The sequence below is a fragment of the Vulpes vulpes genome, chromosome 7 (genome assembly GCF_048418805.1).
Source record: "Vulpes vulpes isolate BD-2025 chromosome 7, VulVul3, whole genome shotgun sequence".
NCBI classification, from domain to species: domain Eukaryota; kingdom Metazoa; phylum Chordata; class Mammalia; order Carnivora; family Canidae; genus Vulpes; species Vulpes vulpes.
Window position 1 is genome coordinate 50,150,803 of NC_132786.1, and position 129,155 is coordinate 50,279,957.

Below are 129,155 nucleotides of genomic sequence, written 5' to 3' on the forward strand. Positions count from 1 at the left end.
CAGGAAATGATTAACAAAATGGCAGTAAGTACATCCTACTGATACGCTCCAATCATAAGACCATGTAGCAAAACAAATTTTAAAAACAACCTATCTGCTGCCTACAAGAAACACTTTGGGCCTAAACACAGTGAAAGTAAAGGAATGGAGAAAGATATTCCCTGCAAATGGAATGGGAAAAAAAGCTGGCGTAGCAATACTTACTTAGACAAAACAGACTTTGAGACAAAGACTGTAACAAAAGGCAGAGAAGGGCGTCACATGATGATCAAGAGTCAATACAATGAGAGGATATGACATTTGCAAACATAGCACCTATGTTGAGTACATATCAACAATACACTTGCAATATGGGACTTTAATACCCCCACTAAATCAGTGTCATGCAGACAGAAAATCAATAAGGAAACATTGGCCTTAAATGACACCTTAAACCAGATGAACATAACATATACAGAACCAGAGAATACACATTCATTTCAAGTGCAGGTGGAGTATTCTCCAAGAAAGGTCACATCTCAAATTCAGGCAAAATAAAATCTAATAATTAAGCATCTTCTCTGATTACAAAAGTATAAAACTAGAAATCAATTACAAGAAAACTGGAAAAAATACAAATGTGGGGAATAAGCAACATGATACTGACCAACCAATGGATCGATGAAGAAATCAAAGAGGAAACTGAAAAGTACCATGGGATGATGAAAATAGAACAACCTTCCAGGGGCAGCCCGGGTGGCCCAGTGGTTTAGCGCTGCCTTCAGCTCAGGGCGTGATCCTGGGGTCCCAGGATCAAGTCCCACATCGGGCTCCCTGCATGGAGCCTGCTTCCCCCTCTGCCTGTGTCTCTGCCTCTTTCTCTGTGTCTCTCATGAATAAATAAAAATCTTAAAAAAAAAAAAAAAAAACCTTTCCAGAATCTATGGGACACATCAATGGGAGTTCTACAAGGGAAGTTCCTAGTGATACAGGCTTATACCAAGAAGCAAGGAACCTCCCAAGTAAACAATCTTACTTTATACTTGAACTACAAAAAAGAAGACCAAACAAAGCCCAAAGTTAGCAGAAGGAAGGAAATAATAAAGATCAGAGGGGGAAAAATGGAGAATAAAAAAAGCATAGGAAAGATCAGTGAAACTAAAAGCTGCTTCTTTGAAAAGATGAAATTGATATATCTCTAGCTAGACTCAGTTAAGAAAAAGGGCACAAATGAATAAAATTGGAAAATGGCTGACACCACAGAAACGCAAAAAATCGTGAGATTACTATGAACAGTTATACACTGACAAACAGGACAATGTAGAAGAAATGGATAAACTAACAATACACAGCCTTCTAAGAATCACTGAGAAATAGAAAATCTGAATAAACCAATTACAAGTAATAAAACAGAATCAGTAATTTAACAACTCCCAAAAAAGAAAGCCCAAGACCAGGTGGTTGCACAGGTAAATTCTACCAAACATTTAAAGAAGAGGTAGTACCTATTCTCAAGTTATTACAAAAAATTGAAGAAGAAATGCTTCCAAATTCATTTTACAAAGGCCAGCATAACTGATAACCAAAACCAGATAAAGACATTACAGAAAAATTACAGGCTCGTTAAGAGCAAGTGAGCCTGGAGTCTGGCTCCGTGTTGGGTGTGCAGCCTGCTTAAGATTCTCTCCCCCTCTGCCCTTACACCACCCCACCCCCAAGAAAATGTATTTTTAGAGGACTAGTCTCTTTAGGCAAGAGCAATAAAAGCTGAAATAAATGGAATCATACCAAACTCAAAAGCTTCTGCACAGCAAAGGAAACAAAATGAAAAGGCAACCTACTGAAAGGGAGAAAATATCCGTAAATCATTCATACATTCAAGGGGGAGCTAATATCCAAAATATATAAAGAACTACACAATATAATAGAATTTTTTTCAATAAGCAGAGAACTTGAATGGACATTTTTCCAAAGAAGATAAACATATAGACGATAGACCTGTGAAAAGATGGATCAATACCATTAGTCACCAGGGAAATGCAAGTCAAAACCACAATGAGTGTCACCTCACATGCATCAGATTGCTAGTATCCAAAAGATAAGCAGTAACAAGTGTTGGTGAGGATGCAGGAAAAAGGGAACCCTTGTGCACTGTTGGGAATGGAAGTTGCTGCAGCCACTGTGGAAAAAACAGAATGGAGGTGCCTCAGAAACTTAAAATAGGGTAGGTGGGTGGGGTGACTGGGTGATGGGCACTGAGGGGGGCACTGGACGGGATGAGCACTGGGTGTTATACTATATGTTGGCAAATCGAACTCCAATAAAAAATATACAAAAAATAAAAACAAAAATAATATTTTAAAGGGGAAAAAAAAGAAAAAATAGAACTACTATATGATCCAGGAATTCCACTTCTGGGTATGTACCTGAAGAAAATGAAAACGCTAATTCAAAGGAATGTAAGCATTGTTGTTTATTGAAGCAGCCCAGATATGGAAGCAACCCAAGTGTCCAGTGACAGATGAATAAAGAAAATGTGTACACAGACACACCCAGGAATATTACTCAGCTGTACAAAAGAATAACAACTTGATATTTGTAACAACACGGATGGACCCAGAGGATATTGTGCTGAGAGAAATAAGTCAAAAAAGTCCATGACTTCACTTGCATGTGGAATCTCAAAAACCAAACACAACATCTGAAACTGATGATGTACTATATGTTGGCTACGAATTGATATTTTTAAAAAATGAAAAAATAAAATAACCCAACAGAAATAGACTCCTAGATACAAGAAATTGTTGGTTACAGAGGGAGGAGGGGCTGGTGGGGGGGCGGTGAAATAGGTGAAAATGATTAAGACATACGAACTTCCGGTTATAAAATAAGTCATAAGGATGTAATATACAGCACAGGAAATAGTAATACTGTACTAACGTGGTACAGTGACAGATGGTAACCAGACTTACCATGGGGGTCACTTTGTAAAGTATAAAGATTTCAACTCACCAGGATATACACCTGAATAGGATACAGTATGTCAGTTATACTTCAATTAAAAAATGTTTAGTAAGGTAAGAGTTTTAACCTATAAATAGACATTACAAAATTAAGCTGATATGAACATAGACCAACTCTGGTCAATCAGTAAGATTTCTAAGCTAACCTTCAATAAAACGGGCTTAGTTCAGTAAAAAGGATTGAGAAGCAAAGTGCTATAACTTAATACATTTAGGTTGTTAAACCGTTTTCAGGCCAGATCACAGCCGGTTATGTGAGAGTCCACAGTTAACGAGCTACTCTTGTAATACCTGCATGATCAGTTCATCAGGAATTTCATCCACTCCCCCAGAGTAGCTGAGAAGAACATTCTCGGCAGCTTCGGCTAGTTCAGCATCTTCAGTAGCTTCCACAAAATCAGTCTCATCAATGCTGTCGTCCCAGGCAGCGTCGGAAGCGGCTCCTGACGACACACCCGACAGTGGCTTAGGATTCTGGGTTTCACTGTTCATCGTTCCAGCTGCTGTGGACTCTTCTTCCTTTAGTTGGAAGGGGAAAGGAGGGGAGAGGGGGATGGGGAGAAAACACAGGTTAGTAAGGAGAAGATGTGATGCTTTCACTCCATAGTCTATGTTAAATGAGGGTAGTAAGTAGAAGACTGGTTCCTGAACAGACACCAAAATCAATGTGCTGGATGATACTGTCTCCACTACAGCCGCCACGGGAAGGAGTTCCTTAACTCAAATGTGGTTGCCACCGTAGCTCAGACACTCGAAACTAAATCTGCAAATGCCCCCCTTGCCGGTGGCTCGTCCCTTTCAATATACACAGATGAGGCTAGAGAAATGGCAGACTGAATTTTTAAAAAAAATAGATAGTCCAGCTGCAGGCAAGCTGGAAAATATATCTGCTACCTTAAAAAGACTGATTTTCCTATTTATGAAGTATTTTAAGAATTGACATGAATTTTAAAAACTTATAAACGGTTGAGACAACTGTCAGGATAGGAGTGTGGCTCTGTATTATCAGGTAACAGTATTGCATCAACATTACATTTTCTTAATTTAAAAATGTTACCGTACTCTTTTAGGAATATCCTGATTCTCTAGCTACATGCTTAACTGTGGAGAGGTGCAGGGTTCTGATGGCTGTAGGTCCCTCTCAAGAGATACGTTAGGGACCGAATGTGTTACCCCAAATTCCTAGGCTGAGATCCTAACCCCCAAGGTCATGGTATTAGGAGGGAGGCCTTTGGGAGGTGATTAGGTCTTGAGGGTCTGGGTCCAGCCATTCTGACTGGGATCAGTAACCTTACAAACTGGACCCCAAAGAGCTCTGCGGGAAGACGGCTACGACGCAGAGCCGACCAGACACTGAATCTGCCAGGGTCTTGAGCTCAGACTTCCAGCCTCCAGAACCATGAGAGAGACACTTCCGTGGTTTCTAAGCCATCCAGTCTGGGGAACTCTGTTAGAGCAGCCTGAATGGATGGAGACCAAAAATCATCAACGGTAATAGCATGCACACGCACAGCTGCGGGAGGAAACAAATGTACCAAGTGGTAATGATGGCAAATCTCGGGGAGAGGAGAGCTCACTGTCCTTGGGCAACATATGGAAAAGGAAAATTAATAGAAATGTTTAAAAAAAAAAACCTCAGATGATTAATGGTATAGAAACACAGGGACCTAATACTGATCAGTAATTCATTTTAAAATACTAAAAGTGAAAAAGCCAGAGGAAGCAGAAATGACAAAATATCAACTGTTACAACAAACTTATGGGTACATGGGTATTCATTATACTGTCCCATCTTTTACTAATTTCCTGTTTTAAAAAATTAAAAAAGGTTCTATCCAAGCGGTAGTAATACTATGGACCACAAAATACTCTCAACTTGGCATTTTTGAGGTATTACTGGAGAAGCAGAAAAAATAACTTAAAAATCCACTGAAACTATAAACATGCATCACAATGATACTACCAACAAACACGGATCAGTACACCTCCCCCTGAAACACTCTTCGGGACACGCTCGCATTTAGGGGTGTGCGGTGGTGGCCGTGTCGTGTCAGCACACATGGGGAGTGTGCACCCAAATGCCGCCACTGCTGTGCAAGAAACTGTATGAACACCCGTGTAACCACTCCCAGACGGGTAACAGTTACTCATTTTTGCTTTACAAAGTGTCCCAAAATACTCTTCTTTGTGGTTCTTTCAACAACTATCCGTAGGAAGAATTTCTAGAGGTAAATTATGTCAAAGGGTGTATATGGGGGATCCCTGGGTGGCTTAGCAGTTTAGCGCCTGCCTTTGGCCCAGGGTGTGATGCTGGAGTCCCAGGATCGAGTCCCACACTGGGCTCCGTGCATGGAGCCTGCTTCTCCCTCTGCCTGTGTCTCTGCCCGCCCCCTTCATGAATAAATAAAATCTTAAAAAAAAAAACAAAAAACGGGTGTATGCGTTCCAATTTTTGGTAGATAGTCCCACATTGCCACCTTAACACTTGTCCTTTTAGAGACTTTCATTTACCCAAATCACATTCGCTGAGGAAAAAAATTAGGAAATACATGAAAAGCCAAAGGGGATAAACTCGTCTTCCCCTAGAATTTGACCAGTCAGGGACAACTGATGTGAGTGTTTTGGTACGAATCTTCCAGGATTTCTGTTTACATGTGCTCATGTGTGTATTTTTAAAGCATATATCCTACTTTATAGGCTTTTTTTCCTACTTCGACTATCAGAAATGTTTTCACCAGTACATATTACCAACTGGTATCCATAAAAATGACAGGAATTAGGCTTCACAATTCAAGAGAGCACCTCTTTATGTTTTTGTCAATGTTGTTTATCTTTACCCTTCAGTTTTTACCACCCTGTTCGGCCAAGTGGTCTTTTAGCTGCTTTAGTTTACATTTCTTAACATATTGAGGCAGTTGAGCTGCTTTCAGATTTACTATTTGTAACCGACCCTCTGGACACATCCAGACACTACTCGAGCTCACTGATGCTGTCAGACTGAGAAACTCAAACCCACGCTTACCTCTTTGAACAGGAACAGGAGACAGACTTCGGCAGGTAAAGGAAAACCTAAACAAGAGAAACGGTTTTACTGTTTTATGTAGATACCCAGTTTTCACTAGTGTACATGTAAAAATTAATAACTCACAGTCCGATTTGAAGTTTTCTGCTTTACATACGGGGTCGTGACATTTTTGATACCAAACTTCGTTTTTCAGATCAACCAAAATCCTTTACATTGAAAAAAAAAAGGAAAAAGTTATTACTTAGTATCTAGACTGGATGGAAAACAAAATTTCTCTACATGCTGCTTATCAGAGATGTGCCTAAGACTTCAAGATGGAGATAAGATAAAAAGTAAAAGGATGGAAATAAATATACACCAATGGGGGATCCTTGGGTGGCTCAGCGGTTTAGTGCCTGCCTTCGGCGCAGGGTGTGATCCTGGGGACTCAGGATCGAGTCCTGCATCAGGGTCTCTGCATGGAGCCTGCTTCTCCCTCTGTCTGTGTCTCTGCCTCTCCGTGTTTCTCATGAATAAATAAATAAAATCTTTTAGGGATCCCTGGGTGGCGCAGCGGTTTGGCGCCTGCCTTTGGCCCAGGGCGCGATCCTGGAGACCCGGGATCGAATCCCACGTCGGGCTCCCGGTGCATGGAGCCTGCTTCTCCCTCTGCCTGTGTCTCTGCCTCTCTCTCTCACTGTGTGCCTATCATAAATAAATAAATAAAAAAATAAAATTAAAAAATAAAATAAAATAAAATCATTTAAAAATATATATATACGCCAATGAAAAGAAAACCGTAGTTGTTAAAAAATAGCACACAAAATGGACTTTTGGGCAATAAAATACACACTGACTAATGTTCCTTGCAAGAAGACCTACTGCCTGACCCGTACCCACCAAATAAAACAGCTTCAAAATGTTTAAGCAAAACTGACAGGACTCCCAAGGATAAACCATTCATCTACCATAAATCAAGATTTTAAAAAACATTATTTTAGTAATTGACAAAAATAATCAAAAAATTCAGTTAAGGGTACATAAAATCTGAATGACAAAAAAGCAGTTTTTAATAAAAGTAAAAGCGATTTACAAGTTTGATATAATAGGCATATATGAACACTGCCTCAGTTCATTAGAAGCAGTTCTTTACAATCACATACAAAACAATTATAGAAACTGACTATGCTAGGTACCATGTCAATCTTATTAAATTTAAAAATATTTACACATCTCTGACCAAAAGGCAAATTATTTAGAAATAAGTAACAGAAGGGCACCTGGTGGTTCAGTTGGTTAAGCGTCTGACTCTTGGTATAGAATTGGGTCATGACCTCAGGGTTGTGGGATTGAGCCCCATGTCAGGCTCCACGCTCAGTGTGGAATCTGCTTGTCCCTCTCTCTCTGCTCCTCCCTCTACTTGTGTACTCACTCTCTCAAATAAGTAAAATCTTAAAAAGAGCAACAGAAAATTAGCTAATAGAAACCCATAACTTGGAAATGAAAAACATTTCTAGATAACCAATTACTCAAAGAAAAATCATGATGGAAATCAGAAAATGTTTGGAACTGAATGGAATTGAAAATATATATTAACACGTAAAATAGAACTAACACAATCTTTGTAGAGAAATTTAAAATCCTAAAGGCTTATTTACAAAAAACAAAACAAAAAGGCTAAAGACCAGTAAGTAACTAACTTGGGAAATGAACAATAAGCCCTAATAAAATAAAAGGCAGGAAGTAATAAAAAGCATAAATTCAAAAGAATCAACAAGGCCCAAATGTGAAAACTAACACAATTCTGGCAAGATTGATCAAAAAATAAGGTAAAGACACAAATGTTATTAGAAATTAAGTGCAGATGTAACTACAAATACAGAATATACTAAAAACTTAGGACTATCAGGAATAACTCCTGCCAGTAACATTAAAAATTTTGGTAAAGGGACACCTGGGCGGCTCAGTGGTTGAGCATCTATCTGCCTTTAGCTCAGGGAGTGATCCTGGGATTGAGTCCCACATCAGGCTCCCTGCATGGAGCCTGCTTCTCCCTCTGCCTGTGTCTCTCATGAATAAATAAAATTTTTTAAAAATTTTGGCAAAACAGACAAAGTACTAGGTAAAAAGATACCAAACTAAGCAAATCTAAAAAGTGACAGAGAATCTGAGCAATCCTAATAAACACCCCAATACTGCAGTTCCCCAGCTGTACACCGGACTGTCCCCAGGCCAGGAAGAGAATTCACATCTTTCTCGGGAAACACAGTGATCCTTAGCATCTGTGCCTTTTGATTCCTTGAATCTTTAAAAGTATTAGTAAACCCTGACCCTGGGTAAGATCTCTGTCTTGTGGGAGTATGGTTTGACGATCCAGTCCTCATGTTCACTAGTAATCAGGTAAATTCAGATGAAAACCACAATATCATTTTATACCAGCAGATTGGCCAAACAAATGTCATTTAAATTTTTTTTATTTTTTAAAGATTTCGTTTATTTATTCACGAGAAACACAGTAAGAGAGGCAGAGACATAGGCAGAGAGAGGAGAAGCAAGAAGCAGGCTCCATGCAGGGAGCCTGATGCAGGAATCCGGGATCACGCCCTGAGCCAAAGGCAGGTGCTCAACCACTGAGCCACCCAGGCGTCCCTGTATGGTTATGTCATAGTTAAGAAAAAGAAGACGTTATGGATTCAAAATATAAGCTGGTAGTCCTTCAGAAAGAAGCTATGCCACAACCTGAGAATCTCAAAAGTTAACAGAGGATCATCTTATGATAATGACTTGCATAGGGTAACAGACTAGAAAGATATACCAAGGTCATAACATAGTTATCACTGGTTCTGGGCCTGTGGGTGATCTTTTCCTTCTATGTGACAGCTTTTAGGTATTGAGCATATATCTTATTTTTAAACTGCGCTAACCTACATACAAGAAGGACAGCACTGAATGGTGCTACCCAACATGTTTCCAGCTTTGTAACAAAGCTTCCCGATCTTCTCTCATGTCTGGCACACATGTATACACCTGATACACAGAAGTCTCAGCTTCGATACTAAATATAAAATGTGGCAAAATTACCCATATCAAAACTGATAACTACTGGGTTTCTGTCTTTTCCCTATTCTAAGCATACCCTTGTATTGTCTAAAATTCTATTTCCTCCTTCACTTCCTCTCCTTTCACCCAGAGGATTTTATTTTTTTATTTTTTTAAAAAGATTTTATGTATTTATTCATGAGAGACATGCAGAGTGAGGCAGAGACACGGGCAGAGGGAGAAGCAGGCTCCCTGCAGGAAGCCTGATGGGGGACCTGATCCCAGGACCCCAGGATCACAACCTGAGCGGAAGGCAGGCACTAAATCGCTGAGCCACCCAGGCATCCCTCCCGGGGGATTTTAAAGAAAACTCTGAAAACAGGACCTGGCATATACAGCAAACATTCAATATCATTCTTTGTCCTGAACATGTTAACCTTCACTCCAACTCTTGGCACTAAATAATTTCCTTTTCACCCACGTTTGCTCATTTTCAACTTATACTCATTACATGTCGAGGAGCAATGGCAGCAGATGAGGGAGACACTTTGTCTCTTCGCTCACCTGTCTCTAATCTCTTCCTAGGCCTGCTCATGTCTACCTTTCTCTTCTTGAGATTATACTATGGGATTATTTTACCGAATAAAGTACAAGTAAAGGTGATAATTAAGATAGTCAAATTCCAAGAGTCCATCAAAATCCTAGAGGAGAACACAGGCAACACCCTTTTTGAACTCGGCCACAGTAACTTCTTGCAAGATACATCCACAAAGGCAAAAGAAACAAAAGCAAAAATGAACTATTGGGACTTCATCAAGATAAGAAGCTTTTGCACAGCAAAGGATACAGTCAAAAAAACTAAAAGACAACCTACAGAATGGGAGAGGATATTTGCAAACGACATATCAGATAAAGGGCTAGTTTCCAAAATCTATAAAGAACTTATTAAACTCAACACCAAAGAAACAAACAATCCAATCATGAAATGGGCAAAAGACATGAAGAGAAATCTCACAGAGGAAGACATGGACATGGCCAACATGCACATGAGAAAATGCTCTGCATCACTTGCCATCAGGGAAATACAAATCAAAACCACAATGAGATACCACCTCACACCAGTGAGAATGGGGAAAATTAACAAGGCAGGAAACCACAAATGTTGGAGAGGATGCGGAGAAAAGGGAACCCTCTTACACTGTTGGTGGGAATGTGAACTGGTGCAGCCACTCTGGAAAACTGTGTGGAGGTTCCTCAAAGAGTTAAAAATAGACCTGCCCTACGACCCAGCAATTGCATTGTTGGGGATTTACCCCAAAGATTCAGATGCAACGAAACGTTGGGACACCTGCACCCCGATGTTTCTATCAGCAATGGCCACAATAGCCAAACTGTGGAAGGAGCCTCGGTGTCCATCGAAAGATGAATGGATAAAGAAGATGTGGTTTATGTATACAATGGAATATTACTCAGCGATTAGAAACGACAAATACCCACCATTTGCTTCAACGTGGATGGAACTGGAGGGTATTATGCTGAGTGAAATAAGTCAATTGGAGAAGGACAAGCAGTGTATGTTCTCATTCATTTGGGGAATATAAATAATAGTGAAAGGGAATATAAAGGAAGGGAGAAGAAATGTTGGGAAATATCAGGAAGGGAGACAGAACATAAAGACTCCTAACTCGGGGAAACGAACTAGGGGTGGTGGAAGGGGGGAGGAGGGCAGGTGTTGGAGGGGAATGGGTGACGGGCACTGAGGTGGACACTTGACGGGATGAGCACTGGGTGTTTTTCTGTATGTTGGTAAATTGAACACCAATAAAAATTAATTAAAAAAAATAATTAAAAAAAAATAAAAATAAAAAAAAATAAGATAGTCAAATTCAATACTGTAAAACATAAATATGGTATTTGATATAACTGAATTTATTATAAAAACAAAATCATCTTCATATTCTCAACTATAAAACCTATAAACATTTAAGGTAATATTGATTAAATACATAGAGCTTGTTAGTAAAAATACTACTTACATGATATTATTGCTCTTGTGGGCTCTTCCAATGTTTTCGCACCAGCGGTATTTACAGATATCATAGACCAGTAATTCTTCTGGGAAAAAGTAGCTCCAACGCCGAATTCCTAAAATGCAAATAATGTTTCTGAAGGTATTAAAACTCTGCCATGGGGATCCCTGGTTGGCTCAGTGGTTTAGTGCCTGCCTTTGGGCCAGCGTGTGGTCCTGGAGTCCCAGGATCGAGTCCCGAGTCGGGCTCCTGGCATGGAGCCTGCTTCTCCCTCTGCCTGTGTCTCTGACCCTCTCCCCTCCCTGCTCTCTGTGTCTATCATGAATATATAAAAAAAAATCTTAAAAAAAACTGTCATATTACAGTGAATAAAGAATAGATTATCTTTACCTCCTTGAATGCCATTTTTATTCACCAAAGAAAGAACAAATCGATCAACCTCAGGGTAGGGTGAACAATGGAAACCTTCAATGTTTTCTGCTGCAACAGAGAGAAAAATTAATAATTACAGTGGCTAAAAGTTGAAGAGGTAAAATTTAAGCTGTTCTTTAGTACTATTATGGGTTTTGGAGTTCCTGCAGCGCTTTGGTTCCCATGGCTTTTAGGAAGCCTTGGGTTCTTGCTGGCCCTACAAATAAGCACGGAAAATTCAAACCTCTCAGTTCAGTCAAATGTTAACTAATTTTCATAAGAAGCACCTATAATCATTTCAACTGCTTTCTTCATATTGATGAAGAGAAAAGCAACCCCTTACACCCAGGAGCTGGCCTCCTACTATCAGCTACGCATTGGTGTGCTCATGAGCAGGCTGGGCACTCACACCTGGTGCTTTTTTGCCAATCATAAATTATTTCACAGAATTTCAACATCAGATAAGACCACTCTTGGCCAGGATGGCTCCTGACAAAAACAAGACCATTCTGTAATAATGTCTGAACATACACACACACACACATATACACACACACAAACATTTTCCAAATTGCAAAAATGACCAATACCTCCCATCTTATCTCATATGAGTAACTACTGCTTCTTTATCAATTATAGCTTTAGACTCACTGTAGTCCACCTTCCTTCTAGATACAATTTATGAAGATGCTCAATCATAGAATTATTTCTGACAGACCCAGTTCAAAACAAATCCATGCCTACCTGGACACTTCTTGAAAGCACCTAACTCAAGCCTGCATCCTATAGTAAAGCTTTTCTAATACCCTTTCACTGAAATGCCCCCCAGTTCCCCAAGGTAGGAATCCTCCACACTGTAGTTAGTACCAAATTCCACTAGTTCACAACACATGTGTTCTCCCATGATCTTTAGCTGTAGGACTCTGACAATTCGGTTATATTTTGTATTTAAGACTCTACTAGACTAATTTACAATAATTTACTTAAGATATTTAATTTTTTAAAACAAAATTATCTACTTTTCTTAAAATAACGCTTATATTTCTCTTATAAGAGTAATGCACATAATTGAAGAAACTTTGGAAAATATATTGAAGTAGAGAGGAGAGAAATGAACTCAAATCAATGTCGAGAAATAACTGTTGAACAACTAGAAGAAAATAAGCCTAAGAAAATGTTATCCACATTTTTAATGGACCTGTGATCACACCTCCCAAATAATTTTAGAGTCCACTTTTTATCTTAACATTATAAGCGGACATTTTCAACTTCATAGTGGCTCTGTAAATTTAAATTAAATGTCTACAGAATATGTTATAATATGTAACCAATCCTCTACTGTTGTACATTTAGATTGTTTCCAGTGTTTTGCTATTATAAATAATGATAACCTAAAAAATGTGTATAAAAATATTTACTGGAGTGTTAATGTATGGGATCTTAGAAAAAGCCTATAAGCTTTTCAATATAAGACTGAAGAACATACATGTTTCATGAAAAAATTATGCAGCCATTAAAAAAATGAGGGAATACATGGAAAGCTCCTCTGGGTTCAGTGGAAACAAACAGTGGCTGCCCATCTTTGATTGTGGACCGAGGGGAAGAGAACTTTTAGTATTCTCTTTTAAAATGGGGGTTTCTTTCTACAAACAATCTACTCTATTTTCTTGTGGGTTCTTTTTCTCCCAAAATCACCATATAATGAAAATTAGTGAATACGCTTTAAAAAGCATCTTTTATTTACACGGTTTCCATTTTGGATAGAAACTAAGTTGTTTTAAAGGATCAGTAGATATGAATCCTGAAAATTTAAGATTTTTAAAGGCGAAACAGACTTATATCCTTAAATATTCACAGGAAATTGTTTAATTAAAATTACCTTTAGTGCTGGTACTGCTAAAATGTTCAACTCGTTTTTGTTTACTCTGAAATGTGTCGCATGTCAGAATTCGTAAAGTATCTGAGAATCTGAAGAAAATATGTGAAAGAAAACAAGGTAACATTATGTAAGAATCAAAGATATATGGCTACAGAAAGGAAACTGAATTTCAAATAGTCCCACATTAAAATCCAGCTAATTGTTCTGGATAATTAAGTCACATTTGCCTATAAAATCCAATCCTAATCATAGTTTGGTGATCATTTAAAATACTTTCTTCAACTACAGTGTGAATCAGAGGACTCTGGGACCACCGAAGCCACAAAATGAAGTATATAATTCTATGCTTCAAACGTACAGAGCCTTTGAAATTTTTATTACAATGATTTGAAAAATGTGAATAAGAGGAGGGTAAAAAGAAGGAAGGAGGGATGAGAGCAAGGGGAAAATGAGTTAAAATTAGCTGAAGACATATTCATAACCATAAAAACTTTAACCTTCATTTCAGGAAGAACTACACATGATACTTACTCGGACACACAAAAGAAACTTAAGGAAACCCTATTCATTAGAATTCTCCATTTCTGTGGAATTAATACTGAAACCACAAAGGAAATGGTATTTGGTAATAGGAGGTTGATTTCAGGCCATGGTGCTTTTCCCACACAAGACAACGTAAGATCCCATTCTTGTGGCAACAACAGTGAGCAGCAACTGTCATACAATTTTCACACCACTCCCACAGCACTTCCAGAATCGCAGACACTGCTACCACTAACAACTAACATTTAATGAGCAGATACTATGTGCCAGGCATGGTTGAGTAATTTTATGTGTACAGATTTAACTCACTTAATCCTCACAACTCCCTAAGATAGGAGTTAATACATTTCCATTTTAAAGGAAAGGAAAGTAAGACTGATGTTACTTCTGAAAAATGTTATGTAAGAACTCAGTCCAGAAATATATGAAGAGAAACAACTTATCTTCCCACCCTCCTGGGGAACTGCTGTTAAGTGGACATCTGGACACAAATTCCCCTCCAAGCAAAGTATTTTAAATGTTTTGTTAAAATGTATTTCTATGGGGGTACTCCTGGGTAGCTCAGTGGTTGAGCGTCTGCCTTTGGTTCAGTGTAATCCTGGGGTCCTGGGATCAAGTCCTGCATTGGGCTCCCCGCAGAGAGCCGGCTTATCCCTCTGCCTGTGTTTCTGCCTCTCATGAATAAATAAATAAAATCTTAAAAAAAAGGATTTCTAAGAGATTTCTCCCGAGAACTATATCTAAGGAAGGCAAAGTAGAGCAAGTTAATTCAGCATGGCAATTTAGTCTGAAGGATAAACACATGGCTTATTTGAACCAACAAAAAATGCTGCCCAGAATACAGGGAAATGAAAGTAAACAGTTCTGTTGAAAGCTGTCTTTCACACTTTTGAAAATGACCAAAAGAAAAAAGAAAAAAAGAAAAAAAAGAAAATGACCAAAATGTGGCAACTTAAGTGTTCAACAACAAAACTGACAATAAATTACAGATTTATCAGTATAATGGAAAACTATATAGGCATTAAAAGTTTTAACTACAACTAACTGTTGCAGATTATCACCTTGGCAGATATTCATGATATAATGTTGAGTGGATACAACAACTAACATAATCATATAACAATGATCTCACAAAATATTCTTTGAATGAAGGAGTATGTAAATTATATGTATGAATGTGCATATATGAAAAGTAGGTATTAATTGTAACTCTATTTCCAAACAGAATACAGTCATTTGAGTTTTCTTTCTTATAAAAAAACAGTTAGGGGATCCCTGGGTGGCTCAGCATTAAGTGCCTGACTTCGGCCCGGGGCGTGATTCTGGAGACCGGGATTGAGTCCAATATCGGGCTCCGTGCGTGGAGCCTGCTTCTCCCTCTGCCTGTGTCTCTGCCTCTCTCTCTCTCTCTCTCCCTCTCTCTCTCTCTCTCTGTGTCTCTCATGAGTGAATAAATAAAATCTTTAAAAAAAAATTAACCTAGAATTTTAAGAACTTTCATTTTCTTAAGTTAGGATGAATTCACACAATTCACATTTTAGTACTATATACAATGCCATTCGCTGTTTAATAAGCATCCATGAATACATAACAGTTTGATTCTGGTGCTATATACCTGACATTGCTGACCAAAGAAGATAGGAAATACTGATTTTCTTCAGAAATATTCTTGGACTGTTTAGGAAAAAATTTATTATCTTCAGCAATCTCCAAAGCCACATGTTTTCCTATCTTCGATGATTTATACAGCCGAAAGTTTCTATTTCTTGTATAAACTCCTATTGTCAAAAATAAAACAATTATGAATGCACATTTTCAGTGACTTGTTTTTATAGTCAGCAAATATTAAATTAATGTTGTATATAGCATTACTAGAGAAACAATTGGTTCTGGTTCAATGTGGCAATGTAGGGAGATCTTGAACCCCCCCCCCCCCATGTGAACACATCAAATCTATAGCTATATTTGGAATGATTCTCTCTGATAAAAACCTAAGGCCTGGCAGATTGACTCGTTCACCAAATGAGACGGAAACCACATCAAAGCAGGTAGGAAAGGCTGAGACACAATCTCACCATGAGCCCCACCCCACAGTACAACGACTTACAACTGGGAGGGAATTCAAAACCCTGAGCCTCTCCCTGAAAGGCAAAGAATTCACACCTCACATTATTACCCCAACTTTTAAGACCTGCACCTAAGAGATGAGCCCCAGAAACATCTGGCTTTGAAGACCAACTGGGCTGGGGCCTCGGAGACCTGCAGGGCTATGGTAAACTGAGGAAGGACTCATAAGGGCTTGCATGTCCACTCACTCACCCCAAGGCCTGGTGCAGAAGCAGCCTTTGAAAGTGCCCAGACTTTATCTGAAAGAGACTCATTTCCAAACTTTAAAGCGTTGGACAGAGGGATGCTCTCCAGAGATGGAGTGGTGGGTGCTATCTTCTCTGCCTCTCTACAGCCGGCGGACACCATCTTTCCTCTTTTTCTTTTTTCTCTCCCCTCCACCCCCTTTCTCACTGGGTGCCACCTCTGCACGCCCCCTCGACCTCACTGGTGCCCCAGTTTTTATATCTGGTGGTCTGTTTTTCAGGTGATCCCTCCTTGATCACCTGGCTCTAAAGGCCTGGGAGGCTTGTGTTCCTGGGTCCATAGGACTGTGAAAACTGGAGAGACAGTTCTCGGTATTACCACTCCCAGGGCACTGCATGGAGAACCGACTGAAACACATCCTGCACTTCCCTGTGTGGGAGCTCTGGCGCTGGTAGCCAGTGGGACTTAGACTCACGGATCCTAAAGATCTGTCACCAACAGAGAAAGAGTTCTCTCTCTCTTTTTTTTTTAAAGAGTTCTCAAACAGCAACTGTCCCGAAGGCACAGCAAGAAGCAACAGACCCAGGAGCTCAGTCTCTCTGTAAAAGAGGCCTACTAGCTTATCATCATAGGGACAGCTGCTGGGACAGGCTTCTAATTAAACATACCCCTCTGGGTTAACTGGAAACCTTTCCTGAGGCCTTGGGAGGGCAGGCACTATCTTCATCTTCTCTTCTGTTGTGCTTCACAGCACCAGCATCTCTCAGAGGGGAACCTATAAATGCATCTTGTGCCCCAGTTTTGACATCTGGTACCCTGCCTTTTGTGGCCGCCTCCTAGAGAATAACCTTCAATCACATGGCTCCGGTGGCCAGGTGGCTTTGGTTCCTGGGGCTCACGGGACTCTAATAATCATAAAGTTCTTTGATGGCACCCACTACCAGGGCACTACACAGACACACTGAACCCTCCCTCCCTCCCCCTGCCCCCCAGCCTTTCTGGGAAAGAGGCCTAACTACTTGTCCTAGAGCTTTGGCCTAAGGGACAGTCTTCAAGTTCAGCACATGTCAAGAAGCTCCAGAGCTGCTCTCAGGGAATGTAGGCCAGGGGTCACTATCTTTGAGCTCTCCTTCTACACCAGGATCTCTCAGAAAGGAACTTATATGTTCATCAGGTCCTGATATTTGGACTACCACCCATGGGACACCTCCAAATTACCTGGCTGTGGCAGTCCATGGGGCTTAATACTTGCGCTTCCATACAACTGTATATATTTTCATTCTTCAAAAGCTGCTGCCTGAAGGTCTGGCTTTCAATCAGCCTGAATCTAGGTGCTGAATGAGATCCTCCCCTTTGGGACATTAACTGGTTGTGGCAGACCCTGAAGTACTGGGAGCTACTAATAATAAAACAGGCTGCTTGGATAATTAAAAAGTTTGAGAACCAACCAAGAGCTAGGATAGGGTCGAAGGATAAGTTTCACCTCCTACACAAGGCCAAGCCTTCAAGACTAGGAGGTAAAACTATTTCATCTAATGCAGAAAGAGAATCAAGTAAAATGAACAGAGGACTGCATTCCAAACAAAATAAGATAAAACTCTTAAACAACCTGAGTGAAATGGAGATAAGTAATTTACCTGATAGAGTTCAAAGTAATGGTCATAAAGATGCTCTCCAAACTTGGGAAAGGAATGGATGAACACAGTAAGAACTTCAACAAAAAGAAAATTTAACAAAGCAGCAAAGACAAGTCACAGGGCTAAAAAGACAAAAACTGATCTGAAAAAAAAAAAAAAAAAACAGGGTTTTAACAGTAAACTCAAGGGAGCAGGATCAATGAACTCGTAGGCAGGACAGAGGACCTCACCCAACAGAGCAGCAAAAAGAGAAGAGAATTAACAAAGTGAAGACAGATTAAGGGCCTTCTGAGACAACACCGAGCTGACTAACATTTCCATTATATGAATCCCAGAAGGAGAAAGGGCCGGGAAACTTATTTGAGGAAATAGTAACTGAAAACTTCAGTAACCCGAGGAAGGAAAGACAGTTCCAGGAAGAACTGTAAGTTCCAAAGAAATAAATGCAACAGAGAGACTCACACCAAGACACATTATAATTAAAATGCCAAAAGTTGAGAGAGAGAGAGAGAGAGAGAATCTTAAAGGCAGCAAGAAAAAAATTACGTTGTCATATGACTATGAGCACAAATCTGGCAGAAATGCTGCAAGCCAGAGAGAGTGGCATGTTATAGTCAAAGTGCTGAAAGGAAAAAAACTTTCAGCCAAAAATACTTTACCTGGCAAATTATCATTCATAATTTAAGGACAGATAAAGAGTTTTCCAGACAATCAAGAGATAGAAAAGTTTATCACCACTAAAGCGGTCTTATTAAGAAATGTTATAGGGACATCTAAAAGTATAAACCTCACTGGTAAAGGCAACTATATATTAAAGGAGTATATCAATCAAGTGTGAAGCTAGTGTAAATGTTAAAAGACAAAAGCAGGGATCCCTGGGTGGCGCAGCGGTTTAGCACCTGCCTTTGGCCCAGGGCGCGATCCTGGAGACCCGGGATCGAATCCCACGTTGGGCTCCCGGTGCATGGAGCCTACTTCTCCCTCTGCCTATGTTGTCTCTGCCTCTCTCTCTCTCTCTCTCTCTCTCTCTCTCTGTGTGTGTGACTATCATATATAAATAAAGAAAATAAAAAATAAAAAAAAAAAAAGACAAAAGCAGTAAAAATAACTGCAGATACAATAATGACCTAAGGGATATGCAAGATAAAAAGTTGTAAAATATGATACGTAAAATGTAAACCACAGAGGGGTGGAGTGTAAAAATGTATAGCTTTAGAATGTGTCATCCTTAAATTGTTATAAATGTAAAACAAACTGTTACAAATGTACTTCATTATGCAGTAAACTTCATAGTAGCCACAAAGCAAACATCTATGGTAGATACACAAAAGATAACGAGAAAGGAAGCCTGTCACTAAAAAAAAGTCATCAAACCACAAAGGAAGAGAAATAAGAAAGAAAAAGAAGAATTAAAAAATAGCCAGGAAAAAAAATGACAAAATAGTTATAAGTACATACTAATCAATAATTATGGTAAGTGGACTAAGTTCACCAATCAAAAGACACAGAGTAGATGAAAGGATAAAATGAAACAAGACCCAGCCATATGCTCCTGATAAAAGACCCATTTCAGACATAAGGACACACAGAGACTGAGAGGGAAGCAATGGAGAAAGATGTCCCACGCAAATGTAAACCAAAAGCAAGCTGAGGTAGCTATACTTCTGTCAAACTACTTCAACACAAAGACTACAATAAGAGACAAAAAGAAACATTACATATTGAAAAAAGGGTCAATCCAAAAAGAGGATATAGCATTTATAAATATTTAGGCACCAATAAAGGAGCACTTAAATATATAAATCAAATATTAACACACCTAAGGCAGAAATAGACAGAAATACGATAGTAGGGGACTTCGGTACCCCAGTTACATCAACGGATAGATCATCCAGATGGAAAATCAATAACAAGGAAACATCAACCTTAAGTAACACATTAGACCAGATGGAAATAGACATATACAGAATGTTCCATTCAAAAGCAACAAAATACATTCTTCTCAAGTGCATATGGAGTATTCTCCAGCATAGATCACATATTAGGCCACAAAATAAGGCTTAACAAATTTGAGACTGAAATCATATGAAGCAAGTTTTAGACCCCAATACCGTACAATTAGAAATCAATCCTAAGAAAACTGGAAAATTCACAAATATATGGAGATTAAACAACAAGCTACTGAAAAAATATTGGTCACAAAGGAATCAAAAAGAGGGGTGCCTGGGTGGTTCAGTCAGTTAAGTGCCTGCCTTCAGCTCAGGTCTCGATCCTAGGGTCCTGGGATCAAGGCCTGCAGCCAGCTCCCTGCTAGTGGGCAGTCTGCTCCTCCCTTTCCCTCTGCATGCTCTCCCTCTTTGACATGTTCTCTCTCTCTCTCTAATAAATAAATAAAATCTTTAAAAACAACAACAAAGGAATCAAAAGATAAATATCTAGAGACAAATAATTTTTAAAAAAGAAATACAAGAAACTTAAACCTATGGGATGCAGCAAAAGCAATTCTAAAGAAGTTCATAGTGATAAAGACCTATGTCAAGAAACAAGAAAAATCTCAAACAACTTGACACCTCAAGAAACCAGAAAAAGAAGAGCAAACAAACCCAAATGTAGCAGAAGAAAGGAAATAATAAAGATCAGAACAGAAATAAATGGGGGCACCCAGGTGGTTCAGTCGTCTGCCTTCAGCTCGGGTCATGATCTCAGGCTCCTAGGATCAAGTCCCACATCTGCTTCTCCCTCTGCCCCTCCCCACTGCTCATTCATTCTCTCTCTCTCTCTCTCTCTCTCTCTCTCAAGTAAATAAAAATAAAAATAAAGAAATGAAATGGAGACTTTAAAAAACAACAAGAAAGATCAATGAAGGCAAGAGGTGGTTCCTTGAAAACAAAATTGACAAAGCTTTAGCTACACTCAACAAGGGAAAAAAGAGAGGACTAAAATAAGGTCAGAAATGAAAGAGGACACTACAGAAATACAAAGGATCATAGAAAAAGACTCTGAGTAATTGTACTCCAACAAACTGGGCAACCCGAACAGGTTCACAACTTCCTAGAAACAGCTAACCTTCCGAGGCTGAATCATGAATAGAAAATTGACCAATTACTTGTAAGGAGATTGAATCAGTAATCAAAAACCGCTCAACAAACACACACCCAGGAAAAGACAGCTTTAAAGAGGAATTCTACTAAACATTAAAGAAGAATACCCTCCTTCTCAAATTATGCCCAAAAACAGAAGGGGGTGGAACCCTTCCACACTCACTTTGCGTGGCCATCATTACCCTGACATCAAAAATAAACAGAGAAGAAAGAAAATTACAGGCTAATATCCTTGATGAACATATGCAAAAGTTCTCAACAAAGTAACTAACTAAATAAAATAAGAAAACAAAATAACAGCAAACCAAATTCAACCATACAGGTATCCTCCACTTTCTGGAAGTTCATGTTACAACACTTTACTTTTACAAAAGACCTATATTACTATTTGTTTTCACTAAATGAAAGATTCCAAAGAAGATTTTCCCTTTTACAAAAAAAAGCTGCTGCCAAACTAATATGGGTCTTTAATAAAAGCAAAGTGGCTTTATAAAAATCAAGTGATCATCTCAATAGACGCTGAAAAGGCGTATGATAAAATTCAACAACCACTTACGGTTAATAACTCTCAACAGAGTAAACATAGAGGAAACATACCTCAACATAATAAAATCTATATGTGACACACGCATAGCTAACATTATACTCAGTGGTGAAAGCTGAAAGGTTTTCCTCTAAGATCAGGAACAAGACAAGAATGCCTGCTCTCATCACTTTCATCAACATGGTATTGGATGTCCTAGCCAGAGCGATAGACAAGAAAAGAAATAAAAGGCGTCCAAATTGGAAAGGAAGATGTGAAACTGTCACTATCTGCAGATGTATATGTATAGAAATGTATATGAACAAAACCCCAGAGACTCCACCAAAAAATTTTAGAATGAATTCAGTCAAGTTGAAGGATACGAAATCAACAACACAGAAAACTGCTGCATTTCTACACAACTAATAACAGACTATTAGAAAAAGAAATCAAGAAACAATCGTATTTTTAAAAATCCCATTTACAATTGCACTGAAAAGAATAAAATATCTGGGAATAAATTTAACTAAGGAAGTGAAAGACCTTTACTCAAAAAACTATAAAAAAAAAACACTGATGAAAGAAACTGAAGATGACACAAATAAATGGAAAGATATTCTCAGCTCGTACAATGGAAGAATATTGTTAAAATGCCCATAGTACCCAGGGCAAGCTATGATTTAGTGCAATCCCTATCAAAATTCCAATGGCATTTTTTTTTTTAAACAGAACTGAACATTCTAAAATTTGTACCAAATACAAAAGATCCAGAATGGCTGAAACAACCCAAAGAGCGAGCTGCAGGCATCGTGCTTCCTGATTTCAAACTACATCACAGTGCTACAGGAATTAAAACAGTATGGGATTGACAATAACAGACACAGAACAGTGGAAGAGAACAAAAAGCAAAGAAATAAATCAAGAATATAAGTTCAATTAATTTACAACAAAAGAGCCAAGAATACAATAGGGAAAGAACAGTCTCTTCAGTAAGAGGAGTTGGGAAAACTGGACAGCCACATGCAAAAGAATAAAACTGTACTACTTTCTCACACCATACACAAAAATTAACTTGAAATGAATTAAAGACTTGAATATAAGACCTGAAATCATAAAACTCTTAGAAAATAGGTAGTAAGCTTGACATAGATCTTGGCAATGGTGTGTTAAATTTGACACTAACAACAAAGGCAACAAAAGCAAAAATAAACAGGATGTCATCAAAGGAAAAAGCTTCTGCAGAGAAAGGGAACCATCACCAAAATGAAAAGGCTATATACTCAATGGGAGAAAATATTTGCAAGTCATATATCTGATAAGATGTTAATAGCCAATATATATAAAGAACTCATACAACTCCACAGGAAAGAAAATCTGATTAAAAAACAGGCAGAAGATCTGAATAGATGTGTCTCCATAGAAGACATACAGATGGCCAACAGATGTTCAACATCCCTAATCATCAGGGAAATGCAAATCAAAACCACAATGAGATACCACCTCACATCTGTCAGAATGGTTGGTATCAATAAGACAAGAAATAGCAAGTGTTGGCAAGAGTGTAGAGTAAAGGAACACTTGTGCACTATTAGGAATGTAAATTGGTGCAGTCACTTTGAAAAACTTCCATAAGTTCCTCAAAACATTAAAAATAGAACCTCCACGTGATACAGCAATTCTACTTCTGGGTATTTATCTGAAGAGAATAAAAAAACACTAATTCAAAAAGATATACGTATCACCATGTTCACTGCAGCATTATTTGTAATAGCCAAGATACAGAAACAAACTAGTAACAGATGAATAAAGAAAATGAATAAAAAAAATATATAGGTATCTCCACAAAATGGAATAATCATTAAAAAGAGAGAAAATCCTGTCATTTTTTTTAAGTTTTTATTTATTTGAGAGACAGAGAGTGAGCACAGAGGGAGAAGGAGAGGCTGACTTCCCACTGAGCAAGGAGCCTGATGCAGGGTTAAGTCCTAGGAGCCTGAGATCATGACCCGAGCTGAAGGCAGAGGCTTAACCAGCACCCCAAATCCTGCCATTTGCAACAATATGGCTGGACCTAAAGGGTATTATGCTAAGTGAAATAAATCAGAAAGGGAAAGACAAATACTGTATCACTTATATATAGGATCTAAACATTTAAAAAAAACCCAAGCCAATAAATACAGAGAATAGACTGGTGGTTGTTTGAGGTGGGGAGGTGGGGGCAGGCCAATGGGTAAAGGGAGCCAAAAAACATAAACTTCACTTATATGTAAGCATGCAATGTACAGCATGCCACACACAGTTAGTAACACTGTATTGCATATTTGAAAGTTGTTAAGAGAAAATCTTAGAAATTCTCACTATAAGTAAAAAATTCTGTAACTATTTATGGTGATGGACGTTAACTAGAGTTATTGATCATTTTGCAATATATACAAATACCAGATCACTACGTTGTACACCTGAAACTAATGTAATGTGGTATGTTAATTATCCCTCAATAAGAAAAATTAAGGCAGAAAAAAAAGCTCACCTTCACGTAAACAAAAATAAAAATGAAAAAAAAAAAAAAGAAACAATTATTTCCTATCAGCTGTAAGCACAATAAAAGCAATATATAAATTAAAGTGGAGTTGGCATGAAAGAATGCCACATGTAGAAACAGAAACAAGATTATTTGGGGGTAACCCTCCTCTTTAAATAAATAGAGAAGCTGGGAAAATCCTCTAGGAAAAAAAGTCGGAGACTGCTGAGGAGCTTCCAAGGCAGTGAGGATTTCTGATGCCAAAATCTCAAAGGAAGGAGGCATCAAAAAAAAACAAATGTTGCTCTTGCCTCACTATGTGAGCACGCGACGAGAAGACAGTGATCTGTAAACCAGGGCAGGGCCTTCACCAGAACCCACCCATGCTAGCACCCTGATTTTGCACTTCTATCCTCCACAACTGTGAGAAATAAATGTTGGCTATTTAAGCAAAATCAATCAATCAACCAAATACCTAGAATAAAGCTAACAAAAGATGTGTAACTTCTCTATTAGACAACTATAAAACACTGAGAGAAATAAGAGAACATCTATGTTAGTAGAACGACAAGTCATGTTCATGAACTGGAACAACTAAATACCGTAAAAATGTCAATTCTCCCCAAGTTGATTTATAGATTCAATACAAACTAAAAAAAAAAAAAAAAGCTGATGAAATGACCCCTGCCACTAAATGCAAAGTTCTTCATCGAAGAAACCACTGGCCCCATTTTGCCACATAAAAGTACCATTTTTATATTGTGTCTGTTTTTAATATTTACTTTGTCTAATTAAACACCTCTCACCAGAATTAGAGAGCACTGGTCCAACTGTCCCTGGTCAAGCCTCCCTTGACACAAATCCTCTGGATATTTCAGGGGCAGTGCCAGCTACAATGAGTCTCTTTTGGAACTCAGGGCAGCCTGGGGCTTATGTCCCCCAGAGACCTCTGTAAGATCTCTGGGCAGAAGCCCAGCCTGGTCCTTGCACTTCGCTCACTGATCACATTCTGCTAGTGATTCCATGGTCACTATGGATGAGTGATGGTCACAAGAATCCTAAACAAAGTGACAAATGGGTACTGACAGGTCTCTTGGGGAGGGACACAAGGACAGCCTAATAGCCGTCAATTTTACTTACCGAGGTCTACAAAAAGATGCTTTTCTCCTGTGTTATTCTTCACGACTAAAAATGATAGATCAGGACTGCTTTGCTTAGCTGACCCCAGCCTCTCCCATTCCCTTGAATCCAATGTCCAGTTCTCTCCTCTATCTTTATCTGAGGACATTTTGCTAAAGGCAATCCCTTGTTTAACTGGTGTTTCAGGAAAATGGGAAAATCCAGGGCCTGGTGTCTCTGAAGTACTATCATCATCTTCACTGGCAATTAAGTGAAAAGCAGGCTGCAAAATTTTTCTCACAAAATTACCTAAAAGAAAAAATATTAGGATTAATCTAATTATTTTCTACAAACTGTAACTCAAAACAATTTTATTGTGGTAAGGCTTTTTTTTTCCGACTTCTGGTTTTAAAATGGAGTTATTACAAACATAGTTCTCCTGTCACTTCCTTCCTCTTGTGCAATCTTTTACTTTTTCAATTCCCACTGACGGGTAGCTTGGTGTCATGTATAATAAATAGCTCATCAAACACTCCCCCAGGGCTGCCTGGGTGGCTCAGTGAGTTAAGTTTCTGACTCTTGATCTCAGCTCTTTTTTTTTTTTTAAGATTTTATTTATTTATTCGTGAGAGACACACACAGAGAGAGAGAGAGAGAGAGAGAGGCAGAGACACAGGCAGAGGGAGAAGCAGGCTCCACACAGGGAGCCCGATGTGGGACTCGATCCCAGGTCTCCAGGATCAGGCACTGGGCTGAAGGTGGTGTTAAACTGCTGAGCCACTCAGGCTGCCCCTCAGCTCAGGTCTTAATCTCAGGGTTGAGAGTTTAAGCCTTTTGTTGGGCTCCACACTGGGCATGGAGCCTACTTAAATACAAAACAAAAACAACAACAACAAAAAAAACTGCACCAAAAAACTGCTAGAACTAATACATGAATCCAGCAAAGTCACAGGATAGAAAATCATCGTACAGAAATCTGTTGCTTTTCTATACACCAACAATAAAGTAGCAGAAAAAGAAATCAAGGAATCAATCCCATTTATAATTATACCAACAACAATAAGATGCCTAGGAATAAACCTTAATTAAAGAGGTAAAAGACCTGTACTTTGAAAACTACTGAACACTGGTGAAAGAAATTGAAGAGAACAGAAGGAAACTGAAAAACATTCCATGCTTATGGATTGGAAGAACATTGTTAATGTGTCTGTACTACCCAAAGCAATCTACACATTTAATGCAATCTCTATCAAAATAACACTAGCATTTTTCACAGAGCTAGAACAAACAATCCTAAAATCTGTATGGAACCACAAAAGACCCCAAATAGCTGGAGTGATCCTGAAAAATAAAACCAAAGCTGGTGGCATCACAATTCTGGATTTCCAGCTCTATTACAAAGCTGTGATCATCAAGACAGTATGGTATTGGCAAAAACAGGCATAGATCAGTGGAACAGAATAGAAAACCCAGAAATGGACCCACAATTTAATGATCCACTAATCTTCAACAAACCAGGAAAGAATATCCAATGGAAAAAAAAAAAAAAGAGAGAGTCTCCTCAACAACAGATGGTGTTGGGAAAACTGGATAGCAACATGGATAAGCATGAAACTGGACCATCTTCTTATACCATATACAAAAATAAGTTCAAAATGAATGAAAGACTTAAATGTGAGGCAGGAAACCATCAAAATCCTAGAGAACACAGGCAGCAACCTCTTTAACTTCGGCTGTAGCAACTTACTAGACACACTGCCAGAGGCAAAGAAATGAAAGCAAAAATGCACTATTAGGACTTCATCAAGATAAAATGCTTCTGCACAAGCGAAGGAAACAATCAACAAAACAAAAAGGCAACCTATGGAATGGGAGTAGATATTTGCATATGACATATCCAATAATGGATTAGTGCCCAAAGTCTATAAAGAATTTATCAAACTCAACACTCAAAAAACAAATAATCCAGGGGCACCTAGGTGGCTCAGTTGTTGAGCATCTAGCTCGAACTATTAGTGGTCCTATCTTTACCAAGAAAAGATGATATGACAATCCAGGACTTTTTCAACTCTCATATATTATTCATACATAAACTCAAGCAATAATTTGGGTAAGTTGCTTTATGTACAACAAAACTGGAGAAATGCAGAAACTTAATTTTAATTTCTAAAATTGCTATTGTCTGGGTTTGGCACTTTACTTACCAGGCAGCTTAAACTTTTCAATCACATGACTCAGACACTCTAAATTCAAATTTCTCTTTCTCCCAATTAACTACTCTCTGCTCAATTGAAACAAACCTAGCAGCTTGTAAAACACCGTACATCAAATGAAAGCAAAAGCATTGGATCCTTGCAATGATAAACAGGCAAATTATCTCTGGAGCGAGGGAAATGAGGATAAATACTGAGTAAAAAGAAATCATGACATAGCACACAGGCCAACAAAGCGATACAAACGTAAATTGGTAAAGTTCATGTTCCTGGAAATGTAAAATGCCACCTACTTGACGTGAGGCAGTATGAGAAGTGAAGACATGGCTGCAGAACCACCTGCACAGGTGCACCCTGCCTTCAGCAGGGTGCTAACATGGCCAGGATACGATGACAGTATCCCCACCATGAATTCCGACACAGGCTTCCAGCAAACTGCTCTGCTTCTACTTCCCTTCCCCAATCTGGTCACCCTCGCCCTTATTGTTAATACGGGGACAGGAATTTTATTGGCTGGGAATAACTCAAAAGAAGGTATCAATCATAGGGATCTCAGGCCCTATGGCAGGCTGGCAGAGGTGTATTTTAGGCAGATCAAATTTACACGTTTTGCAAACATTCTATGAGCTCTTACCCTTACTCTAATTCTACTTTCTAAAGGGCTGACAATGAGAACTGGAAATGTCACCAAGACATGCATGCAGGGGCGGGAACTGAATGGGAAATCTTGGACTAATTTGTCACCTCTGCAGCTCCGGTTCTGGCAGTTCATAATTCTGGAGGAAAGAAAGTTCCAACCCCATTGCCCCCCAGTCAGCCTCAAACCTGTATTTATCTCCACACTTTTGTGTGTGCTGTTCTGGCAGGAAAGCCCTTCTTTGTTTATGTGATGGAATCAAATTTAAAGCCAGCTTGAATGTCATCTGCTTTCAGAGGACGTCTGTAGCAGAGGCTGCTAGTTACCTGACAAATTTCTATTCTTCTTCCCTAGCAACAGATCTCAATGTTTAGCCTTATGGTCAGGAGCCTTAGAGCAGACTCCGAGGAGTAAACAGAATTAAAGAAATACCTTACTTAAGATTCTGCAGAGTGGAGAGCCTGGCTCTAGAGCCCACTTCACAGTCTTCCATTCAGCAAATAGTTATCAAATTCCTACTCGTATTTCATTGTTGTTGTACTACTGCTCCATTACTAATATTATTGATAAAGATATTATTATATGCTAACCTCTGAAATAAAAATGAATGAGAAACAGTCCATGCCAGAGGCGCCTGTGTGGATCAGGTGGTTGGGTGTCTGGCTCTTGATTTTGGCCCCAGGTCATGATCTTTGAGTTGTGGGATGGAGCTCCGAGTCCGGCTTCACACTTGGCACACAGTCTGCTTGAGATTCTCTCCCTCTCCTCCTGCCCCTCCCCCTCACTCACACTCTCTCCCTCTCAGATGAATGAATAAAATCTTTAAACAAAACAAAACAAAAATAGTCCCGGCCATCAAGAAAAATTAAGTGGAACATAAATAAAAAGACCAAACAACAACAACATAGGAAACCACCTCGGGAAGTGCTGAATGCTCTGGTGCGAGAAGCCCTGGCCTCTCTGAAACCAAGAACAAATGCTACCCTGGTCTTAGGGTTCAGGATGTGATGGAAATGGCCTCTCATTTGACGATATCTACACTGAGTCTTAACAGACCAGGTCATTGGAGTACGCCTTTCAGACAGCATGTCAAAAAGTGCAAAGGCCCAGGGACTAGAGAATATATAGCTCCACAGGAACTAAATACAAGATAGAGTGAGAAGGCCTAGTTTGGGCCAGGACTGGTCCTTGCAGTGCTCATTACAGCTGCGGGATGCCCTGCAGCAACAGACCATCAGGAAACTTTGAAAAAAAAAAAATAAAGGTATATTGCTTACGAGACCTGAAAATTACACTGTAGGACTGAGGCCACACAGCAAGGCCTAGGGTAGCGGGCACCTGCACAGGCCACAGGCTAGGGTTCTGCTTTGACTAGGGTTGAGGGTGGAGCCCTAGGGTTTCCCAGGCACACACCGTATTGGTGAATCTGAAACATAAGAGCAGGAATTTATTTTTTATTTATTTAAAAAAAATTTTTTTTAAAGATTTTATTTATTTATTCATGAGAGACACACATTTGTCTCTGCCTGAGACACAGAGACACAGGCAGAGGGAGAAGCAGGCTCCACACAGGGAGCCTGACGTGGGACTCAATCCCGGGTCTCCAGGATCAGGCCCTGGGCTGAAGGCGGTGCTAAACTGCTGAGCCACCTGGGCTGCCCCAAGAGCAGGAATTTAAAGCAAGGAAGAGGAAACAAGTGGCCCCAAAGGTCTGTTACTGAAATCAATCAAGATTTCTGAATCTAAAAGCCCTCTGTGTGGGGAAGGGGCCTGGCAGTGTTTATTGAGATAGTGGACTTTGACATGAATGCCTTGGCAATCAAAGCTGAGGTCAGGCACCAGCATCATTACAACAAAACATAACAAAAAACACCGTCAAGGTCTACACCACAAGGGTTAGGTGGTGTGAGAGGCTAGAGCGCAATAGGCCTCTGTGCACACAGAGACAGCTGGACATTTTCCAGAAGGTAGTAAGCAATCCTTCAAGGGCATGAGGCACATCAGTGGTATAATCCCAACACTCCAGCAGCTAACTAAATAAGTAATCGGAGAGAAAACAGCTCAGAGAGGACATCGACATTTCCACTTGAGTAGTTGGTTAGATGGTGGATACTGAAATACCTATCACAGGAGAAAGAGCAAGTCTAAGGGAAAATGGGGAATGTGGCTTAGGAATGCTGAGTTTAGGACACCTGGATGTCTCAGCAATTTAATGCCTGCCTTCGGCTCAGGGTGTGATCATGGAGTTTCAGGATTGAGTCCCACATCGGGCTCCCTGCATGCAGCCTGCTTCTTTCTCTCCCTACGTCTCTACCTCTCTCTCCGTGTTTCTCTCATGAATAAATAAAATCTTATATAAATAAATAAATAAATAAATAAATAAATAAATAAAGCAAGCTGCATTTGAAGTATCCATGTGGGAATATTTAAGATGCAGCTGTCTGTATGGGTCTGGCAGCATGGAGGACAGTCTTGGCTGAAGATGAAGACTTAGGTCATCAATACATGGATGGTGATCAGTCATGAGAGTGGATGATAATAAAGGTTATGGGTAGAGCGAACAGAGGGATAAGGATACAGTCTACAATTATCAGTATCTAAGGGATGAAAGAAAAATGGAAGGCACGTCCAACCATGCAACACAAAACAGGGCAGTAATAGGAGGCCCTCATACTTGGCAAACTAGGCCACGTGACCTAGCATTAATCTAATTTAGCAATTAGGTTTCTGACTCCTATGCTAGTCCTTTAGCGACTATGTTCACCTTTTCCGCCAGATCCCCCTGAAACTATCAAACAAATGTAGTTCTGAAATGGATTACCTATTACCTGAACTTCAGTCATTCATCTGACATTTAGACCTAGAAATATTTGCTCAACTGCTGCTTTGATAAACACTTGGGATTTGGGCTTCTATTTAGACCTTGATTCTCAGTGTTCCCATTTGCCTATTTCCCCTTCAGACTGACTTCATTTGATGCCTGGGCCTGCATCTCTCCATGTCCAATCCCAGACAAACACTATCCTTATACTCTCAAGCTTACAAACAGAGATGTTTTTCCAATCCTGAGGTTCAGCCTGGAGCAATAAACAATAAAAAAGCCTCTCCAGATGTGACCTGGAGCCCAAGGCCCAGTACTTATGAACTAAAAGCTAGGGCTAAAGCAAGGATCCAGGTCGGATGCATTTCACGTAGGACCTGAATTAGACCTCTCGTGCATTACTCAGAAAACTGCTGCAATGACTTCTGTTAGAGTAGAAACCAGTACCAGGCAATGCATGGCCATCCAACAGCTCTAGCAAGAGCCACTAATGCCAAGGACATCCTGAGTAGGCTAATGTGTCTAAAATGTGTCTAGAAGGGGAAGGTCGGTCTAGAAGTAAAGGCAAATCCTGAAGATGTGAAAAATCACATTTCATTATTTAGGATAGGTTACTAACCACAAAACCCAGCAAATATTTACAAAACTTTAAGAGGAAAAGGAAAATATGAGGATTTTAATAAAATCCTGTGACTTTTTAAAAAACAGTATACTTACCAACATGAATGTTATCTTTAAATGCCACATTGTGGAGCTGAAATATTAGATGGCGGCTAAATTTTTCATCAGTGCTGGAATCCAAGTTGAAAACATCTTCGGCTGAACAATCAACCCTGTATAGCTCTTGGAGTGCTTTACAAACATGCTAGAAACATAAGGAAAATATAAGTAACATTTCAAACCATTTTACAATTTTTCCATGAACAAAATTCAAATATCTTGGTACAACTCTAACTCATTTTTTATTTTCTTATCTGAATACTTACTATGTAACAACTTCACCACATTACTGATGTATAGAAATATTTAAATTATTATATGTGTTTATGTCCATAAAGTCACAGGCTCTCAGCAATAAGGACTTACTAAAATTCGAACACTTTATCTTCAATATTTATCCCATCTAAAATCACAATAGAAATACTTCTTTTTAAGCATCTCTTTAAATATCACCTACAAGTGATATTTCACTTGAAAAAGTTACTAATTCCACTTTTCATAGCTTTAGTTTTCGGAAGCTTCCTCATATGTACTGAGTCAAAATCTACCTCTAAGTATACAGCCCTCTGGAGCTAGCTCCTGCCAATTGAAGGCAGTTACACATTATAAGCAGGCAGCAAATGCAGGTACAGGTGCACAACATTTGGAATCAGAAAGACCTAGGTTTGAGTACTGGCTTTGCCACTTACCAGCTCTGTGACTTTGGTCAAGTCTAAACCTTATACTCCTCGGTTGCAAAATGGGATAATAATCTGACCTAACTTTTGGGATTGTTGTAAGGAGTAAATGACAAGATGAGAGTAAAGAGTTAGTACTGTGCTTGGCATAGGTACCTGCTTAAAAGCATTAGCTGGGCAGCCACAAAACAGCTCACTTCTCCTGAAACTTTAGTCTTCTCACTTGCAAAATGAAGTCACTAAGAACCACCATACATGTCATCTTGACATTAGCAAAATGCTTATAAATTGCCAAACACAGGACATCTGGGTGGCTCAGTGGCTGAGTGTTTGTCTTCGGCTCAGGGTGTGATCCTGGGGTCCTGGGATCAAGCTCCACATCGGGCTCCCCGTGGGGAACCTGCTTCTCCCTCTGCCTATGTCTCTGCCTTTCTCTGTGTGTCTCTCGTGAATAAATAAATAAAATCTTAAAAAAAAAAAAAAAAACCAAACTGCCAAGCACTTAGATACCTAACAGTTACAAATTGTATTAATTGATGTTATTTTGGCACTATTATAGCAACCCCTCCACGCTCTCTGTATTCAATAAATTCTCACTTTTTCAGAGGCCTCTTCAATTTCCTTCTCTACCTCAAATTCCCCCTTCATACGCTATCACCATTCATAGCACTTAGACAGCTACCATCCTCTGTTCAGTTGTGTGATTATTTTGACCACAGTTTCCTCTCCATTACAGAGGCTACATCACACTATCTGTTCTCTCCTGCTTCTGTAGAGATAGGATACTGATTACCCAGATTCAAGGCCATCCAGAATAAAGACCACACTTCCCAGACTCCCTGGCAATGAGGTATGGCCACAAGACCAAGTTCAGGCCATTGGGATGTAAACAAAAGGAAAGCAGGTGACTTCTAAGTTTTATACTCCTAGAGGGGAGAGGCACGCCCGTCCCTTCACCATGTTCTGCTGACTGGAAAGCAGACATTGTGGTAGTGAGTCATGTGGACAATGTACATAAAGGCAACATTCAGGAATGAGTAGAGCAACAAGCTTAGTCTCTAACGTAATGGAGCCATATCCAAATACTACATGAGGGAGAAATAACTTTCTATCTTGTTTAAGCCACTTTAAGTTTTTATTATGGCAAACAGACTTATCCTCATTTGTTATCCTCCAATAGACTATAAATTCTATGAAGGCAGAAACCATGTCTCTGTGGGTTAAACCACTATATTCCTCATGTCTATGCATCCTGACACTTAATAGAGGCTGAAACATTTTTGATAAATGAAAAAATTCAAGTTTTGTCCTTTGGAGCTATACAGAACAAATGCAGTGACTCCATAAGTTAAACAAACAAAATTTAATCCTCAGTATCTAAGTTAACCTTCCTAAATTTTAAATAAAAATTTGAGACATTTAAATATTAGAACCATAAACTCCAGAAGTTAAAAATATGATTATTTGAGCAATGTTACCTGTCAGCATAGTGTTAAAAATGCACTGGCACCAGAGTTGATTCCATTTGGCAGAAGGGGCTTACTAAAATTTGTCAGTTAGGTCATGGACTCAAGGGGTGACATGTTATCACTAGCTATTATTAGTCAGTTACTTCTTAACCATCTGTTAAGAGCTAATCTTGTTTGTTTGGTTTTTTTTTAAGATTTTATTTATTCATTAGAGACAGAGAGACAGAGAGACAGAGGCAGAGACACAGGCAGAGGGAGTAGCAGGCTCCATTCAGGGAGCCCAAAGCGGGATTTGATCCCAGATCCCCAGGATCACGCCCTGGGCTGAAGGCAGACACTCAACTGCTGAGCCACCCGGGCTGCCCTGGTAAGAGCTAATCTAACTTATTCTTCTTCACAAGGAGACTCAAAAGGAAAAGTGCTTACTGGATTAGACACTTGTTATACAAAGTAACCAATAAGTGAAATTAATCTCCATGTAACTATTTACTAGTTAAGATAATATTACTTAAATATTAGAAAATAATATTACTTAAAATAATCCTGGGGTGCCTGGATTAAGCACCCACCCTTTGTTCAACTCAGGTCGTGATCCCAGGGTTATGGGATGGAGCCTTCAACTCTGCTGAAGATCCCTCTCCCTCTGCCTCTCCCCCTGCTCATAGAGGTGCACATACTGCTATACCCAGCAAGTAAGCCCAGTGTGTAGAGACTGATACAAAAGACCACAAATAGATAAAGCGATCTTAAGAACAAAGAATAAGGCTGGAAGTATCACACTTCCAGATTTCAAACTATACCACACAGCTATAGTAATCAAAACAGTATGGTACTGGCACAAAAGTGTACACATAAATCAATGAAACAGAATAGAGAGCCCAGAAATAAACCCACAATTAATTGGCCAATTATTCTACAATGAAGAAGGAAAGAATATACAATGGATAAAAGACAGGGTTTTCAATAAATAGTGCTAGGAAAACTGAACAGCTACATGCAAAATAATTTGCTTTCTTACATCATATACAAAAATAAACTCAAAATGGATTAAAGATCTAAACTGAAGACCTGAAACTATAAAACTCCTTGAAGAAAATATAGGCAATAATCTCTTGGACATTCACCTTAGCATTATTTTTTGGATCTGTCTCCTCAGGTAAGGGTAACAAAAGCAAAAATAAACAACTGGGACTACATAAAACTAAACAGCTTTTGCACAGTGAAGGAAACCATCAACAAAAGAAAAACACAACCTACTAAATGGGAGAAGATATTTACAAATGATCTGATAAGGGATTAATATCTAAAATATATAAAGAACTCCTATAACTGAACACATACACACACACACACACACAAAAAAAAAACCCACCTGATTTTTAAAATGTGCAGAGGACCAGAATAGATAGACCTTTTTCCAAAGACATACAGATGGTCAACAAACACAGGAAGAAATGCTTAACATTACTAATCATCAGGGAAATGCAAATCAAAACCACAATGAGGTATTACCTTGCACAAGCCAGAACAGCTATCAAAAAGACAAGAAATAACAAGTACTGGCAAGGATGTAGAGAAAAGGGAACTCTTGGGCACTGTTAGTGGGAATGTAAATTGGTGCAGGCTCTATGGAAAACAGTATGGCGATTTCTCCAAAAGTTAAAAATAGAACTACCAATTCCATTCCTGGCTATTTACCCAAAGAAAACAAAAACACTAATTCAAAAAATGCACTCACATGTTTACTGCAGCATTATTTCCCCTAGCCAAGATATGGAAGACACCTAAGTGTCCATTGATAGATAAATGGATAAAGAAGATGTGGTATATATAAAATCACTCAGCCATGAAAAAGAATAAAATTTTGCCATTTGCTAGCACCAGTATTATGCTAAGTGGAATAAGTCAAACAGGAAAAGTTAAATACCACATGGTTTCACTTATCCGTGTAATCTAAAAAACCAAACAAACCAAAACAGACTCAAAAATCCACAGAGAGCAAACTGTGGATTCAAGAGAGGAGGAAAGTAGGAATATGGGACTAATAGGTGAAGAAGATTAAGAGATACAAACTTGCAGTTATAAAATAAAAAAGTCGCAGGCATATATGCAGGGAACATAGTCATTAATATTATAATAAGTTTATATGGTTATAAATGGAAACTAGACTTACCATGGTGAATAATACATATAAATGTTGAATCATTGTCATACCCCTGAAACTAATAGTATTAGATGTCAATTATATTTCATAATGAAAAAATAAACCTAAGGGGAGGGGAAATCAAGAGAAAGCTAACATTTCATGATTTTTTTTTAAGTATTTGCATACATTTTTCCAATTTTTTTTTAAATAGAGTGATTCAACATAATCAGCAGATACTCTTTATCAAAAACATTTTGAGATACATTTTTAAAGTTATAAGACATGTCATCTGTAGTTAAAATCTAAAAAAAAAAAATTAAGGGGTGTCTGGGTGACTCAGTCAGTTGAGTGTCTGACTCTTGATTTCAGTGGCTCAGGTCATGATCTCAGGGATTCTCTCCCTCTCTCTCTTTCCCATCCCCCACACTCTCTCTTTAAAAAAAAGAAAAAAAAATTAAGGGATGCTGGGTGGCTCAGTCGGTTAGGCATCTAATTCTTGATTTCAGCCCAGGTTGTGATCTCGGGGTTGGGTGATGGGGACCCACATCTGGCTCCGTGCTCAGTGCAGAATCTGCTTGGGATTCTCTCTCTCCCTCTGCCCCTCCCCTGGCTCACTCAATTCTTTCTCTCAAAATAAAAACTTAAATTAAAAAAAATTTTTTTAAAGGAAAAGACAAAACAAATTAATAATAAACATTAATATCTACTTTGAACCCAAACAATAGCTAATATGTACTAAAATCTTAAAGGTTTTATAAACAAACATTAATAGACTTTAGTTGAACGAGCCCATATTATTTCTTCTGTTAGTAACTTCCTGGTTGACACTGCTAAATCAAAAACATATACTAGAATTACAGTCTTTTCTCTTTGCTAAAAACAGTAACTATATTTCTAGGCCATAATTTTTACCAATAGTATAGGACCTGGAATAGGAGTTAAGACCTAGACCTTTTTAGACCTTCGCTTCCTCGTTTGTGATGGTGTAAGGCAAAATAATTTCCAGAATTTCTTCTAGGATAAAAATTAGCATATAATTATTCATCTAAGTTTTCCTGAAATTCATGTCAGTACCTGATTTTTAAAATAAAAATGACTTTGCTTAACTTTTACCAGAGTCAGCTACTTGTTATACAGAGAGTTAATATGTAATTTAAAAATAGAAAGTTTCCAATCTGTCACCTTTCTCAAGCCTATCTTTTACAGAAATGTGCTAACGTCACAATATGTATGGAACTAATGTTTTAGAAGTTTACTCAGGGAAGTCATATTAAGAAAGGAAAGTCAAAAGGAAGAGAAGGTGAAACACAGAACCCAAATATTGCATAGGCTGGGTTCATTTACTGAATGAATAAGTTAATGAAGAGAGATACAGATATAAAGAGAAAAACCTGAATCTGAAATTTACCTCAATAAGTAATGCAACCATCTTTTTCCCGTCAGCTTCTGGATTCGCAAGTTTGTTATATTCCAAATCAAAATAAAGCTTGCACACAGCATTTTCAGGAATGACTTCATAGCAGTGTAAGAGATTTCTTCTGAATTGAAATAACTCAATATTGTTAGGTTTACATCTTATACCTTTTAAATCACAGTAGTTGATCTTATAACTCAAGATGCTGCATTAAGTGTGATTTAATGACATATAACTATGGCATGATGAAGATACGGCACAGTGAACTGCTCACCGTAGGATAATGGATCATATTATTCAGAGCTTCCATCATAGATGTAACAATCATATTCTGTAACATTATTTAACTTGAACATATGGTCAACCTCATGCTGTTATTTATTCAGAGATAATTTTGACATTGTATGACACTTCTTTTGTTTTTGGTGTCATGATAGAACAAATCTTGTCTGAGAAAAGAACTTCCTTTCTCAAACTGGAATCCCAGAATCACATATATTTTTGGGATTCAATAAGTTTTTTATGAGAGTTTTTAAGTTTTGTATTTTCATTAGGAAAACAGTATTTTAAAAATCAGCTAAAGACATATTCTGAAAAAAAAAAAAAAGACATATTCTGAATCACCTGACTTCAGTGAACTTTCAATGCTCATGTATGGATCAAGAGATAGGACTTTAACACGGATAAATAAGAATAGATATTGGCTCAGTTAATAAATGATGACTTGTTCTAAGTGAAGGCCAGATGGCATCCAATAGAAGTAAAAGGTTTGTAATTTGAACAAAAAGTGATGGGGGAATTGTGTCATCACATGTATAGGAACTCAAAACACACACACAATTGCACACTTTTCTCCCAGCACCTGGTAAAATCATTCAGGACTGCTATGACAAGAAAGCTCCAGAATTCAATTCTACTAGTAAAGAAGTAACCAATTGTGGGATTGAGAACTACAGCAGTTGATTCTACCAAAATTAATTTCACGAACATTACTAGATGAAGGAAATGTAAGTTTAATGTGTTGTCCTTTACAGACTTACCGGGATTTATAATAAAACCAAAGCTGAGCATAGGTTGTCACCAGGTAAATACGTTGTCCATCATCCACTTTGTATTCCAAAGCAAATACATGAACATCCTTTATAAAATCAAAAATAATGTTAAAAAATTAATAAAGTACAAATCCAAAATCAACTACCTAATCAATATTCATGAAGAATTCTATCACTTTGGAAAACTGAAATCTGAACATCTTTACTACTAAAAACAAAAATAATCATTACATCTAATGATTAAAAAAATCTATATTTAGTTTTATTCACTCAAGTAACACATGTTCAAAGGCATAAACAATTCAAATACCCAGATCAAAAAGAAAAAAGAGAAAAATCACTTTGCAATCACTCTAGCTTGACTTCCAATTATAGCTTTACTTGCTAGATTATGAAATTAAGCTTATTTTTAAAAGATATTTATTCATTTCAGAGAAAGCATGCATTAGAGGGAGGAGCAAAGGGAGAGAGTAAGAGAATCTCAAGCCAACTCTGCACTGAGTGTGTTGTCTGAATTGGGGCTTGATCTCACAACACGGAGATCACAACCTGAGCACAAACCAAGAGTCAGACGCTTAATCGACTGTGCCACCTGTGTGCCCCCATTTAAATTTATTTTTCAAAACAACTTAAATGTTATTATAAATGACTTGGGCTAAAATTAATAAATTTTCTAGTACATATAAAAACATGTGGGAAATAATTTTTTTTAAAGATTTTATTTATTTGCCCTTTCACGAAGATGGCACCGAAGGCAAAGAAGGAAGCCCCTGCCCCTCTCAAAGCTGAAGCCAAAGCAAAGGCTTTGAAAGCTAAGAAAGCAGTGTTGAAAGGCGTGCACAGTCACAAAAAAAAGATCTCCAAATCACTACATTCTGATGACCCAAGACCCTGCGTCTCCAAAGGCAGCCCAGATATCCTTGAAAGAGCGCCCCCAGGAGAAACAAGCTTGATCACTATGCCATCAAGTACCCCCTGACTACTGAGTCACCCATGAAGAAAATAGAAGACAACAACACACTTCATTGTGTTCATTGTGGATGTCAAGGCCAATAAGCACCAGATCAAACAGGCTGTGAAGCAGCTCTATGACATTGATGTGGCCAAGGTCAACACCTTGATCAATCAGGCCTGATGGAGAGAAGAGAGTGTATGTTCGACTGGCTCCTGACTACAATGTTTTGGATGTTGGGATCCATCAACAAAACTGGGATCATCTAAACTGAGTCCTGCTGGTTATAAATCTAAATCTAACTTTTTTCACCATAAAAAAAAAGATTTTATTTGTTTATTTGAGAGAGAGAAAAAGAGATAGCATGAGTGGAGGGAGGGGCGGAGGGGGAGAGAAGGAGACTCTCTGCTGAGGAGGGAGCCTGACACAGGTCTTGATCCCAGAATTCTAAGATCATATAACCTGAGCCAAAGTCAGACGCTTAACTGAATGAGGCACCCCAGAAAAAAAATTTTTTTTTAAGATTTTTATTTATTTATTCATGAGAGAGACAGAGACAGAGAGAGGCAGAGACACAGGCAGAGGGAGAAACAGGCTCCATAAAGGGAGCCTGACATGGGACTCAATCCCAGGACTCCAGGATCACGCCCTGGGCCGAAGGCAGGTGCTAAATTGCTGAGCCACCCAGGGATCCTCAGAAACAAAATTTTTAAGCAGCATATTTGCACGTTAATATTAAAAGCTTAAGTTTTAAAATGTTTACCTTTTAACAAGTAATAGTCTTTTCTATGAGAAACATTTTTTTAAAGATTTATTTTTATTCATATATGATAGACAGAGAGAGAGAGAGAGAGAGAGAGGCAGAGACACAGGCAAAGGGAGAAGCAGGCTCCACGCTGGGAGCCCGATGTGGGACTCGATCCTGGGACTCCAGGATCGCGCCCTGGGCCAAAGGCAGGCGCCAAACCGCTGAGCCACCCAGGGATCCCAAGAAACATTTTTTTTAAAGGTTAACTGCTGTGGCACTTGATATAACCATTTGTAACTGCTGACACAAAGAATTTCTTCTAATAAAGGGATACACAAGTTCTTTTCTTTCCATTTAGTTAACAGAAGCACTTAAGACTATAAAGGAAATAAACTTCCATTTTCAGAAGTGAGATTTCAATGAGGGATTAAGTTACTGACATTAAAAATCTTCCTGAGATAAATTTTACAAATTCTGATTATTAAATTCATCAATCATACTCTTATGCTTTTTTATTCAAGATCAAATGAATCTGTCAGGATTTTAATTTCCAATACTTGAATTAATTAGGTTTACACAAAATGAGCACAAAAAGCTGTTATTATATTTCCTAAAGTATTCTGATGAGATCTGAGTTAGTGTCTCTTTACAAGGGAAGGAAGAGTCTAAAAAACTTTAAGCAAGCTGAGTTTTTATGTAGTATCCAAGATCAGAATCATGATATATTTATGCTAGACTTCACATATGCACCTTTTCGTACTTCTTTATATTCCTCACAGTGCCAAACAAATGATGTGCAATACACATTTGTTTATTTTGAGCATCGCACCATTCAAGACTAGCAAATAGCAACCACTTCTTAACCCATGTACCTAATATGTTGGAAATTATTACTATAAATCCACTTGATTACTCCAAAGCACAAAAGGAGAGTGCAGAAAGTTAAATCCATGTTTGCTTTGGTGGTATGATTTAAGGCCCAGGGCTTATAATCTCTATAATATTTGAGACATTTTATTTTCCTATTGCTTCAATTCAATTTTCCTTCCTAATTTCATCCTTAAAAGTTTCATACTACACTCAGTCACTTCCTCCTATTTCTGGGGGTATTGGTTTTGTACTCCACGAAATCTAGTCATTCCGGGACTCCAGGATCGCGCCCTGGGCCAAAGGCAGGCGCCAAACCGCTGAGCCACCCAGGGATCCCAGCAGCAGCAGCAGTTTGAAGAGTGATTGGGCTATCATACACATGAAGATTCACTGACTAATTTTTGGACAAGTGCCAGAGGAACAAAGATAGGTAGGAGCTTCCTCTGGACATGCGAGTGCTAACAGGTGCCATTTCCCTTGCCGTCCTCTGGCCTAGCTGGGGTCAGTCCTGACTCTTTGCCTACCTTCCCAGCAATGCTTGCCCCTGCTGTGTTCTCCAGCACACTGGTCCCATCTAACCTGCTTGCCCTGACAGGTGCTCATGGAAAGTGGCTCTTATCCCACCATACCCGGCAGACAGCATTGGTTGGGACCAGCATCCCCAAAAAGCAACAACCACTCCACCACACCCAATAGAGCCTCTGCCAGTATTGGCACCCTTCCAAAGCGAGTCCTGCCCCAGGCAGGTGAGGACCCAGCCCAGTCCACTGGATGGCCACAGCAGTTGCGGCCAGGCCCCTCAGCCAGATGCGTCAGGATTCACCCGGGCCAAGCAGCACACCTGCAGCAGCTACAGCCACACCCAGGCCTGTCTCCCAACAGCCCAGAGGGGCCAGCACTGTCCACCAGTGTGACTGCAGGAGTTGCAGCCAGTCATGAGAATCAGCTGATCTGGGGGGCCAGGATTGCCCACTAGTGCACCCAGAGTAGTCAAGGCCACAGTTCCTGCTGACAGGAAGGCTGAGGACAAGCCCCAGCAACCAGGGTGCAAGCAGTAGCAGTCCAGTCACAACAGGAGGTCACATGCAGCTACAAGGGAACACCCCTAGAGTGACTGGTTCTTGTAACCAGTGGTGGTTGTGCTTCTGGGCCCCATAGGACACAAGTGACATAAAGCCACTACTCTGAAGACCAGGAGACAGAGCTGACCCACATAATACATAAAAACAAACACAGAAAGTCAGACAAAATAAGGAGACAGGGGACTATGTTCCCAACAAAAGAGTAAGACAAAATCTCAGAAAAAGAAGAAGAGATACACAACCTACCTGACAGTGCAAAGTAATGGTCATAAAGATGCCTACCAGACTTAGAAAATAAAACAAGACAAAATCAGAGTGGGAGACAAGCCGTAAGAGTCTCTTAACTATAGGAGACAAACTGAGGGTCACTGAAGGGGGGGGGGTGTCCCTGGGTGATGGGCATTAAGGAGGGCACGTGGTGTGATGAGCACTGGGTATCATATAAGACTGATGAATCTCTGACCTCTACCTCTGAGACTAATGATACACTATGTTACTTAATTAAATTTAAATAAAAAATAAAATAAAAAGAACTTACAACTTAAAAAAAGAAAATGCTTCGCACACTTGAGAGAAGAGTGGATGTACTTTGAGAACTTCAACGAAGAAACAGAAGATGTAAAAGAGAAGGAATCAGAGCTAAAGTTTCCAGACAAAATTTAAAAGAGTTCATCACTGCTAAACTGGCCTTGCAACAAATGTTAAAAGGATTTCTTTAAAAGGAAAGGAAAAGAATACAACTAGAAGAAATTATTAAAGGGAAAAATTTCACTGTTCAAAGAAAATACATAGTAAAAGCAGATCAATCACTTATAAAGCTAGTATGAAGGTTAAAAAACAAAAGCAGTAAAGTATCTACAAAAATTGTTAAGGGATACACAAAATAAATAGATGTAAAACATAACAACATACTCTTAAACATGGAGGTGGGAAGTAAAAATGTAGTACTTTGAGAATGTGTTGGAACTATCATCAACTATCATCTATATGTACTGCTGTATACATAAGATGTTATACATATACCTCATGGTAACTACACACCAAAACCTGTAACAGATAAACAAAAATATCAAGAGGGAGGAATCCAAGCACAACACTAAAGAAAGTCATCAATCACAAGAAAAGACAGCAAGAAGGAAGAAATGAGAACTACAAAAACAACAAAAAAACAATTAATAAAATGGCAATAGGTACATATCTGTCAATAACTGCTTTTTTTTAAAGATTTATTTATTTATTCATGAGACACACACAGAGAGAGAGAGAGAAGCAGAGACATAGGCTCCTTTGCAGGAGCCCAATGAGGGACTCGATCCCGGATCCTGGGATCAGGACCTGAGCCACAGGCAGCTGTCCAACCGCTATGACACCCAGGCATCCAAATAACTGCTTTAAATGTAGATGGACTAAATGATCCAATCAAACGACAAAGCACAATTGAATGTCTAAAAAAACAAAACGCATATACTGCCTTCAAGAGACTTCAGACTGAAAGACATAGACTGAAAAAGAAGGATGGAAAAATATATTCCCTGTAAATGCAAATAAAAAAAAAAGCAGGAGTAGCAATACTTCTATCTGACAAAGTAGATGTATGACAAATGCTGTAAAAAGAGACAAAGGCATAACATAGGGGCTTCTGGGTGGCTCAATCAGTTGAGCACCCAACACTTGGTTTCAGCTCAGGTCATGATCTCAGAGTCCTGGACTTGAGCCCCATGTTGGACTCTGCACTGGGCAAGGAGTCTGCTTGAGGTTTTCTCCCTCTGCCCCTCCCTCCATTCTTATGATTTCTAATAAATATATAAATTTTTAAAGAAAGAGAGAGAACATGACAAAATGATAAAGTGATCAATCTAACAAGAGGATATAACAATTGTAAATGTTTATGCACCCAACATAGGAGCACCTAAATATATAAGGTATTAATAGACAAAGAGGGAGAAAGTGACAGTAATTCAGTAATAGTAGGATACTTTAACACTCCACTTACATCAATGGACAGATCATCCAGACAGAAAATCTACAGAGTACAAGTGGCTTTGAATGACACATTAGACAATATGCATTTAAAATATATACAGAACATTTCATCCCCAAACAGAAGAAAACATATTCTTTTCAGTGTAATAGAACATTCTCAGGATAGATCACATAGTAGGCCATCAAACAAGTCTCAATAAACTTAAAAGGACTGAAATTCTACCAAGCATCTTTTCCAACAATAATGAAACTAAAAATCAATTGCAAGAAAAAAACTGGAAATAACACGTGGAGAATAAACAACATGCTACTAAACAACCAGTGGGTCAATGGGGTCAATGGACAAATAAAAGAGGGAATCAAAAAATACCTAGATACAAGAGAAAATGTAAATGTAATGGTTCAAAAATCTATGGGACACAGTAAAAGCAGTTCTAAGAGGGAATTTTATAGCAATACAGGCCTACTTCAAGAAACCAGAGAAATCTCAAAAAAGCAATCTAAACTTACACCTAAAGGAACTAGCAAAACCAGAACAAAGCCCAAATCAGAAGGAAGAAAATAGAGATGGAAATAAATGAAATAGAGACTAAAAAGACAATAGAAAAGATCAATGGAATTAAGAGCTGATTCTCTAAGAAGATAAAATTAACATAGTCAGACTCATCAAGAATAAAAAAGAGGACTCAAAAATGAAATCAGGAATCAAAGAAAAGTTACAACTGACACCACAAAAATACAAAGGTTTATAAGAGACTACTATGAGAAAGTGTATGCCAACAAACTGGAAGACTTAGAAGAAATGGATGAAGACTGAATCAGGAAGAAATAGAGTATCTGTACAGATGGATTACTAATAATGAAATGAATTGGTAATCAAAAAATTCCCCAAAAAGGGGCGGGACAAGATAGCGGAAGAGCAGGTCCCCAAGTCAACTGTCCCCACCAAATTATGTAGATAAGTTTCAAATCATCCTGAAAACCTATGAATTCAGCCTAAGATTTAAAGAGAGAACAGCTGGAACACTACAGAGAGAAGAATTCATGCTTCTAACAAGTACAACTTGTTTAAAAAAAAAAAAAAACAAGTAAAACTTGTTTTTAGCCACTCTGCACTGAGCAAAATGACTAGAAGGAAGAACTCACCACAAAAGAAAGAATCAGAAACACTCCTCTCTCCCACAGAGTTACAGAATTCGGATTACAATTTAATGTCAGAAAGCCAATTCAGAAGCACAATTATAAAGCTACTAGTGGCTCTGGAAAAAAGTAGAAAGGATTCAAGAGACTTCATGACTGCAGAATTTGCATCTAATCAGGCCGAAATTAAAAATCAATTAAATGAGATGCAATCCAAACTGGAGATCTTAATGACGAGGGTTAATGAGGTAGAAGAATGAGTGAGTGACACAGAAGGCAAGTTGATGGCAAGGAAGGAATCTGAGGAAAAAAGAGAAAAACAAGTAAAAGATCATGAGGAAAGGTTAAGGGAAATAAATAACAGCCTCAGAAGGAAAAAATCTATGTTTAATTAGGGTTCCAGAGGACACTGAAAGGGATAGAGGACCAGAAAGTGTATTTGAACAAATCATAGCTGAGAACTTCCTAACTCAGGGAGGGAAACAGGCATTCAGATCCAGGAGATAGAAAGATTCCACACACACACACACACACACCCCCCCCCGCCAAAATCAATAAAAACTTTTCAACACCCCGACATTTAATAGTGAAACATGCAAATTCCAAAGATAAAGAGAAGATCCTTAAAGCAGCAAGACAAGAGATTCCTAACTTATATGGGGAGTATTGGGTTAACAGCCAACCTCTCTACAGAGACCTGGCAGGCCAGAAAGGGCTGGCAGGATATATTCAGGGTCCTAAATGAGAAGAACATGCAGCCAAGAATACTCTATCCAGCAAGGCTCTCATCCAGAATAGAAGGAGAGATAAAGGGCTTCCAAGATAGGCAGAAACTGAAAGAATATGTGACCACCAAACCAGTTCTGCAAGAAATATTAAGGGGGACTCTGTAAAAGAAAGAGGAAGTCCAAAGAAATAATCCACAAAAGCAGGGACTGAATAGGTATTATGATGACACTAAATTCATCTTTCACTAGTAACTCTGAACATGAATGGGTCTAATGATCCCATCAAAAGGCGCAGGGTTTCAGACTGGATAAAAAAGCAAGACCCATCTATTTGCTGTCTATAAGAGACTCATTTTAGACCTAAGGACACCTACAGCCTGAAAATAAAAGGTTGGAGAGCCATTTACCATTCAAATGGTCCTCAAAAGAAAGCAGGGGTAGCAATCCTCATATCAGATAAATTAAAGTTTATCCCAAAGACTGTAGTAAGAGATGAAGAGGGACACTATATCATACTTAAAGGATCTATCCAACAAGAGGACCTAACAATCATGACTATTTATGCCCCGAATGTGGGAGCTGCCAAGTATATCAATCAATTAATAACCAAAGCAAAGACATATTAAAAAAAACAAAACAAAACAAAAAACAAAGTTAAGACATACTTAGATAATAATACACTTATACTTCAACATGGCGCTTTCTGTAAATGATAGATCTTCTAAGCACAACATCTCCAAAGAAACAAGAGCTTGAAATGATACACCGGACCAGATGGACTTCACAGATATTTACAGAACTTTACATCCAAACACAACTGAATACACATTCTTCTCAAGTGCACATGGAACTTTCTCCAGAATAGACCACATGCTGGGTCACAAATCAGGTCTTAACCCATACCAAAAGATTAGAATTGTCCCCTGCATATTTTCAGACCATAATGCTTTGAAACGAGAACTATATCACAAGAAGAAATTTGGAAGAAATTCAAACATGTGGAGGTTAAGAACCATCCTGCTAAAAGATGAAAGGGTCAACCAGCAAACTAGAGAAGAATTAAAAAGATTCATGGAAACTAATGAGAATGAAGATACAACCGTTCAAAATCCTTGGGGTACAGCAAAAGCAGTCCTGAGAGGGAAATACATCATAATACAGGCATCCCTCAAAAAATTGGAAAAAACTCAAATACAAAAGCTAATCTTGCACCTAAAGGAACTGGAGAAAGAACAGCAAATAAAACCTACACCCAGCAGAAGAAGAGCGTTAATAAAGATTCAAGCAGAACTCAATGAAATAGAGACCAGAAGAATTGTGGAACAGATCAACAAAACCAGGAGTTGGTTCTTTGAAAGAATTAATAAGATAGATAAACCATTAGCCAGCCTTATTAAAAACAAAAGAGAAAAGACTCAAATTAACAAAATCACAAATGAAAAAGGAGAGATCACCACCAATACCAAGGAAATACAAGCGATTTTAAAAACATATTATGAGCAGCTATAAGCCAATAAATTAGGCAATCTAGAAGAAATGGACGCATTTCTGGAAAACCACAAACTACCAAAACTGGAACAGGAAGAAACAGAAAATCTGAACAGGCTGATAGCTAGGGAGGAAATTGAAGCAGTCATCAAAAACCTCCAAAACACCAAAGTCCAGGGCCAGATGGCTTCCTAGGGGAATTCTATCAAACGTTTAAAGGAGAAACAATACCTATTCTACTAAAGCTGTTCCAAAAGATAGAAAGATATGGAATACTTCCAAACTTGTTCTATGAGGCCAGCATCACTTTAATACCAAAACTAAAGACCCCACTGAAAAGGAGAATTATAGACCAATATCCCTGATGAACACAGATGCAAAAATTCTCAACAAGATACTAGCCAATAGGATCCAACAGTACATTAAGAAGATTATTCACCATGACTAAGTGGGATTTATCCCTGGGATGCGAGGCTGGTTCAACGCTCATAAAGCAATCAATGTGATTGATCCGATCAGCAAGAGAAAAAACAAGAACCATATGATCCTCTCAATAGATGCAGAGAAAGCATTTGACAAAATACAGCATCCATTCCTGATCAAAACTCTTCAGAGTATAGGGATAGAGGGACCATTCCTCAGCATCTTAAAAGCCACCTATGAAAAGCCCACAGCAAATATCATTCTCAATGGGGAAAAACTGGGAGCCTTTCCCCTAAGATCAGGAACACAACAGGGATGTCCACTCTTACCACTGCTATTCAACATAGTACTAGAAGTCCTAGTCTCAGCAATAGGACAGCAAAAAGAAATAAAAGGCATTCGAATTGGCAAAGAAGAAGTCAAACTCTCCCTCTTTGCCGATGACATGATACATAGAAAAACTAAAAGATCCCAAGATTGCTAGAACTCATACAGCAATTCGGCAGTGTGGCAGGATACAAAATCAATGCCCAGAAATCAGTGGCATTTCTGTACACTAACAATGAGACTGAAGAAAGAGAAATTAAGGAGTCAATCCCATTTACAACTGCACCCAAAAGCATAAGATACCTAGGAATTAACATAACCAAAGAGGTAAAGGATCTATACCCTAAAAACTACAGAACAGTTCTGAAAGAAATTGAGGAAGACACAAAGAGATGGAAAAATATTCCATGCTCATGGATTGGAAGAATTAATATTGTGAAAAAAATGCTACCCAGGGCAATTTAGACATTTAATGCAATCCCTATCAAAATACCATGGACTTTCTTCAGAGAGTTGGAACGAATCATCTTAAGATTTGTGTGGAATCAGAAAAGACCCCGAATAGCCAGGGAAATATTAAAAAAAAAAAAAAAACAGAGCTGGGGGCATCACAATGCCAGATTTCAGGTTGTACTACCAATCTGTGGTCATCAAGACAGTGTGGTACTGGCACAAAAACAGACACATAGATCAATGGAACAGAATACAGAACCCAGAAATGGACCCTCAACTCTATGGTCAACTAATATTCAACAAAGCAGGAAAGACTATCCACTGGAAACAGGACAGTCTCTTCAACAAATGGTGCTAGGAAAATTGGACAGCCACGTGCAGAATAAAACTGGACCATTCTCTTATATCATACACAAAGATAAACTCAAAATGGATGAAAGATCTAAATGTGAGACAAGATCCATCAAAATCCTAGAGGAGAACACAGACAACACCCTTTCTGAACTTGGCCACAGCAACCTCTTTCAAGATACATCTATGAAGGCAAGAGAAACAAAAGCAAAAATGAACTATTGGGACTTAATCAAGATAAAAAGCTTCTGCACAGCAAAAGAAACAGTCAACAAAACTAAAACACAACCTACAAAACGGAAGAAGATATTTGCAAATGACATATCAGATAAAGGGCTAGTATCCAAGATCTATAAAGAATTTATTAAACTCGACAGCAAAGAAACAATCCAATCATGAAATGGGCAGAAGACATGAACAGAAATTTCACCAAAGAAGACACACACATGGCCAACATGCACATGAGAAAATGCTCTGCATCACTTGTCATCAGGGAAATACAAATCAAAACCACAATGCGATACCACCTCACACGAGTGAGAATGGGGAAAATTAACAAGACGGGAAACAACAAATGTTGGGGAGGATATGGAGAAAGGGGAACCCTCTTGCACTGTTGGTGGGAAGGTGAACTGGTGCAGCCACTCTGGAAACCTGTGTGGAGGTTCTTCAAAGAGTTAAAAATAGAACTCCCCTACAACCGAGCAATTGCACTGCTGGGGATTTACCCCAAAGATACGGATGCAGTGAAACGCTGGGACACCTGCACCCTGATGTTTATAGCAGCAATGTCCACAATAGCCAAACTATGGAAGAAGCCTCAGTGCCCATCAAAAGATGAATAGGGGCAGCCCTGGTGCTTATTTAGCGCTGCCTTCGGCCTGGGGTGTGATCCTGGAGACCTGGGATCGAGTCCCACGTCGGGCTCCCTGCATGGAGCCTGCTTCTCCTTCTGCCTGTGTCTCTGCCTCTCTCTCTCTCTCTGTGTCTCTCATGAATAAATATATAAAATCTTAAGAAAAAAAGAAAGATGAATGGATAAAGGAGCTGTGGTATATGTATACAATCGAATATTACTTAGCCATTAGAAACGACAAATACCCACCATTTGCTTCAATATGGATGGAACTGAAGGGTATTATACTGAGTGAAATAACTCAATCGGAGAAGGACAAATATTATATAGTCTCATTCATTTGGGTAATATAAAAAATAGTGAAAGGGAATAAAGGGGAAAGGAGAGAAAATTAGTGGGAAATATCAGAGAGGGAGACAGGACATGAGAGACTCCTAACTCTGGGAAATGAACAGGGGGTGGTGGAAGGGGAGGTGGGCAGGGGGATGGGCACTGAGGGGGGCACTTGACGGGATGAGCACTGGGTTATATGCTATATGTTGGCAAACTGAACTCCCAATAAAAATTTCTTCAATAATTCCCCCAAAAATAAAAGTCCAGGACCAGATAGCTACACAGGTGAATTCTACCAAACATTTATTTATATTTAAAATTTTATTTATTCATGAGAGACACACACAGAGAGACAGAGACACAGGCAGAGGGAGGAGCAGGCTCCCTGTGGGGATCCTGATGTGGGACTCAATCCCAGGACCCCAAGATCACAATCTGAGCCAAAGGTAGCACTGAGCCACCCAGGTGCCCTTCTACCAAAAAGAGTTCTCAAACTATTCCAAAATATACAAGAGGAAGGAATGCTTCCTTTTTTTTTTTTTTTTTAAAGGAATGCTTCTTGATTTGTTCTACAGGGCTACCAGCATTACCCTCAAACCAAACTAGACAAAGACACTACAAAAAGAGGAAATTACAGACCATTATCCCTGATGAGCACAGATGCAAAAATCTTCAACCAGATATTAGCAAACCCAACACAATACATTAAAAGCATCATTCACCATGATCAAGTGGAGTTTATTCCAGGGTGCAAGGATGGTTCAATACCCACAAATCAATCAACACATACAGCACTTTAACAGAATGAAGGATAAAGATCAAATGATCATCTCAAAAGATGCAGAAAAAGCATCTGACCAATTTTAACATCACGATAAAACTATCAACAAAGTGAATATAGAGGGAACACACCTCAACATAATAAAGACCAAATATGACAAGCCCGCAGCCAACATCATATCCAATAATGAAAAGCTGAAAGTCTTTCTTCTAAGATTAGGGAAAGATAAAAATGCCCATTCTTCGCACTTTTACTTAATATAGTACTAGAAGTCCTAACCATAGCAATCAGAAAAAAAGGGAAAAAAGGCATCCAAATTTCTAAGGAAGAATTAAACTGTCACTATTTGCAGATGACATGATACTATGTATAGAAAACCCTAAAGACTCCAAAAAACAATTAGAACAAGTAAATAAATCCAGTAGAGTCACTGGATACAAAATTAACACACAAAAATTGAGGGCCCTTTTATATATTAATAGTGAGCTATCAGAAAGAAATTAAGAAAACAATCCCATTTACAGTTGCATTAGAGAGAATAAGATACCTAGGAATAAATTTAATCAAGGAGGTGAAAGACCGGGGGGAAGGGGGGAAAAAAAAAAAAAAAAAAAAGGAGGTGAAAGACCTGTACTCTGAAAACTATGAGGCAATGATAAAAGAAATTGAAGACAACACAAATGGAAAGATATACAATGCTCATGGATCTGAAGAAGTAATATTGCTAAAATATCCATACTACCCAAAGCAATCTATAGATTCAATGCAATCCCTACCAAAATACCAATAATGTCTTTCACAAACTAGAACAAATACTCCTAAAATTTGTATGGAACCACATAAGACCACAGAAACCAAAGGAACCTTCAGATAGAAGAACAAACCTGAAAGTATTACAACCCCAGATTTCAAAGTATATTACAATGCTAAAATAATCAAAACAGTATGGCACTGGCACAGAAGTACACACATAAATCAGTGCAACAGGATATAAACCCACAATTATATGGTTAATTAATCTACTACAGAGAAGGCAATTCTAGGAATTCAGTATGTACGTGAAAAAATGAAACCACTAATGCAAAAGAATATATATGTACCTATGTTTATAATAGCAAAGACATGAAAGACACCTAAGTGTCCACTGATAAATGAAGATAAAGAAGATGCAGTATATAAACACACAAAAGAATATTACTCAGCCATAAAAAAAAAGGAAGTCTTGCTGTTCACAATAACATGGATGGACCTAGAGGATATTATGTTAAGTGAAATAAGTTAGAGAAAAACAAGGGTCATATGATTTCACTTACATGTGGAATCTAAAAACAAAACACACTTGAAACAGACTCAAATACAGAGAACTGGTGTTTGCTGGAGTGAAGGGGGATAGAGAGACACCATAAGTCACGGTGATGAATAGTACAGCACAGGGAATATAGTCATCAATTTTGTAGTTAACTTGGTGATAGATGATGACTAGACTTATGGTAAGCATTTATAATCTACATAATTGTTAAGTCACTACGTTGTTCACCTGAAACTATCAACTATATCTCAACTAAAACTTTAAAAAATGTCATTACAAATTTTTTTGACATTTTATTTATTTGAGACAGCCAGAGAGAGAGAGAAAGAGAAAGAGACAGAGGGAGCGAGAGAGACCATGAGCATTAGTAGTGGGGTAGAAGGAGAGGGAGAAGCAGACTCCCCACTAAGCAGGAGCCTGATGTAGGACTCAATCCCAGGACCCTGAGATCATGACCTGAGCTGAAGGCAGCTGCTCAACCAACTGAGCCACCCAGGTGCCCTCATTACAAATTTTTTAAACTAATTGGCACTACATAGGTCATTCTTTTTCACTGCAAATATAAAGTAAATGGCCAGCAATTCAGAGGAATATTTTTTGTAGTGGTATATATATATTTTTTGTAGTGGTATATTTAGATCACAATAATTCTTTTGGTAGACCATGTGAAGTGAAATGAAGACAATCAAACCTTTTTTTTTAAAAAATCTTAAGTTATAATAGCTCCCTCCCCCCCCCCCAAAAAAAAGTAGATGAGAAAATTACCTCTTTACAGCTTTTAACAAAATTAAAAGCTTGAGTTTGCCGATGGAATAATTTCCAAATGGAGGGTGGTTCTTCTGGCTTGGACAGTCTTGGTCTGTATACTGAGGACAACGGTTTTCTCTCATAACAAGATGCTCGTTCTTCAATTTGCTTCAGTTTTGCTTCCCATTTTCTCTCCATTGGTATAGAAGTTACAGACAAATGAAATTCTATCCCATGTAAGATTTCTATCAGTACTAAAACAAACAAGGACATCAATATATTTATTTAGAATACATGTCTTGGTAAAACTTCAAAACTCATTTCCTTTTTTTTTTTAAAAGATTTTATTTATTCATGAGAGACACAAAGAGAAAGGCAGAGACATAGAGGGAGAAGCAGGCTCCCTCCTGGAGCCTGATGTGGGGACTCTATCCCAGACCCCAGGATCACACCCTGAGCCGAAGGTAGATGCTCAACCTCTGAGCCACCCAGGTGTCTCTCAAAACTCATTTCCTAATGGTTATTTTCTTAACTGCCATATATTTTTTTTCTTTAGAATGGGGCTACTTATTAGGTAGCTTTAGATCTTGGCTCTTCCATCTAACAGTGCTGATTTTAGAAGTGCCCAAAGCCTTAAGTGCAAAATGTGGATCATCATCATCCTGAACACTTTATGTAATTATCACAAGGATAAATGTGATAAGACATAGGAAAACATTTTGTAAATTACAAGGCCTCAAGTAAATATAAGTGATTTTTATATTATGGTTTTTATTATAAACACTTTATTGCATCAAGCACGATCTTGCCCAAGTAGTGCTAATACTTCAGCCATCATCTTGTGCTACTATTTCTTAGTGCAGAGTTCATTTCTAGACACCACTGTGCAGTTCCCTTTTCTTCTGTTTCTATCCACTGCTCTTTTCTCCCAGCACAACTGTTAGTTGGGAGAACAACTCAGGGTATAAATGGGACCTGGAATATTGGTTAATCTTAGTTTAGAATGTCAATAGTAATCATAAGCTTGTATAAAGACAGGAATGAACAAATTTTAACCTATGTCTGTTAATTTAATGACTGTATTTTTGTGATTAGCCAGAGTGAAATGACAGATTTTTATTTTTAAGATTTTTATTTATTTATTCATGAGAGACACAGAGAAAGAGGCAGACACATAGGCAGAGGGAGGAGGCTCCCTGTACAGAGCCTGTTGCAGGACTCGATCCCAAGATTCCGGGATCACAACCTGAACCAAAGGCAGACACTCAATCACCCAGGCATCCCAAAATGACAGTCTTTTAATCCTGTTTATTAATGACATGTGTTTTTGTTTGCACACAATGCTTCCATGTTAGCCATGCTAAGGTAAGAGGGCCAGGCAATACTTTTATGATTGGGGATTACTGCTTACTTACAAAAAAAAAAAAAAAAGGATAGGTTTTTAGAAGAGGAGAAAAGCTTCCATCATAGGTAAATAATGGCCACAAAATCTCTGCCATCCCTCTCATCAAGAGATGCTGAGCCCGCTCACTGACTCTGTACTTGGCCACATGACTTGCTTTGGTCAATGTCACATCAACAAAGTGAAGCAAAAAGAGGTGTAGTAAGGGCTTTTGCACTGGATTTGGCAATGCTGGAGTCCTGATCTGAGACTCATGCTAGTACTCTAGTCTCATTGAGGGAAAAAGGACATCTGGAGAAGAACCAGATTATCCCAGCTAACAGCCAACACCAACTATCAGGTATGTTAAGACATTTTGGATTATCCAGACATCTGAATTCAATGCATAAGATAGCCTGAGTGAGTTCAGGTGAGATCTGCCAAAGACCTGCCTAGTCAACCCACAGAACTATAAAATTAACTTTTTTTAAGTCAAGAAGTTTTGGTCTGGTTTTTCACACTCAAATCAATAACTGATGTAGTCTCCCTCTTCATTCATATCACCTTCATTAGTAACATCATAATTTATCTACGTAGAAAACATATATATTAGCTTTTTAAAGTGAAATAACAATATAGACTAAGGCATTCAAGGGAACAATTCCTATTTTACCTCTGACAGTGCCTTTCCAGTACTTGTGCTTATCAGGTTGATAAATATTCTCTTGAACTTTTGCAGAAAACTTTGCAACACAAAGCCACTGGCATAGGACATATTCCCGGGAAGAAAAAATAGGTTCATCCTAAAAGATTGATATGATAAACTATCATGACACTTAGATTTCACATTTGACTTCAAATATATCAGACCTAGGAAAGATTATTCTCTCAGAGTTATAACAAATCCGTACGAAAATTGTAAACCAAGAAATAAACATATTTCTAAAGATGTCAACTAACTCCAGAACTTCATAACAGATATGCCTAGGAACAGAATAAAATTTCACTGGAATTGAAGAGATGGGATAATTTTTAATGAAATGGCTTTTTCAATACAAAGTGACATGGAACTCCAGATAGCTAGATTCTGAGTATTCAGTTTATTTTAATCTGCTTCACATACAGACAAAAATCCTCTACACTTAGACATCTAAGTGAGAAACTGATTTTTTTCTATGAAATGTATTAACTTTTAATAAAGCCCACTGATAAGTTAGTGAAGGAAATAAACACAGAATGCAATTAGGTATGATTTGTAGCTCTAGTATCTAACCAGGAACTGACTGGGAATAACCCCGTGGATGTTCACACTTCGTGACATGGACATCAGGAAAACTTTTGATTTTGTAAAAACTATTGGTATGATCATGGGGAGTACGCCATACATGAAAGTCCCAGAGACACAATGGAAAACCAGTCTGACACTTACTGGACTGAGGATACCACGGTGTCAAGAGAGAAAGAAGAGGAATTCAACATATGTTATGCCCTCATGTTGTCTGCACTGTTCAAAAATTGTAACAGCTGGGTTGAGGGTTAGATGACAACTGGCGGCAGGACTACTGGAGCAGGAGGGTTGAATGACAAAAACAAAGGAAATGGAGACCAGGAAGGCATCTGGCATTCTGGTTTTGGACTATCATATTCCTCATCCTTACCCTCTGGGATAAAACACAGGTCATCATTTTAGAAATGCTTTTAATTCCTGGTGGGGAAAGACTGTTGTCTTTTATAGAACTGTACATAAAAAGCCCCTTTTCACATAGGGACCGTAACTATTTTTTTTTGGTAAGTTTCCAAGTTCCAAAGAAAAATATGTTTCATTTTAAAATAGTAGGTTTAAGAGCTCTGTTATTTCTTTACATTGCACCACAATGTTACTTTCTTTTCCTTTTTTTTTTTTTATCAGATGAAACTCTAGGCCCAATGTGAGGCTTGAACTCACAGCCTCAAAGTCAAGAGTCACATGCTCTACCCACTGAACCAGCCAGATGCGCACCCCCTCCGCCCAATGTTATTTCTTAACATTGCATTTAACCATGTTCAATACCCATTTTACAACTAAAGGTGATCAGGGCTAGAAAAAAAGGCTGGCTTAGTCCTTCTCGAGGAACTGTGGTGGGAAGGAGGCAGAGAGATGACACAGCTAACTTCAGCAGGCCTGGCTTCCCTAAGTTTATGCCTAGACTTGCCCAGCTCCGACACGTGATGGCCTGAGTCCCAGAAGCAGCTGGAACAGACGGCACGTGCTCCATGATTCCCGGCTTCTAGGGAAAGCTGGGAGCTTGCCATGGTTCTCCCTGGTGCACTTCCAGCTTCCGTTTCCTCTTTTGTCTGTCACAAGTCCACTCCTATTCCCCAAGTCCAACTTCTCCTTCTGCCCTGAGAACTGATGTAACAGGATTTTGTGTTTTCTGGCATCTATGTCCCAGTCCCAGGATTTAGCAAAGTCCTAGTATTTGACAATATTTTCTTAACATAATCTCCTTTATGGCCTTTTGGAATACATGGATACTACTTCTCCCACTGCTAGAATAGTCGTTATAAAGTATGTGATTAAAATTCATTTATAGGGCAGCCCTGGTGGCTCAGCGGTTTAGCGCCACCTTCAGCCCAGGGTGTGATCCTGGAGACGTGGGATGGAGTCCCACGTGGGGCTCCCTGCATGGAGCCTGCTTCTCCCTCTGCCTATGTCTCTGTCTCTCTCTCTCTCAGTGTGCCTCCAGTGAATAAATAAATAAAATCTTATAAAAAAGATTTAAAATTTATTTATAGTAATATTGTTATATAAGAGTACATCCCAGCTGAGTAACACCTGAAGAAATTAAATATACTAATTGAATATTTTTCCCTACTTTGGTCATTTTGCCTCTCTATGCTTGAAAAGAAGTAACTCAAATGTAAACCTCCCAAAAATCTCCATGAGGGATAAGAAAACATAGGGTGGTATATTATTCTTTCCTGGTTCCCTCTTACTACCATCCCCACTGGGTACCCCGGCCCCCGCCATAGCCTAACTCTGCCAAACTAACCTCCCTTAAAACCAGATTGTTAACTTTTCTTTTCTTTTTTTTTTAGATTTTATTTATTTATTTATGATAGTCACACACAGAGAGAGAGAGAGAGGCAGACATAGGCAGAGGGAGAAGCAGGTTCCATGCACCAGGAGCCCCTTGTGGGATTCGATCCTGGGTCTCCAGGATCGCGCCCTGGGCCAAAGGCAGGTGTCAAACCGCTGTGCCACCCAGGGATCCCCTAACTTTTCATACCAAGGCTCATCAATGATTCAGTACATCACTCGATTCACACTTTGGTTTACCTCAAGAAGTCCAAACTCCCTCCAGAATCTGGACCAGATTCTAAACCACTTCACGTTCTCCAGAACCTAAACCACTTAATCATTTTATTTCTTAGTGTTCAGCCTCTGCACCAAATGAGCGCTAAGGACTGCGTCCCGTCCCTGGCTTACTACAATCTTCCTCCCCCCCTTGCATGTATATTCCTCTCACCTGGAATGCCTCACTTGCCTTTCCCAAATTCTTCTTCCCCAAGGCCCCAGATCAAAGTCAGCCACTTCCGAGACGATCCTGTAACAAGAAACGACTGGATTCGGTCAGAAGACATGGCCTCTAGCCAACCACTTTACCATGATAAAACTTCACTAGACTAATTAGTATCATTTGCAGGAAAACAGAAAACTGCTGCTGCTGCTTTAACTCAATTATTATTTTGGCAAGAGAGTTTCACCCAAGAAGGGGTGTGGGCATCCCAATGGGGGTGATAGGATGCCTGTGACTATACCAGCGCCTTCCTTAAAAATACCTGCATGCTGGGATCCCTGAGTGGCTCAGCGGGTTTAATGCCTGCCTTCGGCCCAGGGCATGATCCTAGAGTTCCCGGATCGAGTCCCACGTCAGGCTCCCTGCATGGAGCCTGCTTCTCCCTCTGCCTATGTCTCTGCCTCTCTTTCTCTCTGTGTCTCTCATGAATAAATAAATAAAAATCTTTAAATAAATAAATACCTGCATGCTGAGCCCCCGGGGAGGGTTTGCACAGGATCCTGTTCTTCAGTTTTACTGCAGCAGAAAAAGGCCTGCCAAACACACTGATCGTCCGTCTCTCAATCTGGGAGGGATAAAGGCAGGCCCAAGCCTCCTCCTTGGAATCTAAATCTGATTTCGGTATTTCTCTTTTTAGCAAAAAGCAAAAACGACGTAACTTTCTTTTTATTTATTTATTTATTTATGATAGTCACACAGAGAGAGAGAGGCAGAGACACAGGCAGAGGGAGAAGCAGGCTCCATGCACCGGGAGCCCGACGTGGGATTCGATCCCGGGTCTCCAGGATCGCGCCCTGGGCCAAAGGCAGGCGCCAAACCACTGCACCACCCAGGGATCCCACGATGTAACTTTCTTAAACCCGTGGAGGGATTGGGATTCCTGCCTCCAAGACTTGTCGAAAGGATAAAATGAGAAAATGTAGGGGCTCCTGGGTGTCTGCCTTTGGCTCAGGTCATGACCGCAGGCTCCTGGGACCAAGCCAGCTCAGAGGGGAGCCTGCTTCTACTCTCTCAAATAAAGAAATCTGTAAAAAAAAAAAAAAAATGTACTAAGCATTCACCAAAGGGCTGCCACGCATACTTAACGATGTGTATCTGTGTACAAACTACAGCCCCCGATTCTTAACCGAATGGGTAGAAATGCTGGGGGCGAGGCTAGTGCCCAACGTGGGTCCGGGCCCTGGAAGGACGTCCTGAACCTCTCGGAACCTCTTGACCTCTGATGCGGAATTTCGTGCTCGACTGTGCTGACACACTCTTCTAAGAAAACAACTCCGTGCTTGCTTTCGGGTCTGCACGCAGTTCGTGAGCCAAAACAGGCGGGAAATCGGCAGCGCAGGCGAGGACTCAGGGGCGGGGGGGGGGGGGGGGGGGGGGGCAGGTAAGGCGCGGCCCGGGCACCTGGGGGGCGGGTCGCCGCCGGCTCCTCTTCCTCGGGGAGGTCTGAGCGGGCGTCAGGACGGCCTCTGACTCCCTACTCTCTGCTCCTCGGGCCTCGCGAGGCATTCAGGCGTCCCTCCTTTTACTTTCAGAAACACTGGCGACCGGCGGAAACCCACGGGTTTCGCAGAAGCAGGTGGGGCCGGTCTTAAAACCCACCGCGAGGCCGAGGCCAGAGCGCGGGGAGGGCGTGTCCACAGGAAGGGACGCTCAGGCCTATGAGGGACGGCCTAGGGGCGGCGGGGGCGGGGAGACGAGGGCGCCGGCCTATGAGGGAGCGGCATGGTGGGGCGGGGGCGGGGAGACGCGTGCGCCGGCCTATGAGGGAGCGAGCTGGGGGGGTGGGGCGAGAGAGAGCGGGGCTAGCGGGACGTGTCCCGCAGAGGGGAGCGCGAGGGGGCGGGGCCGGGGCGGGGCTAGCGGGGGCAGGGCAGCCGCGAGCACACCTTTAAGCGCTGCAGGCTGGGCGTTTGGAAGGCGACCCGGTGCGGAGAGGAGGCGGCTCCTGGCTGCTACCCCGAGTCTGTGCGGTGAGTGCAACCACCACGTCTTCCCGCCGCAGCCTGTGCGCCCGGCGCCGGCTCCCTCCACCCTCCCGAGCCCCGCGCCCGCCCCGCGCCCGCCCCGGCGACCCGCCTGGGCTTGCAGCGGCTCCCGGGCGGCGGATCCTTTGTTCCAGCGCCTCCGCGGCTGCGAGAAGGTGCACGGAAGGCCGCTGGGCGGGAGACCCGAGCGGGGGTCGGGGAGGCCGGGGGACGGAGATCCGGCTGGAGGACGCGGAGCCGGCGGCCTGGAGGCCCGAGAGGCCGGGCCGGGAGCACCGGGGCCGGGCGGCGCGGGAAGCCGGTCTGGTCTCGGGCCTCGATTTTCCTGGCTTGGCTGTGCGACTCGGTTTTCCGGGGAACTAGCCTCCAGCATTGAATTCCATTTACTTCTCAGACCCTAAGGCTTGCATGAGGCCGCGCCGCCCTTTCGCGTGCTCACGCATCCGCTGCCGCAGTCACCTGGAGAGTGCCTTTGTCACCCGGTCCCTCCGGGCTTCCCCGGGCACAGGCTGCCTCCCTCCCTGCCCTCCGTAAGTGGCGTCCAAGCCGAGAACCGCAGCCACCTCTCCCCGTTAGCCATCAAGTTTCCTTCTGAACCCCCTAAATATGCACTAGATATGTCCACGTCTGTCCATTTTTGAGAACCCCCCTCCCACCCCCAGGCTCTCACCTGGCCACAGCAGCCTCCTCCTTGGCTTTTCCAGACCCTTTCCCCCACTCCATCCCATTCTTCGCAGCACAGGCCGAATGAGCTTTATAAAATAGAATTCTAGAAGGCTGTTCCTTTGCCCACTGAACAAATCCAGGCTAACAAAGCCAAGCATAGGTTGTGTCTCCTTGATCCCCTCCCCTGCCTTATCTTTTGTGATACTACCATTTCAGTTACTGAACAGCCAGGCTGATCTTAGAACCTGTTCTCTGCCTGGAACACTGCATATTCCCTCTCAACCATCATTACACATCACATCTGCTTGAAGAACTCCTACTTAGGTTTCTGTTCTCATTAAGTACCTCAAGGTTAGGTCTTCCTACTCTGAGTTCCTTTAGCATCCTGCATTTCTTAAACGGCAGCTGGCCCATGCTTTGCAGTTGTTTTGTTTACCGTCTTCCTTACTACTTTGTAAGCAGATTCCAGGAGGGACCGTGTTTATCTTGTTACCTTGTTGTTCCTAATTGTTTTCCCCCTTTACAGAGGGTCTGGCCCAAGTTAATGCCTATACTACTGCATTGTGCTTTTTAATAATTATGCCCAGTCTAGAAAAAAATAAGCCTATTTTAGGTTTACTTAGTAAATTATAATTAAAAGATGTGAATCAGAAGAGAATAGTAGAAGTGAAATAGGGAGTCACTGTACCAACGTGAGTATGAATATTCACAAGATAATCACAGGCACTAAGCAAGGTGGTTAGACCAGCCTGTATCAAAATGTACTCAGCCGCTTAGAATGTGTTGAAGTTACATGTTCTCCAGGAATGAAGTGTAAAGCTTAAATCATCCCTATCACAACGTGATGTTTGAGCTTTGGTTTTGCTTTGCTCTTTGCAGAAGAAGGCTTTGAAAGTTAGAACCTGTTTTAATAAATGAACAGGCTGGGATCCCTGGGTGGCGCAGCGGTTTGGCACCTGCCTTTGGCCCAGGGCGCAATCCTGGAGACCTGGGATCGAATCCCACATCAGGCTCCCGGTGCATGGAGCCTGCTTCTTCCTCCGCCTGTGTCTCTGCCTCTCTTTCTCTCTCTCTCTGTGACTATCATAAATAAAAATAAATAAATAAATAAAAAATAAATGAACAGGCTATTGGGAGTGTGGCAGTAAAACCCCTTCTCAGTAAAAAAGAAATGAAACATTGTATTCAATTAAATCAGATTTGTGTTTGCTCTCCTTTTAAAAAAAAAAAGGCCTTATTTCCTGCCATTTTAAGAGACTGACATGTTATCTGATATAGGCAATTACAAGTTTCTCTGCTGTTTTGCTTTCAAACCCAATTTAACACAATCTCCTGCTTCATCCCCCTTCAGTGCTAAAAAGCAGTCTTTTTTTTTTCCACGTATGGCTTTAAAAGAATTTTGGTGCCTACTGTTAGATCTTTAAACTCTGCCTTAAATGTGAAGCACTGGTGTTTGGGCCCAGAACGAGAGATGGGAATTCTTAGACTGTTAGATAATGTTTTGTACACATTTAACAAATGTCCTGGAGGGGGACAGACACTTTGTCGTCAGGCCACTCTAGGCCAACTCCCAAAGGCAAAACTTACTACTAGCCCATTCATAAATTAGGCATAAATTATATAGACACCTCATAGGGTTGTGGTGAGTATAAAATGAGAGGTCTGTTGACTGTGCTTTGTAACTATGTAATGTTATTCCTCTGCCTATTTTGTTCTTGCCTGCAAATAGTTCATAGAGCTTCTGAATTAGGGTAGAGTAAGATAAAATTCTCTGGTCCCTACCCAGCACTGTGTGGTATCTGCCTTAGGGAGCCACTTCCAGATAGCAGGGAGTACAGGTGTGAGCCCCCCACGAGGACACCTACCCTCAGGTTTACTGCAGTACTCTGCACACAGTTCAGTAAATGATTACAGCCCAAATGACAAATGTATAAAAATAACTGGCTCTTGACTTTTACAGTTCCAAACCTCTGGGAGGCAGGATTTCTTTAACCAAGTGGTTGTAAACCAGAATCTGCTTTTACAGAGCAATGGTTCTGGGGGGGTTGGGGGGGGTGTGGAGGAGGCCTTGTAGGTTATCTATCATTTTTATAACAGGAAAATATAGAATGAAGGTCCTTCATTCTATATTTATCATATACAAAATACAGCTTTGAATAGTGGGGAACATTTTTAGCCTGTCTCCTAGTCCTGGGGCCCTTCCAGAGGAAAGGAAAGAATGGTTTGGTCTGTTTGTAGGACACAACTGAACATAGTTTAGTTTACTCTGTATTTACCTTTACTTGCCGCTCAGTGTGTTTTTACCTTAATCACAAAATAAATATTAAAAGATTGACTACCAGGTCCAACGGCAATATCCAATTTGGTGATTCTTTTAATTCCCCAGAGGCATTCAGATACCAGACAGGAAACCATTTCAAAAAAAAACCTCTAGTACATTATAACTGAAATCTTTTCTTATCCAAACTAATGTGAAAAGTATGTTCTTTCTGTTTCACTTACTAAATTTGGATATGTGACTGCTTTTGTGACTTTATCTTCTCTAATAAGTCATAAACATAAACCTGATGTTTATCAAGCTCTTGGGCAAAAGTGTAAGTATTCCCAGAAGTCTTAATGGAAAGGCTTCGCCTTTACTTTACAAACATATAGAAAATATCTTAATAACATGAAACCAGATATTTTACTTTTAGAAGTAGATCACCCAGTGGCATCAAAAACACTAGAACTGTCATTCCTATTTTATTAGAGTAAGTGCACTTTGTACTACTATTCAGCGTCTTTGCTTCACTCAGTTTCCATCATGTTATTTATGTCCTTTGCATCTTCATTAGACCTTCTAGGTTGTGGGGTTTTAGTTCCCTCCTTGAAACTACAGATAAGCTTACCCCTCCTATAGGGTAGTAAGTCATATAGAAGAGTGAGAGTCTGTGCTCTCAAGGCAGAGAGATCCTGGTTTGAATCCTGGCTCTGCCACGTGAGTTACTTAACTGCTCTGAGCCTCAGTTAGCTGAACTGCAAAATGGGGACCATTATGTCTCAGACCATCACTGGAAGGACAAGCCAGAAATACATAAGTAAATAATAAATGCATACATAAATAAGTAAAAGTACCTTTTGTTCTGAGTCTAGCCCAAATGAGCCAGCATTAAGAAGAACTGTTGTTACAGGACACTTGTACACAACACTCCAGTCACATACAGCATTGTGATTCTTAGCGGCCTTTTCTTTGGCTGTGTGTTTTGGTAAATCTTAAGTCATGATTTTTGTTTGTTTTAGATAGATTCACGGAGATGATTCATAAGTGAGCTGTATTCGTTCTGATGTCTCATTTGGAGATTTCAAACCCTTTGAGACCAGGCTTTATCCTTTAGTTCGGTTTCCTTGTAGGACAGCAGCCTACTAGGAAGGCTCCTTCCCAGAAGCAGCCTGCTGCTGGGTGACAGATTAGCTGAGTAGGAATTTAGCAAACTGTTTATACTAATTTAATATCTTATTTTGAAATCTCTACCATAGGCACACTTTCAAACTGTTTGTTTTTAATAACAGGGTTTTGTGGGCTTTTTAACTTTTAACACTTTAGAACTTTATAGAAATTTCAATTTTAGAAATGAATTTTTATTCTGCCTTCATTGTAGATCATTTATTCTGCTTTACTGCATTATTGCTATATACAATGGTCCCTTTAGTTGGCTAACCAGAATATAAATAGGAAAAGCAACTTTTCACTTGTTTAGGAAAACACAGCATGAAATGTTTAAATTTATACTGACAACCTTTTGGTTTTTTTTTTAGCCTTTGGAGATCTGTCTGTAGCAGCTTTAGTGGCAATGTTAAAGGGGTCTAGAAACTAGAGAAGTGAGTCTAAGACCCAATTCAAATTTGCCATCTAACGCCAATTGGTCTATTAAGATTTCTCCAGGATCTAATATGTTTAGAATTCCATCCTGAATTGATGGAATTATATACATCAGTACAGTCAGAAACAATTAGTGTTAAGTTCATTGCTCTGTGAAGATAGATTTTTAAATCCTTTTTGGTTAAGTTTTCCCATTTATGTTTTGTATCATTTAGAGCGTTAAATGTTTCCCTCAAGGGATGATTTTTTTTAATCCTTCTAAGATGAGATCACCATCCCCAGAATGATTTGTATTCAGCCCAGCATTAGCTAATGGAGGTGAGGTAATGCTAAGTGTGACACTTGAGTCATTTCTGCAAGAACCAAAGTGCTTCTCCCAAGAGTGTTTGGTGTTTTCACATGGAAAAAGCAGATGGTGACAGGAGAGAGCAAATGAGCACATGTCTGATGCAATGAGGATTTTATTTACCATTTTGTAAGTTTGTGATAGTATATGAAGATCAGTTAATACTGTTGCAATATATATGGTTCAGATACCAATAATGAAAGTGATGGAACACATAGTATGTGTTCCTGAGAAATCCTTATCAAATAGTATGACGCTGTTTTAAATCCCATTCTAAAGAACTCCTGTTTTCACCTTTTAGCCACCAACTACCTTACTGAAGTAAAATTGTTCATCTCATGCCTAATATCAGATCTACTAAATTATAATTACTTATATTAAGCCTGATGTATATGAAACTTTTTTTTAACTTTTAAAAATGATTTAGTTAAAGTTCAATAAATGTATGAAAAGGAAGTGATGACTTTAAAGTCATCTCTTATTTTGATGAACTCTTAACATTGATATGAGCCAAAAACCAAATATTTAAAACTCTGGAAAGCAGATGACTATTTAAATTTAAACTCTCTATAAGGATAAAACAGTTTCATCCAATAGCAGTATTGTTGGCAAGAGATAAAAGGTTGTTAGAAGTTAGTATTTCAGTCTAAGAATCACTGCACTGTTGGCAAAAGAAGTGTTTGACAGGAGATCTTAAAGGCCTCAGTCATATGTGGGAACCTATCAGCATTTAGGGGGTCCTGAACACATACTGTGTATCCGACATTTGGCAAACCCATTCACAGGATCAATGTGAGGCAAACGCTAGAGCCAGAAAGGACACTGGCAGGAGCTTCAGGTTCAGCTTTAGAAATTTCTATTTTTATTAGGTCTTCTTTCTCACTCTGTTTTCATTCCAAATTTACTACAGGCTGGCCATGAAGTCTTGAAACATAGATAATATTATTTTCTTATGGATTGTGTATAATAACAATAAATCAGTTATTATGTGTTTGCCTCTAGGCATGTTTTCAGAATTGTTAGCCACTCTGTAACACTTCTCTCAATTCATTAAATTAACCACACTTGTTTTTCAGCCATGGATGGATGATTATTTTGCATTATAATCTGCCCAGTTAGAATTGGCATGTCTAGGGCATTTGGTCTCTATATTTATGGCTTAAGAATGTTTGAGCTTTATTGTACCTAATATGTTTGTCTTATGTATGAAAGAGAAAGAAAAAGAGGGAGACTAGAATATGGTACAGAACAGTCAAGGAAAGGTTGCTACTTTTTAGTGGTAGCATTTCCCTATTTTTGTCACTCTTGAAACAGGGCTGAGAGTTGAGATTGGCCAACACAATTCTGGTTGATGCAATCTACCATTGTTGATAGATATTATTTTATAAGATAATCTTTGTTGCTATTTTCTAAATTTAAAAACAATACAGATGTCAGAGAAAATATAGGAAAATATTAAGGAGAAAATAAGTTGCCAGTAATCCCATCACCCAGAGACAGCCACTGTTAAAAGATAGGTTGATATGTAAAGATTCTGGGTGATTACTTTGGGACTTTTTCTTGTGTTTAATTTAGATTATATTATTATTATTATTTTTTTTTTTTTTTTATGATAGTCATAGAGAGAGAGAGAGAGAGAGAGAGGCAGAGACACAGGCGGAGGGAGAAGCAGGCTCCATGCACCGGGAGCCCGATGTGGGATTCGATCCCGGGTCTCCAGGATCGCGCCCTGGGCCAAAGGCAGGCGCCAAACCGCTGCGCCACCCAGGGATCCCCCTAGATTATATTATTTTTATACAACTTTATAACCTATTTTTACTTAGTCTTCTAATAGAAGCATTTTCTATATAGTTGATAAGTTCTTTAAAAAAGTTTTATAGCTGTATTAACCAATATATGTATCTACCACAACTTAACTATTCTCAATTCTCAATATTCTTGCCTTTCCCCTTGTCTCCTCTCTCCCAACCTCTGGGGTGGTTTTTTAAGGCTGTGTAATTTTTACCAGATCAAGCTTGTAAGCTTTTATTGAGGGATAGGAGGACATACCAAAATGTTCTCAAGAATTAATACCAATTTATGTCCCTTCCAGTAGTGTATGAGAATGCCTGTCTCCCACACCTCTGCTGGCATTGTGCATGATTGGTCTTTGGGATTACTTGGTTACAATACATGGGTAAATACATGTAAAAGTATGTCTAAGACTTTTGGGGATTCTTGTCTCATCGTTTATCTTTTAAATATAGAGAAAATAGGAGCAGTCTTAGAAGAAGTACCTCATCCTCCTTCCATCCCATTCACCATCCTTCACATGTTTTGCCCCAATAGTTTGTCCTCCTTCTCGTTATGGGAGATGAACCCTCATTTGTTCTTAACTGAGACTAACGCCTCTCCATATGTAAGCTAGATTCACAAACCTCTCATCCCTTCAACTTTCTCTCCTCTTGCCTTATTAATTTCTCACTTTCTGCAGATCATTCCCATCAGCTTGAAAGCAAGCCTTCTATGGCCCATCTTTAAAACCAAACAGAGCAAGATATCTCTAACTCCTCATTTCTCTCCAGCTCCTATCCCATTTCTCCTTTTCCCTTCACTACAAAACTGCTTACTTACTTGTGTAACTTTATTCATTTTTGTTCTCCCATTTTCTTCCCAACCCACTGCAGCAACATTGATCCTTTTTTTATATATATATATTTAAAGATTTTATTTATTTATTCATGAGAGACACAGAGAGGGAGAGAGAGAGAGAAGCAGAGACACAGGCAGAGGGAGAAGCAGGCTCCATGCAGGGAGCCTGACGTGGGACTTGATCCCGGGTCTCCAGGATCAGGCCCTGGGCTGAAGGCGGCCCTAAACTGCTGAGTCACCTGGGCTGCCCAACATTGATCCTTTTAAACTATAATATTTGAAAAGTCTAAAATCTGTTGTGTAAATGTAAAATAAATATGCATCACATAATTAATAAGAGAACCAGTAAGGTATTAAGACCAGGTTAAAGAAGAATTTGAAGAGGAAACATAGATGGTTGGGTATAATGACATGAATTTGCTAGTAGAAGCAGAACAGTTAATATCCTACAGGACAATAAAATGTAATTTGGAAGGGTCATCTTTTCTGCAGGTTGGAAATCAGTTGTATCATTAAAAGACAAAATTAATTTTTGTTGCTATACACAAGAATCACTAGCATGTCTATCCATTTTCTGTGACATAGTTTCCTGCAGAGTTGTAAAATAACCTAGTCATTACAAGGTCAGGAAAGGGGTTAGTATCCAAAATCTACAAAGATCTTATCAGACTCAACTTCCAAAGAAGACATTCAGATGGCTAACAGACACATGAAAAGATGCTTAACATTAGTCATCAGGGAAATACAAATCAAAACCAAATGAGGAAAAAAAAAAAAAGAGAGAGAGAAAAAAAAAAAAAACAAATGAGATATGACCTGACACCTGTAGAATGACTAAAATTACAACACAGTATACAACAGGTATTGGCAAGGATGTAGAGAAAGGGGAACCCTTTTATGCTGTTGGTGGGAATGCAAACTGGTGCAGCCACTCTGGAAAACAGTATGGAATTCCTCAAAAAGTTGAAAATAGAGCTACCCTCTGACCCAGCAATTGCACTACTAGGTATTTACACAAAGGATACAAAAATACTGATTCCAGTGGGGCACCTGCATCCTGATATTTATAGCAGTATTATCAACAATAGCCAAACTATGGAAAGAGCTCAAATGTCCATCAACTGATGAATGAACAAATAAGATATGGTATATATACAATGGACTGTCACTCAGCCATCAAAAAGAAGTCTCGCTATTTCCAACAGCGATGGATGGAGCTAGAGCATATTATGCTAAGTGAAATTAGTCAGATAGGCAAATACCATATGATTTCACTCTTTTGGGAAATTTAAAAAACAAAACATGAAGGGAGGAAACAAAAGGAGAAAAGGAGGCAAATCATAAGAAACTCTTAACTATAGAGAACAGAAGGATTGCTGGTGGGCAGGTGGATGTGGGATGGGGCTAAATGAGTGATGGGTGTTAAGGAGGGCATTTGTGATGAGCAGTGGATGTTGTAAGTGATTGGTCACTAAATTCTCCTCCCGAAACCAATATTACACTATATGTTAACTAACTAGAATTTAAATAAAAGCTTAAAAAATAAGACACTCTATAAAATCAGCTAATCCTCAAGATTCCTCTAGACCAAGCCCAGCACCACACTAAAATGATATACAATTATTTCTTTTGCCCATTTCCAGCTTTTGAACGATTTTTCCTGATAATCCCCACTATACTCATGCCCGTCTTGCCAAAGCCAGTGGTCTGTCCTCAATAGACTTGACCTTTTTTTTAGCAATATTTAAAGCATGGAACATTGCTTGAAAGACTTCTGTATGCTTTGGTATACCATATTCATCTGATCCTCCCCTGCCCACCAGTGGCTCCCCCTGTCTCAGTCACCTCTCTTAGTCCTTATGCTGGACCTATAAAAACCAGAGTGCCCCATGTATCTCCAGTGCTGATCTCTCCCTGAGTTTCAGACTCTTAATTACCTATATCCAGTGTTCAACTCTAATCTCAGCCACCGTCATCTCTTTCTAGGACTATTCTATAAGGCTTTGTATTGGCCTGTGTGCTTCTTTTCCTGTCTTCTACAGTTGATTCTCCACTTGGCAGCCAGGGTGATCTTTTTAAAGCATGCCACCCCCTCTGCTTAAGACACACCAGTGGTGTCTCCTTGCAACCAGAAGAAAACCAAAGCTGCTCTTGGCTCCTGAGAGCCCTATGTGATCTCACCTTTGCTTCTTCATCTCTCTTTATGCCTTCCCTTCGTTTACCATGCACTAGTCAAAGTGGTCTTCTTTCTGTACCATGAATACACCAAATTTTTTCAGGGACTTAGTACTTGTTGGTTCTTCCCGGCAAGGATAGCCTCTGTGTCGTTTAGATCTCGATGTAAATGGCACCCACAAGATGGTTTCCCCAACCACCTTATCTAGAGTAGCTCATATTCCCAGTCTCTCCATTACTTTACCTTATTTTCTTTTCTTCATAGTCCCAATTAGTGTCAGAAATCTCATTACCAATCTGTAATTATTCTTCCTTTCTAGGATGAAAGTTTCTTAAAGGTAAGAGCTTTGTCTTGTCTTCCACTCTGTCCTAGTGCCTACAATGGCATCAGGCACAAAGTATGTGTTCACTAAATATTTGCTTACTGACTAAAAGATGGTTCATCCCAGTAGTGTTCACCATTCTCCCTTGGTTTTCTAGGAAGCCTATAGGAAACAAGATGGTAGAAAAACAGAGTCTTTGTTAGAAAACAAAACAAAGTCTGGCTTGAGAGAAAGTAAAACACTGCTCTCCTCTATGGTTGAGATGAAATGGTGATGCTTCCTTTCCTCCATATTATTGTCTCCATCTTTTTCCACCATAGGTTCACGCAATATTTAGGGAGAAGGCAGGAAGGAACTTAGCTTTTGGAGAACAAAAGAGGTTTCCTTTGCTTCTAGGAGGCCTTGAAAACAGTGGGCTTTGGTAGGGATTTTTGGTTTGGGAAGAAGAAAGTTCTCGAGATGGGTGGTGGTGATGGTCATGTACTAACGTAACTATAGTTAATGTCACTGAATTGTACACTTAACAGTAGTTAAAATGGTAGTTAAATGGTTATGTATGTTTTATCATAATTTTTTCAGTGTAAAGTGGGACAGAAGGCTAGGACTTGTGCGGTCTTGTGTGGCTTTTGTGGTTGGGTGAGCCTGTTGATGGGCTTGGGTATTCTGTTAAGAATTTTGATCCTAGCATATGAGTTAGGTTAAAGTTGTATTTGGATTCGAATTTCTGAGCTAGCCAAGGCTTCTGGAGGCTAAAGAAAGTCAAGAATTTTTGGTCTTGTTTTTCTCTATTTAGGGAGGCAGATTGCCATGGGAAGTACCTTTACTTCTGGAAGGCCAGAGAAGACATGGGAGAACAACGGAACACAAGTAGTAAGGAGCTGGCTGCTGCAGAGGCAACAGGACAGAGTGGGAAGGAGAGGGCCTGAGTCACTGAGCTCTGTGACTGTGGACAAAGTCACTTAATCACCAGAAGTAGGGTTTCCTGACTTTCAGGAGTCTTGGAAAAGTGCGAGCCATAGAAGTGCACAATGAGTGGTGGCTGCTTGGATTGTAAGGACTTGCTCACTGCGTAAGGCCCCCTGGAACCATCTGATGGAAGCACGAAAACCAAACTGGAGTTCCTGCTTCCAGTTTTCCCTGGCCATTCTACGCCCCCTACATGAGAAGTTGGGATTCTCAAGCCCAATTTCAGAGTAAAGGTTATGTGGAGGCTTTAGAACTCCCTGGAGCTGTAGCTCTTGGGAATCAAAAGCATCGTAGAACAGCCTACGTGAGGTAGACCGTTGTGCTAGGGAGTTCCTCGGTTCTGTTTTAACTGTGTTGAGTTGGAAGGCTGAATTTCTGTCAATGAATGACCTGATCTGTCGCAGTGGAAACAAGTTGCAATCTGTATCTTGATCTGGTGGGAGCACGTAAATGTCAAAAATTGATCAAGCTGCACGCTTCATATCTGTACACTATATATGAACTTCAGAGCTCACTTAAAAAAGAGAGAAAGAAATGGACCCTATCTCACATACTTTTAGAAAGGATTATTGTTCTCAGGTTTGACTTACAGAAACCTTTACCAATAGAGGTGAAGCTGGGGGAGGAGTGGTAATGCTAATGTGAAGATGTCCATATAAATAATCGTTAGAGTAATTAATATAATGCAGGGGTCTTAAGATGATGGATTGATTAACTTCTGTCTTTTCTCTATATTCCAGTTAGAAGTATCCATGGAGAACACTGAAAACTCAGTGGATGCAAAATCCTTTAAAAATGCAGAAACGTGAGTATTTCTAATGCTGTCCTTTATAATCAGAGAAAGAGGTGTATGTAATACTGCAAACATTGAGGAGCGGGGAAGCAGAAAGGGTTTTCAAGCCAGAGAGAACCAGCTGACTTCCTACCTCAGCAGCCACGTGGCTTTGCACACGTTAACTTATCCTCCCTGAATTTGTCTTCAATGTCAAACTTTCACAAAACTGCACAGAGGATGGAGGGAAACATGAGGTACAGTGCCTGACCCACAGTCAGAATCGCCGACCTGGAAACAGAAGGATGCCACAGGAGAGGAAGAACTCCCAAGTCTGGATGCTTCTGTGCCTTCCTAAATCCATCTGCAGGATGGGAGCTTTTGTGTTTGGAGATTTTGGACATTCTGTTTCTTTTTTATGACTAAAATGAAGTGCCAATTCTGAGTCTTGGGAAAGAATTGCCTGGTTTTTCGATGAGCTTCTACTCTCTGTTTTCTCTCTTCCTCTTTGCAGCATTTTGCTTTTTAATGCTTCCCATAACCAGATGATGGAGAAAGGATAAAGATAAAATGCAGATACCCTTAATGTAATTCATGTCACTATCTACTTGGGATCTCTGAAAGTTTCTTCTGAGACCCAGGATTATTATTTTGGACAAAAATAAGTAATTATTTAGTGATCTTCATACTAAACAAGAGAATTATAGAATGATGAACAGGTTACCAATAAAGATTTGGCTGTGTCTGTTTAGCTAAGGAGATTTACTAGAAACTAAACTTTTGAAAAACAATCTCATTTTAGAGGGTTGAGGTGTTTTTTTTTTTTAAACCTTTTTAAGTGATGTGTGCATTTTCCTACCTTTTCATATCACAGAGTATAATCTAATAGCAAATTACATGGGAGCCCAAAACAGATTTAAGTGTGTTTTTATCTTATGATAAGTTACCCTCATGTCCCTTGACTTTTTGAGTCTCTGCTCTGCATCAGTGTGCACCTTCCCCATGTGGCTATCCTGTTGCTGGTAGAGAAGCCCTAAGGAGGCAGTGGGAGGTGTTAGGGAATTACAGTTCTGGGATCCCTAATTTATATAATCTTCAGTAAGTCACTCGGCTTTCTGAGTGTTAATTTTCTTAACTAAAATGTGGGGATCTTCACCTTTAGCTAAATACAATTGTTTCTGACCTTGACTGCTTTAATTTACCATTTTATCTCCTTCCAACAGTGTTTGTAGAATTGTATATAATGTGAAATACTTTCAGGTTAAAAGCTTGAGGACATGGACTTTAGATACTGATGTTTAGCTATTCCTAGACCTGGTTTTCCTGTTCCTTGGGCTAGATCAGAGGTCAGGCTTGCTGTCTACTTTGGTCAAGTTTTATTGGAACATAGCCACATACATTTATTTACATGTTGTCCTGGGCTACTTTCACTAACAGAATGTAATAGCTGCCTTCAACAGAGATTGTGTGACCTACAAGCCTCGACTACCTAATGTTTGGCTGTTTTGTTTTTGTTTTTTTGTTTTATTTTGTTTTTAAGATTTTTATTTATTTATTTATTTATTCATAAGAGACACAGAGAGAGAGAGGCAGAGACACAGGCAGAGGGAGAAGCAGGCTCCATGCAGGGAACCTGACGTGGGACTCGATCCTGGGCCTCCAGGATCATGCCCTGGGCCAAAGTTGGTGCTAAACCGCTGACCCACCTGGGCTGCCCTGTTTGGCTGTTTTGAAAAAAAAGTTTTTTTGACCTTGGTCTAGATAACAGAGGTTTTTAGATAAGCGATCTTCAGATGAGTATTTCCAATTATTTACAGCAGTGATTCTATGTATTAACTATTAATTTGTTCAGCTCATAGTGTTTAAGGGACAGTTTAGGAATTGTGATAAATTCTGTGCTTTGAGTCATATTTCCATTTTGTCGGTTTCCCATCATTTCAGGGTAATTGTTAAGATTTTACTCTTACCTTGAAAGATAAATATCTCACAAAGTTACAAGAAATTTAAAAATTTAAAACTATGAAATATATTTGAAATTTTATAAAAATTTAGAGGAATACCCTAAAATGTGGAGATTAAAAGCGTGAACTCTGAAGTCTCACAGGTATGCTAGGCCTTAGCTCTGACACAGCATCTGCATAAGCATCAGCATGTTCCTGAGCCCCACTGCGGTCATTTCCCCATCTGTGAAATGGTTTATCATGAAATTTAAATCAGGAAAGGCCTGTAGCACACAGCCTGACATGCATTCAACAGATAGGAACTGTTCTTTATGTGTTGTAAAAGTTGTATTAATGTGAACAGTAGCATTGGTCATTTCTACTTTTGTAACCTGTTGTTTGATTTCCAAACAGAAAGATCTTACATGGAAGCAAATCAATGGACTCGGGAATGTCCTTCGACAACAGTTATAAAATGGATTATCCTGAAATGGGTTTATGTATAATAATTAATAATAAGAACTTTCATAAAAGTACTGGTATGTATCCTAACATGACTTTTAGTCCTCTTCAAGTATTGTACCTTTTGTATTTGGTATAATATAAAAAAACAAAACTGGTGTTTTGGGTTAGAAAACGGTAATGCAGAACAGCCATGATGTAAAGATAGAGCAGGACCCCACACACCCTACATCACGAACTCTTGACCTGCCTATCATCAGAATTTCTCCCTCTTCCAAAAGCTAGCCTCCCATCTGTATGTTGGCTCTCCTGTCCCAACTTCTGTGTAACCCTTCCTTGTTTATCCTCCTGCTTCCTCTTTCATTCTAATGGATCACAACAAACAATGACTAGTATTTTTTCTTTCAAGAACTGTGCAAGGCACCTCGTAGGTATTATCTCATTTAATTTTAACAACAACTCTGAAAAGGTTAAAGTTCTGGCAGAGAGTCACACAGATCATTTAGTAGCAGAGCTGGGACTTGGCCTTGGTGTGCCTGACCACCCCCCATGCCCACCTCCCAGTCCCCACTCGGAGCTCTGAAGTCACCTCCTGCACTACTTCACTTTGTTGTATCTTCATTTGCTCTATTGACGTCTTCCTTTCTCCCCACAAAAATGACAGAACCCCATCTTAAAGAGATCTTTCTTTTACCCTGCTTCCTCTCAAGCTTTGAACTGATTTTTGTCTCCTCTAAATTTTTAAAACTTGTACTTTAAGCTTGCCGTCATCACTTCTTTCCACATGTACTGAAACTGCTCTCTTATGTTCACCAGATCTCCCTCTCAGTCTATACTGGGTGTGACTCGAATCTAGTAGAATATGATTCAGACTTTTTTTTTTTAGCGAATATAAACAATAAAATCCCTTACAGTCCCCAAAAGTTAATTAATATCTTGATGTATTACTTGATTTCTTTCCAGTTTCTTTCAAAGCTTAATTTCATTCCAAATATGCAAGCAGTACTATATCCTGCTTGTTCTATGTAATGTAATATAACCATTTTTCATGTCTCTCTATAATTTTGAGATCTTTTAGTGATTATGTAATATTCTATTTGATTAATTTGCATAATTTATCATATGGTAAATTTGGGCTGTATCTCCATTTCTTATTTTTATATTGATGCTATGTTAATTGTTCGAATTGGCATATTAATCACTTTACACTTAACTTTTAATTAAAGAATTTAGAAGCAGTAGGTCCAATTTAGGAGGCCATCTACCTGGCTGGTGGTGAAAATGGCCAGAAGAACCCAGATTGTACTAGAAATATAAGCAGAACTTGGTATTAGATTAGTTATGAGGAAACAGCAATTGGAAAAATGGATGTCTAAATCTGAATGGGAGCATTTGTATTGCTTTTGGCTCTAAGTTGAGATGCTACCTTCAACCATCAGATACTCTACATCACATTGCTAGTTATGATGCCCACTTCCTATAGACTTTTACATTGTTGAACCTATTGTTTAACAACCATAACAACAAATTACCTAAGCCAGGAGTCTGGCTCTAGCATTAGAGTGAGCTCGTCTTCTGTTTTGAAAGGTGAAGGTCAGGTCCTCACAGTGATCTCCTGGCAGTCTTGTATTTTCTGTTCTACTATTAAATGGCTCACAATCCAGGACTGGAATTCACTCACCTTGTCACATAGCTGCCTAGTATCCTCAGCCTCTCCAGAGTCAAGACTTTGATAGGCTTTTTTAAATTGTATTAAAATTACATATCGTCATAATAAAAGATTCAGAAATGTCAGATTAGCAAAAGAAAAAAAACTTAAAACCACTCATAGTCACACTACTCAGAGATGCTCTATCAACAATATTTTGAAGGCATTTATTCTATATTGAAGTCTTTTATTCTATTCATACATTCAAATAATTGACTCAGTTCTAAGGTGTGTACTCCTTAACTGTTTAGCATTTTAAAATTTGAGTGCATTATACAATCTGTACACTTAATGAGAAAGCTACTATAGAGGCTACTAAGTGCAAGACCTCAGAGTACAGGCCTAATGCTAGCTTTATTACTTTCAGCAAGTTCCTGAACTTCACTGTATTCCTTGTCCCATATCTGTACAAAGGTAACTGGTCACACTCACTGTCTCCTTGGTGTTTGGAAGGGTTGAAGGAAATTACTCATAGCAGGATGTCTGGTAAACAGTATTAATGTGGCAGTGGTTTGTGGGTTTTTTTCCTGAGAAAAAAATATTGTTAAAGTAGTAATGGATCTTTAAATTGTTGGGAATTTAAAATTAAAAAAAAAAAAATACAGCTCCCCTGAGTGTGTGAGATGTGTGTATTGTTATATATATCATTTTTCTTAAGCAAAAGCAGGATCCTCTTGTATTACAAGTTTTGTTTAATAAGTGACCTTTTCCCATGGCAGAATTTTGTCTACAGAAATTTTTATTTTTAAAATTTATTTATTTATTTGAGAGTGAGCAGGGGGAGGGGCAGAAGGAGAGGGAGAGAGAGGATCCCAAGCAGACTCTGAGCCAAGTGTAGAGCTCAATGTGGGGCTTGATCCCACGACCCCAAGATCATGACTCAAGCCAAAACCAAGAGTCGGACGCTCAACTGACTGAGCTACCCAGACACCCCTTGTCTATAGAATTTTGATGGTAATACAGTATTCCATCAAAATTTATTATGAGTCATAATTTATTTAACCAGACTTCTCTCATTAAGCATTTCAACTGTGTTTTTCACTATCTAAGCAGCCATGAAAGATATCCTTTTTTTTTGAAAGCTATCCTTATGATTGTAACACTGATATAGCTTATATTATGAAATGTCTTTTTTTATATTATGAAATGTCTTATAATCTAAGAAACTAAAGAGACTTTGTGTTACCATGATCAGAATCATTAAATTTTCTTAGCAGTTGAAAAGAATAATTTATTGTGGATTGTGTGACTCGCTGAATAGTTTATTTCAGAGCAGTTACTCTCTTTTTTTTAGTGCAATTCTAAGTAATCCTTTCTGTTTTCAAGGAATGGCACCTCGGTCTGGCACAGATGTAGATGCAGCAAACCTCAGGGAAACATTCACAAACTTGAAATATGAAGTCAGAAATAAAAATGATCTCACATGCGAAGAAATTTTGGAATTAATGAACAGTGGTAAGAAATAATTAAAAGAGTGACCTACCTTCATTGTCTAATTTTATATTATAGTATAGCTGTAATTATAAAGAACTGTGGTACCATACTCTACATAATTCTACATTTTATATACGTAAAATAAAAGTTATTCATGTCACCTCCCTAAAGTGATTTTTTTTTTTTTTTTATTTATTTATTTATTTATTTATTTATTTATTTATTTATTTATTTATTCATGAGAGACACACACAGAGAGAGAGAGGCACAGACACAGGGAGAAGCAGGCTCCATTCCATGCAGGTAGCCCAACGTGGGACTCGATCCCAGGTCTCCAGGACCACACCCAGGACCGAAGGTGGCGCTAAGCCACTGAGCTACCCGGGCTGCCCCCCCCCCTTTTTTTTTTTTTTAATTTCCTAAAGTGATTTTGAGGTATATTGACCGCCCCAACTTGGGTTGCAGTGATGTCTCAGTTCTGTCCTCAAGTTTCTTCACCTACCCCTGTACAGTTTAATTGGAGATTGATTGGTAAATGAAGTTGTGTTGGTTTTGTTTGTTTATTTTCCTTACTTGTAAACATTTTTCCAGTCTCTAAAGAAGATCATAGCAAAAGGAGCAGTTTTGTTTGCGTGCTTCTAAGCCATGGGGATGAAGGAATAATTTTTGGAACAAATGGACCTGTTGACCTGAGAAAAGTAACAGGTTTCTTCCGAGGAGATTACTGTAGAAGTCTGACTGGAAAACCCAAACTTTTCATTATTCAGGTAATCTATGACTAAACAACTTGGTTGCTGAGAATTAATTGGGGATTAATTTGCTCATTTGTGGATTAACCAATGGATTTATTTTTTCCACTGAAGCTACTGAACTACTGTGACTTTCTTATTCATTTAAACTATCACTCATTAGATATAGAATAAATGTTCATGTTAGACTTGGATCAAAAAGACTCTTCATAGTTAACCTCCATTTTTACACAGCCTTGATATTTTTTAAGTAAGCTCTGTGCCCAGTGTGGAGCTCAGCATGGGGCTTGAACTCATGACCCTGAGATCAAGGCCTAAGCTGAGATCAAGAGTCAGACGCTTATCCCACTGAGCTACCCACATACCCCTAAACACTTATCTTTTAACCTCTAGGCCTGCCGAGGTACAGAACTAGACTGTGGTATTGAGACTGACAGTGGAATTGAGGATGACATGGCCTGTCAGAAAATACCAGTTGAAGCGGACTTCTTGTATGCTTACTCTACAGCCCCTGGTAAGGCAGTTACAAATAATGAACATTACATGGAGATTTTAAACACAAAATCAGTGTTTCAAAGGCTATCACGATTTTGATATTCATGAACAGCTAACTGATCCGTATTTTCGTTACCTTAGCTACAGAGAAGCATCAGGAAGTTGTCTTTAGCAACTGTCTGGCTGTAAAATGTGCATTTATAAGAAAGCTTACTCTCACTGTGTCATTCAGGAACTTAATGCCAGATAGGAGACTATATTGTTAATATAGAGTAATGTATTGTAATTTTGTAACGTGGTGTACAATATGTGCCTTCTTGTCATATGTCTGGTATTTGGCAGAGCTTGTCCACTTCTTAGAATAGGAGATTAGTACATTTTCCAGGAATCCTTTGGAAGATAGGAAATAATAATAAAAATAAACCTGGATAGCATGTGGGAGGGCAAAGTGTCATGAGGGAAAAGAACCAGGTCATTCTATGTTTTTATGTCCTCAGATCAATAAATATTGATTGCTCTTGCAATTTATTTATTATATAGCTGACTCAGGGTTTCACAAAGTTTGCAAATAGAGGACAAATAAATGTGTGGTTAAACAATGTTACATTTTAAAATATGCTCAATAGGATTTCTTTTGAACCTCAAGACATTTTTCCAGGTAAAGTACTTCTAAATTAGAAGCAATAAATCTGATAGTTAATCTGAAAAATAGTACAATAAATACATTGCTTTCCCCTTTTTGGAGTTTTTGAATACTCTTTGATGTCCCTATCATATTTTTCAGATGCCTTGTAGACAAATTTAGGACACCCAAATGTGTGTGCATATGTAAGCGATATATTTCTTGAATAAACCATGATCTGACTACAGTACCATGCTACTTAACAGTGGTGCTTCTTATTCGTTGGCCTCTGATCTTTTGCATGTTTCCCTTCCTCCCTGTGAGAAGGGAAACCGAAAAAGAGAGCTCACCATCCTTCAACAGGGAAGGTAGTCCACAACTTTTTTCCTTGCCTAAAGCAGAGGTATATGCACAGCACACTTTCCCCTCATCCAGCATCGTCTCCCCTGAAATGAGAGGTGGTGGTTATTTTCTTTTTATGGCTAGTAATGCTGGTGGACGTTTATGTTTGTTTTTACCTTAATGTTTGTGTATTAAAATCAGATACTCTATTAAATCTGTTACAATCAGATACTCATGCTATTTTGGCTATATTTTGTCTTGCAGGTTACTATTCCTGGCGAAATTCAAAGGACGGATCCTGGTTCATCCAGTCACTTTGTGCAATGCTGAAACTATACGCTCACAAGCTTGAGTTTATGCACATTCTTACTCGGGTTAACCGAAAGGTCGCAACAGAATTTGAGTCCTTTTCTCTTGACTCTGCTTTTCATGGAAAGAAACAGATTCCATGTATTGTGTCTATGCTCACAAAAGAACTGTATCTTTATCACTGAAGATGGATGGGTTGGGTTTTTTGTATTTTGTTTGTTTTTTTTTTGGCTCATATGCCAAGTGAGGAAATGGTTTATCAGATCCTATATTTTCCTCTCATTTAAATCTAATTGAATACTTGAAGTGCTACTTCGGAACATGCTCCTTTCATAGCAATAGAACTGTGAGGCTACCTCACACTCAGAACCAGGTAGCTGAAATTGAATTTAATTAGGAATAAATAGAAATGGATAATGGTATAATCATTGTGAGAGGAAATGTTTCTAAATTAACTGCCCTGATAATTAGCAAGTTTTAGTGATGGTGTTAGGAATTTTTAAGTAATTATGGAAAAAAGTTAAGCATTGTAGTTATGAATTTCAGTGATCTTGATCTGTTCTTATTTGAAAGTTTGCACCCTGGTTTTTCTCGAACTATAGACACGGCTCCATGGGCATGATCAAAATCTAAAAGACCTACCTTGATTTTTAGAATCAGGATAGGGACTTAAGTCACTGTATTTTTAGATAATTTGTCTGAGCGCATGGTTTTGTGGTGTTTGGCCGAAGCATGTCTTTGTTGTAAAAAGTCATGTTTAATATTGAAAAAGAAACTAATTTGCCAGAAAGGAAGTGTGAACAAATCCCATAGACTCTTACGAGGCTAAATGCAACATTAAAGGAGGGAGGCAGAGTTAGAATCACAAGGTGCTAAAATAGCTCATCCACTAACATCCATCTCCTGTAGTTTGTGGCTGGGCCAATCTGTTGAGCTTCACATACCAGCAAAATACATGAAGAGCTATTGTATAAAAAACTCAAACTGCTGATCACCTGATAGCAGCGTGAATTGAAGAAATTCTGCAGGAACATACTGAAATACAACTTACATAATAAACACTGAAATGCCATGGAGAAGCAATAGATCAGTCAACCAGGCACTCTAATTAGAAGATGGTTTGAGCGTGAGCAGAGACACTGTGGGCACAGCCTGTGTGATGAGGGCAGGGCCCTGGACCAGCTTTGGAAAAAGCACCGCTAGCTTTTTTTTTTTTTTTTTTTTTTGTATGGACTGGTGTGTGTGGAGGATGTCCCCCAGGTCAGGAACCTCTAAGAAAGCAAACCAAATCAGAAACTTCTGAGATGGATGGTCTCCAAAGACGCTAAGAGTCACAACAGCAACCACAGCACATTTTGTAGTACAATTTTTAAGCATGATAAGTTATTTTCTGTTGAAGTTTACAATCAAAGGTACAGGAAATGGTACTGTTATAATGATGTACTGTTCACTGAAATGAAAGGCCCATGGCACACAGGTCCTTGGAAATTGCTGGTGTCCCTGCTCCTTTGGCACATCAGGAAGCAGCAGCACAGCCCCAATGGGCAGGCCCTCAGTCCGTGCTCCATCCCAGTGCCTCTCTGGTTTTGCAGTCTGACCTTTCATATAAGCTCTCTTTTTCTCAAAGGAAACTCACATTTATAAATGACCACTCTTTGTTCCACCTGTGGAACTTTTTCTAAGTAAACAAAGCATGTAATGGTATCTTAAGACGTGCTCCTGTGTGACAATTTTGTAAACTTTTGTTATGAATTTTTATTTCAAAATGCAAGTTTTAATTTACAAATTACTGGTGTGTTCAAGTTTTTGTTGTTCTGGTTTCTGATATTCTGCTACTAAGTCGAGTTACAAAACATTTTTAACCAAGAGCTACAGCTTGATTTGGAAGGGCCAAAGAGGATGCAACAGGATCCTGTGACCAAATACTTTGAGATTGTGGCAAGTTACTGAATAGGATGAGCAGAGCTCTCTTCCCAGGTCCTGTGCTGGGCCCCCATTCAGATAACCGTAATGTCGGCAAGGATACCAGGTCTGCATAGATCACGGTCCCTACATATGACATGTTTTTGTTTGTTCCCTTGCTTTGCGGAATGGTAACAGAGTATAAAGGATATTGCTGAGATAAAACATTATCCACCACATAAATTTTAAATAGGGATAATGGAGAAAAAACTCAGGGGAAATGTATGTCAAACCACTAATGTCACTGGCGGCCACCTCTGGGGAGTATTCCCTTATTTCATGTACTTAGAGAAGTAATATAACAAAGTGCAAACACGTGCAGTTTTAAATTCCTTCCAATGTTTCTATAATGAACATAGAACACTTTTTAAGTCAGAAAGCTAAATTAAGGGATCCCTGGGTGGCACAGTGGTTTGGCGCCTGCCTTTGGCCCAGGGCGCGATCCTGGAGACCCGGGATCGAATCCCACGTCGGGCTCCCGGTGCATGGAGCCTGCTTCTCCCTCTGCCTATGTCTCTGCCTCTCTCTCTCTCTCTCTCTCTCTCTCTCTCTCTCTCTCCCTCCGTGTGACTATCATAAATAAATAAACATTAAAAAAAAAAAGCTAAATTAAATGATCTGAACTGGGAATAGGAGATTCTGGTTTCCAAGGAATAGAGGATGGCAGGAATAACTTTAAGACTCTTTGAAGCTACAGTTCTATAATGGGCTGAGAAAACCAGCCCATTCTAATCTCCTTACTATATAGAGAAGTCTTAGATATAAAAAAGAAAAACAGCAATTCAGTAGAAAACTGGCCAAAGGACATGAACATAGTTTACAGAAAAAGGCCAAATGTCTGTAACACTCAGGTAAAGAGCTTAATCTCCATCATCATAAGAGAAAAGCAAATTGAACTAAGGTATCATCTGTCCTTCTGTCAGATTGACAGAAGTCTTGAAATTTGATCACATTCTTTCAGCAACACAATGAGGAAATATATCCTCCCACTGGTTGGAGTGCAAAATGGTATAATTCCCTGTGAAGGAGAATCCGGCAATACTTAGCAAATTACTCTTTGAAGTAGCATTCTGATTTCTTGGAAGTCAAACTACCCATACATCTGTACATGTACAAAATTATATGCATAATTACTCCTCACAATGTTGCTTTTAATGGTTAAAAAACAAAAAGTAACAACTTAACTATAAAGAAGACCAGTTAAATACACTGCGATACATCCACATAATGGAACCTGATTTGCTGTAGAAGAATGAGAAGGAGCCTCCACAACTGATGGGTAAAGATCTTCAGCATATGTGATTAAGTAGAAAAGGATGAAACAACACTACAGGTAATAGGCTGTATTTTGTGTAAAAAGGGAGGAAGGAGATAATGTGTATTTGCATAAGGAAATACCAGAAGGATTTTTTTTTTTTAAAGGTGAAACCAATGTAAATGGTGGATGGGGAAAGGAATGGAAGTGAGATTTCACACTTGTTCACTTTTATATCATTTTGACTTTGGAAGCATGTCAGTGTATTACCTGTTGTCATCTGAGAAAAGAAGCAATACTGAAATAACACAAACACATTTATTTGGGGTCTGAGAATTGCAATTTGGGAGCACAGATTCGGGTAACAACTCAAATTTTGGCCCACTAATGAACAGAAGTCAGGATTTATTAAAGGCAAAAGGGAATGCTTGGAAAGCATTTGCACGTTGTTTGCAAAGAATTTTGATTGGTGTTGGCAGCAGCAAACTAATCTTGGCTAACCATAATTGCTTGCTAAGACTATCACTGAGCAAAAGTTCATCATGATACCAAATTGCAGGCATTGTGCAGAGTCCTTGGAATATTTGGTCCAGGTCAAGAGTTCATGTTTCCCCACCACCACCCCGCCCCCATGAGGAGTGTGCATAAGGCCCACCTTAATGGCCTCCCAGCTCCATTTATGGCATCAATCACTCCTTTTTATTGCACCTTTCACTCCTGCCTTCAAAGATGAAATTAAATCAAGGGCAGGTGGAAGCGCACAAATGTTCATGTTGTCAGTGGTGAGAACAGGATCAGTACATAGGGGAGGGGTGGAGAGGGTACCACACATTTCCAAAAGCCATGTTACGGGACTGTTTAGTTTGTGTACTTGACTTTCTTCCTTGCCTCAGCCTCGGTAGGTATTAGTTGAGGAATCGTAACATAATATTAGAACTTGAGCCATAGATAATTTTCAGTACCAGGTATTTTCATTGAAGGAACAAACTAGAGTATGAGTTTCTTGATTGATTTTCTGCTTGTTCCATCCTTACCCTTTACAATATGATTACAGTTAATTATCACATAGTAAGCAGGCCAACAAATATCCACAAAATAATTTTCATTCCCAGATCTCTACCTTCTACTGCACTGATTTGAAAATACCTAACAGATACCATATGATTTCACTCATATGTGGAATTTAAGAAAAAACAAATGAACAAAGGGGGGGAGAAGACAAACCAAAAAAACAACTCTGAACTACAGAAAACAAACTGGTAGTTACCAGCGGGGAGGTGGGTAGGAGAAATGAGTGAAGGGGATGAGTACACTTATGATTAGCACCGAGTAACATATAACATAACACTCTATATTAATTATCTTGAAATTAAGATTTAAAAAAAAAAAAAAAAGACCTGAAGAACTGAGATGTTTAGGAACCTTCAGAAAAGGCAAGCATCTCCCTTTCAAGAAAATGTTTTTGCTAAATTTATACTTGGTATAAAAGCTATTAAGGCGCTTGTCTGAGCTGAAAGAGTCCATTGTCTGATCTGCTCCTTATGCTTTTTGTCTTATGTGGAATCTGGGCAGCCCAGGTTGCTCAGCAGTTTAGCATCACCTTCAGCCCAGGGTGTGATCCTGGAGACCCGGGATTGAGTCCCACATTGGGCTCCCTGCATGGAGCCTGCTTCTCCCTCTGCCTGTCTCTCTGCCTGTCTCTCTCTCTCTCTCTCTCGAATAAATAAATAAAATCTTAAAAAAATAAAAAAAAAAAAGAACTCATCACAGTACCTGTGGGCAGTGTAGGCAGTGATCATTCTCACTAGCTAAAAATAACTGGCCAGAGCAGAAGCAACCTGGTAAAGGTGGATGGACAGCAGAAGAAGCCATGGTGGGAGAGGGAAGAGGTGACCTGGGTTTGGAGGCTTAGAAGATGGTGAAGCCAGGGAGGAAATAAAATGTAATACTCTGTAACATATCCATATCTTATTCTAACAACCACCTAAAGAAGTAAGTTTATAATATTTCCAGATCCTATTGTTCTTTATAGCATTTATTTCTAGACCTTCAAGTTTTCCAAGACCTTTTCCCTTATTATTTATTTATTTATTATTTATTTATTTTATTTATTTATAAAGTTTTATTTATTTGACAGAGAGAGAGAGATAGAGCACAAGCAAGCAGGTGGAGTGGCAGGCAGAGGCAGAGGGAGAAGCGGATTTCCTACTGATCAGGGAGCTTGATGCAGGGCTCAATCCCAGGACCCCAAGATCATGACCTGAGCCAAAGGCAGATGCTCAACCAACTGAGCCACCCAGGTGCCTTGTCTTTATCATATTTAATTTTAAAAGCCTGATTCTGCTCAAAACTGTAGTATGTGTGTATCTGTATGTGTGTGTGTGTTTGTGTATTTGTTGTTGTTTGTTTCCAATTTTTAATCAGAACATGATATAGTCAAGAATACCATGTAGAGGGATCCCTGGGTGGCGCAGCGGTTTGGTGCCTGCCTTTGGCCCAGGGCGCGATCCTGGAGACTCGGGATCGAATCCCACATCAGGCTCCCAGAGCATGGAGCCTGCTTCTCCCTCTGCCTATGTCTCTGCCTCTCTCTCTCTCTCTCTCTCTCTCTGTGACTATCATAAATAATAAAAAAAAATTAAAAAAAAAAAAGAATACCATGTAGAAGGGCTCCTGGGTGGCTCAGTGGGTTAAGTGTCTGCCTTTGGCTCAGGTCATGATCTCAGGGTCCTGGGATCGAGCCCCATGTCAGGGTCCCTGCTCAGTGGGGAGTCTGCCTCTCCCTCTGCCCCTCACCCTCCTCCTTCCCCTGCTTGTGTTCTCTCTCACTCTCTCTCTCTCTCAAATAAATAAAATCTTTAAAAAAAATGAATACCATGTAGAAATAGTAGCTCCCTGTTTCCAGCCAACGCTGCTCTGTCTCTATTCTGAACATTTGCCTCCAGAACCAATGTTGCCAATGCAAATTCAGATGGAAAGGATTGAAAAATAAACTTTGCAAGCGGTGCCTGTTGAGAGTTTCTACAATTTAAAAATCTGTAAGAATGAATTGGACTGCTGCTGGGGTGAGGAGTAGAGGTAGTCTGTGGACTGAAATCTCCTTCTGTACCTGCACATTCTCACCCTGCCTTCCCCATCGCCTGCTCTCCTTTCCACCCTTCACAGCTCTCTGTCCCCTGCTATGGACTTGAGACTTTGGAGTGAGGAAAAAAAAAAGTCTGATTTGCCTGACGTGTGCATATCAGCTGTGGTTTGATTCAACACTCCTTGACCCAACCCAGACTGATAAAAATTTAATGACTTAAATATAACAAATTTGTTTTTAATGGACAAACTCCATTCTTCTATTTTACTTTCGTTTGGTACTTTCTCCCTACTGATCAACTTGTTAGCCTTCTGAAAATATTTTTTCAAAATCTTTAATGTGAGAAATTGAATATGAACTTTCTAGATATATCTCTCTGATGTTCAAACCAGTCAAATATTACTTATATTTCGTTTGAATTTCTAATACTAGTATATAAGCATACAAGATCAGAATCTGATTTACTCCTGTTCTCCCTCTATCCCATCATACATCCTTTCATTTACCCTCAAGCGTAGAGCAGAATGGAAAGATTAAGATGGTTGAACCCAAACTGGTAAACGTTTATCCAATGAGAACATAAAAAGAAAGGCTAGACTCAGAGCCACAATAAATCATATTCATCAATCATATTCATCCTCTTTACAAATTTAAAGCTCAAATCACTGATGGAAGCTTATTGTAAAAGTTTATCTGTGAGCCATAAGACCATCTACTTTATGTTGAAGTCCTGATGTAAATGTCCAGTCACTGCATTGATGGAGCTACCTTAGTTGGAGAGAGACATAATTTCAAATTGCAGCAATACATTCCAGGAAATGCGGGATCCCTGGGTGGCTCAATGGTTTAGTGCCTGCCTTCAGCCCAAAGCATGATCCTGGAGTCCCAGGATAGAGTCCCACATCAGGCTCCCTGCATGGAGTCTGCTTCTCCCTCTGCCTGTGTCTCTGACTTTCTCTCTCTCTGTGTGTGTGTGTGTGTGTGTGTGTGTGTGTGTGTGTGTGTGTGTCTCATGAATAAATAAATAAAATCTTAAAAAAAAAATTCCAGGAAATGTTGAGTTGACATGTGCCCTATCTCTGGTGATATTATGGTTGTTTGGCCACCCATTTTTCAGCATGTGAAACTTATAGCTAAGCTATGACTGAGAAATATTTTTCGCAGAACATAGTCACAGTTCATTTCAGTTCAGAATTCCCCGTCCCCACTCTGCCTCCCACATCTACCCCTCTTCTTTTGGGTTTCATGTAGTCAGGTTCTGTTGAGGTAATAACGAGCTGCATCTTCCCCAGTCTAAACTGCACACTTTGTCCTTCTCTAAACTGGGGGCAATAATATCTTCCTTCCAGGAGGAGTGGCATGAGAATTTATTAAAAGATAATGACAGAGCAGCTCCTGAGTGGCTCAGATGGTTAGAATCTACCATCTGAGACCTACTAAAATATGCACATTTGACCTGATTTCTACTCAGGTCATGATCTCAGGGTTATGAGATGGAGCTCCATATCAAGCTCCGTGCTGGACATGGAGCCTGCTTGTGATTCTCTCTCTCTCTCTTCCCCTCCCATCTCCCCCCTCACCCACCCTGCTCCCATGCATGTGTATACATGCTCTCTCTCTCTCTAAAAAAAAACAAAACAAACCAAAAAAAGATAATGACAGAGAAGTTGTCTGACAAAGCACAATAGAACCATGAATGATAGGCTATTTAGACATCCATCAGTTTGCTGTCATTGGAGATGTCCATATAACTAGGAAAAGTACTTTATTTACTTATCAACACCTATAGCTCTCAACTTTATGCCGTCACTATTCTAAGTGGTTTTAAGTATTAACCCCTGTGCTGCTTTTATTCACCTTACGAGACAGCCCAATTCACAAAGGAGGAAACTGAAATAACTTGATCAAAGGCCCAATGAAGTAAGAATCAGGGCCAGGATTTGAACCCAGGAGTCTAGCTTTAAGGTCTATCTGTTTAACCACCATGCTGAGCTACTTTCAGAGAGGTCGTGCATGACAACAGCTGCCCCACAAGCAGGTTCAGTCCTAAATATGCAGACCGTCCCTGGGGAACTTAAAGTTTTTATTCAAAAAGTTTTTATTGAGTATTTATAATTTCCTTGCCAGGCACTGTGTTAGGGACCAGGATGATAAAGATAAAAGACGCATTTCGTGCCCCTGTGGAGTTTGTCAGGTTGGTGAAATAAACAGTGAGCACCTGATAAGAGGCTATTTCCCTTCCTTTCAAGTCAATAAAACAAGCTGAGTCAAAGAAAATTCTGGAATGTGTGAAGTCTAGTCCCTGCCTTCTCCCAGGTAGCCTTTTACTAGCCTCCTAATCTCTATCTGTCAAAAAAGAAAGCAAAAGGAACTTGGATGAGTCAATGGTTTAAAAACTCGAGTTGCTCCTCTCTGATCCTAGGGCAGGTCAACTGCTTGCTCTTGGTATAGCCTCCTTCCCCTAGACCACAGAGAGACAAGCCTATGCTAAGTCAGAATAGGTCAGCTTTTTAGGGACCACTCTTAACACCCGTGTGGGACACGTGGCACACTTGTTCTGGGGGGAATGCTCATTTCTCACTGTATTTCACATGGTGAGTGAAACCAGCCATTTGTCTTCATTGCTAACAAACCAGGGCCTCAGAAGGACCGTCTTCATGTTGTGCTTTTAAAGGAAAATAGTAATAAAGGTCAAAGTAACACAGGAAACATTTATTATATATCTACTCTCAGGAAGTATATGGAAAAATAGCAAATGAATAAATGAGGGTTTAGAATGCAGATAGATGTTCAAAAAGACCTACTAAAATATGCATGTTTGACATCTTGTGTGGCATCATGAATCTCCTTCCAATGACATCCAATTAGGTCTTGGGTTGTGGATGAGAAAGTCAAGCTGAGGAGTGAGAAGTGTGACTCCAGATCACAACCCTACGTGTGATCCCTCAGGCCTGATGTTAGCCAACTACAGAGGTTTTACCTGCCCTACCTTGTGGGGGAAAATTGACCTCCCCATAGCACACTTCATGCAAAGCCAGTGCACAGCGTCTGTACGCATCGCACTGAGTCTTTGGAGAGATCCTCAGGCCCTCCTTGCTGGTGATGCTTTTACATATATCTGCATTCCTAGCCCTAGCACCTCCATTTGGAGGCCTCCTTATTGGGGGAGCCCATCGTTGAGACATTTTTTCAGGCACCTTCTAGGTGCAGAAACCACCTTCTAGGCTTGCAGGGAAGGGGACCTTGAAAACACTCTCCTTCACTCTGACTTAGTATTTTCACTCTACTCTTCCCCCACCTCCTCTCTTCCACCTCCTCCACAGACCGGCAGGAGCCTTTTGTCTGCAGCTTCCTGTTTGTGCTGTCCCCATTCTAGCAGGGGATGAGTCCCTTTCCCAATTGGCCTCTTCTCCAGTAGGGGATGAGGCCATTCCCTAGTTGGCCTCTTGCTTCTCCAGTAGGGAATGAGGCCATTTCCTAGTTGGCTTCTTGCTTCTCCAACCCAGTAAGCATTTAAAGGCTCCACTGTTACTTTCCCTTTGGCTTGTCTTCACTGATCACCTTGATACCGGTCTCCAGCTCAGCTCTTGCCAGGCAGGATATTTTCCAGTTATAATCAAAAGATTAAGTATTTGGACTGAGGTGACTCAAATGCCTTGGGCAGCCTATGTAAGCCGACCCAACCTTAGCCTGCAATGCCTCAGGGCAAAGAAATCCAAGCCTACGGAGGATCAAACACAGTCAACTTTTCCAAGTAAGGCAACTGCTCAAGCTAGAGCCAATCAAGTCATTTCCTTGCCTTGCTTCTGTGTCTTTCCTATGAAAATCTTTCCCGCCCTAGGGGGCTCCTAACCACTTCTGGTTTGCTGCTGCCTCATTCAAATCCGTTTCTATTCAAATAAACTCTTAAAAAAATATAATAAGCCTCAGTTTATCTTTCAACAGATGTATCCTAGCAAAAGTAACCAAATAACCTTTAAGGAAAAGCTGATTCAACTGCTGCTTTCTCCATATTATCCTGGTGTCACTGCCACCCTGATAAATTCTTCGGTCACATTAGCTTCAGCTGAACCACATGGTTGCTCATCAACCAGGATGCTCTGTATGATCTTCAACCGAGGAAATTTGCTAGTGAACAAATAGTATTGATAATCTTTTTCAAAGCACATGTAAGGAGAGTGGGTCAAATTTTAAGCCCCTGAAAGTCAACTGCACCTCAGACCGCAGAGGAAGGTTATTTAGCTATTTCCTGAGTGCTGTTGGGACAAGCAGGGTATCAGTCAGGCTGCTTTTCCTACAGCTACTCTGATGGGGGGTGGGGTACTGTAGAAGCTTCTCTCTCAGGGTTCATGCAGGAAATGGGTAGTAGTCTTAAAAACGACTTTCTCCTACAGCTCAAACTAGCAGCTGATTAGATAGAAAGGCAAATATCCGAGGTGAGAGAGAAAGCTCTACTTTCTAATTCTTAGATAACTTTGACCTAGAATTGTGTATATTAAAAAAGCCAAGCTGCAGGGGCACCTGGGTGGCTCAGCCAGTTGAGCCTCTGACTCTTGGTTTTGGCTCAGGTCATGGTCTCAAGGTTTTGGGATCCAGCCCTGCCTGGGGCTCTGCACTTAGGCAGAGTCTACCTCAGATTTTCTCTCCCTCATCTTCCCTCTCTCTTTCTATCTCTCAAATAAATAAAATCTTAAAAAAAAAAAAAAAAAAGCTGCAATAAACATGTGAGTTTGCCTTAAACCATCTTTAACCCCAAGTATAGGAATACTTAGAAAGTATAGGGTGGCAGGGCCCTTGACAAAAGAAGAGATCACTCCTAGAGGTGAGCAGAGCAGGGAGGGATGCTATGATGATGATGATGTGTGTATGTCTGTGTGTGTGTGCCAACATATGTACACACTTGCTTGGAGATTCAGTTCATTGGGACAGCCTCCATTTTGTGGGTATACAAATTAACTTTAGTACTCTTAATAAATCAAGTTACTTCAACCTCGATTCTACTTGGTAGTGGAAAGCTCATCAGTTTAGGGAAAACTAGATCTGTTCAAAGTTAACTCAGCCAACTTAGGGCTCTCTCCTTGCCTGGGAGTTTGTGAAACATCATGCCACTGAGGTAGGAAGAGGTTGAAGGGTGGGAGGTATCCAGTCCTCCACTGTTGCAGGTGCCCAGTGGGTCCTACTTGGTGGTCCTCATCACTTCCGCTCTCTGGCATCCAACCAGATATCTGCATTCCCACTGAACTTCTGCTTTTATGGTTTACTCAGCTATTACTCTATGTCCCCGAATCCCTGAGGCCCCTGTAAGGGAAGAAAGATAATTTTCCCTCTAACCTTCTGAGTTCTTGGCTGAGACTTCTGTAATAAAAGTCAGATTTACAAGAGAAAGAAAGCCAGAAGTTTACTAACACATATATCTCATGTCTAAATGGAAGATACCCAGGGAAAAGTGGGTAATAACTCCCTGAGATGGCTTAAATACCATCTTCAGCTAACGACAAAAGAAAGTGAGATAGGCTGGTTATGGGGGAGGTTATCAGGAAAAACAAAGGTAAACAAGAGTTGGACTGTTATAGAGATTAAAGTCTGTGCCTCCTCCACCGATAAGTCTCTTATGATTAAGAGTCATCCTTCTTTTCTTGTATGCAGAGGGAGACTTCTGTACATATGGAGGTTTCCTTAATAAATGCAAATGTCTCCTGCAAAAGAGTAACTTCCATTCCATTTTCAGAGCCTCTCCTGTGTCTGCAGTTACTCAAAATAACCCTATGTCAAAGAGGCCTATTTTGGGATGGCATGTTTTGCACCCATCAAAGTCAACCGCACCTCAGACCGCAGAAGAAGCTTAGTTGGGTGTTTCCTGAGTGCTGTTGGGACAAGCATGGTGTCGGTGAGACTGCTTTTCCAATAGCTACTCTGATGGGGTGGGTGGTGGTTACTGTGGGAGCTTCTCTCTCAGGGTTCCAAGCAGGAAATGGGCAGGAACCCACACCAGTGAATCCTCCTCCTTTGGCATCCTCCTCTCTAGATCTCCTCCCTTTTCCAGCTTGGAGGACTTTGACCTAGTGGCAGGGGGCAAAGGAGGGAAGAAGTAGATCAGCCATCTCATTCTGTGTCAGCTTCAACTATTGGATGTCAGAACTTGAGAATATAATGTCCTCTTTCTTCTGCTGTGACAATTCTCCTTGAGGCTGCAAAGATCCCACATCTAACAGCCAAATGGACAGTGTGGGAATAGGGAGCATAAAAGAATAAGAGCAAGTGGGGATGTAGATGACGGGAATGCATCAGTTAATGTTTCCTAACATCATTTTGCCACATGTGCTTATATTCGTAGTTAGCTCTGTTATGCAGTTTCTCCACACCAGACACGTTACAAACATCACCTCCTGTAATTCTCATACGAATCTTATGAGGTGGGTGTCATTACCCTAATTTGTAACTGAGGAAATGAAAGCTCAGAGGTTGAACAACTTGCCTAAGGTCACACAGCGTGTGATGGTGGCGCCTGAACATGAACTAGGTATTTTTTTGACTCTCAGTTCTTTGCTCTTTCTACTACTTACTTCTCCAAAAGACACATCAAGAACACAAGGCAAAGCATGCACTAGAATCTAGCAGAGAGCATCCATCTGTAAAACAGATTGTGAAAACACCTTATCCCTGCTTCTTAGAGCTTTGGCCTTTTCAGATCCTGAAGCAGCATATGTAAGGAGAGTCGGTCAGGCTGACAGAAGCTTAGAAAGGACTGGGCCCTTCCTTGGGAATGGCTGCAGGAAAGAGCAGAACAGATGATCTCAGATCCTTAAAAAGCAGTCTGAACAAATGGCAGAGACTCATTTTCCAGAACCTGCCCTCAAGATGGCCAAGAACTATACTTTATGGCATCATTTAAAGAAACCAAACTGAAGAAGGGTGAACAAGTCCCAGGATGGAGGTGGAGTGCTAAAGAGTTGGGGAGCCAGCTTGGGCTGAAAATTGGCAGATGCTTATTCATAGTTTTCTTTTTTTTACTTTTCTCCCTGATTTTCCCTCTAGCTCTATTCTTCTCTCACCTGTTACCATAAGATCCAGAAAGCAGCTGGTATCACTGGGGGATCTAAGCCAGGAGCATCTGTCCGTGACAGGTGTGTGTGAGTAGCAGCAAACATATATGAGTGAGAGGACCCATGAGGAAAGTTTGGGCTAGAAGGAGTTGCTTCAGGCAAGGAGTAAAACTGCATGAGCATGCCACAGTTGGGCACTTGCGAGGTGAGTGAAAATGTGGGCCTCAGGAGCTCAAAAACAGTTTTTGATGAGATGAGATAAGGAATAGGAAGCAACCCTGTAAAATGGAAAGCTCACTGACTTTGGAGTCATCAAGATCTGGTTAGGAATCCTGATCCCTGTGCTCATCAACTAAAGGACTTTGGGCATTCTTATTCATAAAACGATTCTCTAAAAAATAAAATAAAATAAAAGGATTCTAACAAATAATATCATCCTTGCACAGTGGTTGTGAAGCACACAGCTGAGGACTGCATAGACAATCAGTTCTGTCCTATGTCAGGGCTCATGTACTTCCATCAAAAGGAACCTTTCCATACCAGGTTGGACTCTCTGCCCTGTTATGTCCAGGGCCCTTTGCTAGTGCTGTGAAATCTGGGGGCACAAAGCTGGGGGAGGATTAGTGTTCTCTGGTCCCTGCTCTGTATCTATTTTCTGCTGCTGCAGATCCCCTTACTACAAGCTTAGCATCTTTAAACAGCACACATTTATTCTTTCATGGTTCCTATGGTCTGGAGTCCAGGCACAGTTTAGCTAGTTCTCTGTTCGGGGTCCTACCAGGCTGAAGTCAACATATCAGCTGGGCCATGTCCTTGTCTGAGTGTCTGACTAGCAAAGAAACCATTTCCAAGCTCGTCAAAGTGATCAGTGGAACTCAGTTCCTTGTACGGAAACTCTGTTTTCCTGCTAGCCATTGACCAGAAACCACAAGCGACCCTGGGGTCCTTGCCACGTGGCTCCTTCCACAGGCAGTTTTGAACATGCTCTTTCCTTCTTCAAGGCCAGCAGGAGGATCTCTCTCACTTCAAACATCTCTTCCCTTTGGAGAAGGCCCAGATCCACTTTCAAGATGTGCACCTGCTCAGATCACTCTCACCCAGAATAATCTCCCTTTTGATTAATCCAAAGTCAACTGTTTAGAGGCCTCAGCTACATCTGCAGAATCCCTTCATTTTGCCAGGTAACCCGTCCCAATCATAGGATGAAATCCCATTATATCCCAGATCTCATGCACACTCAAGCAGAGAGCATCATGGACACCAGGGGGCAGAAACTGGGAGAACATAGGAGAATCTTCCAGCAATGCCTGATTAGTTGTACCCCACTCCAAGGGAGGACTCAAGGCTCAGCCTTAACACAGGCTGAGTAGCACCTGGTGGACACTCCAGGGAATCTGCGGCCAATTCACTTAAATTCACAAGGTGATTTTTCTCCTTGCTGACAGTCTACAGAATCAGGGCGGACAGTTCAGATACCAGCCCCTAGAAGAATATTGTCCTTCGGGGGAAACGTTTTGCCCTGGGGGAAGCTTCTCTTACTTTCCATTCTGTCTGGCCTGCAGACATCTTAAGGTTATAATGGGCATCCCGAGGAATATAGTCCTGTGGCCTGAGATCTAATTTTAGAAATACTCGTAAACTAAATATGGGGAAACTAAGGCCCAAATAAGACCAAACTCATCTGGCTCCCTGCTCTGGTCCTCTTGCTTTGATGTCCTGATCAAAACGTCTACAGAAAAAAAAAAAAAAAAAAAAAAAAAACGTCTACAGATTGGTTTGTGCTGCCTGTCAAAGGAGAGAAGTATCCACCAAGTAGGAAGGTTGTCTAATGAGTAGGTGACAATTAGAGAATTGAAAAAAATACTAGCCCATGATGAGTGGGTTGAGGGATTGTCCAAATAAAATTTAATTTCCTGCATGGTTATTACTGTAAAGAAAAGGAGATTGGTAAAAATTATTTCTGAATTAATTGAAATTGAACTAATGGAATTAATTGGGGGAATATTTCTTTTGCATAAAGTCTTTTTTTCTCATTTTCAATGAAAAAAAAACAATTCTGTATTATCAGGTTCCATCAGGCAAACCACATTTTGAAAGTAGGTGACTTACAAATCTTCCAAGGTCTATTAGGATTAAAACAGCTACAAAATTATCGTGTTCATTACTTCCTACTAGATTACCAATAGCTGACTGATCTACTGGTCTCCACCACCCTAGACCCTCCAAATGATTTTTTTTTTTTTACATCTCTTTCAGGCTAGGCTTCTTAATGACACCAGGCAGTGTTAGTTTTCCCTTCAAGAAGGAACTCCTATGCTGACAAATAGTGGGGTTAGCTTGAGAAAGAATCAAAATCCAGAATTCAAAAGTCAAATGGGGAGAGTGGTTCAGGTGTGTGTATGTGAGGGAAGACCCCAGAGTCTGACCTGACTCAACCCTTCAGTGCAAGGGAATTTAAATAAAGAGCTGGAATGGTGGGAGCATGGGCTAATTATAGTAAGAAATGCCACAGACTGAGACTAGAAGGAAGTGAAGTAATCAAAATTCTCACGTACTGCTGTTGTTAATGCAAAATTGGACAGCCACTTGTGAAATCAGTTTGACAGTTTCTTGTAAAGTTAAATTACTGTATGTTTACTGTGTGAGCCACTTATTCCACTCCCAGATGTTTACTCAAGAGGGATGGAAACTTTTGTCTACCAAAAGACTTGCACATGAATGCTCAAAGCACCTTCATTTATAATGACCTAAAATGGAAAGTACAAACGTCCATCAAGAGGTGAATGGATACACAAGTTGAGGAGGAGTGTACAATGTACCATGGAATAGTCATTATTAATAAAAAGAAACAAATACCAGTATACACAACATGGATAAATCTTAAAAGAATCTTGATGAGTAAAAGAAGCTAGACAAAAGAGTACCTATTTATGATTCCATTTTAAAAATTAATATATATACATATACATTTTTTTTAGAGAGGGAAAAGAGGGGAAGGGCAGAGAGAGAATCCTAAGTAGGCCCCACACAGAACACAGAGCATGCTGTGGGGCTCAATCTTATAACCCTGAGATCATTACCTGAGTAGAAATCAAAAGTCAGACATTTAACTGCCTAAGCCACCCAGGTGCCCCTATGATTCCCTTTTTTTTTTTTTTAATATTTTATTTATTCAGGAGACAAGAGAGAGAGAGAGAGAGAGAGAGAGAGAGGCAGAGACACAGGCAAAGGGAGAAGCAGGCTCCATGCAGGGAGCCCGACGTGGGACTCGATCCCGGGTCTCCAGGATCATGCCCTGGGCTGAAGGTGAGGCTAAACTGCTGAGCCACCCGGGCTGCCCAGATTCCATTTAAATAAAGGATTATAGCAGGCAGAACTTAAACTGTATTGAGAGAAATCATCTCAATACTTGCTCTAGGCAGGGATTATGGTTCTATCTATTAGGGCAATTTGGGGAGTAATGAGAATACATCTTAATGGTGGTGATGGCTACACAGGTGTATATATATTTGTTAAAATTAACCAAACTGTAGTCTTAAAATGAGTGCATCCAATTGTATGTAAAACATTCATTATTGTATGAATATTAAACCACATAAAGTTGATTTTTAAACAATGACCCAGGCCCAGGGTTTCCACTGAAGAAAGCTCTGATCTAGATTAGATCACTCTGCATGTCTCGAGAGACATCTGAAATTCATGCTATGTTTCTTAATTCCAGTGGAATTCCTATGTCATTGATACAAAAACACTACAGGGACCAAGATGGAGTAGAAACATTTCTCCCTATTCCTCCTAATAGGTGTAGTCAAAAAGCCTGGACATTATCATGCAAATGTAAGACTTTGAAAGTGGACAGGAAAAGGAAGTCTGGGGAGCAAGCTCAGAACTCAGGAAATGATGTGACAGTGAATTCCCTGGGTTTTGTTTTTGTCTCATATATCCTAGATCAAACAGTGAAAAAATTAGCTACCCATAAACACCAGGAGGTGCACACCAAAAAAAAAAGAAAAAAGCCTCCAAAGAAGCTTGCTCATTCTAGCCAAAGGACCAGGAAAGCAGATGCCTAGCAAGACAGAAAATGTTTAATTACCACTTTACTCAAGCCAAACCCTATAGAAACAGCCAAGGCCCCACCTCTACCTGGCCAACAGAGGCACCCCCAAGCAGCAGAACCTGATGCTCTTCCTTAAGTGGGTACGTTTTCTTCTAAAAACAATAACAACAACCACTTAGAAAACACAACACCCAAAAAACTGTTAACATTTGCAATGGCGCCGGCTATGCTTGGGGTAATTATGGCTAGTCGTGGTTATGATACCATTTAGGTGCCTCACTTCTGGAGGAGCTAAGATATCCAAATGGTCCTTATATCACTGCCTTATGTGACTGTTATATTGCCGGATCTCTAATCCAAAATGCTATTCCTCAATCTCTGGCTGGACCATTGGTTTACAAAACATAACTAGTCTTCTCTGACAACCCTAAATTCAAGGAAGGAGATACTTAGCACACTGTCAGGGTGACTTTGTAACCAAACCATCTTTGGCACTTCCTAGATGGCCACTTGGTATTGTCAAAGTATTTCTTTCTACTCCCCACTAATTCAACTCATGGCCTGGCACACATGAACAAAGAAGGAATTCTAGGAATAATTAGATGTGAGTTACATGCTCCATAATTTTGCCAGTTTAGCTCAATAGTACTATAAGAACTGCCCCATTTTTTAGGCCTACAGTATGAGGAAAACTCTAAAGACAAAGAAGGCAACTCATCCTTTTCCTTGACAGATATTTATAATTATTCAGATAATCTATTCAAATAAAATGCTATCCTAATAAATGTATGCTTTAGTGTTTGTATATTTCCAGGATGGACAGAAGCAACTCATATACAAATATCTGTCAGCAAATGTTATAAAAGACCTTATTTCAATGCCTGAAATGCCTTGTCCATTAAGAGCAAGCAGGCATTTTACAGGATGTTGTAAACAGTTCATAAAGCTTTATAACACCAACATCATCTCCACTACTCACATCATCCAGATCCAGATCCAACAGGAACAATAAAAATCTGAAAATTGCATATTGAAAAGAAAGTTGCCATAATATATGTTAAAAATGGCCCTGGCCATACGAACATGAAATCTACAGCTTATAAAAGACTAGCATTCTCCTCATATGAAGTATTAATTTGTAGGACTTTGGGTCTTCTCAGCACTTCTGACAGAACATTAACATTATTAGTTAAATGGCGCTATGTTAGATTATAACAATACATATGAGATGCAATGTTTCATTCAGAAGTAGGAGAGGCTCTACCAATTGACCCAGTTGATCATGAAATAACAATATTTTCACATTTGGGTACATCATTTTTCACATTGCTTAAACCTCACTGGAAGGGGTTTTATCGAGCGCCACTAGCTAATATGGCTGTCAAGTACTAAGTTCTTATGTCTTAAACCCCTACCTCCCACAACAAGCAAATGTCAGTCCCCCTCATTTTATAAATTTATGCTACAAATGTCTTTTTCTCCCTAGACACAAGGATGAGCAAACTACTCTCTACCATGTACCAAATCAATAGTGGCACCATGATGTGTCCCAAGGATGACCTGAGGCTACAAGGACAAATGACGGACCCACTACTTTAACCCATGCCTGTCAAGAAATAAATTCCAAGCTGTGTTCCTTTGTTGTTTGACAATCTTCCTGAACACTAAGTCCATCCCAATACGGTTGGAAAGACTGAAGAAAATCTCCAAGGAGGCATTTTTCTACCTACCTGTTGTCAACAAGAAGATAGGTCTAGTGCCCATTGCAAGTATCAGCAGCATACGACGGTGATCACACACCATGATGTTTGCTATTTTGCAGCATTGGTCCATCTGAACTTTCTGGTTAGGTCAATGAGTCATGACTAGGAGGTAAGGGGGATTCACTCTCAAAGACCAAGACTAACTCTCTCTGTTACCATGCCTTGACCTAGTTTACTGTCACTGTGGTTTTGTGTTCAGGAGCTAAAAGATACACTAACATTTTGTTTCTTTGTCATATTAATACACAAGCTACTTAAATACTTCTAAATGGTGGCTCTGCTCTTGTGTGCCACAAGGCACTAAGGGAAAATCCCTATAGGAAGAGTGTCTTTCACACGAGATACAAAGTGTGACAGTTAGACAGCAAAAGTTTAAAAAACAAAAACAAAACAAGCTCCCTAAATGTTATGGGTTGCACAACTAGGCAAACTTCACAAAGTTTGTACTTTCTTTTCCAATTCAGTGGAAAAATACAAAGATAGCTAGCAACTAACAGATTAATGTGATAGGCCATTGATGAATCTGTGTTGTTAGAAGCCAGCATTTTATCCTATCCTAGGCTACATTAAAAATCAGCCCAAACACTGGTAGAGTATAATGCCACCTTGTTTCTAGGTGACAGTTAAAATTAGAAAGGAAATAATACTTTACATGAAACATTAATACTTACAACATAGTGCAGAAGCTGAACCCTGAAAAGAATGTATTCTGAACTTTCTCACCTGGAAACTAATAGATAGCAAACACTATGTATTTAAGAGTAGACTTGGAAAAGAAATCTGAAGAACCAAATGTAAGATATTTTACAAAAAATTAAATTTGGGGCACCTGATTGGATGGGTGGTTGAGTGTCTGCCTTCTGCTTGGGTCAGGATCCCAGGGTCCTGGGGTTGGACCCCATGTTGGGCTCCCTGCTCGGCAGAGACCCTGCTTCTCTCTCTCCCTCTGTTGCTCCCCCTGCTTGTGCTTACTCTCTCTCTCTCTCTCTCTGCCAAATGAATAGGTAAAAATCTTTTTAAAAAGTTAAATGTAAAAAAAACATTGCTAAAGAGGCAACAAAGAGATCTGTAGAATAAGAAAATGACAAGAAGCCCTACATTCCATTTAAGATTCTGTTGTTTAAAAAAAAAAAAGATTCTGTTGTTTTACTTTTCTTTTTAAAATGATTTCAAGTACACAAAACACATTAATCATAATTCTTGGTTTAGGACATGTTGGTTCATAGTTCATCCTGGACTGTGCTTGGGCCTCTATATAAATATATTTGAATGTACTTGAATAATACAACGATCACCTGACACCCCACCACACAACTTAAGAATTAGAATCCTGACCCTCACATCTATAGGTGACTACTCTTCCCCTGTCTCTTCTCTGCTTTATAACCTCTAGTCCAGGGGTAACCACTATCCCGAATTTATGTTTATGATTCTGTTGCTTAAAAAAATATTTTCTCACATACATATGATTGAATAAATAACATTGTTTTTAAGTGTCTAACTTATTTATCCATTCTCCTGCTACTTTACCTATTCTCCCATCAATGAACATTTGGATTTATTTCTGGATTTTTGCTATTATGAATGGCACTGGGTATTATTATTATTGTTATTATTTTTAATGTCTTCTGCTCCACATGGGCAACAGTGTCTTTGTGGCTTATCATAGAGGGATTACTCTGCCATAAAATAAGAGAATGCTCAACTTCATGAGATAATCCAAATTATTTTCCAAAGCAGTGGTTCTAATTTAAACTCACCAAATTATAAATAGGTAATCTCTTGGTCCACAATCTCTCCAAATTTGGTATTGTCTGCTTAATAGTTGCCAATAGAATAGATGCAAAATGTCTTGTTCATTTTCCTGATTACTGAGGTTGGGCAAAATTTTGTATGTTTATCAACCATATGTTTCCTCTTCTGTGAAATCCCTATTAATGTCTTTTGCCAATTTTCTACTGGGTTATCATTTTTTATCAATTCATAGAAGCTCCTTATACTGAATTGATACGATATTAACCTTTTTGTAAGTTTTATGTACCGCAAATATCTTCTTCCAATTTATAGTCTGTTTGCTTTTTGATGAAAGAAGTTCTTAATTTTACTACAATAAAAAATTCCATTCTCCTTTTATGGTTAAATGTCTTTTTGTATTTCATTCTCCCATATTTTCTACTAAACATTTTAAAGTTTTGCTTCTGACATTTAAGTCCTTGATCCATCTGGAATTAATTTTTGTAGATAAAGATAAAAATATAATTTTCTTTTTCCCTATATCAGTAACCATTTTTTTCTAGTCCTATTTATTGAAAAAGTCCCTCCTTTCCCTGCTGACCTGCCATGCTACCTATATCACATATCAAAGATCAAATAGGTAGAAGTCCGTTTGAAGACTATCTATTTTGCATTATGAGAGTTTCATTGGTCAATTGGCTTATCTCTATGGCAATACCATGCTCCCTTAAGTGATGTGGCTTCATAGAAGTTCTGATATTTGGCAGGGTAAATTTCCCCTTTCTTCTTTAATAGTGTCTGAAATGTTCTTGGCTCTTTTAATTTTTTCTATTTTAAAATCTAATCTTCTCAAGGCTACTTTTTCTTGGTGCTGCTTGGAACTAGTGTACTTAGCCTTGAGAATGCTGCTCGAGAACGTTAATAATCTGAGGAATATAAAAATAAAATAAAATATTCTCTCTTCTCTTTGTATTGCAGAAAAGCAGGAACTCTCCTGAATCATCTAGTTAGATTTGATAAATTGGTACATTGAAAGCATTCACAGTAGTTTTAATTAATCTTGTATTAATTTCTGCTTAACGATAGAGTCTCTTAACATACCTAGACTTAAAAGGTTACTGCTACATTCTGTGAAACAGAACCTATAACCACTATAATTCTGCAATTCTAGCTCATTAAAAATCAGTTGATCAGTTTAGTAATATGCATATTGACATCAATATTAGTGAAGTTTCTTAGTTAATCTAGGAGAAATTTCACCTTTGTTTGCCAATGTGACTTATGCATAAGAGTAATAAATCTTTCAGCTCCTTTTTTTTTTTCAATACAGTATGCACAGAAAATAATATTCTTAGAGCAGACAGGGGTAAATGGACAACAGTGCTTGTGGCCTGAGGTGAATGGCTCAGGGGCTCCAGGGCCCCAGGCCCCACCAAGCCTTCCTGATGGCTGAAAGCATCAGCCATCTCCATATACCTAGAACACATGGTGCCCCAGAACACAGATCAGGATGCTCTATGTTATTCAAATGAAGAGTTGACTTTATCTCATTTTAATTAAACCAATAAATAAGCATTTATGTATACTTAAAATCTGGTACAGTTCATGTCCCTTTACAAAGCAAGTTGCTTAAACTGAACCACAAGCAAATGCAGGGTAAACATAAGTTGAGCACATCTGCTTTCTGTGAGATAGTGTTCCAAAATCTAATTTAAATCTAATTAGAAATGCCAATAAAAAGTTCAAACACTCAACTCATTAATTTCTACATTATTTTACTTTAATATAGCTATTTCTTTTTGTGATTTTACTGCTTTTAAGACTGTTCATCTTAAAAAAATACAGCAGACTAATATGGCAAAAGACAAAGAAGATGGAAAAAAACCATTCTCAACCCCCTACCCTAGAAATAACCATCATTAAATATAGGAAATATTATAGCACCCACCTCTCTGGGAACATATACAGATAAATAGGAAGATATAAAGATGGGTGATGGAAGGATGGATAGACTAAAATAATTCTAAATAAATGGGATCATTATAATGCTAATTTTGAGTAAAAATTTTATATTTGCCTTTATTTGAATTTTAAAGCACTTTGGTACACACCAAATTGCTTGGTACACACACTATTAATATCTCTATGTTTTCTTGGTGGATTTTAAAACATAATTATATAATATGCTTCTTTATTTCTTTTAATTTTTTCTCTGAAGTCCACTTTATCTGTTATCTGGTGTCAATATTAGAATGTTGTATCTTCTTTCATCCTTTAACTTTCAACCTACATATGTTGTTATGGTTTTTTTTTTTTTTTTTAAGTTTATTTTTGATAGTCACAGAGAGGGAGAGAGGCAGAGACACAGGCAGAGGGAGAAGCAGGCTCCATGCACTGGGAGCCCGACGTGGGATTCGATCCCGGGTCTCCAGGATCGCGCCCTGGGCCAAAGGCAGGCACCAAACCGCTGTGCCACCCAGGGATCCCATGTTGTTATGTTTGAAGTGAGTTTCTTATGCACAGTTGAATTATGTTGAATAATGTTTTCTTTTCTTATTTTAAAATCTATTCTGCTGGCTAAAACTAAAAAGACAGGAAACAACAAATGTTGGAGAGGATGCAGAGAAAGGGGAATCCTCTTGCACTTTTGGTGGGAATGCAAACTGGTATAGCCAACCTGGAAAACAATGTAAAGGTAAAACAATGTAAAGAAGTTAAAAATAGAGCCACCCTATGACCCAGCAACTGCAGTACTGGGTATTTACCTCAAAGATACAGATGTAGTGAAACGACAGGACACGTGCACCCCAATGTTCATAGCAGCAATGTCCACAATAGCCAAACTGTGGAAGGCACCGAGATGTCCTTCAACAGATAAATGGATAAAGAAGATGTGGTCTATAGATACAATGCAATATTACTCAGTCATCAGAAAGGACAAATACCGACCATTTACATTGATGTGGATGGAACTGGAGGGTATTATGCTGAGTGAAATAAGTCAGTAAGTTTTCAGTCATTATTTCTTCGTAAGTTTTTCTAGCTCCCTATTCTTTCTTCTTTCATTCTAGGACTTCGATGATATAAAAATAACTTTTGTTATTGTTCCTCAGGACCCTGGGGCCCTATTCCTTTTTTTCCCAATCTATTTTCTGTTGTTCAGGTTGAGTAATTTCTATTCACTGCTTTTAAGTGCCCTGCTTTTATCTTTGGTCATTTCCACTCTACTGTTGAGCCCATCTAGCCAGTTTTTTGTTGTTGTTGTTGTTGTTGTTTTTAATTTCAGTAGTTATATTTTCTTGAATTTAACAAAAAAATAGATAACTGAAGTAAATGTGAAATCAATCCTGGCCTTTAAGACAAAGGCATTCCCTCAGTCCCTTTCTCTTCAGTATGGGGCATATTAGCAGGGCCATTTAGACATTATGGTGGGTTCTGAACCCTCATTTTTGGAGATACTCCTGTTCTTTATCATAGCAAACATATCAGATCACATATTTCACAGTAAAAATTTTCCTATAAAATATTTTTTAAAAATTTTAAAATAACAGCATTGAGATTTTATTTATTTTATTTTATTTTATTTTATTTTATTTTCATTTTCATTTTGAGACAATGGCAAACATTCTTGGAGATCCTTGTGGTTTTGTGGTCCTGGACTCTGCACCTGCACTGCCCAATGGCCCTAAACTCATTTTGTGGACGAGGGTGGGTCTGACATCTGGCAGAGCCTTGCCAAAGTTTTCTTTCTCTTTCATTAACCAGAATCTCCTTCTGAAGGTTATAGCCTAACATTATACCATGTTTAGTTACTCTAGAGGAACTCTGCTGTTCCTCTTTGGGTAGTTTATATCCATTAGGTATTGAGGGAGGTAGAGCCTGTGATCTACTGCATTCAATCATCTTTACCTAAAAGCCTAACATTTTCTTAAAAAGCAGACATTTCCATTTTGGTCCTTCCTGAGTGATATTTGTCCAAACCAAGAGCCTGTTAGTTTTTGATATTTTAGAACATGTCTGTCATTCCTTGGTTGTCATTTATTTAGGTAACATTTACCCCCAGACTACTAATTAAATGTAATTAAATTCTAATTAAATTAAATTAATCCTAAATTTTGTCCCAATTTAGTTTGTTACTTTCTTTGAAAATAGCTTGAAATTGCTTCTATCCTTTCAGCTAAGGTTGCTCAAATCTAAAACATTATTCCTTTTGTTCATCTAAGGATGAATGTATTTCAGCCTACTTTTTACTGAAATGTGTTAATATTCAGATAAATGCATATTGCCTGTTTTCCACTTTCCATTTTGCATGACAAAGACATCCAAAGCTCAGGTCACTGCATTCATTTTCTTTTTTTTTTTTTTTTTTTTTTTAAATTTTTTATTTATTTATGATAGTCACAGAGAGATAGAGAGGCAGAGACACAGGCAGAGGGAGAAGCAGGCTCCATGCACCGGGAGCCCGACGTGGGATTCGATCCCGGGTCTCCAGGATCGCGCCCTGGGCCAAAGGCAAGCGCCAAACCGCTGCGCCACCCAGGGATCCCTCATTTTCTTTTCATAATACTGCTTGCTAAAATTTTTGCTGTTTGCTTCATTACCAACCATTTTCTATTTAATTTGTAATTTGTCATATTTTAAAAGTATGCCCTTTCGATTGGTTTATTCCGACAATCCTATAGTTGCCAGGTTATTTTTTCTTCCCTAGTATCTCTGATGTTTGATGCTCTTAATAATTTTATTGGAAAAAGCAAATTTATTGCTATAACAGAGCATGTCACACTGAATATAATGATTTGTTGGTTGTTCATTATGGGGAAAGAACTATGAGTTCCTCTAGCTAAAGCCCCTGTTTTATTCGTCTTTCTATTCCAAGGGCCTAGACAAATGCCTGAACAACACCTGGAATTTTTAGAACATTTTTCTATGGCCTTGTATCTGGAGGTCAAAATTTTGATTTTTCAGTACTTGTACATAAAAGTGTTTACTCGCAACTACAGAGATGATGTTCTCATTTCTGAAGGGAAAGAACAAATCTACAAGGTTATTGCATATTGATTATAAGGATTGGTTACTGTCTCTTCTTAGGTCTGTAAGCGTCTCTTTCCTGGATGCACTAACGCCAATGCTCACGCCTTGGGTGTCCCTTCTTACCTCCACCACTGGGGGTCAGCACAGATAATGAAATCAATCAGTTTACACTACAAGATCCCTCCACATCAGTTTAAAGTCCAAAATAACCCCTTAAAAACATTATTAAATAGCACATGGTGGCAATACGCAACCATTTAAGGTTTTAGAATTAATTTTACCAAAACTGTAGGCAAGCCCAATATATTACTTTAGGCTGTAATCCTATGGCAGAGTCTCACCCGGTAAGAGAAGGGTTATTCCTTTCAGTTCTAAGACTGATGGTTTACCTGGTTGATCCTCTGTCTGCCATCCACGCCATTTTTAGTTTTTAAATTGGAGAGGTAAATAGTAGATGGCCAACTTCACCTTTAGGCCATGAATAGCTCCCTCCCACAGGGGCCAATGTCTGGGCACTATGGTCTCTACTCAGAGCCTGGTAGTAAAAGCTGGTGCAGAACAAGATGGCTCCAGAGGCCAGGAGTAAGCTGGGCTTAGGACAAGAATAGGCTCCATAAGAAGTGGTGTTTGTTGGTCTTGTCAAAAAGCTCCTTTCCAGGGGCTTCCAGGAACTGGGTACTGCGCCCTCTGTAGGAAGCCAGTCCTAAGGCCCTGGCTCTAGACAAGGCATCCAGGCAACAGAAAGCAGCCCCTAGCCTGGTCATGGCTGTGGATGATCTGTGACCCTATTTTCTGATGCTTAAATCTAGATAACAGTCAGACCAGAGGAATGTGTTTATGAATCTCATGTCAAAAATTTGAAGTGGGGACTGTCCAGAAAATTCTGGTATATGCAATCCTGTATAAAAGGGTTATTTGCACTTTATCTTGTTCGTTGTAATCTTTGATATCAACACTACTAACAGTTTTTTGCTTCTGGTCTACTTCCCTTCCTTATTCATTTTCCATAAGCAGCTGCCTCCATCCCGCCTCCCAACAGGCGATTGTCAATTTGAGAAAAATTTAGCCATGGGAGCGAGGCTTTATAAAAGGATGTTAGACATTCAAGTAGAGGAAAGACCAAAGGGACCACTCCTCAAAGGAAAAAACCAACAACAAAAAAGTCTTTGAAAGGAGATTAGGTTATGATAAAAATGTGTTGGAGGATACTTTTTACCTTTAGACAAGTTCTTAAATGATTGTTGATGAAGGATTCCAGTGAGCCTGGGTTGATCATGTGGTTGTACTTGGAAAAGGCTGGTTCTTTTATTTCTTAGATGTGTCTCTTTATTTTGTTAAGTACCCAAAAGCAGAGCCTGAGGCATGGACTTAAGTGTGGGGAATTTATCTGGGAAGTGACTCCAGGAAGCTAGAGTGAGACAGCAGGGTGAGTGAGGCAAGGAAGGAGGAAAAGCCAAGATAAGGGTGTGTTTTGAGGCGGGTACTGTGAGCAGTGGGCTTGTTTCTATCAGGATCTCAAAAGAGGCTCAGGGAAAGCTGTCTAGATTTGTCTACCTGAAGAAATGGGAGGCCTGAGCACTTGCCCACCTGCTCATGTCCTGTAGAAGTTGAAGCTTCCTCTGTAACTCAGTGATATATCTCATCTGTGTTTATGCGTAGACTAACTCCTACAATGTTGGAGATGGTGTGGGGCAGAAAGGTGAGCTGGAGCTTGAAGTAGCTCAAGTGTGTGCTAGAAGCATAGGGAAGGTCTGTGCTTCCATGGAACTGTCCACAGTGGCTGAGCCTTAAATGAGAAGTGGGCTGAGATGATGTGACACAGTGTTGGGTTGAGCAGTTGACTTGGGCAAGAAGGCCCCTGCCTGGACCCTGTCGGTTAGGAGGTAGCTCTCTGGTCTTCCTTCCTACCTGGAGCTTGCCCCTTCTCTTTTAGACCACACTCTGGGTAGTCAGGCCCCTGTCCAAATGGCCCTGAGCCTGTGGGGCCCCTTCCCTGGGTCCATCTTCAAAAGACAGAGTGTGCTTGCCCAACAGATGCCCAAGGTACTGCTGTTGAAGGGAGTGGGGATGTGTGGCTGGAGCTTGAATGGGGGAGTCCACATAGGGGGATGCAAAGCCCCTTATGTGAGGGACAGGACTCGGGTGAAAGGGAAGGGGACTTGCCCAGGGCTGGGGGCCAGCTTTCTCTCTGTATATTTGTTAAGATTCAAGATAGGAGAATAGAATGTGTATCACTTAACAATTTGTTAACTTGATTTATAACTCATAATTATCTAGACATAAGGCAAATGTGGGCTGAGAAATCAAGTTCCATCATGTTCCAATTCTTGTGGTCTTGAACTAAGAAAAAGGAGCCTTGGAAAACAGGCTTTATATGCTTGGATGATTTAATGGATCCCAAGTTCATTAGCTTCTGTAATGACTCATGGTTGTTACTAAAATATACTTTATATTTAAAAACTGGGGATATTATTTAGATCATCAATTAGAAGGCACTAGACTCTAGACTCAGCATTTCTCTGAACCAAAGGATATGAGTGACTAAGAGCAGGGGAATTATAACCTGAGGGTTGAATCTCAGAGTATTACATGTAAAATTTTTCCTGTTGACTCAGTGCTGGCTGCAGGGGGGGTGCAGGACAGCACCAGAACCAATGCATATCTGGGGTAGTAAGGAGTGTGGGAAGCAAAGTGGAGAGAAATGGACAAAGATGAATCTTACAAGAAGAGAAGGAATTTTAAAAGGAAAAAAAAGTGATTGTGTGGTTGAAGTCAAGGGGACTGCATAAACTGAATGACAAAGAAAAAGAACCAATTTAGTGATGCAGAAATCCATATCAGAAATTGGATCCATATGTTACACCATATACAGAAATCAACTCAAAATAGGTAAAACTTAAAACATAAGATCTGAAACTGTAAAACTCCCAAGAGAAAACATAGGGAAAATCTTTACGACATTGGTGTTAACAATGATTTTTTGGATATGACAACCCCAAAAGCATGGGCAACAAAAGCAAATATAGACAAATACAACTATATCAAACTAAAAAGTTTCTACACAGCAAGGAAAACAATGACTGAGTAAAAAGGCAACCTACAGAATGGGAGAAAATATTTGCAAACCATACATCAGAGAAGGGTTAATTTCCAAAATATTAAAAGAACTCGTACCACTCCGTAACAACAACAACAACAACAAAAAAAAACCCAAAACAAAAAACCATCCCAAGTAAGCCAATTTTAAATGGGCTAAAGACTTGAATAGACATTTCTCCAAAAATGACCCACAGTGTATGAAAAGATGCTCAATGTCACTAATCATCAAAGCAAGTCAAAATCACAATGAGATATAATCTTATACCTATTAAGAAGGTGATTATAAGAAAAAAAAGAAGAAAATATAGCAAATGTTATTGGGGATATTGAGAAATTGGACCCCTTGTACATTGTTGATGGGAATGCAAAATGGTGCATCTGCTATGGAAAAGAGCAAGGAGTTTCTTTAAAAAATTAAAAATAGAATCACCATTTGATCCAGTCAATCCCACTCTGGATATTTACCCAAAGAATTAAAATCAGGACCTTAAAGAGATTTTAGCATTTCCATGTTCCTATTCACAATAGCCCAGATGTGGAAATAACCTAAATACTCAAAATAAATAAATGGATAAAGAAAATGTGGTATATCCATATGATTAAATATTATTCCATCTTTAAAAAGAAAGACATCTTGTAATATGTGACACAATGGATAAACCTTGAAAACATTACGCTAAATTTAATAAGCCAGTCACTAAGGGACAAATATTGCATGATACCACTTACATGAGGTTTTTAAAATAGTCAAACTCATAGACACAGAGAGTAGAAAGTAGAATGGTGGTTTCCAGAGGCTAGAAGGAAGGGAAATGAGGACTTGATAATAGGTGTAAAGTTTAAATTATATGAGGTGAACAAATTCCAGAGGTCTGCTATGCAACACTGTGTCTATAGATAAAATACGGTAAAGTACACTTAAAAATCTGTTAGGAAGGGCACCTTGGGGGCTCAGTTGGTTAAGTGTCTGCCTTCAGCTCAGGTCATGATCTGGAATCGAGCCCCTCATCAGGATCCCTGCTTCTCCCTCTTCCTCTGCTGCTTCCCTGCTCATGCCCACTCTCTCTCTCTCAAATAAATAAATAAAATCTTTTTAAAAAATCTGTTAGGAGGGTAGATCTCAAGTTAAATGTGCTTACAATAATAGAATTTTTTTAAAAAGATTTTATTTTTAGGTAATCTCTACACCCAATGTGGAGCTTGAACTCACAACCTTGAGATCAATATCACATGCTCTTCTGACTGAGCCAGCCTGGTACCCTACAATAGAATTTTTAATAAATCACATCAATGTCATTTCTATTCACATCTCCAATGTCTGGTATTCTATTTTTTTTTTTAAGATTTTATTTATTTATTACTTGAGAGAGAGAGTGTGCATGAGCAGGGGAGGAAGGGGCAGAGAAAGGTGGAGAAGCAGACTCCCCATTAAGCAGAGAGCCAAATGTGGGGCTCTGTCCCAGAATGCTGGGATCATGACCTGAGCTGAAGGCAGCCACTTAACTGACTGAGCCATCCAGGCTCCCCTTTCTGGTTCTTTGGAATAGCTGGATATGAAGTAGCAATCTTTGAGTCTATTATTATTATTATTATTGTCATTATTATCATTATTAAATAGTAGATGGTAATTATCAAGTGCTCACTATGTGACAAGCTCTCCTCAAGGGACTTTACATATATTATCTCCAACCATAAGTCTTAGGTATAATAATAATAATAATAGTCTTAGCCCCTTTTATAGATGAAGGAACCGAGGTATAGGGATCTAAGCAGCAATGGTCCAGCAGCAAATAAATGATGGAGCCCAGGTGGTTCACTAGACTGGCACGTAGGGAAGCAAAATTGGCCACTTCAAAATGTGTCTCTTTGACATGTGGATAATTAAGCTGATTATTTTTTTTAAGTTTTTTTGTTTTGTTTTGTTTTTTAGATTTTACTTATTTATTCATGAGAGACACACACAGAGAGAGAGAGAGAGGCAGAGACACAGGCAGAGAAAGAAGCAGGCTCCATGCAGGGAGCCCGAAGCAGAACTATCCAGGGACTCCAGGATCAAGCCCTGGGCCAAAGGCGGCGCCAAACTGCTGAGGCACCCAGGGATCCCCTAAGCTGATTATTTTTAAGAACAGAAGGATCAGGAGGAAACTTTGACCTTCCCCCAAACTGCTTAAAATGTTTTAGATAGAGGACCAGCTGGCTCCGGGAAGGAAGTTACCACCATAGATAACTACAGTATAATACAAACAAGGTATAGTAGACAGGGAGGAAACCAGCAAGGCCTATTTGGTTGTTTTATTTTTTGTATATTTTTTATTGGAGTTTGATTGGCCAACATATAGCATAACAGCAAGGCCTATTTGATCAAAGTCCTGTCCATGTCCCATTGTTTCTGGATGGCCTAACAAGCATTGGTTTACTAAACATTTGCTCTTTCCATTCTTTCTGTGAATTGCCTTCCTTCTCTGTGAAGCCTCAGACCCCTAATCTACTTCTCCTTAGTCCAGAATGACATATATATACATATGCAGTAAGCGACTATGCAGAAAAAATTATGAATTCATCTCTGAATTAGATCGCAGGTCCAGAGGTGGTTGTTATTTTTGAACTCCAGACTTTTGGAAAAGAGACGGCTTGAATTCTCTTTATCCTCTCTGCCCCTCCACCCCCACCCCTACCCCCACCCCCACCCCCATTATGGTTCACTAGGAAATAATGCAAGGTAGTCCATTATAACTTTTGAGATTGCTGGCGGGGAAGAGAAAAGATACTGATGAATGAGTAATGTCACACATAACAAGAGAATATTAACCTCCGGTTCGATACTTAGGTTGTGCAGAAGCACTATTTACCACAAGGATACATTTAGGAATACATTTTGTTCTTTTCCCAAGCTCCATGAACCACAATCTTCAGGAGTTTGACAAATCTTCCTGTGACTAGGACTTTTTGTTGCATTATATAAAAAGAAGCAGAATTGTTACTTCTTTTACAAATGTTAGTGCTTACTACCTTCTTCTACAAACCTCAGTAAAAAAAAAAAAAATATATATATATATATATATATATATATATATATATATATATATATAATTTTTCCTGTCTTTGGATATCTCCACAGACGTGGATTCCTCATATATATGTAATCAAATTTGATTTTCTCCTGTTAATCTGTCTCTGTCAATTTAATTCTTAGACCAGTCGGAAGAACCTTGTAGAGTACAGGAAAAATTTTCCTACCCTAATAGGCACTGGAAAAATTTTCCTACCCTAATAGGCACTGGCTTCCAGTCACAATCATACTAGCTACACAGAAGTTTTGCCAGAAGAGAATAAATCTACAAGCCATAGATGTTCTATAACAGACTGATTTTAGTAAATTCCCATCATAAGTCTTCCCTGATATCACTTCAATAGCACAGAGAACACCTTTCATATCAAGGGTCCCATGTCATCCCCGCTCAAGCTTTCCCACTGCCTCCACTTTTGCCCATGTGGTAGGATCGCTGCTGCCTCATGATCACACAGAGTGTGCCATCCCGCACTGGTGAAGTCAGCTCCTTCCTGGTGTCAGCTTTCTTGAGTGGACACAGGTCTGCTCTGCCAGTGAGCAAGGGGAGTCTGAGCAGAAGTCCCTTGTCGATCAGGCTGGCAACATAACTAGCAAGTAGGTCACATCAGGCTGGTTATCTTGTCCTCAGTGGAAATATTTCTCGTCTGCCTAGGAGACTGCAAAGTAATAAAGCCCTGCGAGATTCAGATCATCTAGAGACCTTCAGAGGCAAGCCATAATCACTATTGACTTTCCTGCCACATCCTATCCAGGTGAAGCGGTGTGTTTGTGAAGCAGTAGAAAGTCTATGTACCTTGGGAGTAGCTTTCAATCCTCTGGGGGCAGCACAGGGATGGGGCAGTTTGCTCTTAGCACAAATGACTGGAAGATAAGCAGGGAAGGACCCTAAAAGGAAATAAGTCTTTGATTAAGTATCTTTCCAGAGTTGAAGTCTTGAGGAAGGCAAAGCATATGCCCAGGAGGAAATTCAGCTGATTCAACCCAAAGAGGAGGCCTTGCTCTTAACTGGGACCCTCAGGGGGCAAGACTTCTGTTAAATCTCCTGAGGAGTAGGTAGGAGCTTCGGCCCTAAACTTTCACACCTGGAGCAACTTGCCCTCATCAACAGAGGGTAAATTAACTTGAATGTAAGTTTGAATTTTTAAAAAGATTTTATTTATTTAACAGAGAGAGAGAGAGAATGAGAGAGTGTGTGCATGTGAGTGCTTGCACAAGGAGGGGGAGAAGCAGGCAGAGGGAGAGGGAGAAGCAGGCTCTCCACTAAGCAGGGAGCACAACTTGACTCCAGGCTTGATCCCAGGATTCTGGGATCATGACCTGAGCCAAAATCAATAGTCAGACACTTAACAGGCTGAGCCATCCAGCACCCCTAAGTTTGAATTTCTTAGGGGAGTGGGTTGTAAAGGGCAATAGTGATCCAGAGACCAAAGTGTCCTACAGTCTAAAACGAGCCTACAGAATCTTAAAGTTCACATTTTATTTTTATATTTTTAAAATATTTTATTTATTTATTTATGAGAGAGAGAGAGAGACAAAGAGAGAGAGAGAATGAGAGAGAGGAGAGAGAGAGAGAGAGAGGCAGAGACACAGGCAGAGGGAGAAGCAGGTTCCATGCAGGGGGCCCTACCTGGGACCCCATCCCAGGTCTCCAGGATCACACCCTGGGCTGAAGGGGGCGCTAAACCGCTGAGACACCGGGGCTGCCCTAAAGTTCACATTTTAACATAAAATTTCAGGAAGAGGTCAAACCCCTCTCTCTGGGCAGAATAAGCAGGGGGTCTTCCACCAGTGTGCTTACTACCTTGTATCCTGCAGCAGAGTAAAGCTTCCACTTTTTCAGTTTTCTTCTTCTTCTTCTTCTTCTTCTTCTTCTTCTTCTTCTTATTTTTTTTTATTATTATTATTTTTATTATTATTTATTTATTTATTTATGATAGACATAGAGAGAGAGAGAGAGAGAGAGAGGGGAAGAGACACAGGAGGAGGGAGAAGCAGGCTCCATGCCAGGAGCCGGACGCGGGACTTGATCCAGGGACTCCAGGATCGCGCCCTGGGCCAAAGGCAGGTGCTAAACCACTGAGCCACCCAGGGATCCCCCTTTTTCAGTTTTCTAAACAAAAGCCTTACTCATATTATTATCCCATATTATCCTATTTCATCTTACATCAAACTCATCTCCACACCCGTCTATTCGGTCTCAAAGGCTTCTGTGTACTGAACCCCACTCCTGCACTATTTGGGAATTCTAAAACAGACTCCTAGAGCTAATTGGTAAACTGCTGGCATACTGAGCCCTCTCCACTTGCATTTGGAACATTAATAATTACCTTAGTTTTCCATTCCATTTCTGAAATTATAATTGTTCTCCACCTCAAAATGCATTTACCTCTGACCAAATCTTAGCCATTAAAAGGATCTGGCCCAGTGGTACATATGAGGTAGAAGACGGGATATTTTTACAATTAAAAACTAAAAGTTTTCTGACACCCAAAACATAGGCAGCAAAAACAACAACAACAACAAAACAAAACAAAACAAAACAAAATTCAAAATAAGTAACTTCTGTATATTGGGGTGCCTGGGTGGCTCAGTTAAGCATCTGACTCTTGATCTTGGCTCAGTTCTCAATTTCAGAGTCGTGAATTGAAGCCCCACATTGGGCTCCATGCTGGGCATGGAGCCTACTTAAAACAAAAACAAAAACAAAAAACAAAAACAAAACCCCTTCCTATGCATCAAAGGACATTATCAACAGAGTGAAAAAAGAATTTAGGAATGTGAGAAATTATTTGTAAATCATCTGTCTGATAAGGAATTAATATCTAAAATATATAAAGATCTTGTACAACTCAACAACAATCACCACCACCAAAAAACCAATTAGAAATGAGCAAAGCATTGAATAGCTGTTTTTCCAAAGAAAATATGCAAATGTCCAAGAAGCACATGAAAAGATGCTCAACATCACTAGCTACTAGAGAAATGCAAATTGAAACCATAAGGAAATACAACTTCACACCCATCAGGATAGCTATTATTAAAGAAACAAATAAACAAACAGAATATAACAAGTGTAGGAGGGGATGTGGTGAAATTGGAACTCTTATTACTGCTGGTAGAGATGTGAATTGGTATAGCCACTGTGGAAAATGGTTTGGCAGTCCCTCCAAAAAAACGGACGAATAAATGAATGAATGAGAGAAAGGAAGGAAGGAAGAAAGAGAGAGAGAGAGACATAGAATTATTGTATGAGCCAGCAATTTCACTTCTGAGTATATACTCAAAGGAATTGAAAGCAAAGACTCAAATGGATATTTGTAAAACTGTCTTCATAGCAGCATTATTCCTAATAGCCAAAAGGTGGAAGCACTGAAGTGTCCATTGATAGATGAATCGATTTTTTAAAATGTGGTATATATATACAATAGAATCTTATTTAGCCTTAAAAACAGAAGAAATTTTGATACATGCTACAATATGTATGAAACTTGACATTATGCCAAATGAAAGAAGCAAGACACAATAGGACAAATACTACATGATTCACTTATGTGAGGTTCCTAGAATAGCCAAATTCATAGAAACAGAAAGTAGAGTGATGTCTGGGGCAAAGGGGCTGCATAGGGATGGTAATAGGAGGTGTTTAATGGGTACAGAGTTTCATTTTGGGATAATGAAAAAGTTCTGTAGGTAGATGGTGGTGATAGTTACACTACAGTGTGAATTCACTTAATGGCACTAAACTGTATACTTAAGAATGTCCCATTTTAATGGGACATGTTATATATATTTCACCACAGTAAAAAAAACTAAAATATTTTTAAAATCTTTAGAAATTTTTTTAAAAATCTTTAGAAATTAATTAAAATAGGGAATCCCTGGGTAGCTCAGCGATTTGGCACTGCTTTCAGCCCAGGGCCTGATCCTGGAGACCCAGGATCGAGTCCCGTGTCGGGCTCCCTGCATGGGGCCTGCTTCTCCCTCTGCCTGTGTCTCTGCCCCTCTCTCTCTCTCTGTGTCTTTCATGAATAAATAAATAAAATATTTTAAAAATTAATTAAAATAAAATAAAAATTGGGCAGCCCGGGTGGCTCAGCGGTTTAGTGCCACCTTCAGTCCAGGGCCTGGTCCTGGAGACCTGGGATCGAGTCCCACCTTGGGCTCCCTGCATAGAGCCTGGTTCTCCCTCTGTCTGTGTCTCTACCTCTTTCTTTCTCTCTCTCTCTCTCTCTCTCTCTCTCTCTCTCTCTGTGTTTCTCATGAATAAATTAAAAAAAATATTAAAAAATAATAAAATAAAAATTAATTAAAACCAAATTAAGTTTAAGAGTAAAATTAATTCCTCAGTCTCCATATCCATGCGCCAAGGATGCTATTTTTGCTACTTTTGATCAGCCTACTGACTGAGTACCCATCTGTGGCCTTTTGGCTTGTTCATCAACATAACTTTGGATGAGCATCATTGCTTCTAATTCTCTTCCTCTAGCCCACCAGCTACCTCCTACATCCTGCAGACAACACCTGCCAGCTATTAATTATTGCTCTGCCCCTCCCCCAATTTCCTCTGGTACCTGTGTTTTCGTACATCACCTTCTGCTGCTCTAGTCTCAGTCTCTGTGCAGTTGGACATGTTGGAATTGGTATCTACTGACCTGGATAAGCAAGAAACACAAATGGATGTTTTCTCTTTGCAGATGATCCTGAATGGGAGAACCTTTGGGTGGCTCATTTATGTCCATTTATTCTTATTAGCATTGCAACAAATGCTTTGTGACTTAGGATTACAAAGAAAGGGAATTTTATCAATTTATTAGCTGAACTAGCATTACAGTAGCTTATGAAGAGTTTGCAATTGTTTGGATTTAAAGCACAGATAACATGACACACTAAATGAGAAAGAATGTTATTCTTAGCATGTGAGAATAGCTTTTTTATGATGACATCCCTAAAAATAAAATCATTTTTTGCTTAAAAAAGTTCTTCTAGTTGCTGTCTTAAACTTTATGCCAAGAACAGAGATGCTATTCAGTAAAATGCAATTGCAGCTTTCTCAACAATAAGGTTAGCTAATTGTTACATGTTTTCTGGCGATGATTTTTTTTATTTGTAAATTTATAATGACAGCTATAAAAGTGATTGTCGTATTACTATAATTTACTTCTTTAAAAAAATATTTTTATTTATTTATTTAACGGAGGGGGGGGGGTGCAGCGCACAAGTAGGGGGAGTGGCAGGCAGAGGGAGAGGGAGAAGCAGGTTCCTCACTGAGCAGGGAGCCCAATATGGGGCTCGATCCCAGGACCCTGGGATCACGACCTGAGCTGAAGGCAGATGTTTGACCAGCTGAGCCACCCAGGTGCCCCTATAATTTACTTTCTAACAAAATAATTTTTATTTCTAAGTGTTAGAGGTATAATATTTCTGATAATATTAGAATTTAGTTTGTGCTCTATAGCGATACCAGTAAACTATATTCTTAGCAATATTTTTCAATGTTTCAGATTATTAACAAAATTACCTTTATTTTAAAACTATGGTATTAAAATATACCCTTAATAATACCATTGTAATGTTCAGGGCTATAAAACTTGGATCATGATGGTATAAACTTCTTTCTTTAAAAAGAAAAATTTTTATTTCTACCAGAACAGAGCCCTTCTTTGATTAGAACTGTGATTCCCAAATTGTGAGCAGAAGCACCTTGGGGTGACTTCAGAGGCAGTGTGGGTTATTAAGTTTTTGAGGGACACACAGCTGGACACCACAGCAGCTACTACTATTAAGTTGTTTAGACCTAACTGCTTAATAAACACAATTGTTAGGTGTTTCTTTTGGCCTCAGGGCAGCAGAAATCAGGAAAATTTGGGTATCTCTTGATTAGAAATATTAGTGGACATAAAATATCAGATAACTGAGAAGTACTTATTTTGTGTAACCCTGTCATTTTATACAAGAGAAAACTGAAATACAGTACAGTTAAAATCTGAAATCTGGTGGATCCTAAACACTCAGCTTCCTGGCTCTCTTGCCAGGGCTGTAAGTCAAAAGATCTGATGAGCTGGACGTCAGCTGAGGCTTCCATTCTTCCGCTGCTTTGCTGCCTCGCTGCTTTCTTGCCTGCAGATCCAAGCTATGAAGCCCCAGCTTGGCCATCCACCAGCTGAATAGCTCAAGCCAAGTTCCCCTGAACCTTAGCTTCCTCATTTGCAAAATAAGTGGGATGATGATGATTGCTAATAATAGGTAAAACTGAGTCACTTCCAGAATCAGTAGCAATATCGTAATTGACCATACCTTGTAAACTGCTCACCGCTTAATCAATTGTTGGTTGTCACTCAATAGTATTTAAACATCTGTGTTACACACAGAGGAGGAAAAAGAAAACCCAAATCACCTCTATGTTTAAGAGGCTTATCTCTCCAGGAGAAATAGAAATGATTATAATAGAAATTGATAAATGTTGTGATGGAGGTAATGAGTAAGTATAAGGCCAAGTAGGGGAGAAGGTCCCCCTGAAGGGAATGGGAAGTCCTAGCATAAGAGGCAGGGCTTCAGGTGTGACCCGGAGGGTGAAGAGGCAGTGAGTGGGGCAGCAGAGCAGGTTCCCACCGGGCGCAGCCTGGACCAAGGAAGAGGTGAAGGATGAGACTGCCTTCTGGCTGGCAGAGCATTCCACAGGGCTGGCGGGAGGAGGGCGGGGCACGGGAGATGAAATTTTACAGATGGGAGACTAGCTGTGTGCATTGGATCCGGGCCGTTCAGGGCCTGGTATTGCTTCCAAAGCAGGACACAGCACCCTGAAAACCAGCGCAGTGCGCAGCTCCTCCTCCCGACCTCCACCCCAGGAGGAGGCTCTGGAAAGCTCCCCGGTTTTGAAGCCGACAGCAATGCTTTGAGTTGTGGGTTTTTCCTTTTCCTCGAGGCCGTTTCATTCTGTCACACATACTGTCACGAAGTGAATGTCATCTTCCTGTCAAATTCACCAAGACGCTAAGGAAGCTTTGGTGACGGTGCCTGCCTGTCCTCAGCCAGGCCGACCAGGAGGCGCCCTTGCACCCTTCCTCAGGGGGCGACGATGGAAAGAGGATCCTATTGTGGAATTCGTGATCCAGGGGACCTCAGCTTTTGTGCCCGTTCCCTCCCAGTGTGTCACGCAGGTAGCCCCCTTACCTGTGTGTCTCGGGACCACGGTGGGACAAGCGGTGGCTCCATCACACCCCAGAATGGAGATGGAGACGTTTGGGGGGCGCTCGCTTTGCTGAACATACCGGAGGCAGCTAAGGTCCTGCTTGCGGGGCACACTGACCTTGGAGGAGTCCGGCTCTTTCCTCCAGAAGCGGAAGGGCTCTGCGGAGGCCCCTGCCTCCTGGAAGCAGGTGCTCCGAGCTGGGGGCCGGTGCGCATGCGTCATTCGCGCACCGCCTCTCCTCCTGCGCCTTGGGTGACCTCCCGTGCCCCTGAGGAGGCCCAGGGCCTCCAACAAGACGTTTTGAGACGTAGAGACACCAGAGTCACATAGTTTTATTACAGCATATTGTTGTAATAGTTGTGTCTTATGATTAGCTGTTGTTAATCTCCAGCTGGGCCTAATGTAGAAGTTAAACTTTGTTACAGGAGTGAGTGCACACGAAAAAACAGAGTGTGTGTGAGGCTCAGTACTATTATGCACGGTTTTAGGCATTTCCCTGAGGTCTCAGAACGTGTCGCCGATGGATAAGGGAGGGCGGGGGCGGGGGGGTGACTTCTGTACTTGTCCCAAGCTGGGCAAAGCCTGGCTTCCAGAGCCTGTCAAGACAGAGGACTCCACTGACTTTTTTCTTTTTTTAAAAGATTTTATTTATTTATTCATAAGAACCACACAGAGAGAGGCAGAGACACAGGCAGAGGGAGAAGCAGGCTCCATATGGGGAACCCAATGTGGGACTCCATCCTGAGACCGCGGGGTCACGCCCTGAACCACAGGCAGATAGATGGTCAAACGCTGAGCCACCTAGGCGTCCCATTCACTGACTTTTTAAAGAGATGTTGTCCAAAAAATTAAAAAATTAATAAAAAAAAAATAAAGAGATGTTGTCTTTTTTCATCTTGATCTTTCACATTTGTTGCTTCCTCTCAACATTGCGCACATTCGCTTTGGTGAGGCGTGACTAAACCGTAGGTGGATTCAGGCCTCAAAATCCCTGCGAGGAGCCAGGGTTCAAACCGATCAGAGGTGGGGGATGTTCCCTAGGTTCAAGGCACCACACAGCGGAGCATGTGGGATACGTAGCACCTTGCTCCCTCCTATGCTGCTGTCCTAGGAGCCTCTGTAGCTGGACTCTGAGAACTGCACTGCTCAGCCCCCTGGATTAAGCACTTCTTGATCAGAGAGTCGCTGCCCTAGTGTAATTATTATTTACTTCCTGTTTATTATTATTATATGCCAGATGTTGCATTAAATATGTTAATCCTCATAATAGACCTTTGCATTAAGTTCTATCATCATTAAAAAAAAAAAGTTCTATCATCACCTTTGAATTAAGTTGTACAATCACCACCATTTTACAGATAAGGAAACTGAGGCTTGTAGAAGCTAGATAGTTTCTCCTCAGTCACATAGGCTGTAAGCGACGGAGTCAGGATTTGAGCGCAGGCCTCGCTGACTCCAAAGCCTCAGGTCCTCACTGGAGGGATAGGAGCAAGAAGAGAGGTTCTGCAGGAAGATTCCAGTGTCCTGACACTCCTGTGTGTATCCAAGATCACTGTGTGTGTGTTTGTCTCTCTTGATCCAGGATATATTAGTAGTAAATGGTTTTAAACCTCCTGACAGCAACAGTCAGAATGTACATAGGAATTAGTTTCAACCCAGTAACTTGACCTATATTCGCTCATGTCGTCATTGATACTTGAAAGATTATCAGGTACTTTCACATTCATGATTGCACTTGCTTCTCTAGAACTGAAATAGGTTAATGTGCTTCTTGAAATCAACATACAGATTTAGAAAAATTAGGTGCACACAATGTAAGACAATGTCCATTGAGGATACTTCTGCGCTGAAAGTGTTTGGTCAAACCATGAAGTTATGTCCAATTCTTCTCTGATAGAACTCTCTATGACTTAGAGGAGACTATGTCTGCTGTTCAGGAATGTGCTGGAGCTGGCTTATACTGGCTCATGAGAACCAGCAGTGCATAGCCCTTCCAAACTCTGTGTTCAGTGAAGTCATATCAAATGGTCATGAAAGAAGTATAAATACCTGGCTGTTAGTTTCCTAGGGTTGCCTTAGCAAAGTACCACCAGGTACCATAATTGAGAGTTACCAATTACTATGTTAAGTATTAATTATTATGTAGCATTATTTTCTTAACCAATGTAAAGATGTAACTAATTGATATTATCTTTATAATATCAATCATATACATGTACTATATTCTCTCTCTGGAGACCAGAAGTCAAGGTGCCAATAGGGCTATGCTTCGTCTGACATTCTGGGTAGAATCTTCCTTGTGTCTTCTTAGTTTCTAGTAGTGGCCATCAGTCCTTGGCGTTCCTTGGTTTGTAGATACAGCTCTTCAATCTCCACCTGTGTGGGCCCTGGCATTCTCCCTGCGTGTCTATCTGCATCTCTTCCCTTATTCTTATAAGGCCATCAGTAATATCGGATTAAGTGCACACCCTGCTCCAGTATGGAGCATCTATGATGACTCAATTTCCAAATAAGGTCACATTTGGAGGTACTGAGGGTCAGGACTTCAGCATATATTTTGGGAGGACACAATTAAACCCATAACACCATGGAAATCAGAAAATGCTACAAATCTGGGTGGGTTTTTTTTTTTTTTTTAAGTTGGTTTCCAGCGTAGCAGTGTGTTGGTCTGTCACATGACATCAGGAGAGGGCCACTCAATAATATCACTTTTCCATGGGAATTTTCATTAGAAATCTCTTCATACTCCAAATAGACTATATTACCCTCCCTGGTAGAGTAAGGATTCAAGATGGAAGCATGCTTGTTGGGATTTATCAGCTATTTCTTAGCCCTTTAAAAATTTCTTGTATGAATTTCTATTGTAAAAAAAATTGAAAAATGTAGAAAAGCAGGAAGAGAAGTTAAAAATAAATCATTCATAGCTTCATCAAGCAAAAAAAAAAACTATCATTAATTCTTGATACATTTTCAAAATGTTTTTGGGACATTTTTTGCTATTTGTATTTCTCTTTTTCTGCCTAACCTGTTTGAATGCTTTGTTCTCTCTTCTGCATGCCTTTTATTTGATAAATTTTAAAGATGTATGAGTAATAATACCTGAAGGTGGCATTCCAGTTATAAAAATCACACTGTAATATTAAGAAAAATCTGTCTTGACTGTCACCCCCAATCCCAATCCTCTCTCTGGAGGTAGACACTGTTACAGGTCTTAAGCGAATTCTTCTAGACCTTTTAAAATACATTTTTTATGCATACACTTCTTGTTCATATAAGTGATATAGTTTTTTTTTCACAGACATAAACCATAGCACACTATGTACTTTATCACACAGCTTACTTCTCCCTTTCCTTCCTCCCACTAAATTGTCCTTGAGAATTTTTTGTGTCAGATTTCACTTGTTCTCTTTGATTGCTGCAATATATTTTTACTCTATAGATATGCTATAATTTGGTTTTCTCCTAATGCTGATTTATACGTTGTTTTCAATAGTTCCTTGTACATACCTCTTTGTGTACAAGTGCTACTCTAGGATGGATAATAAGAAGCAAAGTTCTGAGTTGAAGAATATTTAAAATTTTAATTGACAACTTTCCTTGAAAACAATACCAATACACCCTTCCACCAACAGTGTAAAAGAGGATCCATTTCTCCACATTCTAACCTATGTGGGATATTCTATTCTTCTAAAAGTTTGTCTAGGTCACTAGAAACTTGATCACAGCTTCTGCCCAGCTGGAGGAATTCATAGTTTTCAGTGATTTGAACTCAGCCTTTCCCTCCCTTGATACAGATAAGTGAGAGTTAACTACTACTATTTTACATATTTTGTAATTATTTACTATGTTGTATTATTTTCTTTTTTAAAAATATTTCATTTATTCACTTTAGAAAGAGAGAGAGAGAGAGAGCACGCGCGCACAAGTAGGGAGAAGAGCAGAGGGAGAGGGAAGCTGACTTTGTGCTGAGCCCAGAGCCCAATGTGGGGCTCAATCCCACAATCCTGAGATCATGACCTAAGCCAAAATCAAGAGTCGGATGCTTAATCAACTGAGCCATACAGGTGCTCTTTATTAATTATTTTCTTAAACCATATAATAATGTAACTAATTAAAATTATAAAGATAACATCAACACCACTAATGATGAACTATAAATAATTGAAGAAATAAAAATCACAAGTCAGTGGCTCTATGTGGCGCTCTATACTACTTTGTTAATATCTAAATTTCCAAAAATAATCCAACTTTGTCCTTCCTGAACTTCCTAGGTTTTATCCAATTTCTTTGATAACAACTTTATCCTTTAGCTCCAACTGTATATTCTTTGATTATAGGTTCAAATTCCCAAGTGGTCATCTTACCAGAAGCCATTTTTCCCTTTACCCAGGAAGAAGCTTATTAATTAGGTTAAAGCACAGTCCCAATAAGATGAATTTTTGCTGTTTCATTTAAGTAATAAGACTTCTCTCTTGTGATGTCTTTCTATTTAATGTCAAGAAATAAAAGATCTTCATGTCAAAATTTATTAAGATGTTTACGTCTGCACTGTAATCTTCAACCTCCCAACTTAAGAGAATTATCTGGAGATGTGACAAACGTTTTTGTAAGAAACTGTATCAGTTTATGAAATACATGATTAATATTTTTCTCTGAAGGTATAAATGGTGACATCAAATACATTTTCTTTTCTTCTTTGTTTTCAAAAAGTCATAAAACTGAGAACAGCTTTTGTTTTGGGGGATGAGTGTTATGATTAGTTACCTTATTTTTGCAAATGAGTGATGAAACAGTTTTTTTTTTTAGATTTTATTTATTTATTTTTGCAAGAGAGAGAGAGCATAGTGGGGGTAGGGAGGTCAGCAGGGGGAGAAGCAGACTCCCCGCTGAGCAGGGAACCCAATGTGGGCCTCCATCCCAGGATCCTGGGATCATGACCTGAGCCAATGGCAGATGCTCAACCAAGTGAACCACCCAGGTGCCCTGAAACAATTTATAATAATGTACATTGGGAGGCTGGCTAGCCCAATATCTGCAGGATAGGCCAGAGCTGGAGACCCAGGGAAGTCTAAAGGTAGTCTGCTGCCAGAATTTCCTCTTTCTTCAGAAAGGTTGGTCTTTTTTCTATTACGGCATTCAACTTATTAGATGAGGCTCACCCATCTAATAAGCAGATGAGGGGTGATCTGCTTTATTCAAAGTCTACTGATTTAAATGTTAATCTGAAAAATACCTGAAAAATACCTTTGCAGAAACATCTAGAATAATCTTTGACCAATATCTGGTTATCATGGCCTAGTTAAATTGGACACATAAAATAAACCATCAGAGATGGCTTCACTGGGGAAAAGTAATGCAAATTCTACACCAAGTTTCTTCACGAAAATAGGAGAAGAGAGAAGATGTCCTAATTCTTTTTATAAGAATAACATTACCCTGATGCCAAAACTAGAACAAGGCTTTACAAAAAAAGAAATCTATAGACCAATATCTCTCATGAACACAAACACAATAATCCTCTACAGAATATTAGCAAGTAAAATCCAGCAATTAATAAAAGGAATAATACATCATGACCAAATAGAGTTTATCCTGGGAATGTAAGGCCAGTCTGATATCTGAAAATCAAGCAATATGATTTACCATAACAAGGAACTGAAGAATAAAAACCACATGATCGTTTCAATAGATACAAAACAGCATTTGACAGAATTCAACACTGATTTATGATAAAAATTCTTAGAAGACAATAAATAGATTGGAAGATCCTTAAGCTGATAAAGGATATCTATAAAAAAAATCCTTAGCTAACATCATATTTAATGATAAAAAACTCAGTGCTTTCCCCTAATGTCATAGGAACAAATCAAGGATGTCCACTCTCATAACTTCTAATGCATAATGTACTGATGGCCCTAGCTATTGCAAAAAGGCAAGAAAAATAAAGCACATATACTGGAAAATAAGAAACAAAACTATTTCTATTGGCAGAGGACATGGTTGTCCGTGTTTAAAAAATCCAAAAGCCTTTAAAAATCTATGGGAAATAATAAATGAGTTAAGCAAAATCACGAGATGCAATGTTAACATATAAAAACCAGTAATATTTTTATATACTAACAACAACAATTGGATATTAAAGTTTTTTAAAGTACCATTTACAATATTGCCAAAAACATGAGATACTTAAGTATGAATCTAACAAAATGTGCAAGATCCATATGCTGAAAACTATAAAATGAATGAAGAAAACCTAAATAAAAGGTGAGATATAAAATTTCAAGGAGAAGGAGAGGGATAAGGAGGGAAAGGAAGAGGAGGGGCGAGGGGGATTACAAAGAATTGGTTTATGCAATTGTGAGGGCTGGCTAAGCAAGTGCCAACCCCGTGGGCAGTCAAGATGGAAGGTCACACAGGCTGGGACTAAAAAGATGTGGGTCAAAGCTATTATCCATAGGCAGAATTTCTTCTTTTTATTTTATTAACTTGAAGACTCAATTTTATTAAGAATCAATTTTTCTAAACTTATCTATAGATTCAACACAACCCCAATCAAAATCTCAGCAAATTTTTTTTGTGTGTGTGTAGAAATCAACATTTTCTAACATTTTTATGGAGAGTCAATGAATAAGAATGGTCAAAGCAAATCTGAAAAAGAAGAGAACATTGGAGAATTTACACTGTCTGATTTCAAGATTTATTGTAAAGCTTCACTGATCAATGGAACAAAACGGAATCCATGACGAGACCACACATAAATGGGCAGCTGATTTTCAACAAAGGAGAAACTATAGACTTTTTAACAAATGGTGCTGGAACATGTGAATATCAATATGCAAAAAAACTAAAACAAAAACAAAACCCTGATCCATACTTCATACCACACACAAAAATAATCCTCAAAATTGATCATAGACCTCAATGTAAAACCTTTAAAACTCTAAAACTTTCAGAAGATATGTGAGAAAAGCCTTGTAAATTCAATTAGATTTCTTAGAAATGGCAATCTGTTAAGATTGGTCCATAAAATAAAGATTTTAAAAATAGAACTTTATCAAAATTTTAAAGTTCTGCATTTTGAAAGACACTCTAGAGAAAATGATGAAAAGAGATACACAGGCTATGAGAATATTTGCAAAACATATACGATAAAGGAATTTATAAGGAACTCTCAAAACTCAATAATAAGACAAATAAGTCCGTGATGTGTATATATTTATATATCCATGAAAATGGGCAAAACATTTGAACAGACGCTTCATTTAAGAAGGGTTATGGGGGAACCTGGGTGGCTCAGTCAGTTGAGCATCTGACTCGGTTATGGCTCAGGTCATGGTCTTGGGGTCGTGAGATTGAGCTGTGCATCATGCTCTGTGCTGAGCACAGAATCTGCCTGAGATTTTTCCCCTCCCCTACTCTCTCAAAAAAATAAGTAAATAAAATCTTTAAAGAAAAAAGGAGGGTTACGAATGGCAAATAAACACATGAAAAAAATGTTTATCATCTTTAGTCATTGGGGCAATGCAAATTAAAACGATAATGAGGAATCAGTACATACTTTTAGAGTGGGGGTGGGGGAAGGACACCAGCAGGTGCTATCAAACAGAATGGTGGGAACACAAAATGGGACTGACACTTTGGAAACACTTTGGCAATTTCTTATAAAGCTAAACACTTTTAAATATGACATACCAAACCAATTCCTTTGTATTTACCTAAGAGAGATGAAAGCTAACCTTCACCCAAAAACCTGTATGCAAATGGCGATAGCAGTTTTGTGTATATTTGCCCCAAACTGGAAACAACACAAATCTCCTTCAGCTGATGAAGCCATGAACAAATTGCCATACATCTATGTATTGGTATACTACTTGGCAATAAAAAAAAAAAAAGTCTACTGATATATACAACTATATGGTTGAATCTTTTTTTTTTTTATAAGTTTTCCTTTTTTTTTTTAAAAGGTTTTTTTAAAATTTTTTATGATAGTCATACAGAGAGAGAGGCAGAGACACAGGCAGAGGGAGAAGCAGGCTCCATGCACCAGGAGCCTGATGTGGGATTCGATCCCGGGTCTCCAGGATCACGCCCTGGGCCAAAGGCAGGCGCCAAACCGCTGCGCCACCCAGGGATCCCCTGTATGGTTGAATCTTAAATGCATTTTACTGAGTCTCAAAGGGCTACATAATATACGATTTTATTTATATCACTGCTGTGAACTGAATGTTTTGTGTTTCCCACCCCAAGATTCCTATGTTGAAGGCCTACACCCAAATGCAATGGTATTTGTAGGTGGGGGCTTTGAGAGGAAGTTAGGTTTAAATGAGGTAAAAAAGATGCCCCTGGTTCCCCCAGTATGGGATTAATGTCTTTACAAAAATAGGAAGAGAGACCAGAACACTCTCTTCTCTATGTGAGGACACAGTGAGAAGGTAAACAGCCAGGCCAGGAAGCAGGCTCTCTCACAAGGAACAGAATCTGCTGGCACCTTGATTCTGGACTTCCCAGCCTCCAGAACTATGAGAAATAAATGTCTGTTGTTTAAACCACCCAGGCCATAATAATTTGTTATAGCAACCAGAGCAGACTAATGCAATCACAGTCTCAAAAAAGCGAAACCATAGGGACAGAAAACTGATAAGTGGTTGCCAGGGCTTCAGGTTGGAGCAGTTGTTTACAAAGGAGCATGAGGGAATATTTTGGGCAGGATGGCTCTGTTCTCTATCTTGATTTTGTTGGTGGATATATCACTACATATGCCTGTCAAAACTTATGAACTATACAATAAAAAGGGTGAATTTTATTATGTGTAAATTTTATCTCAATACAACTGATTCCTAAAAATGTTATGTATGACAGCAAGATACAGAGTCGATGCCTGAAAAAAGAAATGAAGAGAAAGAATAAACTGATTTAGATGGAAGTGGGAAGGGCCAAAAGATCTAGGCCAAATAATTTGAAATTCTGGAAGTAAACAGAAGTAGGAAAAGCTGGTTTCTGGTGAGGAGCCGTTTAGGAGAAAAAGGTTGAGGGCTTTCTGTGGCCTATAGGTGCAATATGTACACATACTCTGAGTACAGAGTACACAATACACAACACTGTTTGTTGCCGTAATCGCTAGAAACTTGAGGCAGCCTTAGGCAGATCTCATTAGAAATACAGTGTTGTCTACATTATCAAGGAAGTGTTGTTTAGTCTGTGACATACATAAAGATAGCGAAAAGTCACATAATAAAATTAAAAATAATTAAAATATACAAGCAATATAAAATAGAACATAAAGCTTAGAATATCGGGAGAGCATCAATATATAGACAATATATATTAACAACAATATATAGACATCATTATCAGAATGCAATCTAAAGCTAAGAAAAATTATTCTACTATATAAATAATATATGTTTCTTTTAAAGAAGGAGAAAAAAAGACCCACTTTCAAAACTTAAAAAATTCTGACAAAGTAAATATAAGTTAAAATAATAGATAACTATTTTAAGTCAATGGAGCTAACAATAATGAGGTTATGGCAACACAGCAAGAATGGGAGTCACAGGGAATTCACAATCAATTTTGACAGAGTGCAAAGAGCTTCAACTACATTGTAAAGCAATTTGGCAGAATCTTGTAAAGCTGAAAAATAGGTGTACTCCCGAGACCCGGCAACTGCAGTCACAGGTAAATGCCTGAGAGAAAGTCATGCACCTGTTTAAGAATGTACATAACAATATTGTTTGCAGGAGCAAAATATTTAAAACAGAGTAAATATCCCTTACCAGATTAGATGATTAAATTGTGTCATTGTCATATAATGGAATGGTACATAGACGTTAAAATGAATTATTTAGAACTACACGGATTGTGTTTGATGAATCTCAAAAACAGGATGCAGGGTAATGAGAAAAGCCAATGACAGAATGATATAAACAGCAAGTATGACACCATTATCTGAAAAACAAATACTAACCAACTTGTACGTTTACACACTGCAGAATGAATGTGCGTAGGTGCATTTGCCTGTGTGTGTACATGTGTGTGTATTTCTCTGCAGAGGAGAAAGGGCTCCATGAAGGGCATCTCTATTTGTAAAGTTTTTTTTTTCCCTCTTAGATGAAGGAAAAGAAAGAGGGGAGAAATAAAGGAATAAAGGAATAAATAAAGGAAGGGGGAAGGAAGGATACTGGATGTCTAAAACTTTGCTCTGTACAGTTTTTTCAAACTTGAAGTACCTTTTACCAGAAAGGAATACTTAGCCCCTGTAAACAACTCAGAAAACACATAAAAGTGTAAAAACAGGTAA

General features: G+C 39.4%; 2 protein-coding genes across 16 annotated transcripts; one reads left to right on the top strand and one right to left on the bottom strand.

Annotated features, from left to right (window-relative positions):
- Nucleotides 1-2,437: 2,437 nt before the first annotated feature.
- PRIMPOL (primase and DNA directed polymerase) lies at nt 2,438-59,431 on the bottom strand. 14 transcript variants are annotated; one of them, XM_072763808.1, is made up of 16 exons: nt 59,185-59,431; nt 57,733-57,810; nt 54,897-55,026; nt 52,861-53,096; nt 38,260-38,357; nt 37,214-37,343; nt 35,833-35,881; nt 31,511-31,658; nt 25,144-25,431; nt 15,524-15,686; nt 13,366-13,454; nt 11,466-11,552; nt 11,082-11,190; nt 6,151-6,233; nt 6,025-6,071; nt 2,438-3,521 (listed from the first exon to the last, which is right to left on the bottom strand). In XM_072763808.1, exons 5-16 carry the CDS (start codon nt 38,288-38,290, stop codon nt 3,279-3,281), a joined length of 1,467 nt encoding a protein of 488 aa, XP_072619909.1. In that variant the 5' UTR covers nt 38,291-38,357; nt 52,861-53,096; nt 54,897-55,026; nt 57,733-57,810; nt 59,185-59,431; the 3' UTR covers nt 2,438-3,278. The 14 variants fall into 14 exon arrangements, with proteins under 14 accessions (XP_072619909.1, XP_072619907.1, XP_072619899.1 ...); XM_072763806.1 differs by having other exon boundaries at nt 11,466-11,555; XM_072763798.1 differs by lacking the exon at nt 35,833-35,881 and having other exon boundaries at nt 11,466-11,555.
- Nucleotides 59,432-59,618: 187 nt separating this feature from the next.
- Nucleotides 59,619-81,356, top strand: CASP3 (caspase 3). Of its 2 annotated transcripts, XM_026018272.2 has the most exons (8): nt 59,648-59,753; nt 70,562-70,638; nt 71,475-71,539; nt 73,861-73,985; nt 76,943-77,071; nt 77,642-77,817; nt 78,193-78,313; nt 79,523-81,356. In XM_026018272.2, the coding sequence occupies exons 2-8, from the start codon at nt 70,576-70,578 to the stop codon at nt 79,750-79,752; spliced, it is 909 nt and encodes a 302-aa protein (XP_025874057.1). In that variant the 5' UTR covers nt 59,648-59,753; nt 70,562-70,575; the 3' UTR covers nt 79,753-81,356. The 2 variants fall into 2 exon arrangements, with proteins under 2 accessions (XP_025874058.1, XP_025874057.1); XM_026018273.2 differs by lacking the exon at nt 70,562-70,638 and having other exon boundaries at nt 59,619-59,753.
- Nucleotides 81,357-129,155: the final 47,799 nt, after the last annotated feature.

What these genes read in the sequence shown, in the direction of transcription:
- PRIMPOL (XM_072763796.1), bottom strand. Translation starts at nt 59,289, where the DNA reads ATGCCTCGCGAGGCCCGAGGAGCAGAGAGTAGGGAGTCAGAGGCCGTC. An exon ending in AGAAAACTTCAAATCGGACT is followed by an intron (nt 6,072 to 6,150) that starts GTGAGTTATTAA and finishes TCTCTTGTTTAG; the next exon opens with GTTTTCCTTTACCTGCCGAA. An exon ending in TCCTGTTCCTGTTCAAAGAG is followed by an intron (nt 3,522 to 6,024) that starts GTAAGCGTGGGT and finishes TTCCAACTAAAG; the next exon opens with GAAGAAGAGTCCACAGCAGC.
- CASP3 (XM_026018272.2), top strand. Translation starts at nt 70,576, where the DNA reads ATGGGAAGTACCTTTACTTCTGGAAGGCCAGAGAAGACATGGGAGAAC. An exon ending in AGAACAACGGAACACAAGTA is followed by an intron (nt 70,639 to 71,474) that starts GTAAGGAGCTGG and finishes TCTATATTCCAG; the next exon opens with TTAGAAGTATCCATGGAGAA. An exon ending in TGCTTACTCTACAGCCCCTG is followed by an intron (nt 78,314 to 79,522) that starts GTAAGGCAGTTA and finishes TTTGTCTTGCAG; the next exon opens with GTTACTATTCCTGGCGAAAT.